The sequence below is a fragment of the Chenopodium album genome, chromosome 25 (genome assembly GCF_948465745.1).
Source record: "Chenopodium album chromosome 25, dcCheAlbu1.1, whole genome shotgun sequence".
Taxonomy (NCBI): Eukaryota; Viridiplantae; Streptophyta; class Magnoliopsida; order Caryophyllales; family Amaranthaceae; genus Chenopodium; species Chenopodium album.
Window position 1 is genome coordinate 29,083,390 of NC_137858.1, and position 144,179 is coordinate 29,227,568.

At 38.5% G+C, this 144,179-nt stretch overlaps 5 protein-coding genes across 6 annotated transcripts; 1 reads left to right on the plus strand and 4 right to left on the minus strand.

Moving 5' to 3' along the window:
• Positions 1–46,186: 46,186 nt before the first annotated feature.
• On the minus strand, positions 46,187–47,395 carry LOC145613933 (uncharacterized). Its single transcript, XM_081668967.1, has one exon. It carries the CDS (start codon positions 47,393–47,395, stop codon positions 46,187–46,189), a length of 1,209 nt encoding a protein of 402 aa, XP_081525093.1.
• Positions 47,396–54,215: 6,820 nt separating this feature from the next.
• Positions 54,216–54,791, minus strand: LOC145613934 (uncharacterized). The gene has a single exon (XM_081668968.1). The coding sequence runs from the start codon at positions 54,789–54,791 to the stop codon at positions 54,216–54,218; it is 576 nt and encodes a 191-aa protein (XP_081525094.1).
• Positions 54,792–61,544: 6,753 nt separating this feature from the next.
• LOC145613436 (amino acid transporter AVT6A-like) lies at positions 61,545–80,073 on the minus strand. Of its 2 annotated transcripts, XM_081668538.1 has the most exons (6): positions 79,566–80,073; positions 79,261–79,419; positions 66,206–66,409; positions 63,084–63,549; positions 62,314–62,359; positions 61,545–62,089 (listed from the first exon to the last, which is right to left on the minus strand). In XM_081668538.1, the coding sequence occupies exons 1-6, from the start codon at positions 79,999–80,001 to the stop codon at positions 61,997–61,999; spliced, it is 1,404 nt and encodes a 467-aa protein (XP_081524664.1). In that variant the 5' UTR covers positions 80,002–80,073; the 3' UTR covers positions 61,545–61,996. The 2 variants fall into 2 exon arrangements, with proteins under 2 accessions (XP_081524664.1, XP_081524665.1); XM_081668539.1 differs by having other exon boundaries at positions 61,545–62,359.
• A 1,645-nt stretch (positions 80,074–81,718) lies between these two features.
• LOC145613437 (uncharacterized) lies at positions 81,719–85,096 on the minus strand. The gene is made up of 4 exons (XM_081668540.1): positions 84,773–85,096; positions 84,302–84,500; positions 83,823–83,909; positions 81,719–82,392 (listed from the first exon to the last, which is right to left on the minus strand). The coding sequence occupies exons 1-4, from the start codon at positions 84,994–84,996 to the stop codon at positions 82,237–82,239; spliced, it is 666 nt and encodes a 221-aa protein (XP_081524666.1). The 5' UTR covers positions 84,997–85,096; the 3' UTR covers positions 81,719–82,236.
• A 20,257-nt stretch (positions 85,097–105,353) lies between these two features.
• Positions 105,354–111,186, plus strand: LOC145613370 (squalene monooxygenase SE1-like). Its single transcript, XM_081668469.1, has 8 exons — positions 105,354–105,769; positions 106,419–106,530; positions 106,746–106,920; positions 109,034–109,202; positions 109,324–109,542; positions 109,670–109,945; positions 110,282–110,560; positions 110,682–111,186. Exons 1-8 carry the CDS (start codon positions 105,524–105,526, stop codon positions 110,787–110,789), a joined length of 1,584 nt encoding a protein of 527 aa, XP_081524595.1. The 5' UTR covers positions 105,354–105,523; the 3' UTR covers positions 110,790–111,186.
• Positions 111,187–144,179: the final 32,993 nt, after the last annotated feature.

The following is a 144,179-nucleotide window of genomic DNA, read 5'->3' on the forward strand; positions in this document are numbered from 1 at the left end:
ACTCAGAGAGTTGCGTGCGCCATCTGACGCCGCGACTCTAAAACCTCAAACTTAGATTCCTACGTCTATAAATAGGGTTCTTCGCTTAGCCTAATCACAAATGAAAAATCAGGATTCTAAACCCTAAATTCTAAAATCCTTAATCTCTCGAACCCTCTTACTATCATACTACTTTTATTCTCTTTTCCAAAATACTTTCCGACTACAATTGAATCCATTGAAGCCCTTGGAGGTAAAAAGAAGAAAGAAGGTCCATAAACATCTAAAACGGAGATCTAAGCATACAAAGAAGAACGTTAGTTTTCTGAGCACTTAGATAAATCACTTTTCTTTTATTGTTTAGATAACTTTAATTGATTAATTAGTGTTGTTTGATCACTTTAAAAAAACTTTTAATTAATTAATTTCACATAGTGTTCTTTCTTTAATTAAAGATTAGGAATTGAACAATTAATTGATGTTTGATCACCTAAGTCAAGGCGAATATTGTCTATTTCTTGTTTTTTTCACAAATTTGAATTAAATAAGAATAACGACTTTTTTAATGTATTTCCTACATGATGGACGCGTGTAATTAAAATCAACTAACTTAGTTTTTAGGTATCACGTTGCATATATTGTTTGGTAATGAAATTGTGAAAATTGAAGAGCTAGTAGAGGCCGCAATAGGGCTAGAATAGCGATTCCTCCCTAAAAGGAACGCTATTTAGTACACTCGCTCCCGAACTCATCTCTGGTACACAAGTAGACCAATTTGGGAATGGGTAAACTTACGATTCATGCTAAATATCCCTTGAACCCTACTTGGGATAAAGGCATGAATGAGGTTTATTTGTTTTCCTAAGACTCATTGGCGACTCTTTACTTGTTTCTTACAAAAAAGCGTAATGATAGGATCAACTCTAATTCAAGATCTCTCAAATAGTTAGGAATTCAAATCCTAATACACCCTAACAAGTGTAAAGTCCTAGGCTTTTAAAGGGCTATGGGAATTTAAGGAGAAAGATCCCCTAAGATGGGCACACCCTCCTTACAGTAACTAGGCAAATAATATCGATAATTAGGGGGAGTATTCGGGCTAAGCTGAACAAACGACTTCTTTAAGTTGATCATTTGACCCGAAATATTACAAAAATCAGACAGAAAGTTAAGCACTCGATCACAAGCATCAGGCGAAACCTGGAAAAACAGCAGCAAATCGTCCGCAAAAAACAGATGGGAAATGGACGGTGCCCCTCTAGAAATTCGAATACCTTGAAAAAGATATTAATCCTCCAACCTGCGGATCATAGCATAAAGAACCTCCATACAAAGAACAAACAGGTATTAAGAAAGGGGATCCCCCTAATAAAGACCACAATGAGGAAGGAAAGGCGATGAAGGATCTCTATTGACTAGTAATGGTAGGAGACTGTTGACACACATTGGTGAATGATGTGAATCGAGTATTGAGGAAAACCAAAGGACTATAATAATATGATTAAAAATATCCCATCCAACTCTATGCTAAGCCTTATTCATATCCAGCTTCAACGTAGCATAAAAGCGTTTCTGGGCTCTAGAAGCATTTATGAAAGAAAGACCCTCGTGAGCCATCAAAACATTATCTGATATTTACCTAGAACAAAGGCATTTTGGAAGCTAGAAACCAATGAAGTGAGGACCAATCGAAGGCTGCCAGTGAGACATTTAGCGATGCATTTATAAAACACATTACACAACCTTATAGGACGAAATGGAGACACCATTTTTGGGCATTCGTTCTTGGGAAGCAAGACTAGGAATGTGCGATTCCACTCTTTTAGCATATGGCCATAGGCAAAGAAGTACTGAACTACAGAAAAAACAAAAGGACCATAAAACAAGTCCGACCCAAGAACCACTCGCAATTAATAAAACCATAAAGCATAACAAAAACCATAAAAGGGTAAAACCGGAATGTACCTTTGAAGCGTGCTTCGCCCTCACACACAGGCTCGTACTTAAAAGCTCTAGCTCCGTAAATACCGAGCCTCCAACGATATCCACCCACAAAGGACGAACACCGACTTTTTAGGTATGCTACCTTTGAGTTAGCAAGGTCCGACCATAACCCAAGTGTTAATGGAGTTTAAGAGTTTTTACCAAAATGCAATGCTCTTTCTAACTCCCACTCAAGCACTTTTCTCCAAATCCCAAGATTGGTATTTATAAAGAAAAGTGGGAGTGAGAATTTCAATCCCATCAATGTGGGATCATGAAATTCCTCAATTTAATTTAAAGCTAAAATAAATTAAATATGCAAGCAAGTAATAAAGCAACAAGTGTTCTAGTCATATGTAAAGAAGAGTATGGACCACTTGGAGAGGAGGGGACCAGACTTGCTCCCCACTCCTTCCTCTCCTTGTGCCACTTGTCCACACACAAGCACATTCCCCACATGCTCTCCCCAATTACTCGGCCCTAGCACCCGGCCCAGCTAGCCCCGCACACGCAGGCTGCTAGCTGCTGCCTTCTCGGCCTAACACTCCCATGCACATATGTGCGAGCTGGTACTGCCGATGGGCACTGCTAGCAAGCCACGCACATGTGCGGGCTGCTAGCATCAGCGCGCGCCAGCAAGCCACGCAAAGCTTGCGGGCTGCTGGCCGTGGCTTGCTAGTATGCTTCGCACATGGTGCGGGTTGCTAGCTTTCCTAACCCCCTAGCACTCGGGATTCCGATGCTAGGGGTATTTTAGTCATTGTTGATTTATTACTAATTTTTTCGTCTAGTTTTTTTACTATTTTTTACTCGACTTTCGACGCTCGGTTTCGACGCTATAAGCTCGAATTTCTGACGTTTAAATATTTAACACTCAGGCGACGAATTAATTGCTTCCGAATCAATTTGTCGAGTCGGTTCGTATATTTGCTTGGGTGTGACCCGAAGGGTTCAGTCAAGATTAAGCTGTAATATTAATTATACATTAATATTATTGATCGGAAGCGGCCTCCACCCAGGCATTCCGGTCACTTGACCGTACTGAATATATTAGCATTCTAATAATTCTAAAACCGCTATCAGAATAGTACACTTGTTCGAAGGACACCATTCCTTTCAATCTCCCACTTGTCCTTCCAGATAAGCGAGCATTTAGTGCATAGCCCCTTTCCTATGTCTCTTCATGAACTACAAGGTAAGATTATTCTTCATCCCTGTTACGTTCAGAAGTGTTTCTCGAAATCTGAGTTTGACTGTCAATAAGCAGATGATTTCTAAAATCCGTCTGGGCACGGCCATGCATTTTCAGAATCTCGCTCTTCGAGAGGCCTTGTAAACAACAAGACATGTTCCCTATTATTAGTAGGGGACATTCCCAGTCTCGCTATGTAGCTTCTCTTACTAAGAGGACCTAGCCGCCTGATATCTGTCGTTATAATCTCCAGTTACGGCAGACGTTTGACGGATACCAAAAAACGGACTAGTACTCAAACAAGAGATCTCCCATCACTCATGGTCGAGGAAAAGAGTTCTAATAGTAATAATGAGAAAAATACTTATGACGATTTTTAAATCTCTTAAAGTGTTCTCATAGGTCGATCCAGTATGGTTCTAAACCAATACCTGTGCAAATGATTTATATCCTCATAGCACAAGAAACGGTGCTATAAATCATACTATACACTAATCTCTAATGGTCATTAACCGTCCATAAATACATGACCTTGATTAGGGATAATTTTCGTTAAAATTTGCAATGTTCACTTAATAGGTATTTCTTTATCCAAGATATTGTCTTGATTCCCTATTTTGAATATTTATTAAAATCGAATGGACTCATTATTTAATTCTAAACCAAAATTAAATAGAGACGGAGTAATTTAAATTGCATGAAAAATTTAATTATTCCAAAACTGAATGGTTCACCATAGTGCTTTACATCAACATTGTCCAAAATTTAATTAAAAGACTATAATATGGAAATCAAATCCAGTTCGTGACATGCTTGATTTCCATTGCCTCAATGTGTTTGTTGTGCTTCACTTGAGACAAAGGTTTAGTGAGTGGATCGGCTACATTATCATCCGTTCCCACTTTGCAAATTTTGATTTCACCCTCTGACTTCCATTATCGAATCATGTGAAATCGCCTCTGAACATGTTTGACCTTCTGATGTTCTCGTGGCTCTCTAGCCTGAGCAATAGCTCCATTGTTGCCATAATAGAGGTCTATTGGACCCTTGATGGAGGGTAAAACACCAAGTTCCCCAATGAACTTGCGAATCCAAACTGCCTCCTTGGCTGCCTCAGATGCTGCCAAGTACTCGGCTTCAGTTGTAGAATCAGCAGTTGTGCTTTGCTTAGCACTCTTCCAACTAAACGCTTCTCCATTGAGATAGAATATGTATCCGGATTGTGATTTGAAGTCGTCTCTCTCTGTCTGTAAGCTTGCGTCGGTATATCCCTCAACAACCAATTCATCATTACCACCATAGACCAGAAATTTATCCTTGTTCCTTTTCAGGTACTTTAGGATATTCTTTGCCGCAGTCCAATGCGCCTCTCCTGGGTCTGATTAGTATCGGCTTGTAGCGCTCAAGGCATACGATACATCTGGCCTAGTACATATCATGGCATACATGATCGATCCAATAAGCGAAGCATATGGAATCCGATTCATCCTTTCTCGCTCATCAGGTGTCTTTAGACACTGCTTCTTTCTTAGGGTTATGCCATGTGACATGGGTAGGTGGTCTCTCTTGGCTCCTTCCATTTGGAATCGAGCTAGTACCTTATCGATATAAGTACTTTGACTCAATCCTATCATCCTCTTTGATCTATCGCTATAGATCTTCATGCTAGTATGTACTGAGCCTCTCCCAAGTCTTTCATTGAAGAACATTTCTTTAGCCAGGTCTTTACAGACTCTAACAACGGAATGCTATTTCCAATGAGAAAAATATCATCGACATATAAGACTAGGAAGGCGATGTCAATCCCACTGACCCAAACTAACTAATGGCTTCATCCAATCGCAGATTCCAACTTCTCCTTGCTTGCTTTAACCCATAAATGGACTTCTTAAGCTTGGATACTTTCTTAGAATTGTTTTGGTCGACAAAACCTTCAAGCTGTGTCATGTACACAGTTTCTTCCGAAATTCCGGAGGAAGGCGGTTTTGACGTCCATCTGCCATATTTCATAATTGTAATATACAGCAATCGCTAGAAGAATCCGAACGGACTTAAGCATTGCAACTGGAGAAAAGGTTTCATCATAATCAACTCCATGAATTTTCCTGTAACCTTTTGCTACCAGTCTAGCTTTGTAAATGAATAGATTTCCATCTTTGTCGGTTTTCAACTTAAAAATCCATTTACATCCGACGGGTGTGTAACCTTCGGATAAATAAACCAAGTCCTATACTTGATTTTCAAACATGGAGTCCATTTCGGATTTCATGGCTTCTTGCCATTTTGCAGAGTCGGGGATCTTCGTAGTTTGCTTGTAGGTTGCCGGCTCATCTCCATCCACTACTAGGATGTCCTGATCTTCTGGTAATACAATACCGAGATATCTGTCAGGTTGAGATCTTGGCCGAGTTGACCTACGTAGGGTAATGGACTGAGCATTTGCATTGTCGGTTTGACTTTGCATATTTTGACTTTGACCTATATCAACAGATGCTTTGTGAGCACTTTGATTGTCAATTTGTCCTTGTTGCTCGTCCTCTCGAACTTCGTCGAGTTCGATTTTCCTCCCACTTGTCATTTTGGAAAGATGCTCCTTCTCCAAAAGGACACCATCACGAGCAACAAACACTTTGTTCTCGGATTTTTTGTAGAAGTAATACCCTTTGGTTTCTTTTCGATAACCCACAAAGAAAACCTTGTCAGATTTCGGATGAAGTTTGTCAGAAATGAGTTTCTTGATATATTCTTCGCATCCCCAAATCTTGAGAAAAGATAACCTTGGAGGTTTATTTGTCCAAAATTCATATGGACTCTTTTCCACTGCTTTTGAAGGAGCACGATTTAGAGTAAGTGTCGCAGTTAAAAGTGCATGCCCCCAGAAAGAGATTGGAAGTTCACTAAGACCCATAGTTGATCGTACCATGTCTAACAAGGTTCGATTTCTCCTTTCGGATACTCTGTTCCATTGAGGAGTTCCCGGAGGTGTCAATTCTAAAAGTATCCCATGTTCTTTCCGATGGTCATCGAATTCTTATCTCAAATATTCTCCACCTCGATCCGATCGAAGCGCTTTGATTTTCTTGCCAAGTTGATTTTGAACTTCACTCTGAAATTCCGTAAATTTATCAAATGATTCAGATTTGTGCGACATTAGATAGACATATCCATATCTACTATAGTCGTCCGTGAAGGTTATGAAATACCGATAACCATTCCTTGCGGGTGTACGCATTCGCCCACATACATCGGTGTGTATTAGGCCGAATAAGTCATCGGCCCTTTCTCCTAACTTGGAGAATGGTTGCATTATCATCTTGCCGAATAAACATCCTTCGCAATTCTCAAATGATTCTAAATCAAATGAGTCAAGAATGCCTTCTTGTAGAAGCTTCTTGATGCGTTTGATGTTAATGTGGCCAACGCGACAATGCCATAATTGGGTTTGACTAGACAGTGTAGTCTTAGCTTTCTTAGTGGGAATATCGACGCTATAAAATTTTTTGTCTAAAGATAACACATAAAGACCATTTTCAGAATGTGCCGTACCATATAAAACATTATCGAGATAAAATGAACATGATTTGTCTTTAACTCGAAATTCAAAACCTTTGGCGTCCAACGCCGAAATTGCAATGATGTTTTTGGTAATGTTGGGAACACAATAAACATTGTCAAGTTCTAAAACTAGTCCCGTGGGCAAAGACAAACTAAGAGATCCTACGGATATAGCACCAATCCTTACTCCATTTCCTACCCGGAGCTTGATCTCTCCCTTCGCTAGCATCCTATTGTTCCTTAGTGCCTGTGAATTGGAACAAAGGCGTGAGCCACATCCGGTATCTAATACCCATGAAGCTGAGCTAGTGAAGTTAAATTCTATAACGTAAATACCTGATGTATAAGCAACGGTTTCGTTCTTCTTATCTTCCTTGAACTTGAGGCAGTCTCTCCTCCAATGTCCATTCTTCTTACAATAGAAGCATTCGAAATCAGACTTAGAAGATGCTACCTTCTTATCGGTGTTACCTTTGGTATCCTTCAACTTAGGCGAACAGTTCTTCTTAGTTTTCCCCTTGAAGCTTTTCTTCTTTTTGCCCGCCCTTTTGAATGGCTTGCCCTTCTTGATCATTAGCATATCATGCTTTCCCTCATCTTTGAGAGTCTGCTCAGCTTGCTTCAATATCCCATGAAGCTCGGTGAGGGTTTTCTACATGTTATGCATATTGTAGTTCATCTTGAACTGGTCATAGCATTTGTGAAGGGAATGGAGAATGATGTCAATAGCCATCTCAGTTGAATACCCCCATTAAGCCTTCCCTTGTTCTCAAACAATCCAATCATTTTGAGCACATGTGGGCTAATTGGCTCTCCTTTCTTGAGCTTAGTCTCAAGGATTTGCCTGTGGGTTTCAAACCTTTCAGTTTGAGCCTGTTCTTGAAACATATTCTGTAACTCAGAAATGATCTCATAGGCCGATTCCTTCTCAAAGAAGGTTTTCCGAAGTTTGGTAGACATAGTGGCTAGCATTACGCATTTGACATCCCGATTGGCCACTTGCCATCGATTAAGGGAAGCCTAAGTCACTTCCTCATTGTAAGCCTCGGGCATTTCCTCATCAAGGACATATTCTTTCTGTTCTTGCATAAGAAAGATGCGCAAATTCCTTTGCCAATCAAGGAAATTGGTACCACTCAACTTCTCCTTGTCGAGAATTGAGCGTAATGAAAACTGGTTGTTTGAGTTGTTCGAAGACATGATTCTATAATTGAAAGAATTTAATGAAAAACCATTCAAAAATCACTTTAAATAAGATTGAATTTTAATCATGCAAGTTTCAATACTTATTTAACGTCTTATTTACACGTAAAAATTGTCCTTATTTTGTGAAAATAAGGCGATTCCAAGATCCAAGCGATCAACGAGTAATTAGGCATGCTTTGGCTTGTCTTAACACTTGTTACCCCAAGGTAAGCATTTCCTTGCTAATGGCTCCAAGCCATTCTTGGTTAGATAATCGTCGCATCTAATGCATCTTGACGATGTATCTCTTTTGCCACGGTATGTGAGGACTCCTCACTCATACCGATGAGTTCAACCAAGACCTACATGCACACCCGGTGTGCCTTACCTCCTTGGAGAAGCAATGGTACCTCGCTTTGGCGTATCCCACCATCACCCTCGTCCGAGTAGTAAGTGTCATTTTGGAAAGGAAAGTTTTACTCAATATTATTAGGGACCTACGATTTCTATGTTGGTTGAGTTAAGTGAACTTAACTAATCATCTCAACACATTAAAAGCCTACACATGCATCTAATCATATCACACACATATATAAGCATAAAATATAAAGCGAAATTTTAGATGCATATTGGCAACTAGCATGACCCCTTGAATTCTTCAAGTCTTCAAAAGGTCTTCACTTGCAATATGAAGGCTTCGTCTTCCAAGAAACTTCGTCTTCAAGACTTAAACAAACTATGCAAATACTATTGTCTGCGACTAGGATTGATCTAAATATTAAGGTACAAAAATACTCAACGGTGCGTAGACCGTATTTAGATTTACTTAAATACATCACGGCACGTAGTCTGTATTTTCTATTCTAATCGGGTCCCACTAGTTGCCATTTCATAAAACCTGTGAGATATTATACATTCCATTCATCCATTCACTATTTATGAATAGCCCATGCATTTTACAACAACAAGCACATAAAATTGCATTAAACAACGCGCGTACTAGTAACTAATCTAGGTGGGTAATCCGATTAACACGCCGGTAGACCCCAAACTTGTCAAAATAAAATTTAGCCAATGCCGCTCAAAACCGAGGCCTGGCATCCAAAAATTTTAATTAAAATAAACAAAATTAATTAAAATAAATAAAACGACAAAATGCAAAAATAATCGCCAAATATCATGTGTTAATTAGGGGTTAAGTGCATTGTCACGTCATTGCTTCCGCACATGACGTATGCACCAAGCCCAAGCACACCTTGCTCGTGCCCCACACCCGCACCACAGCAGCCCCAAGCACCACGCACCACAGCACACACGCACGCACGCACATGGCAGCGTGCTGCTGCTGTGTTGATGTCGCTGTGCTGCTGCTTGCGGCCGTGCGCACCAGCCACGGCATGGCTGCACGCACAGGGCATGGAAGCCACATGCGGGCTGCTATGCAGCCCGGCTAGCCAAGGGCGCTTATGCCTTGTTTTGCGTGCCATTAGCCTCGGGATTTTGATCCCATATTTTGCGTGACTTTTGTAATTAATTTTATAACTAATTTAATGAGCAAAAAAGAAAAATTTAAACAAGTCTAACTTAAAATAAAATTTTCAAAGTGCAACTAACCAAAATAATTCCAAGAATCATTCTTAATTAAATTGGTTTAGCTTGGTGCAACAACAAAAATATGGCAATTTCTCACTTTTAATTTAATCAATTTAAATTAAACTTGAGATTTTGACAAAGTAAGAGGGAGTTGGAAAAATATGAACTTTAATGTTCAAATGAAAAATCCAACTTCTAAATTTTGTGAATCCTTGAAAATTATATTTTCCAACATGAAGATAACCAAATTTCTATAACAAAGTTTGAAACTTTATGTTTCCGATCAACCAAAATGATTTAAAACAACAAAGTTCAACACAAAAACATGGAATTTAGTGTCTTTTAAAGTTTCAATCACTTAACATAATTAAAGATTGAATCTTTAGCACTGAGAAAGCCTCAAAACCAAAATTTTCAAACTACAAAGCAATTAGTTTGCAATTAGGTGAAAATAAATCAATCTTTTAAGCATCAAATACTACCAAGTAAGTATGCTTTAAAGAGATTAAATAATGCAGAAAAAATAATGCAAATAATCAAACACATAATAACCATGTTATGCCATCAATTTCAAGGTAAGAAAAGACATAAAATTTTCCGTCAAAACAAAAAATCCCTTGAAAAAGGCACTTCTGGTCGGAATTTGGCTAAAATCACAGTTCCAAAGGGGTGAAATCATTTCCAAAACATCTTTTCCACCCATAATTCACTATTTTTAGGCGAAAATCTGGGTTCTGGGCCAAATTCCACATTAAAAACGGGATTAAAATTAATAAAACCGAGCTACTAATCTAATTAGCAACTTAAACCATAAAAATAAGCCAAAATAACCTTGAAAAACATGATTATAAAAATAAATGAGCGGGGCTCCGATACCGCTGTTGAGGTTTGGTGAGTCCGACTCACCGCGGAAACAATCCCGACCCAAGAACCACTCGCAATTAATAAAATCAGAAAGCATAACAAAAACCATAAAAGGGTAAAACCGGAATTTACCTTTGAAGCGTGCTTCACCCCCACACACGGGCTCGTACTTGAAATCTCTAGCTCCGTAAATACCGAGCCTCCTACGGTATCCACCCACAAAGGACGAACACTGACTTTTTAGGTCCGCTACCTTGGAGTTAGCAAGGTCCGACCATAACCCAAGTGTTAATGGAGTTTAAGAATTTTTACCAAAATGCAATGCTCTTTCTAACTCCCACTCAAGAACTTTTCTCCAAATCCCATGATTGGTATTTATAAAGAAAAGTGGGAGTGAGAATTTCAATCCCATCAATGTGGGATCATGAAATTCCTCAATTTAATTTAAAGCTAAAATAAATTAAATATGCAAGCAAGTAATAAAGCAACAAGTGTTCTAGTCATATGTAAAGAAGAGTATGGACCACTTGGAGAGGAGGGGACAAGACTTGCTCCCCACTCCTTCCTCTCCTTGTGCCACTTGTCCACACACAAGCACACTCCCCACATGCTCTCCCCAATTACTCGGCCCTAGCATCCGGCCCAGCTAGCCCCGCACACGCGGGCTGCTAGCTGCTGCCTTCTTGGCCGAGCACGCCCACGCACATATGTGCAGGCTGCTACTGCCGATGGGCGCTGCTAGCAAGCCACGCACATGTGCGGGCTGCTAGCATCAGCGCGCGCCAGCTAGCCTCGCAATACTTGCGGGCTACTGGCCGTGCCTTGCTAGTATGCCTCGCACATGGTGCAGGCTGCTAGCTTTCCTAATCCCCTAGCACTCGGGATTCCGATGATAGGGGTATTTTTGTCATTGTTGATTTATTACTAATTTTGCCGTCTCGTCTTTTTACTATTTTTACTCGACTTCCGACGCTCGGTTTCGACGCTCTAAGCTCGAATTTCCGACGTCTAAATATTTAACACTCGAGCAACGAATTAATTTCTTCCGAATCAATTCGTCGAGAAGGTTTGTATATTTTCTTAGGTGTGACCCGAAGGGTTCAGTCAATATTAAGCTATAATATTAATTATACATTAATATTACTGATCGGAAGCGGCCTCCACCCAGGCATTCCGACCACTTGACCTTACTGAATATATTAGCTTTTTAATAATTCTAAACCCGCTATCAGAATAATACACTTGTTCGAAGGACACCATTCCTTTCAGTACATCCCACCAGGGAGAGTTAGGACCAACTAAAGACGAACCACCAAAATAAAGATCCTTATAAAAAGAAAGAACTAAAGATCGAACCCCCACGGGATCAGTTACCCAAAATTCGTCATTAGAACGGAGACTGCGAATCACATTGCGACAATGATGGGACTGCACTAAAGAAAACATTAAATGAGAATGGCTATCCCCAATTGCATCCCATTTCTTTTGTTTGTTGACGCCGGTAGAGAAAAGTTGCGTGAGCCTCCGCAACTTTTTCCTTCCTGGTATTAAGAAAAAGACATTTTGAAACAGGAGAATTAAAAATTGTAGCAACCTGATCGATAGCCGTAGCTAGACTTTTCCAATTTATACCCTAAGTTCGACGGTGTGAAATGCACCAATTCTTCAAAAAATCCCTGATCACTGAAAGGCGACGAGACAATGAAAACATGGAGGAGCCAACAAAGAATTGTGCCATGGTTGCCGGAACAAATAGAAGGACTTCCTCTGCCTTTCAACACCAATTGTCAGCTATAAGGCTTAGCAGCAGAACATCCCGAAATGGTATCCGAAAAAATAATGGTTGCATGGTCTGAAAACAGAATAGGCTGATGAACAACCTTGGCCTGAGGATGGATGGGCTTCGATCCAGGAACGAGAAGCATAAGCTTTATCCAATCGTTCAAAGATAGGATTCGAATCCAGTATATTATTAGTCTAAGTAAAATGAGGTCCAGTGAAAGGAATATCAACCAAATCCATCTCCAAACGCCAATCAATAAAATCTAATCTACCTGGAATGAAAACTAACCCCAATTTTATCAGAAACATATTCAACTTGATTGAAATCACCTATCAACAGTGTGTTAGGGAGAGATTCTTGGATCCCATCAAGACAACATATTCATAAATGCTTAATTTTACAATTCGGTTTTCAATTTAGTTTTGATCCAATTAGAGTTAATTCGATCCATTCTAAAATTTTGAATTTTCACAATTTTTGAAAATTGTACAACCCGATCTAATTCGATTTAATGTTTGGATCCGATGCAAATTGATGATTTCGGTTTGGATTGGATTGGATTGGATTTCAGTTTTATTCCGAATTATGGACACCCCTAATCCTATTTGGTATCCAAGCGAAAGCGGACTAGCGGGTAGCTTTTAACATTCGAGTAACAAGTAGATGTTAAAGTAGCAGGTAGAGCTTAGTATGAGTGTTTGGTAAAAATAGCGGTTGTATTATTAAAATACAATAATAAAAATTCATAATTAATTTTTAAAAGTACACAAAATTTATCAAATACTACTCGCTACCTTTTGAATATTAAACTTTTACCGTTTGAGAAAAGTGTTCGGAAATAATATAAGGGTGTAACTGTGTTTAATTAACGTAGAACAAGTTTATAAAAAATAAGAACAAGAAAAACAATAAAGAAGATAAACAAAAGCACAAAGATTTACGTGGTTCAGTCAAATTAGACAAGTATGATTTAATTGATCATTTAAAATATGGGTCCTTTTATAACACAAGAAAACCTATTAAAACACTAAATTGTTCCCCAAGGGTACTCAAATAGCCGTCATAAAAGAAATATAGTTTTAGAAAATGTCAGGAAATATAAAACAACTACACTTAAATCAGACTAAAAACGTGATGAGTGTCATTTATGGTACTCATATGGTGGTATTTTAGGATATTTCTACCTTCTTTTTTATAGCTTTCTTTACTATTATTTGCTTATTTTTGTTCATTTGTTCTTTAGTTTCTCAATTTTTTTTATTTCTTGTTTTCATTCACTTTTGTGGATTTTCTCGTGTTTTCTCTTTCATTTGTTCTTTTTAGAGCTCTCAAAAACTGGCCTGACCTGAGAACCCGACCTGTACCAGCAATGATCTGAACCCAACCTGTACCTGAACAATGGGGTGAAACTAGTGACCTATAACCCGACCTGAACCTGACCTGATTTAATTTTAACCGAAAATCGATTTGATTCAATACTATGACCTGAACTCAAACCTGCGCCCGACCTGATAATAACCGTCAACCGATTTAATCCGACCGACAACAATTCGAATCCGAACTAGTACCCAACTGATCGATGGCGAAATGGTAGGTCGTTGGACTACCCTCCCCAACCGGTCAAACAAAATTTATAACACTCAACCAACCCCTATACAAGTATAGTAGCAAGTCAAGGGTCGAACCCAAAGGAATAGTGAGTGATGGTCTGTTGTCTTTCGCTAAGCTATCCCGAAATCAAAGGTGGGGTTGTAATGCTAAAACTAAAGCTAATCACAACAATTAAACTTGTAGAAATCAAAGATGATAAACACTAGGGCTAGGATCCACATGCATTCATAATGGAGATGGCTAATTGGGAGGTCAAATTGGCTAAGTCAAACAATGTGACGGAAAATCAATCATGCAACCAAAAGAGCATATCAAGCTAATCTCCTAGAGGTCTAACTAGCGTCAACTACGATAAACTCTAGCTAGGAAACATCACAAGACACCTCAATCGTGTAAATGCAAGCCACAAATCAATGGTCCGTATCAATGTAAACTTACAATGCAATCTAGTGTAACAATCAAAGTTGACCAATCTTCAATTAATCACACACATGCACATGATTCATCAACCAAGTTTAATCACATCATCTACTCCATCAATTATCCCCAATTAACACTAATCCATTACTCATACATGCTTCATCACTACCCTAGCAAGTAAACTACTCACTAATCATGTTAATTAAGATCAAAACACAACTAATCAACAATTTCACCATGATCATATTTAGAAATCTAAAATCAATACAAAAATTAATGAAACTTCAATCAAACTTCAATCAAACATCAAACAATCAACAATCATATGAAAAACAAATGAAATCAACTAAAATCAAACTTATATTGAATCAAAGATGAGTAAACCTTACAAAACTTGATCAAAGATCAATTGGAATGAAGAAATCTTGAATCATCAACAATACACCATGAATTTCTCTCTCTTCAAACTAGAGTTTCTCTCTCTACAAAATATGATCAAAAGTTCTAATTCTCTCTCTAATTACTTCTCTAATTATCCTCTAATGATTCTCTCTAAAATCTCTTCAAAAATCTCCCTAAAAATAAAAAGAAACTACTATATATACAAGGGAAAAGTCGGTTAGATCGTCCAAAAATAGACCCACGGAGATGCGGCCGCACAAGGGGGAGAAGAGGGCGCACGGAACAGGGTACAGGCAAAAACCCAGGTAGGTGCGCCCGCACGCGCCATTGGTGCGCCCGCACCAGACCTGGGTGCGCCCGCACCTAGGAGAGTCTTCCTCAGCTCCTCCCCTTCTTCGATCTTGATCAACCTTGTGCGCATGACTTGGTGATGGTGATGAACATCAAAGTATGCAGTCTTGAAATGAGCATTTTGGTGGGTTTGTGGCATTGATGATGCCCCCACCGCATACGTGCACCGGTCTTGAGACTTTCCCTTTGAGTTCCTCCAAGCTTGAAGTTCCAAATGCTAGCACAAGGCATCCAATATGATGAGAAATGTAGAAGGGAAGCTCGGAAATCTTTGGAAGCTCGATCATAACCTGAAAACAAACGAAAACAAACAAATAATAGAGAAAAACAACGAATAAACATGGAAATGCACAAAATAAAGAAACTAACTACGAAAAGCACAAAGTAATGAAATAAAGAGCAAAACTAAGAAAAACTAAGGAAAAGAGCTACAAAATGAAATGAAAATCATCCTAAAAGAGGTCAAATGAGTGCCATCAATGTCACTCATCACCGACCCAATTAAAACATGTCGAAGATTTAATAAAATTTTATATACCTTTTTTCAGCTTATATACTGGTATAATTCTGTAAACCCTCATTCCAATTTAATAAATCTTTTGTTTAGCTTATATACCTTTTGTTCTCTACTACTCGTATATAAGTTTAATAAAATCTTTTATGATACTTGATCAAATTATGCAAGGCGTAATTATATAGTTCAACTTGACCACATCGATATTTATTAGAATTAAACTTAAACCCAAACCCAACTCAACACTAACCCGATCCTGAATGTACCATCTTATTATCCCATCCAAACCCGATTCAACACAACCCGAACCTCATATTGAACCCGATCTGAATTTGGCTCGAATTGAACCTGACCTATATCCGAAAAAGGTGAACAACGCATTATAACTTGAACTGAAATTGACCCGACCTGTACCTAAACCTGAACCTGATTTGAAGCTAAATTGATCCGACATAACTTCATCCTGATTTAACCTGATACCTGATTTGACCCGACCTAAACCCGACTTGAATACCCGAATTGACATCTCTAGTTCTTTTATCTATTTGTAGGACTAAGGCGAAGCTCGAGACCCATTCACGATGATTTTCCCGGTTGGAAGAAACTTTTGGTGCAAGGCTTTAGCTTATGGATAGCTCATGGATCAAGAGATGGATAACTCCAAGACTTAGTGGTTGCGCTCTTATTATTCTTGCTTGCTTTATTTTGTCTTTGTTTTCATATATAATTTGATATGGGTGTATTTGAGTTTACACGGTTAAGTATCAGTGATAGTATACCCTAGGTTTAATTGTGTTTTGATAAGTAATTGTGGTTCTTGATTATGCAATTTTGATTAATTTGGTGGGATTTGATTTTGGTACTTTAAATTTTTTTTGCATTATGAGTAACAATGTGGTATTGAGATTTTAATATTTGGTGCATAATGTTGATATTGAAGTGGACTCGTGCAGATGTTGCAACTTGATGGATTTGCCTATACAATTTGAAGATCGTATTCGTAGTTTGGATCCTCCAATAGAAATCATGAACTAAACATTTTATATACTATGCTTATAAAAGGAAACCTTGGCCATTAGATGATGATGGTGACTTAATAAGGATGTTTATTTAGAACATTCATTAATGATGACTTGGTTTGCATTTTGGTTGGCACTGCTAAGAATCCAACATGGTTGTATGATTAAAATTAGCGCCATGCTAAAACAATTAGCTCCTGATTTTGTTTCAAGTCACCCATCACCACCACCATCACCACTTGTAAATTAAATGAGGGTTAGTAGGAAAAGAGGTAAGGGCAGAAGATGCACTGGTGATAAAAACCCAAAAGTGAGAGATCAAACAACTGCTGCAAAAGAAGCAAGGGCAAAATCAAAGGCTGAAAGGTCTGGTGCAACAGAGTTCACATGTTCACAATTACCAAGTTAACCACAAGACACATCACAATCCCAAAGCTAAACTCTAAAGGCACTTCTAACATATGCAGATGTTTTAGGTTCACTTTTGAACTATATATAACTAACTTTACTACTTTTGAACTATATTTAGTTAAGTTTGAATTTTCTAAAACCAATTTACTTTGTGGCAACTTGGTACTTGTATAGGTTGTCTTACTTTTGATATAACTCTAGCTATGAAACAATTTGGTGGGTTGCCTTATTTTTGCTATAACAATTGCTTACACGTTTGCTATATACTACAATCTAAGTACAAAAGTATTCATATATACAAAAACAAGAAACAACACATAAATATAAAGCAAACCATTTTATTTAGATTAATACATAAAACAACTCACAATTAAATTTTCATTACATCTCACAATTCCCTTCATTTATGCATCTATTTCAAAACAACAACCAATAAGACCAAATACATTAAAACAACAATTTTTACAACCATAAGAACAAAATCAGCAATGAATCTGTCTTCTTCATAAACTCTATAAATTATGCCCTTAAAAGTTGAACACATGTTGTTTTTGACATAGCACCATTTCTATCTCTAACCTCCCTTAGAATATTTTCACTAGTCACCCACAAGAAGAATTTGAAAAGCCTAGGGCCTTCCAAGGTGATGCTTGCAGTTCACACTTTTTAACCACACACCTCTTAAATTTTTGTTGATTGATATAGATCTTGTACTAGAGGAAGCCATTGCAGATTTGCTAGTTAAAAGTGAGAAAGGAAAGAATAACAAAAGAGAAAGAAAAGAGAATAATAATAACAGAGATATTGCAAAGAAGGGCATGTATTTATAAGTCAAAGATAGTAGGAATTGAATCATTATTCAAAAATAAGAGGGAAATGTGGGAGGGAAAGTTGGTGGGAGACTAAATGGGAGGGGCAATTAGTTATTTTCATATTTTTTTTTCCATTAAAAACGTATGTTTTTGTGCCACATGGCACCCTCGTCATATCATCTTACAACTATGAGTATATTCTAATGAAAAATGTCTTAGATTTGAACTCACAACTACAAAAATATGCATTAAAAGTCTTGCCACTCATTTATTGATTAATCATGCCTTTGTACTCAACTCATAAATATATACTTCCTCTGTTTTTTTTATAGTAACAACACTTCTCTTTTCACGTTTTCCGATGCATGTTTTGAATCGTTAATATCTTTGATTATATATATGTAAAAATAATAAATTATAAATGTTTCTGTCTGGATCTGATCTCCCAAGAACTCGGGCCTGAGATCCTGATACTCCTATCGGCAAGCTGAGAACCTACACAATGAGAAGAAGTTAGCTAACCCCGGGGTGATCCGAGGATAACCACTCCGATGATAAAATCAGAATGTGTTTAAGAAGAAAGGAAGATAAGTATGAGAGAGAAAGTAGAGAGAGAGAGTTATTAATGCCCTCATTAATGAGGTCTTACCTACTATTTATAAGGACTTTCCTTGACAGGTGGCTCTCAACCATGCAAAGCTTCTTGAGCCAAGTGTCAAATTTTCTGTTGCCACGTGCCGAATTCCGACAAGCCGATATGTTTACTTTGTGATACATATCAGCGTATTTTGGCAATTATTCTAGGCTTGATCACGTGTTTCTTCAGGATGTCGGCCTTGCCTACATATCATCCCATACAATTAGCCCCCCAAGTGAGGACGCATGATTATATATCATCGTTCTCAGTTGATTTAGCTGAGCAAACCTTGGGTTCCACTTCTCACTCTACAATCAAAGTTGGAAAAGTGTTCGTTTCATTTTGAGATTTTTGCATAGTATGACGTTTCTTGCACTCTGTCAAGAATTGTGTACCAATGGAGCATTACTGCTATCCTTGTTGTTGCTCCAGTTTGTTATGCCCATTTGGTTTGCACCCAGGTATTACAGTGGATGAAGTTTGAGGATACCTCAGAGATTTTGCTTTGGCTTGGTGGTGTGATTTCGACTGGATCTGTTCCTGCTCCTTAAGCTCTATATTCTTTTGCTGAGAAGATTCCAGCACATAGGTTTCCTGTTTTTGTAATATTTAGGATGACGTCTTGTATGATCTAATACTATTATTATATTGGAATTTCCTGGTATATATATTTATACTATCTCAGAATTTTTAACTTAATTTTACACTCCGTTATACTCCGTCTATTACATTACTCATAAACTCCGTTTTCCCCCCCAAGTGACCTTGTGTGCCGATAGCAGACAAGGTCTACTTGTTATAAAGTCTGGGAGTGAAAAACTCCGTTTTCCCCCCCAAGTGACCTTGTGTGCCGATAGCAGACAAGGTCTACTTGTTATAAAGTCTGGGAGCGAAAAACTCCGTTTTCCCCCCAAGTGACCTTGTGTGCCGATAGCAGACAAGGTCTACTTGTTATAAAGTCTGGGAGCGAAAAGCTCCGTTTCGCCCCCCCCCCCAAGTGACCTTATGTGCCGATAGCAGACAAGGTCTACTTGTTATAAAGTCTGGGAGCGAAAAACTCCGTTTTCCCCCCCCAAGTGACCTTGTGTGCCGATAGTAGAGAAGGTCTACTTGTTATAAAGTCTGGGAGCGAAAAACTCCGTTTCCCCCCCAAGTGACCTTGTGTGCCGATAGCATACAAGGTCTACTTGTTATAAAGTCTGGGAGCGAAAAACTCCGTTTTCCCCCCAAGTGACCTTGTGTGCCGATAGCAGACAAGGTCTGCTTGTTATAAATTTGTAAGTGGAAGTGTAACCGTTTTTCCCTTTTTTTTTTTGAGCGGGAAAATAAATACACGTGTTGCAAATCCTGCCATTACTTTTTTAAAACGATTTTTGATTCTGAGCCGTTGGATGACTGAATCGCCTTTCACTTCAACTGACTTTTCAGTTTCCCCTTTTTAGATCAAAATTCCGCCATTTTTTTTACTTTTCATTTCTTCCGAGCTTTAATCTATTTCGATCAGAGCTTTTTACCTTTCTTCCCTAAAATCAGTCTGCGCATTTCAGCATTTTCAGCGTGCTTTCCTTCTGCGTCACTTTTTTGCGATTAAAAGGCATCGAGTCAGTGATTTTTGTCGAAGGTATTGTCGTACCCTAACTCCTAATTTTGCATGCTGATTTTTATTTCTTGTTTTTTAAATTAAATGTCTGAAAATAGTATTGAAGAAGACTTCCCTAATCTTAGCAGGTATTGTCGTACCCTAACTCCTAATTAAGCGTCGTTTAATTAGGCAAACCCTAGGTAAAGAAACCGGTAATAACCAAGGTAATTCTTCTTCCCTTTCTGATAATATAGACTACCCCTTTGAGGTGTTATCTTCTGAAGAAGAAAAACGTGCCTTTATGCTACATAGAACTATTGCTCACCGCGAACAAGCTTATTACCCTACTAACCCTGATATCCCTACCGATACTGAAATTCTTGGCGTTGAGCCTGTTAGTGTTTGTTATCACTTACGCAGCTTTGCTAGGAAACGGTATTTTAATCAATACGGCACTAACGTTGGCAATATAGGTATAAACACTATGCCAAAGGTAAAGAGAACCAGTTATCAGCCTGAAGATGCTGCTCGTGAGGCTGCTAAGGCCGCTAAAGCCGCTAAGGTAGCTGAAGCCGCTAAGGTAGCTGAATCTAGTAAAAGACCTGGGCAAGGTCAAGTTGTGAGTTCTTCCGAAGAAGAAGATACAGATATCCCTCAAAACCCCCAGGAAGATCCGGTATCTCCCGTTCATGATTCAGCCGTTATCTCGGTTTTAGGAGATGACGAAACCCAAGAAGGTAGTGTCAACACTGAGAGTAGGGAAGATATTGTTGACATGACTGCGGAGGTTATCCAGGAAGAAAATCTGGATGAGGGTTACAACTCCGAAACGGATGGCGCTGAATTCCGCCAACCTATTGTTCTCCCTAGTGATAGGAAGGTTGCAAGGCAAAAATAAATGAGGATTTTAGGAAAACGGAAATTGAAAAAGATTATTGCCGTCGTGCTAAAAAGTTTTTCAACCTACCTGATGGGTATGAGCTGTCAATTCCCCCTTCTAGAGCTTCAGTGTTAGATTGTCCGGCAGGCTCTGTGGCCGTTTACATGAAACATTTTGATTTTGGCCTCCGTTTTCCTTTACATTCTTTTGTTGCTAAAATTTTGAAGGCCTGGAATGTTTGTTTAGTTCAATTGACCCCTCCCACCATCCGGGCTGTTATTACTACTGTTTGGGTTATGCTATATCGGAATTACCCTCTAACCCTTAACGTTTTTAGACGACTGATCACCTTGAAGAGGGATGGTCAATAAGAAGGGTGGTAGTCTTTATACACTCAACCCCACAAATACACTGTTCACCCAAAGCTATCTAGCTGTAAGGGATGGCAAGTTAGATTTTTCTTCATGTCGGTCCCAGAGGACTTTCCTTTGAGGAGAACCTTCTTCAGGCCTCATCCTCGTTTTGATTCAATCCCCGAGAGAGATCTCGGTAAACACGAACAAAGAGCTGTCAATCATTTTGACATCTCAGAATTTGACGATGGTGACGGCAAGGTTTGTCTAGTTCCTAAGGTGTGGGTGCCGAATGTGAGTTACATTCTGGGCAACACGCCGTTATCCCGTGTCGGTCTCTGTTGGACTGACCATCATGGTACTATTTATTTTGTCAATTTCCTACTTTTTATTTCGTTTATAACATTGTTTATCTCTAACTAATTAAACTTCTTATTCTTTGTTCTCAGGCATAGATAAGTTGGACAACAAGCAACTTGGTCTGTCGGCTGACGAGAAGAAAGTTATCAGGCGCTGTCCTAAGGCTTCAAGTCCTTACGATGCCCTAGCTACTATTTGTGGCCGCGCTCCTGTTGTCAGCGCTTAAAGAAGAGCTGAAATCATGGCTGATGATAATGCCAAAAAGAGAAAGACGACATCACTTGCCAATCGGCGAGGTGGCGGTGTTGCGATTTCTAGCCCTAGGCAGCCTTAAGGGCGAGGTGAGAAGAAGAAGGATAAATCGGAGACCGAGAAGGCTCCCTCTACCATAAAAACTAAGAGCCCTGAAGCCATCATTAAGAAGGTGATTCAAGGGATTGAGATCGAGGATCTCACTGTTGCCGAGTCTCCTCGTCAGCTTCAGCCAACCACCACCGTTGCTCCTACTGCCGTTGGCTCGAATTCAAGCATACCGGCTCTGACTTACCGGTCCAACCAATGGATCGAAAGGGTGTCTTGTAGGTTTCCAGATGAAGTTCTAAAAGGCTTCGCTGTTTCTGCTGGTCATTCCGGAGATCGTTGGCAACCCAACATGGATGTCGGTCGGAATGAATCCATGATCACCGATGACCCAATGCAAGGTGGGACACTTGGTTATCGGCTTTTGAGCAACCTAACTCTGCCGATGGACAGACCTGCTGGCCCAATCGGCCCCCTTACTGCCGCACACATGCACAACATGATGAAGGTACTCTTTTTTTTTTTTACACATACTTTTTTGTTATATGCTTCTCATATTCAGTATATATTTCTAACTTTAAGCATTTCTTTTACACCCAGGCTATCATGTCTGGAACGAAACTTGTTGAGATGTACCGATACTATCAAGAGAAGCATCATCAAGCTTCCTCCAGCCAAAGTGCCATGCAGGAAGTCATTGATAACGCTGAGAAGGCCTTAAATGATTTGAAGAAGGCAAAAGAGAGAGATGACAAGGAGATGGCGGAAATGAAGATTAAGGCCGAAAAGGTCGCTGGTCTTGAGCTGGAAGTACAGAGTCTGAAGACTCAGATCATTGAGAAGAATAAGGCCATCGAGCGCCTTCCTTCAATTGAGAAAGATCTCAGCGATGCCAGAGCTAAGATCAAAAGCCTTGAAGAAAAGGTTCAACAGATGGAAGCTAACAAACCTGGTATTCGCCAAAGAGCAGTCGGTCGCTATCTAGCCTCCAACAAATTCTGTTCTAAACTCCAGGATCGTTTTGACGGAGGCTGGACTGCTGCTCAGAGATGCATTGTTCATGCTGCCGGTTGGAAGAAGGAAGATTGGGCAAAGGTTGAGAAAGCTTTCAATGACGAGGCTTACAAGATACCTTCCGGCTTTGAAGGGCAGAAATTCTCAGAAGAGGACCTATACAATCTGGTGCCAAGTGCTGATGACGGCCCCAATGATCCTAGCATTTTGAACTCTCCAGTTCCAGAGAATGCACAAGCTTGAAGGGGCGAGCAGTCATCACCGACATCTTCTTGTGGGTCTTGCATAATTGGGCCTTATCAGCTGTAATCTATCATATGTCGTCTTTTGTGTTTGTGTCTTAACACTTATTTTGACAATGCTGTTTTATCGGCATATCCCCCTTTTTTGTGGTGATGCCTGTCGATTGTCAATTTCACTGTCATGTAGATTTATTAACTTAGTCCATTATGTTTTATTACTTATTAACTGTTATCAACCTGTATCTTTCTACAAATTCATTCACCTCTATTACTTACATACCACCTATTTGCACACTTCATTAAAACAACTGCAAAGTTATCATATCCAAATTGTTGAAAAAACGAGAATAAAACGAGAATTTTTAACAACTACTTAACAACTTCTTAACAACTTCTAACAACATCCAACATACTTAGTGATATCGGCGTTATAGCGGCATCAACAACTACCATTTAATGAATATTAGTATACGATATCTTACTCTTTACTCCCCCTAGTGTACATATTTCCTATAGGAATTATGTACACTAAGAAATGATGATATGTGTTGCTGGTTCAAACTACAACATTGATCACCTACTGCTTTGCTGTTTCAGCCAGTTAGGTACCCTCTCGGCGATCACTTTCTGAGCTACGCCTCATATCGGCGTATACTCGAATTGATTTTGCCGGTATTATATTTTGAACCAGCAACCTCGTGAGTTAATGTGTACAACTGATCAGGTTGTAGATTCATTAACTTCACGGAAGCGGTTTTGAGCTGTCCGTCCCATCCAAAGTTTCCAGATAGAATGATCTCGTGATGTTCTGTTAAATGGAGGATGCATATTTTCAACACATGTTGTCTGAATATTCTTTCATTCATCACTGATATCTTTTATTGATATCAACTTCACATATTTGAAAAAGTTCATACATTTTATACATAGTACTTCTTTAGCACAGCCGAGTTCCACACATTTTTTAGTGGTGCCCCATCCAAAGTTTCCAGATAGAATGATCCCTGGATGACGACATCTCTAATCCGATAAGGTCCTTCCCAACTTGCTGTCAACTTTCCATCTTCGTTCCCTTTTTCTGTTGCCGCTGTTCTCCGCAGACCCAGATCTCCTACGCTTAGCAGCCGATAAGATACCCTTCTATTGTAAGCCCTTGACATTCTTTCCTTATATGCAGCTGATTTAACTGCTGCTTTTTCTCTAAGTTCTGGCAGAAAGTCTAACTGCTGTCGCAAAAGCAAATCATTTTGATCTTCATAGTAATGCTGAATTCTGAATGTCGGCAACCCTACCTCTGCCGGTGTCACTGCCACTGTACCAAATACTAAAGTGTAGGGCGACTCACCTGTTGCTTCTCTTACAGTGGTTCTGTTTGCCCACAGTATTTCCGGTATCAAATCTGCCCACAAACCCTTTGCATCTTCAATCTTCTTTTTAATTGCCGTTATGATTTGCTTATTTGCTGCCTCTGTCTGGCCGTTAGACTGCGGATGGCATACTGCTGCATAAGCAAATTTCACTTTGTACATCGTCAAAAGATCTTTGACTGGCTTACAATCAAACTGGGTTCCATGATCAAAAACCATTGCCATTGGCAACCCAAATCTCGTGAAGATATTTTTCCATATGAACTTCTTCACTTCTGACGCCGTTATCTTTGCTACTGGTTCTGCCTCAATCCATTTTGTAAAGTAATCTATCCCCACTATCAAAAATTTCCTTCCACCTGTAGCTGATGGGAACGGACCAACTATATCCATCCCCCATTGTGCGAAAGGGATCGGATTTAATATCGGTGTCAAATCATTTGGAGGCAGGTTGATAACTGGGGCGAATTTTTGGCATTTTTCACACTTTTTAACATAAGTTGCAGCATCTGCATTCATTGTCGGCCAGTAATACCCCCTTCTCATTGCTTCCCTGGATAGAGCTCTTGCACCGAGATGATTACCACATCTGCCCTCATGCAACTCTTCCATCAATCTTGCAGATTCAAAGTCCGTTATTCACCTCTATAATGGCAATGAGAACCCCCTTTTTTATAACTGACCCTGATGCATGACAAACCATACACTGTCTTTTCTCAACTTTTTTGACTCCCCCTTATCCACCGGCAGTACCCCATGAAGGAGGTATGCCAATATCTTATCATACCACTGAGCGCCGTTATCAATACATAGCACCTCTTCTGACACCTCATCTATGCTCTTCTGCTTTAAAACTTCCACCATGAATGTCCTCTCAAAGTCATTAAAGCTCGAACTTTCTAACCTTGCCAATGCATCTGCCTGAGCATTTTTCACTCTCGGGACCAGCTTTACTTCAAAATACTGCAACTTCGCTAATCGTTTCATCTTCTCCAAGTACCTCACCATAGCTGGTTCTCGAGTCTCATACTCCCCACTATACTGGCTTGATACTAATTGGGAATCAATTGTTAAGATCAACCGCCTTGCCTCTACCGCTATCGACAACTGAATTCCAGCTATTGCAGCTTCTTATTCGGCCTCATTATTCGTCGCTTTGAATTTAAACTTCATGGCAAACTCCAACGGATGATTTGTTAATACATCTATTGGATGTAATAAGGCCTTAACTTCCTGGCTGCCATCACCACTGCTAGTGCCATTTTCTCTATCACTGGATATCTGTGTTGAGCCGCATTCAATACATGGCTAACAAAGTATATCGGCATCTGTTGTTTCTTCCTCTCCACCAGCAGAACGGCTGCCACCGTTTTTGGTGATGCCGAGATATATAACTGCAACAATTCTCCCTTCTCAGGCCTGGCTACCGTGGGAAGAGATCTAAGATGATTTCTTACCACTTCCAGGACATCACTTTGTTCTTTTCCCCATTCAAATGTCTTATTCTTCCGTAACACCATGAAGAACGGAAGTGCCATATCAGCCGATTTGCTGATGAATCTAGTTAACCCCGCCATTCTGCCAGTCAACCTCTGTATATCACGAATGGTTTTCGGCTGTTTCATCTGAAGCACTGCATTCATCTTATCTGGATTTGCATCTATTCCCCGTTCACTAACCAAAAAGCCTAAAAACTTCCCTGATCTAACCCCAAACACACACTTCTCTTGGTTCAACTTCATCTGATATTTTCGCAGCGTCTCAAATGTTTCCCTCAAATCTGCTATATGGTCTTCTTTCTCCTTACTTTTTACTATTGTATCATCCACATACACCTCAACATTTCGGCCCTTTTGCTTCTCAAATATCTTATCCACCAAATTCTGATACGTCGCTCCTACATTCTTCAGCCCAAACGGCATTGCCTTGTAACAATACACGCCAGCATCCGTTATAAAAGCTTTTTTGGCCCTGTCAACCTTGTGCAGGCTGACCTGTTGATAACCCGAGAACGCATCCAAGAAGCTAAGCATACCATGTCCAGAGGTTGTGTCAACTAGCCTATCTATCCGAGGTAATGGGTAGCAATCCTTGGGGCAGGCCTTATTCAAATCTGTAAAATCTACACCTATTCGCCACTTCCCTGTCGGCTTTCTCACCATCACCACATTCGCCATCCATTCCGGACACGTGCAAGGCTCAATGAACCCTGCCGCTAAGAGCTTGTTCACCTCGGCCTGAATTGCCTCTATCTTTTCTGTTGAGAAGTTGCGCTTCTTCTGCCTTATCAGCTTGAACTTTCTATCCACATTCAACTTATGCTCCATCACTTCCGGATGTATTCCCGGCATTTTCACTTGCTGAAAATGCAAAAACATCTGCATTCTCACGCAACAAGCTTATCAGGTGACATCTTGTATCTACATCCATATCGGCCCCAACCCTTACTGTCCTACTCGCATCACCTGGTTGTAGCTCAACCTCAACAGTCTCTCCTCCTGGTAACGACCTTTGTAGACATCTAAAAATGTCTCCCCAAAACCAAACCCGATGATGAACAACCTTTCACCGTCACTATTGGTCGGGTTCAGTATTTAATCCCGAGAGTGCTTAAAAATCATATTTAATTAAATTCGTAATTCTGAATAATCCATGGATCAGTCTTGGTGTTTGGTAAAAGCGAAGTTTTTAATTTCAGCCCAAAACCTTTTTTTATTGTTTATTTTTGGCCCAAACCTTTTATTTATTTCTTTTTAATTATTTTCTTATTTTTAGCCCAAAATTAATAAATCAGAAAATGGCCCGAAATTATCAATCGGCACTTAAAAGATGAATGAAATTAGGGTTTAAAATGCATTTAGACGGAGAAAATGACAAAACTGTCCCGCGTCACGGGATTCACTCCCGTCTGACGGTATGAAATCCCGTGACACGGGAAACCAGATGTGACACGGGTGCAGTATGTGTCTTTTCCGCGTAAACCCTAACGCGTTTTCTTCCCCCGTTTGTTAAAAAAACATCCCGCGTCATGCAACATTGCACCGTGTCACGGGGTTCTCTCCCGTCTGACGGTGGAGCTTCCCGTGTCACGGTACAGTTTACCGTGTCACGAGATACTTTTTTGGGGGTTTTATCTTTTTAGGGTTCCGTGTGTTCCCTCAGCACTTTTTTTCTATAAATACCCCCTCATTTCTGATGTACGGGGCATCAATCAGCTCTCTCATTTTCTCTTCTATGCTTTATCCTAAACACTAGCCTACCCTTCTCTCTCAAAATACCTTCCTTAAGCACTCCAAGGAGTCCATACTTTACCCGAGGTTCTATCCTTAAACCACGGCGTGAAAGGTAGAACTGTTTGAGGGTTTGGCCCCAAATCAATTATATTCTATTTTAATTTAATTTAATTCCATTTTAATTATTGTTTAATTAATTTTCCTTGAAGTTACTAACGCGTTTATTGTTTTTATAGTAGCAAGCAAACAAAATTAAAGTAAGGAATCATGTTCCTTTTATTTCTATTATTTTTCTAACGATTTTATATTGTTAGATTTATTGCTATATTGCTTCCAATATTAATGTTTATTTTATTCTATATTTATTGATCACCATATTGCATGTTTAAAGGGAATATGTAATTGAAAATCACGCCTAATAAGATAATTTGGACAACCGGTTTAGGTTCCTTTTTAATCTTGTTGTTTAATCAAGTGATCACAAATATTTTAGAATTATATGTTGCTTTAATAATCAACCAATTTAGCATAATAATAGTTTGGATCGAATTGAATATTTTGTTTGTATGCCTTTGAGATCACAGGAATACTTTTCACAATAAGAATCGAGTAGAGGCCAATACGGGCGAATGTGACTCCATGACTCACTTCGTACCATCATCCCCGATCCTCCTTTCATGGTTCCGAACCATATGGAGTTAGTAATCTCATGGATTATGAATGGGGTGTAACCTTCACGGGTGAATTGTTGTTGCCTTTCGTTGTCCCTTTTCGTGGTTGCCTTAAATGATCCGTGAACGGTTTACAAGTTCCTTAAAACTTGTTGGCGGCTCCCTACTTTCCTTGTCCCTAATTGTGTCCCTAATCGTATATGTCAATTCCCAATTCCTATGAGTGCCAAGCATATTCACAACATGCTTTTTACGTAGAGGCACTTCGAACGACGCCTACAATTTGGCGACTCCACTGGGGAGGATTCTTGGTTATTTATCGATTTGAGTGATCGGTATTTAATTGAGATGAGTGGATGAGACTTGAAAGATTCTTGAAAAATATTCCTGTGATTAATTTGGCATTTTTGCATAAGCATAGACGTTTTAACGTCGCATTTAGATCTGTCCCGTAGGAAAAATTGAACAACTTGATTGCGTTCGAAGAAAAACAGGGCACCAGTCAGATTTCCAGACTGCCGTGTCACGGCATAAACTGCCGTGTCACGGTGCAGTTTACCGTCTGACGGTGAACTGCACCGTGACACGGTGGTCATTGCCGTGTCACGGCAGTCCTTAAATCAGCCCGGTGGCTTATTTTCTCTTCTCACAGTCGACTTTCTTCGATTTTTCTGAAAAACCGTATGTGTTCTACATACGTCTTAGCCTTGGGGGATTTAAGCTCTATCAACCCAAAAACGCTCATTGCAATAAGGGTTCATCCGAGTTATTAAATCCACCCAAACCATGGAGTCGAGTTCGATTTCATCACGAACTCGCGGAGCTGCCCGTTGGCATACACCCTCAAGGGAGGCTACCTTGCTAACACGTCCAAACTCTTAACCATGGTACCCTTTTGACACCCAAAACTTTTTGCATCATCGTGACTAAATGCTACGTGGTTTATTTGGTACTAACACACATGTGTTTGTTCATTTTGTTTTTGGACTAATCTATGACCGAGGGTTTTTATTTCCACTTAGTAATTAGTACGGACCATAAAATCGATTAAAATCTGGAAAAACGTCACAAAAGGCCTGGAACTGAGCACCGCATCACAGCAAGTCAGCCGTGACACGGTGAACAGTGCCGTGACACGGGACTTTCTACAGTCTGACGGTGGACTGTACCGTGTCACGACAGTCAGCACCGTGGCACGGTGCCCAGGATAATGTCCCGTCAGTCCATTTTTGGTTCTGTGTATGTACGTATGTGGTTTATGTGTCCAGCTTCGTGTCATGTATAGCTGTACGGTCATAACACGTGTCCATAACCTCACTTAATCACTCACAAGTCGTGTCGGGTTCACACACTTTTCCTCGAGTCATACACTATTTTGTTCGTGACCGTACATTAGGAAAGTCTTGCGTCTTTTTTCCGTTTTTTTTTAGGAGTAAGTCGGATGGTATCCTCCCATACATGCTTTCTTTGTTTTCAAAACTTTTTTCTTCTTTCCCTTCTTATTTTCCGGATGGGTTAAGGATAAGTCTAGTCATTAAACGTGCGTTTATTTCAATGTCACAGCACTTGGTCAAGAAGCAGAGGTAGACTGTTACGGTTTGAGTCGCTACCTCAACAACCTAAGAGGCGTACAAGAAAACCGCCACAAGCATCCCCACGAAATCCATCTCCCATTTACTTTCAACCAATGGCCACTAAGGAAGATATGGAAAACATTAACAATGCCATTGACAGGTTATCTGCTATGATGGAAGCACTCACTACCAGGGTTCACACGGTAGAGCAAAACAATCAAAGCAATGCCGCTGTAGCTGCGATAGACAAAATCAGAAAACAAATGAGTAAGATCTCTGAAGAGTTTACCTATGTAGAACAACCTGCCACCTCTCTGAACATAAGGGACAGGCTTCCTGAGAAGTTTTCTACTGCTGAGATTCCCAAGTTCAAGCCTACTGATAACCCTATGTTTCATTTGAAAGCCTTTTTTGCAACCATGGCTCTTAAGGGGTTAGATGTGACACTCTTCCCTACTGTGTTCCCTCTTTCCCTGGAGCATGCCTGTCAACAATGGTTCTACTCTTTGGAATCCAAGCACGTTGCAACTTGGGAGGACGTTACTGAAAGTTTCATGAACCGTTACAAGTGTAACATCCAAACCAAAACTTCTGAACGTGAACTCTCCATTCTCAAACAGAAAGAGAATGAAGGCTTCACTACTTATCTAAGCTGGTGGAGGGAAACAGCTGCACTCTTGGTGGATCCTCCCAAGGAGAAAGAGATGGTTCGCCTATTTATTGCAAACCTGACTCATAAGTATAAGCAACACTTGAAATTCCTGCCGCTGCTTTTGAAGCTGTATACGATATTGGGATCAATATCGAAGATGAACTGATGAAGACTGCTGGTAGCAACAACAATAATAACAACAACACTTGGAAAAACAAGAAGAACGACAGTCCTTCTTCTTCGTCTTCCAAGCCCAATAATGCTACCAACAATGTCAATATCAATGATGTGCTGGCTCTTAATGCTGCCCCTCAGAGATTCCAAAGGCCAAGGAGGGTTTACACGCCTTTGGGAATGACGTATGATGCCGCTTTTGATCGCTTGCATAGTCAAGGACTGATTATGCCAATTGGACCTTTTCCAGAACCTCGACCAGAGAATAGGGCTGCTAGTTATGACCCCAATGCTCATTGCAAATTCCATCAAGGCAAAGGTCATACTACTGAGAAGTGTTGGAAGTTGAAGGATGCGATCCAAGACTTGATTGATGCTAATCAGCTTCCTGTCCCTCCGGGGGCAAGAAGCCTAATATTCAAACAGGTCCTCTTTCTGATGCTTTGGCTATCATGGGAGATGAAGTCTCCTTTGATCCGTCAATACTCATCCAACCTATGGATGAACCTTTACCAGAAGTTGTTTTTATTTCAAGCTGTGAAGAAGTTAACGGAATTTGGGATAGCGATGATGAAGACGTCTATCTCAAAGACATAGTTTGTTCATCTCTTGGCGCTGTCAATCTGCAAGATAGCGAAGATGTTTGGGGGGACCCTAAAGTCAAGGTTCTCACTAGAACTGGAAGGTTACAACAACCCACTCCACCTACACCTCCACCGCAAGCACAACCAATAGTTGATCCCATCGACCCTGTAAGCAACGATGTGATCAAACAATTGCAGAAAACCAAGGTGGAAATGAATGTTTGGAAGCTGTTGGCTACGTCTCATGAGCATCGGAAGGCTGTGATGAATGCTCTTGTGAAGATAGGAGTTGATAGTGACATGACTCCTCAAGGACTAGTCAGCTTTCTCACTACTGAATTGCCAAGTCCTAGTAACTTGATCTCCTTTTCTGATAAGGATTTACCCCCGAAAGGGGATCAACATAACAAATCCCTACACCTTACTGTGGTGTGTAGGCAGATGAATATTCCCATGAGCCTAGTTGATAATGGCTCAGCAATCAATGTATGCCCATTGCGTACTACAAAGAAGTTGGGCATAAAAGATGAAGAATTAATTCCCTCTACTCAGGGGATCCGAGCTTATGATAATACTCGCCGTCAAGCCGTGGGTACTATCATGTTGAATATCACTACTGGAGCCATTGAACGTCGCACCAAGTTTCAGGTGGTGGACATCAAGGCTTCTTTCAACATATTGTTAGGTCGCCCTTGGCTTCATGAGTTGAAGGCGATCCCATCATCACTGCACCAGAAAGTTAAGGCTATAGTTGGAGGAGTTCCGATCACCATTGATGCCTCTCCCATGCGTATTCAAGTCATTGATACCCCCATCGTTCATGTCGAGCATGAGGAGGAAGATGAGGATCTCTGGGGGTTTTCTCTAGAAGATGTGCTTATGATCGAGGAAGATGAAAAGTGCCACCTCGAGTTTGAACCTTATTCTAAAGACAACATCAATGCAATTATGAAGAAACAAGGGAATTTTCTTGGGATGACCCTTGGCATCAAAAAGAGGATAGCTGAACTTTGGGGCCATCCAGGCTCGTTAAAGAAGGACACCTTTGGCCTGGGATTCATACCAACAAAGGAAGATATGAAACAAGCTGTGATCAAGATGGTTGCTCGGAACGCAGCTTGAAATAGAACAAGGAGATGACTATAAATCCTTATCCCCTTACGCTCAATGGTCAATTCGTCAAGGAAGGAGAGAACTTCCCGTGCTACGAATTTCCTGAACCTCTCATCTACAAGGGGAAACGTGAACCGGGTTTTGAGGTGTTCATGGATTGTGACTTCATTGACGAAGTTGATGTCTCCTCAACAGCTGAAGAACCAACCAGCCCAGGTTCCGATGATATGAGTATTAGTCTTCTTTACGGGTTGGAAAAGAATGAACCTAGGCACACCAACAATGACGACTCTGCGCTCATTTAAGCGGTCGTGTCAAGCAAAGATTTTGATCCTTTGGAGTTAATTGCCCTAGCTGATGGTTCTCCGAAAGGATGGAGCAGGACGGTGAAGGTTACCAAGCCAAATGGAGAAAAACATGAAGTAACCACTGGCGAAGGCCCCATGTTTGATGAACCTGAATCGTCTAGGTCCGAGTTCGAGTTTGAACCTGTTAATGAACCCCTAGGATCTAAGGCCGACCCCCTTTCTACTATCGAGTCCTTTTCTGTAGTTCCCCCTAGTGTTGAGCCTCTTGTTGAGTCTTCCCTTTCTAATTCTGGCGAGGTCGCAGCTGACCTTGCCCTCCTTGATGTAATAACCAATGATTTCAATGAAATGAGTACCTTTGCTTACGATGTGTGTCATGCCCCCAACCCTGATCAATATTGCTTTGCTAATGATAAAAATGACAAATAAATAATAAAAGCAATGGAAGAACATGATAATAAAACGGCAATTATCGAAGATACAGAAACAATCAATATTTCCAATGATACGACTACCAAAGAAGTAAAAATTGGATTAACACTAAGTCAAGAAGAACGCAAAGAGTTAATTAACTTACTTAGTGAATTTGTTGATGTATTTTCTTGGTCTTATCAAGACATGCCAGGTATTGACAGGGATATTGCGCAACATACTATACCACTCATTCCAGGTATGAAGCCCGTCAAGCAAAAGTTGCGTCGTATGAAGCCGGATGTGGCTCTCAAGATCAAAGAAGAAATCAGAAAGCAACTAGCTGCAGGTTTCATCAAAGTGTCCAAGTATCTGGAATGGATAGCTAATGTGGTTCCAGTCCCAAAGAAGGATGGAAGGGTCAGAATGTGTGTTGATTACAGGGATCTCAATAAAGCAAGTCCAAAAGATGGGTTCCCTCTACCTCACATTGACATTCTGGTCGACAACACAGAAAACCATGCACTCCTTTCCTTCATGGATGGTTATGCTGGATATAACCAAGTGCTTATGGCCGAGGAAGACATGGAGAAAACCACATTCATCACACAGTGGGGAACATATTGCTATACGGTAATGCCATTCGAGTTGAAAAACGTGGGTGCCACCTACCAAAGAGCAGCCACAGCATTGTTACATGATATGATGCACAAAGAGGTGGAAGTCTATGTTGATGATATGATCGTCAAATCAAAAGATCGCCCAGGCCACATCATTGCACTTCGCAAGTTCTTTGAAAGACTCCGCAAGTACAACATGAGATTAAATCCAGCAAAGTGTGCATTCGGAGTTACATCAGGCAAATTGCTTGGCTATGTGATCAGTTCTCGAGGGATTGAAATAGATCCCACGAAAGTCAAAGCAATCATGGCCATGCCACCACCCAAGTCTGAGAAGGAGATTCGAGGCTTTATTGGAAGGTTGCAATACATAAGTAGGTTCATATCCAAACTCACAGCGATATGTGAACCTATATTCAAAAAACTCAAGAAGAACGTTCCAGTCACATGGGATGACGATTGCCAAAAAGCTTTCAACAAGATCAAAGAGTACCTGTCAAATCCACCTGTGCTAGCACCAGCAATGCCTGACTTTCCTCTTCGACTCTACCTTACGGTCACAAGAGAAACGATGGGGGCAATGCTAGCACAAGAGATTGAAAGCAAGGAGAATGCAATCTACTATTTGAGCAAGAAGCTTCAAGGATATGAGACACGATACACATTACTTGAGAAGTTGTGTCTCGCACTTGTGTGGGCCGCACAGAAATTAAGGCATTACATGCTTACTCATACAGTACATGTCGTGTCCAAGATGGATCCTCTCAAATACTTGTTCGAAAAAGCAACACTCAATGGTAGATTGTCAAGATGGATTGTCAACCTTGCTCAATTTGATTTGAAATTCGTACCACAAAAGGCTATCAAAGGTTCTGCGGTCTCTGACTTCTTAGCGGACTTTCCACTTGAAGAAGTTGAGAAAGAAGAAGATGAGTATGATTTCCCTAATGAAGACCTACTTATGACTGAAGACGATAGATGGACGCTCTATTTCGATGGAGCTTCAAACCAAAGAGGGTGTGGTGTAGGGGTCTTGCTTGTATCACCCAGTGAAGAACACATCCCAATTTCCATGAAACTCGACTTTGATGTCACCAACAATGCTGCAGAGTATGAAGCATGCATTTTGGGATTAGAAACAGCGGTGGCCTTGGGAATTAAGAAGCTCAGAATTTACGGTGATTCATCACTAATCATTAACCAGATCTCTAAGAGATGGAAAGTGAGAAGTGAAAGTCTCGCTACGTATCAAGCTCATCTGGAAACTCTCACGGAGCAACTAGATGAAGTGGAATACACATACTTGCCTAGAGAAGAAAACCAATTTGCTGACGCATTGGCAAAGCTAGCATCAATGGTGCGCATTCCGACAGACACGATCAGGATGCCACTAACTAAAGAGCGAAGATATGAGCCAGCCTATGTTCATGCACTTGATGATGAACAAGAATCACAAGAAGAAGATGAAGAACCATGGTATATAGATATCCTTAACTACGTAACCAAGGGTGAATATCCTCCTAACACTGATAAAAGGGCATGTCGTGCTTTGAGGCTCCTGGCCTCACAGTATGTGCTCATCAGGGGAGAACTCCACAAAAGGACTGCACTAGGGAGAAATCTCTTGTGCATAGCTGGAAAAGAAACACATAAGACCATGGAGAACCTTCATGCCGGAATATGTGGAACGCATATGAATTCTAAGATGTTAGTCCAAAAGATTCAACGACAAGGATATTATTGGACTACTATGGAGAGAGATTGTCACGAATACGTCAAGAAATGTATGAAGTGTCAAGTCTACGCAAATTTGCAGCACGTTCCACCTTCGCTTCTTTACACATACACTTCCCCATGGCCTTTCTCTACTTGGGGTATTGACATCATCGGCAAAATAACGCCACCAGGACAAGGAGGACATGAATTCATCCTCGTAGCAATCGACTATTTCACTAAATGGGTCGAAGCTGCCTCATATGCTAAGTTAACAGCAAAACATGTAGCTCAATTCATTGAGAAGAACATCATATGCCGCTATGGGGTACCTCATGAAATGATTAGTGACAATGGGACACACTTCCAAGCCGAGTGCGCAGAATTATTAAAGAAATATCATATCAAGCATCACAGATCATCACCCTACAGACCACAAACAAATGGTGCAGTCGAATTGGCTAACAAAAATGTGAAAACTATCATCGAAAAGATGATGGAAAATTATAAGGATTGGCCGAGCAAGCTACATTTCGCCCTTTGGGGTTATCGAACTTTTGTTCGTACATCAACGGGGGCTACCCCCTTCTCTTTGGTCTATGGAGTCGAAGCCGTACAACCAATAGAGCTCGAAATCCCTTCTCTACGAATTGCATTGGAAAGCCAATTAGATGAAGTCGACTGGATTATAGCGAGATATGATGAACTAGTCTTACTTGACGAAAAACGCTTGGCCGCTTTGCATCACGTCCAAACCTACCAACAGCGTATGGCACGACATTTTAATAAAAAAGTCAAGACTAGGAATATCAAGGAAGGTGATTTGGTACTTAAAGCACTTCGCAAAAACGTGCTCGATCCAAGAGGAAAATTTAGACCGAACTGGTCAGGTCCATATATTGTCAAATCTATTTTGTCTGGCGGAGCAGCACAATTGGTAGACATGGATGGTAACAGGTTCCACAACTTAACCAATTTGGATCAACTCAAGAAGTTTTATGCCTAGTTGCATGGGTTCATGACCCAATAGAGCTACGTTTGGCCTGATTCCTTTTTAAGGATACGTAGGCAACCCCTCAAGGGGGCCCGACCACTTTAAAAACAAAAATCCCTTCTTCGTCAACTAAATATGGCACACAAGGCAGAAAAACGCAACAAAATTACAAAGGAGAATCCACCGTGACACGGTAGAAGCCACCGCGCCACGGTAAAATCTACCGTGACACGGCAGAACCCACCGTGACACGGCAGAAATCACCATGTCACGGCAGAAACTACCGCGTCACGGCAGATCTGTTCTTTGATTACTAACGCTGCGCCACTCGAACTGCAACCGCGACACTCCAAATTTTACCGTGACACACTTTGATTAACCGTGACACGGCAGATTTTTCCGTGACACGGCAATGCGATGTTGTAAATTTTGTTATTTTTGTTGCTTTTCGAATACTTTATTCGACAATTATTATTATTCTTCCATTGCGTCCGACTTCTTGACTCGGATTAAAAAAAAAAAAAAAAAAAAAAGTCATTGTAATTTTTAATTAAGGCAAAAATAAATATGCTATTATTATTGAAATAAATGTGACTACAATTATTGGCATCATACGCCTTATTTAAAAATTAAAACTTAAAATCATAAAAGCAAAGCAATATTGGTCTAATCCTTCTTCACTTTCGAAGCCTCATCTTTCTTTTCCACTAAGTCGGCCTTCACCATTAGTGTGTCCCTTGTAGCCCGAACCGTCACACCTCTTGTTGAACTCTCACCCCTTTCATCCCTCTTATAGTTCTTAGGTTGCTTTTCCCTATAAACCATCTTTTCTTTACCCTTTCCTTTCACATAAGTCTTCTTCTTAGGCATTATAGGAGTTTTAAACTCAATTCCTTGTGTACTCGGACCAAGACGATCTTTAGGGGGCGCCTTCTTACTTCCAAGTCGTTCCTTCATATCAAATTTACGTGATCCAAGCCTCTCCCTTCTACTCCGAGGATTCAACCATGCCTTGTATGCACTAGATAAGGGGGGAGGAGCTTGATCACTCGCAGAAACGGTCCACATAGGCCTTGCAATCCAATAGAGCTCATACTTGTGAACATTACTTTCATGCAATCATACTTCACGAGGACTATCATTATAGCGTGGAATTACTTGTTCAAGTCCATATTGTCGCATCACTCGAGAAGGACAATAAAAAGTCAACTTTGATATACTAGGAATACGGCAATACGGTGTATCATGCGTCCCAACCATCCTAGTAAGTCTCCACCAAGGCACCACCCATCGAATGGAAAATTCTCTCTTTGCAAAGAACACCTTCCAGTCATCATACGGCATGTTTGCAGAGTAATTTTTCTTCCTTCGGACTAGATCATTGGGACCATATTTTTCAATATCGTCGGGGGCTTTAAAGAGTTCTAAACGCTCCATCAACCAAATCTGCAAAAAAAACAAAAAAAAAACAAAAAGGAGTCAGTTCAGTTCCGTAAAAAAAAAAAAAAAAAAAAAAAAAAAAAAAGGCAGATTTCTACCGTGACACGGCAGACTGTACCGTGTCACGGCAAAGCACCACCGTGACACGGTGCCTGCCAGATGTCACGGGGGCTAACTAGAGGCCGTATTTACCTGTAGCAGTACTAGAGAGCCCTTCTTGATGGCTTTCCGGTCAGATTTTGCTTCGTCAAGGCCGCACAAAGTTTCTCCAAGACAAGTTGGCATAGGGGATCTTCCAGATTCAACATGTTCAAGCACAGACGCTAAACAAGCATGTCCTATCCTACCGTTTCCAAATAAAAGCTTGCTAAACATGCAAAAAATATAAGCCCTTCTACATTATACATGATATGACTCAGAGACAGGGCGATTAAAATATAAATTTGCAAGCTTTTCTAGATCTACTTCATTACCGCACACAATCCTATTCAAATTAGGATCTGTCAGATTCAGATGACGTTCAAAATCCTGGTAATAATATTCGCGCAGAGTAGGCATGGCAACGAGATTCCTAGCAGGAAAGCCAAAGATGGCACCAAATTCCTCCGATAGGGGGCAGAGTTCATCATAATCAAACTTAAAGCAATGAGTTTCTGGACTCCAGTAATCTAAGGCTGCCCTAAGAAAATCATGTTCAATCGCGACATGTCTCAGGGCTAATAAACCTCTCACATAAAACAACTCCAATTCTCTTTTGTCAGCATTAGTCAAAGAATATGACCAATCACGCAATATGTTATCAAAATTCTGAGACATTATTATTGAAATATAAAATTCTAATTATTTTGTATTTTGTAATTATGCATATCATGAATTATGGGTTGTATTTTATAGGAGAAAAGGGTCAGGACGTGGAAAACTTTATCAAGTTACACGCGTATAATACGCGGCTGCAGTTTTTTTATCACCGTGACACGGGAATTTCCACCGTGACACGGGAATTCCCACCATGACACGGGAATCCATACCGTGTCACGGGACATCTTACCGTGACGCGGTACAATGAAACGTGTCACGGTGCGCACGCGCTTTCTATTTTTTATCCTTGACCTATTTTTCCGGATATTTTTGTTTACCGTTTATCTTCCACTCTTATTTCGAGAGTTTTATTCCCAATAAAATTCTCCCTTTTTATTTTTATTTTTATTTTTGGGGAAGTTTTTATTTTATCATATTTTATTTTATTTGCTCCTTTTTTATTTTATTTTTGGGGAAGTTGTTAAACTTGCTCCATTTTATTTCATTCTATTTTGGGGAAGTTATTAACCTCGTTCCATTTTTATTCTGGGGAAGTTGTAAAATTAGCCTTTTTTTCTATCTCTTTTTTCTTTTGTTTTTTTTTCTTTTGGGAGAAGGTCGGTACCCTCCACTTACGAAAAATAACGGTTTTTTTTCGCGTTGTTAATAAACACACAGTCACACACAATCAGTCTCAAGCACACACTAACATACCCATTAAATAAAATCAAAAGCATAGAGTGTGAATAAAATATACAAAGTAAGTCATAGTACATAGATAGTGTCAAAAATCATCAAGCAAAGTACAAAATATAAACCCTCGGTCAAAAATCTCTAGAACTAGTATCAGTATCATCTCCAGCCTGAATATCCTGAGTATACGGGGGCTGAGAACCAAAGAGTCCCTCCATCATCCGAGTACGAGGAGTAGTGTCTCTACTAGTCCCAATAGCTCCAGTAGAACATGGTCAAGGCAGGGCCCGTCCAGCTGGTAAACGACGTAGACTGACTCCAAGTAGTAGGAAGCGTCGGTGAAGACATCGTCCCAGACAGTGGAACTGAAAACAAGCCAGGCACCGGTGAAGGCATCGCCCCGGACAATGGAGCTGAATATAAGCCCCGATCCACAGGAGTGATGACTGGAGTGAACTCAGACTGTGAAGGCTGTGAAAATGAATGCTGCTGCCACTGACCCTGAAAGTGCTGGAACAGCTGGGAAGGCTGAGGCTGCTGCCACTGAGCCTCACGAGACGGCTGAGAAAGCGGAGGCTCCCGCTGAGACCGAGAATGCCGACGAACCCCTGGAGATCGTCTGCCACGACTAGGCTCCCCCTCGTCCGAGTCTCTATGCCTCGAGCGCGATCGGGACCTCCGTCACTCCTGAAAAACACGAAATCAAATATGTCAATGATGCAAGATAGAACAAATGGTAAAAATAAAAAGGTGAACATACCTCAAGAACATCGCTAGAACCGCCTCGACAACTCGCGCCACGCTGAAGCTTGATGATGAAATACTTCAAAGCGTCAACTAGCTTCATGAATCCCATCATCTCCAGGTGAGTAGGCTGAGAACAAAACAAAGGAAAATCAGTAACAAGAGGTATTAAAAAGGGTGAACAATATGTCAAAAGCTTACCGGCTCGAACACGTCAGGCAAAGACTCCTGCGCCTGTCTGTAACCCTCTGGCGCGTCAGCAATGTGGTCCTCAGTAATACCAATAGGCCCCGGGTAACGGACAGATTGAGGTGGCACCTCAATCCTCCCCACAGGATGAACAGTCGTCTGAAAATACGATCGAATAATCAGGTTATTCGACGATTTAAACGGAGACTAGTGACAAAATTCTCAAAAGAAACCATACCTCGGGAAGACGGGGTGGAGGATCCAAAAGGGGAAGCACGTCCCGCGAGTAATCACCCTCCATGTGCACGAGCCCCTGCCAAGGAAAAGTGAACCGCTCTCCTCTGTTTATCAACTCCCTAAGCAACCGTGAGTCCAAGATCGACTCTGGTGGAGGCAAAGGCACCACAAAGCGATCATCACTGTGCTAGCGAACGAGACGCTCTCCAAGATACCAAACAAAGAGACCAGTACCGACAAAAACAGTACGGCACGTCGAAAGCTGCAAGGCCTCAGGAAGGTCAGTCATCCTAGCCCAAGGCCGATACTGGACGTCAATAGCCACCTGAAAACCATAAAAAGTTGTAATGAGATGCTGAAAATGACGTCAAGATAAAGAATGGCAGGCTGCAAAATCAATTCTTACGCCAACAGAAGAGGTGCCTCGGCGTAACAACTCGCGCAGCATAGAGACAGACTCCACTCGTGACTCGCCTCGGTCACGCCAGCTATCTCCAACAGGGAAGTCATGGACCGCTCCACGACGTCGACGAGGGGCCAATCCCGGGAAATACTCATAGAACCAAAGCTGCAATGAAAAAGTAATCTATGAGCACATGAGTCAAACAGATTGGAGCAAAACAAGAAGAGGAAAGATCGTCACCTCTACGACTCTCCATCAGCCGTAAACAGTCACGGGGGACTGGTCATTCAGCTGCCTGCAGCCATGACGTAGCGACAAGAGAAGATCTGCATATCCAAGGCTAGCCCAGCTAAGGGATCCTATCTCGTTGATCCTGACTAAAGAAGGAAGATAGCAAACGAGCGCGCGTGAACTCCTATCAGGAGAAAGAGTCATAGAAATCAGAATCAAAATGAAGATCTGCACTCGCTGCTCAGGAGACGTCTCCTCCATGTCAAAACCCTGGGCCAGAACGGAAGCCAGCTCTGATCGCCCGCTCCTCGGACCACCTCGAGGTACCGGCCGAGTCCTAATATACTGAACGATCGGACCCAACAGATCTGCTACCTCAGCCGCCCCCCAGCTAAGGTCAGGAAGCTGTCGTACGACCTGATCGGTGAAGCGCAGACCGGTAATCATGCTGAAGTCCAGAGGGGTCACTGTCATCTCCCCCCAAGAAAAATGAAAAGTGTTGGTAGTATCCCAGAAATACTCCAACAATGCACGAACAACTGTCGGGCCGCAACCCCGGGGACTGCGAAACCCTACGACCGCCGAATAGAAGTCCACTAAACCAGCAGATACCCACAAGGCATTCGTAACAGGATCCCTCGTGATAATATCATGCAGTCGAGGAATCAAATCTCCAGCTCCGGATCCATGATGGCGAAACGTGCCATCGACTATGCCGGCAAGTGGACGGTGAGAAACGTGGTTCTCACGACAGAAAACCAACTCATCGGGTGTCCATGGAGGTGGAACCCATCTACCCCTACTCGAAGAAGCGCGCGGCTCGGTCTCTAAGACCTCGTCCTCCACGCCCTCAGGAACTGTGGGAGTGTCCTCCCGAAAAGCCTGACGCCGGCCACGTGTGGAAAGATCGCAATCCCGCCGTCTAGGCATGCTATTTCAAAATAAAAATCTAAATGCTTAGCATCATTGCCTAAGTTATTTATTTATTTATTTATTCAAAAAGGGCTTATCAATTATCTCCGGTTGCATTTTCTGTTATACGCTAAATTTTTACCTCAAGGCTAAAAATTAGCAAAATAATAGAATTATTACTAGTATTAAGTTTCTCCATGATAAACTAATACTACAGTTCTCCTAGCCGCATGATACTATGTTCTCCATGACAATATAGTACGTACACAAAAATATATTTCAAAATTGCACAAAAACAATGGATCAACACATCATGACGTATTTTACGAGATTTACCGCCAATATTTCACCATTTCAAGTGCAAAGAAATAACATGAACAACAAGAACATCATTTCACAAAAAGTAGTACCCAAAAATGGTGTTTTGTTCAATTCTCCACCAAATCATGCAATTTTTGTCTCCAATTTCTCACAAACACACATACATACATATACAAGCAAATTCATGGCAACAATTGTGACATATAACCTCAAAATCAAAAATCCCCAAATTGATTTTTAAGGGTTTTTACATGAAATTATTCATTTGAAGCAAATTTGAGGCAAAAATGAAAGGAAACTTACATAGATCCTTGTGGAGAATCGAAAATGGGGGAATTAGCAAAAAATTAGAGCAAGATTGATGAAGATTTGAGCTCCAAAAGCTCGAAAAACCGTGAAGACAGCAGCAGCCTGCCGCGACACGGTCAAAACCGCCGTGACACGGTTTGCAGCTCCCGTGTCACGGTGAAGCTGGGAATCGACGGAGCTCCAGCGAGAGCAGCGGTGGCTTCCCCTAGCGGCGACAACAGTAAGCAGTCGACTCCGAACAGCAGCAGCAGCAGTACACCGCAGCAGACAGGCGAAGAAATCCGCCGTGTAACGGTTTGTGGTGTCGTGTCACGGCGACGGCAGACATGTGCCGGTGTTTTTAATGGTGGTGCGATGATTTGTGTGAGCTAAATTGAAAATGGGGAAAGGAGATGTATGAAGAAATGGTGGAAACGGTGAAGCAGGAGATTGAATTTAAAGCTCGAATTATGACAGTTACGCACCCCGTTTCCCACGCCACGGGGTCCGTTATCATGTAACGGTTAATATCTGACGTGGCGCGCATAAATACTGGCGTTCAAAAGCACAGTTCTGCAACATTCAAAATCCCACGTCACGGGATAATGTACCGCACGACGGGACTGAATCCCGTGTCACGGCAGATTTCCTTCATGACACGATGATTTTGCGCGTGTCCTGCACATTCCTCGATGCTGTCAGTGAATATTCCTGGCTCTTTTGACTAAAATTGCACGATTTTCCGCAGTTTTTGGGCAGTTAATTTTTCGCTGAGATTACGCGGACTATTCTAACTGGTATTTAAAGGGTGCTAAAATTACTGTTTTACCCCTAGCAAGCATCAAAGTCTATTTTTCGATATTTTAAACACCGAACAAGGTCGGAAAAGTCGACTTCACGGTAAATTATCTACGGCCCACGTTCGGGGACAATCAAACCACTATTATTCCGGCGCAAGGTTCTCGATACACAGAGACTTGTGATTTCAATAGACAAATTTTTCCTCAAGCATGGAAAATTGTCGGTCGTTGTCATCTCTCAACACGAAGAAGTTAGCGATTAATTCATTCATCGACTTTCCTCAAGCATGGAAAGTATTCATTCATCGACTTTCCTCAAGCATGGAAAGTTTTTATCTGTCAACTTTCCTCAAGCATGGAAATTTTTTATCTGTCGACTTTCCTCAAGCATGGAAAGTGTTCATCTGTCGGCTTTCCTCAAGCATGGAAAGTATTATCGGTGGATTTCTTCAAGCATAGAAAATCGCCAAAATCATCTGTCGATTTTCCTCAAGCATGGAAAATGTTATTCGGTAGGTTTCTTCAAGCATAGAAAGCTATCAAAATCATCAGTCGGCTTTCCTCAGGCATGGAAAGTATTTCAGCGAAACATCATCCGGTGGATTCCTTCAAGCATAGGAAGATACCAAGCATCATTTGTCACCGATACACTGGTGTCAGATACGTATTCTATCCCTTTATTCTTTTATCTGTAGAACTAACATTTTTCTGCAGGTATCGGCGTATACAGAGTGATTTAAGATCGCAGAACGTCTTAAGTCATTCTCCGTCCCTATCGACTACTTTAACTATCGTTTTCGAAACTTACGTTTCTACAAACTCAGTCAAAGTGGGGGCTTCTGTAGACATCTAAAAATGTCTCCCCAAAACCAAACCCGATGATGAACAACCTTTCACCGTCACTATTGGTCGGGTTCACTATTTAATCCCGAGAGTGCTTAAAAATCATATTTAATTAAATTCGTATTTCTGAATAATCCATGGATCAGTCTTGGTGTTTGGTAAAAGCGTAGTTTTTAATTTCAGCCCAAAACCTTCTTTTTATTGTTTATTTTTGGCCCAAACCTTTTATTTATTTCTTTTTAATTATTTTCTTATTTTTAGCCCAAAATTAATAAATCAGAAAATGGCCCGAAATTATCAATCGGCACTTAAAAGATGAATGAAATTAGGGTTTAAAATGAATTTAAACGGAGAAAATGACAAAACTGTCCCGCGTCACGGCAGGAATCCCCGCGTCACGGGATTCACTCCCGTCTGACGGAATGAAATCCCGTGACACGGGAAACCTGATGTGACACGGGTGTAGTATGTGTCTTTTCCGCGTAAACCCTAACGCGTTTTCTTCCTCCGTTTGTTAAAAAAACATCCCGCGTCACGCAACATTGCACCGTGTCACGGGATTCTCTCCCGTCTGACGGTGGAGCTTCCCGTGTCACGGTACAGTTTACCGTGTCACGGGATACTGTTTTAGGGTTTTTGTCATTTTAGGGTTCCGTGCGTTCCCTCGGCACATTTTTCCTATAAATACCCCCTCATTTCTGATGTACGGGGCATCAATTAACTCTCTCATTTCTCTTCTATGCTCTAGCCTAAACACTAGCCTATCCTTCTCTCTTTCAAAATACCTTCCTTAAACACTCCAAGGAGTCCGTACTTTACCCGAGGTTCTATCCTTAAACCACGGCGTGAAAGGTAGAACTGTTTGAGGGTTTGGCCCCAAACCAATTATATTCTATTTTAATTTAATTTAATTCCATTTTAATTATTGTTTAATTAATTTTCCTTGAATTTACTAACGCGTTTATTGTTTTTATAGTAGCAAGCAAACAAAATCAAAGTAAGGAATCATGTTCCTTTTATTTCTATTATTTTTCTAACGATTTTATATTGTTAGATTTATTGCTATATTGCTTCCAATATTAATGTTTATTTTATTCTATATTTATTGATCACCATATTGCATGTTTAAAGGGAATATGTAATTGAAAATCACGCCTAATAAGATAATTTGGACAACCGGTTTAGGTTCCTTTTTAATCTTGTTGTTTAATCAAGTGATCACAAATATTTTAGAATTATATGTTGCATTAATATTCAACCAATTTAGCATAATAATAGTTTGCATCGAATTGAATATTTTGTTTGTATGCCTTTGAGATCACAGGAAAACTTTTCACAATAAGAATCGAGTAGAGGCCAATACGAGCGAATGTGACTCCATGACTCACTTCGTACCATCATCCCCGATCCTCCTTTCGTGGTTCCGAACCATATGGAGTTAGTAATCTCATGGATTATGAATGGAGTGTAACCTTCACGGGAGAATCGTTGTTGTCTTTTGTTGTCCCTTTTCGTGGTTGCCTTAAATGATCCGTGAACGGTTTACAAGTTCCTTAAAACTTGTTGGCGGCTCCCTACTTTCCTTGTCCCTAATCGTGTCCCTAATCGTATATGTAAATTCCCACTTCCTATGAGTGTCAAGCATATTCACAACATGATTTTTACGTAGGCGCACTTCGAACGACGCCTACAGCCTTGGGGTCTCTTCCGGCCTCGTATCAAAAATTTTCATCGTTAAGTCTTGAACCGTTGGCTTACCCTCTCTTACCGGATTGCACGGCACCTGACCACTGCCAACTGGATTCTTCAAAGCAGTCACATAGCAAGACTTCTACATCACTTGACCTCCATACACCTTTTCTACGGCTCCCAAGTTTGACACATAAGCTATTGCCAGATGATAAGTTGACACAACGGCTTGCATATCATGTATTATCGGTCTGCCGATAATTGCATTGTAAGCTGATTTAACATCTACCACCAGAAACTCTACCATCACATCCCTTGCCTGTGGCCCATCACCCAGTCTAACTGGTAGCACTATGCTTCCTTCTGGTCTTACTGTTGACCCATTAAACCCAATGACAGGGTACGATACCGACTTTAGATATTGTCTCCCTATATTCATTTCATTAAAAGCTTGCACAAACAGCACATTTGCTGAACTACCTCCATCAACCAGCACTCTTTTGATGTCGGCTCCATTTATTTTAGTTATCAAAACTAATGGATCATCATGAGGGAACACTACACCCCTTGCATCCTCTTCTGTGAAAACTATTTCAGGTATTGCAGCTGGCCGAGGACGATTGTCCACATCGAAGGCACAAACCAGATGACGGTGTTCATCCAAATGCTTCTTTGCTCCACTAACTGTTCCTCCATGTATCGGTCCCCCTGTTATCACATCTACTCCCCTTCCAGTAGATAACGGCGGCAGCCCTACATCTCCTTGTCGGACTACTCCTCCTTGCACCCTTTCTGGTCTTGCCTCTATTTGTTGCCTCTCAATTGGCTGAGCCGATTGCTGATTCCTGCCTGTATTTAGCCGGTATTGTGTCAAATGCCCCAACCTTATCAGCTCCTCAATGTTATCCTTCAGCTGCGTACATTCCTCTGTATAATGCCCCACATCTCTATGAAACATGCAATATTTCTTCACATCTCTTGGCCTTCCTTTCATTGGAATCGGCCTTGACCACCCTTCTCTATTCTGATTCACCGAATAAATTGTTGCCCTCGGTGTATTCAAAGGAGTACAAGAACTGTATCTCATTGGTGGCCTTGACGCCCTTGGATCCTGCCGGTTCCCCCCCCCCCTTCCTGGGGCAGAGGCTCTCGGCCTTCCTCTTCCAGATGATGTTCCTTCATGCTGACTTTGCCCCCTTCCGACAACCGCATTTCTACCACTTGTCTTCATCAACTCTTCACTTTTTATGTAATCATGAGCTTTGTTAAACGCCGCTGCCAATGTCGGCATATTTTTTCTTGTAAGGTATCGCTTGAAATCATAATCAACCAAGCCATTCATCAAAGCCATCACAGCTATTTCTTGTTGCAGCTTTGGGATTGTGTTTGCCTCATTATTAAATCGCCTAATGAAATCCCTCAAAGACTCATCTGGCCTCTACTCTATGGCCATCAGTTCCCCAGAAGTTCTCTGCCGCACATTATTGCTGACATACTGACCCACAAACATCTCGGTCACTCTTTCGAAATTATCCACCGTTCCAACTCCAAGGTTATTAAACCAATCGACTGCGGCCCCAATCAAAGTAGTCGGAAAGACCTTACACCAAACTGCATCTGAATAGGTATATAACATCATGTGGCCCTCATAGGATGTTATAAACCTAGCCGGGTCTCCCCTTCCATCATACCTACAAGTCAGCATTTTTACCTTTTCCATCGGCTGGTCTAGAATATGATGCGCAAACGGAGATGCCCTTAGTTGAACCACAGTTCGCACTGCCTGCCCGTCTACCTGCGAACTTCTCTGCTGTTGGGTCCTTGTGCTAACGGTATGACTTGAGGATTGTTCAACCCGCCGTGACATAGTGTGCGTTCTTACCGGCGACTCATTTCGGGGTCTCCTGGGTGAGTTTGCCAACTGATTATGTTGCTCTCCCTGATTGTGGTGTGGTGTTCCCCTATCGGCCTGAGCGGCCCCCCTTTCAGCCTGTGCCGTCTCAGCCTCCTTCCTTTTCTTACTCATTGCACTCATCACCCTTGCTGCTGTCTCCAGTTCATCTGGTGTGAATGCTGTCATAGGGTCCTCTACCTCTCCTCCACCTCCAGAGGGTGTTAACGGTATATGAAACTGATTATCCTCCAAGGTATGAGTTTCATCTTCTATCTCTATCTGAGGTTGTTTTATCGACTGGTTTACTACTTTTCTTGTCACTGGTGTTTCACTATTTCCGGCCATAATTGTCGCTATCTTTTGTGTGAGGTTCTTAGGCGATAGAAGTGATCAATGTCCCCTCCTTCTAGCGCCAAATTGTTTCTGTCTGGATCTGATCTCCCAAGAACTCGGGCCTGAGATCCTGATACTCCTATCGGCAAGCTGAGAACCTACACAATGAGAAGAAGTTAGCTAACCCCGGGGTGATCCGAGGATAACCACTCCGATGATAAAGTCAGAATGTGTTTAAGAAGAAAGGAAGATAAGTATGAGAGAGAAAGTAGAGAGAGAGAGAGTAATTAATGCCCTCATTAATGAGGTCTTACCTACTATTTATAAGGACTTTCCTTGATAGGTGGCTCTCAACCATGCAAAGCTTCTTGATCTAAGCGTCAAATTTTCTGTTGCCACGTGCCGAATTCCGACAGGCCGATATGTTTACTTTGTGATACATATCAGCGTATTTTTGCAATTATTCTAGGCTTGATCACGTGTTTCTTCAGGATGTCGGCCTTGCCTACATATCATCCCATACAGAAGCTTTACTTTATTTCGATCAGAGCTTTTTACCTTTCTTCCCTAAAATCAGTATGCGCATTTCAGCATTTTCAGCGTGCTGTCCTTCTGCGTCACTTCTTTGCGATTAAAAGGCATCGATTCAGTGATTTTTTGTCAAAGGTATTGTCGTACCCTAACTCCTAATTTTGCATGCTGGTTTTTATTTCTTGTTTTTTTAAATTAAATGTCTGAAAATAGTATTGAAGAATACTTCCCTAATCTTAGCACTGCTAGGCGTCGTTTAATTAGGCAATCCCTAGGTAAAGAAACCGGTAATAACCAGGGTAATTCTTCTTCCCTTTCTGATAATATAGACTACCCCTTTGAGGTGTTATCTTCTGAAGAAGAAAAACGTGCCTTTATGCTACATAGAACTATTGCTCACCGCGAACAAGCTTATTACCCTACTAACCCTGATATCCCTGCCGATACTGAAATTCTTGACGTTGAGCCTGTTAGTGTTTGTTATCACTTACGCAGCTTTGCTGGGAAACGGTATTTTAATCAATACGGCACTAACGTTGGCAATATAGGTATAAACACTATGCCAAAGGTAAAGAGAACCAGTTATCAGCCTGAAGCTGCTGCTCGTGAGGCTGCTAAGGCCGCTAAAGCCGCTAAGGCAGCTGAAGCCGCCAAGGTAGCTGAATCTAGTAAAAGACCTGGGCAAGGTCAAGTTATGAGTTCTTCTGAAGAAGAAGATACAGATATCCCTCAAAACCCCCGGGAAGATCCGGTATCTCCCGTTCATGATTCAGCCATTAACTTGGTTTTAGGAGATGACGAAACCCAAGAAGGTAGTGTCAACACTGAGAGTAGGGAAGATATTGTTGACATGACTGCGGAGGTTATCCAGGAAGAAAATCTGGATGAGGGTTACAACTCCGAAACGGATGGCGCTGAATTCCGCCAACCTATTGTTCTCCCTAGTGATGGGAAGGTTACAAGGCAAAAATAAATGAGGATTTTAGGAAAACGACAATTGAAAAAGATTATTGCCGTCGTGATAAAAAGTTTTTCAACCTACCTGATGGGTATGAGCTGTCAATTCCCCCGTCTAGAGCTTCAGTGTTAGATTGTCCAGCAGGCTCTGTGGCCGTTTACGATGAAATATTTTGATTTTGGCCTCCGTTTTCCTTTACATTCTTTTGTTGCTAAAATTTTGAAGGCCTGGAATGTTTGTTTAGTTCAATTGACCCCTCCCACCATCCGGGCTGTTATTGCTACTGTTTGGGTTATGCTATATCGGAATTACCCTCTAACCCTTAACGTTTTTAGACGACTGATCACCTTGAAGAGGGATGGTCAATCAGAAGGGTGGTGGTCTTTATACACTCAACCCCACAAATACACTGTTCACCCAAAGCTATCTAGCTGTAAGGGTTGACAAGTCAGATTTTTCTTCATGTCGGTCCCAGAGGACTTTCCTTTGAGGAGAACCTTCTTCAGGCCTCATCCTCGTTTTGATTCAATCCCCGAGAGAGATCTCGGTAAACACGAACAAAGAGCTGTCAATCATTTTGACATCTCAGAATTTGACGATGGTGACGGCAAGGTTCGTCTAGTTCCTAAGGTGTGGGTGCCGAATGTGAGTTACATTCTGGGCAACGCGCCGTTATCCCGTGTCGGTCTCTGTTGGACTGACCATCATGGTACTATTTATTTTGTCAATTTCCTACTTTTTGTTTCGTTTATAACATTGTTTATCTATAACTAATTAAACTTCTTATTCTTTGTTCTCAGGCATAGATAAGTTGGACAACAAGCAACTTGGTCTGTCGGCTGACGGGAAGAAAGTTATCAGGCGCTGTCCTAAGGCTTCAAGTCCTTACAATACCCTAGCTACTATTTGTAGCCGTGCTCCTGTTGTCAGCGCTAAAAGAAGAGCTGAAATCATGGCTGATGATAATGCCAAAAAAAGAAAGACGACATCACTTGCCAATCGGCGAGGTGGCGGTGTTGCGATTTCTAGCCCTAGGCAGCCTGAAGGGCGAGGTGGGAAGAAAAAGGATAAATCGGAGACCGAGAAGGCTCCCTCTACCACAAAAACTAAGAGCCCTGAAGCCATCGTTAAGAAGGTGATTCAAGGGATTGAGATCGAGGATCTCACTGTTGCCGAGTCTCCTCGTCAGATTCAGCCAACCACCACCGTTGCTCCTACTGCCGTTGGCTCGGATTCAAGCATACCGGCTCTGACTTACCGGTCCAACCAATGGATCGAAAGGGTGTCTTGTAGGTTTCCATATGAAGTTCTAAAAGGCTTCACTGTTCCTGCTGGTCATTCCGGAGACCGTTGGCAACCCAACATGGATGTCGGTCGGAATGAATCCATGATCACCGATGACCCAATGCAAGGTGGGACACTTGGTTATCGGCTTCTGAGCAACCTAACTCTGCCGATGGACAGACTTGTTGGCCCAATCGGCCCTTTTGCTGCCGCACACATGCACAACATGATGAAGGTACTCTTTTTCTTTTTTTTACACATACTTTTTTGTTATATGTCTCTCATATTCAGTATATATTTCTAACTTTAAGCATTTCTTTTACACCCAGGTCGTCATGTCTGGAACGGAACTTGTTGAGATGTACCGATACTATCAAGAGAAGCATCATCAAGCTTCCTCTAGCCAAAGTGCCATGCAGGAAGTCATTGATAACGCTGAGAAGGCCTTAAATGATTTGAAGAAGGCAAAAGAGAGATATGACAAGGAGATGGCGGAACTAAAGATTAAGGCCGAAAAGGTCGCTGGTCTTGAGCTGGAAGTACAGAGTCTGAAGACTCATATCAGTGAGAAGAATAAGGCCATCGAGCGCCTTCCTTCAATTGAGAAAGATCTTAGCGATGCCAGAGCTAAGATCAAAATCCTTGAAGAAAAGGTTCAACAGATGGAAGCTGACAAGCCTGGTATTCGCTAAAGAGCAGTCGGCCGCTATCTAGCCTCCAACGAATTATGTTCTAAACTCCAGGATCGTTTTGACGGAGGCTGGACTGCTGCTCAGAGATGCATTGCTCATGCTGCCGGTTGGAAGAAGGAAGATTGGGCAAAGGTTGAGAAAGCTTTCAATGACGAGGCTTACAAGATACCTTCTGGCTTTGAAGCGCAGCAATTCTCAGAAGAGGACCTGTACAATCTGGTGCCAAGTGCTGATGACGGCCCCAATGATCCTAGCATTTTGAACTCTCTAGTTCTTGAGAATGCACAAGCTTGAAGGGGCGGGCAGTCATCACCGACATCTTCTTGTGGGTCTTGCATAATTGGGCCTTATCAGATGTAATCTATCATATGTCGTCTTTTGTGTTTGGGTCTTAACACTTATTTTGACAATGTTGTTTTATCGGAATATCCCCCTTTTTGTGGTGATGCCTGTCGATTGTCAATTTCACTGTCATGTAAATTTATCAACTTAGTCCATTATGTTTTATTACTTATTAACTGTTATCAACCTATATCTTTCTACAAATTCATTCACCTCTATTACTTACATACCACCTATTTGCACACTTCATTAAAACAACTGCGAAGTTATCATAACCAGATTGTTGAAAAAACGAGAATAAAACGAGAATTTTTAACAACTACTTAACAACTTCTTAACAACTCCTAACAACATCCAACATACTTAGTGATATCGGCGTTATAGCGGCATCAGCAACTACCATTTAAAGACTATTAGTATACGATATCTTACTCTTTACTCCCCCTAGTGTACATATTTCCTATAGGAATTATGTACACTAAGAAATGATGATATGTGTTGCTGGTTCAGACTACAACATTGGTCACCTACTACTTTGCTATTTCAGCCAGTTAGGTACCCTCTCGGCGATCATTTTCTGAGCTACGCCTCATATCGGCGTATACTCGAATTGATTTTGCCGGTATTATATTTTGAACCAGCAACCTCGTGAGTTAATGTGTACAACTGATCAGGTTGTAGATTCATTAACTTCACGGAAGCGGTTGTGAGCTGTCCGTTCCATTTAACGATGTTCTGTTAAATGGAGGATGCCTATTTTCAACACATGTTGTCTGAATATTCTTTCATTCATCACTGATATCTTTTATTGATATCAGATTCACATATTTGAAAAAGTTCATACATTTTATACATAGTACTTCTTTAGCACAGCCGAGTTCCATACATTTTTTAGTGGTGCCCCATCCAAAGTTTCCAGATAGAATGATCCCTGGATGAAGACATCTCTAATCCGATAAGGTCCTTCCCAACTTGCTGTTAACTTTCCATCTTTGTTCCCTTTTCCTGTTGCCGCTGTTCTCCGCAGAACCAGATCTCCTACGCTTAGCAGCCGATAAGATACCCTTCTATTGTAAGCCCTTGACCTTTTTTCCTTATATGCAGCTGATTTAACTGCTGCTTTTTCTCTAAGTTCTGGCAGAAAGTCTAACTGCTGTCACAAAAGCAAATCATTTTGATCTTCACAGTAATGCTGAATTCTGAATGTCGGCAACCCTACCTCTGCCGGTATCACTGCCTCTGTACCAAATACTAAAGTGTAGGGCGACTCACCTGTTGCTTCTCTTACAGTGGTCCTGTTTGCCCACAGTATTTCCGGTATCAAATCTGCCCACAAACCCTTTGCATCTTCAATATTCTTTTTAATTGCCGTTATGATTTGCTTATTTGCTGCCTCTGCCTGGCCGTTAGACTGCGGATGGCATACTGCTGCATAAGCAAATTTCACTTTGTACATCGTCAAAAGATCTTTGACTGGCTTACAATCAAACTGGGTTCCATGATCAAAAACCATTGTCATTGGCAACCCAAATCTCGTGAAGATATTTTTCCATATGAACTTCTTCACTTCTGACGTCGTTATCCTTGCTACTGGTTCCGCCTCAATCCATTTTGTAAAGTAATCTATCCCCACTATCAAAAATTTCCTTCCACCTGTAGCTGATGGGAACGGACCAACTATATCCATCCCCCATTGTGCGAAAGGGATCGGATTTAATATCGGTGTCAAATCATTTGGAGGCAGGTTGATAACTGGGGCGAATTTTTGGCATTTTTCACACTTTTTAACATAAGTTGCAGCATCTGCATTCATTGTCGGCCAGTAATACCCCCTTCTCATTGCTTCCCTGGATAGAGCTCTTGCACCGAGATGATTACCACAGCTGCCCTCATGCAACTCTTCCATCAATCTTGCAGATTCAAAGTCCATTATTCACCTCTATAATGGCAATGAGAACCCCCTTTTGTATAACTGACCCTGATGCATGACAAACCATACACTGTCTTTTCTCAACTTTTTTGACTCCCCTTTATCCACCGGCAGTACCCCATGAAGGATGTATGCCAATATCTTGTCATACCACTGAGCGCCGTTATCAATACATAGCACCTCTTCTGACACCTCATCTATGCTCTTCTACTTTAAAACTTCCACCATGACTGTCCTCTCCAAGTCATTAAAGCTCGAACTTGCTAACCTTGCCAATGCATCTGCCTGAGCATTTTTCACTCTCGGGACCAGCTTTACTTCAAAATACTGCAACTGCGCTGCTAATTGTTTCATCTTCTCCAAGTACCTCACCATAGCTGGTTCTCGAGTCCCATACTCCCCACTGTATTGGCTTGATACTAACTGGGAATCAGTTGTTAAGATCAACCGCCTTGCCTCTACCGCTATCGACAACTGAATTCCAACTATTGCAGCTTCGTATTCGGCCTCATTATTCGTAGCTTTGAATTTAAACTTCATGGCATATTCAAATATCTTCCCATCTGGCGCCGTTATCACAATTCCGGCCCTTTCCCCTGTTGCTGTGGCCGAACCATCAACTGATGCCTGCCATGTTCCTAACTCCTCTTCTTCATCTGTATATGTCGTCTCAACAATAAAATCCGACAATGCTTGGGCCTTGATTGACGTTCTTGGCCTGTAACTTATTTCATACTCCAATAATTCTATTGCCCACGTTAGTAATCTGCCTGATGTATCCATTTTATGCAATGACTTTTCCAACGGATGATTTGTTAATACATCTATTGGATGTAATAAGGCCTTAACTTCCTGGCTGCCATCACCACTGCTAGTGTCATTTTCTCTATCACTGGATATCTGTGTTCAGCCGCATTCAATACATGGCTAACAAAGTATATCGGCATCTGTTGTTTCTTCCTCTCCACCAGCAGAACGGTTGCCACCGTTTTTGGTGATGCCGAGATATATAACTGCAGCAATTCTCCCTTCTCAGGCCTGGCTACCGTGGGAAGAGATCTAAGATGATTTCTTACCACTTCCAGGACATCACTTTGTTCTTTTCCCCATTCAAATGTCTTATTCTTCCGTAACACCATGAAGAACGGAAGTGCCTTATCAGCCGATTTGCTGATGAATCTAGTTAACCCCGCCATTCTGCCAGTCAACCTCTGTATATCACGAATGGTTTTCGGCTGTTTCATCTGAAGCACTGCATTCACCTTATCTGGATTTGCATCTATTCCCCGTTCACTAACCATAAAGCCTAAAAACTTCCCTGATCTAACCCCAAACACACACTTCTCTTGGTTCAACTTCATCTGATATTTTCGCAGCGTCTCAAATGTTTCCCTCAAATCTGCTATATGGTCTTCTTTCTCCTTAATTTTTACTATTGTATCATCCACATACACCTCAACATTTCGGCCCTTTTGCTTCTCAAATATCTTATCCACCAACTTCTGATACGTCGCTCCTGCATTCTTCAGCCCAAACGGCATTGCCTTGTAACAATACACACCAACATCCGTTATAAAAGCTGTTTTGGCCCTGTCGGCCTTCTTCAGGCTGACCTAATGATAACCCGAGAACGCATCCAAGAAGCTAAGCATAGCATGGCCAGAGGTTGAGTCAACTAGCCTATCTATCCGAGGTAATGGGTAGCAATCCTTGGGGCAGGCCTTATTCAAATCTGTAAAATCTACACACATTCGCCACTTCCCTGTCGGCTTTCTCACCATTACAACATTCGCCATCCATTCCGGATACGTGCAAGGCTCAATGAACCCTGCCGCTAAGAGCTTGTTCACCTCGGCCTGAATTGCCTTTATCTTTTCTGTTGAGAAGTTGCGCTTCTTCTGCCTTATCGGCCTGAACTTTCTATCCACATTCAACTTATGCTCCATCACTTCCGGATGTATTCCCGACATTTCACTTGCTGAAAATGCGAAAACATCTGCATTCTCACGCAACAAGCTTATTAGGTGACATCTTGTATCTACATCCATATCGGCCCCAACCCTTACTGTCCTACTCGAATCACCTAGTTGTAGCTCAACCTAAACAGTCTCTCCTCCTGGTAACGGCCTTGGGGTCTCTTCCGGCCTCGTATCAAAATTTTTCATCGTTAAGTCTTGAACTGTTGGCTCACCCTCTCTTACCGGATTGCACGGCACCTGACCACTGCCAACTGGATTCTTCAAAGCAGTCACATAGCAAGACTTCGACATCACTTGACCTCCATACACCTTTACTACGGCTCCCAATTTTGACACATAAGCTATTGCCAGATGATAAGTTGACACAACGGCTTGCATATCATGTATTATCGGTCTGCCGATAATTGCATTGTAGGCTGATTTAACATCTATCACCAGAAACTCTGCCATCACATCCCTTGCCTGTGGCCCATCACCCAGCCTAACTGGTAGCACTATGCTACCTTCTGGTCTTACTGTTGACCCATTAAACCCAATGACAGGGTACGATACCGACTTTAGATATTGTCTCCCTATATTCATTTCATTAAAAGCTTGCACAAACAGCACATTTGCTGAACTACCTCCATCAACCAGCACTCTTTTGATGTCGGCTCCATTTATTTTAGTTATCAAAACTAATGGATCATCATGAGGGAATACTACACCCCTTGCATCCTCTTCTGTGAACACTATTTCAGGTATTGCAGCTGGCCGAGGACGATTGTCCACATCCAAGGCACAAACCAGATGACGGTGTTCAGCCAAATGCTTCTTTTCTCCACTAACTGTTCCTCCATGTATCGGCCCCCCTGTTATCACATCTACTCCCCTTCCAGTAGATAACGGCGGCAGCCCTACATCTCCTTACCGGATTACTCCTCCTTGCACCCTTTCCGGTCTTGCCTCTATCTGTTGCCTCTCAATTGGCTGAGCCGATTGCTGATTCCTACCTGTATTCATTCGGTATTGTGTCAAATGCCTAAACATGGGCACGGGCCGTTCCCGTGCCGCCGCAGGCCGTGCCTGGCCGTGCCGTGCCGTGCCTAAAATTGGCACACCCCAGCCCACGGCACGGCACGACCCACGTGCCTAGCGGGCCGTGCCGTGCCGGGCCGCGGGCCAAACCATGCCACTCTTATTTTTTTATTTTTTTTTTTTAAAAAAAATAAATGATAAAAAAAACGAATTAAAAACAACAATGCATATAATAAAAAAAATACGAGTGCGATAATCCGAAAACACAAAAAATTGAAGAATAACTTATTTTATTATATGAAGGTAGCCGGTACGAATGTACGATAATTCAATAATACAAAATTACAAAATAAGTGATGATAATTAAAAATCGTACAATAGTGTATGAATATTGAATAACTTCATTTATTATACGGAATACGAAGTTCGATAATACAAAAAGAATACAATAGTGTATAATGTAAATATGTAATCATGTAATTATTATTGGTCGTCTTCGTCTTCGCCTTCGTCTTCATCTTCGTCTTCGTCTCCTAGAGGTTCAAGTTCATCCGCCAATTGAGTGGATTGAGAAGTATGAGAACTAAAAGAAGTCGACGTTCCTTCATCGTCGTCGTTTTGTGCATAAGCACGATCTTGAGAACGAGTTTCGGCATCCAACCAATCCTTGAAGCAAACACACATTTCAAGTGTTTCGGGTTTTAGGCTTGTTCTTCTATCGTCTAGAACTCTTCCCGACGCACTAAAAGCTCTTTCGGAAGCAACGGAGGAGACTTGGATAGCAAAAATATCACGAGCCATTGCCGACAAAATTGGATGTTTCACGGCTTGTGATTTCCACCAATCGAGGATGTCGAGGCCAAACTTCTCTTCATCGTCCATGCCTTTCATGAAGTCGTAACTTAAGTACATTTGCAACTCCGAAACATCGCTTTGTGTTCTCCTAGATGATGATGATTCTGTACCTGAATACTTAGACATCAAGTTAGCAGCTTGTGCAAATAAACCTTTGGCCCGTTTACTTACATTTTTTGATGTTTGAGAAGGGGCAAATCGAGACACGGTTCCATATTTACTTTAATAAACTCTATATAAATTAAATAACTCATCCGTCACCTTATTCTTAAAAGTTTCAACATCATCTTCAAAATTCATGTTACTATAATAAATATCAATTAATAAAAAGGTGCCATCATATTTTTGTCTAGGATCTAAAATAGAAGCAAAAATATAAATCACAGGAATATCGGTGTAATATTTACGCCATTTATCCTCCATGGATGGAAGATATCCACGACAAACATGTTGTGATCGGCCATAAACGGCTAGTTTTCCAACGGTAAGGCACGGGCCGTGCCGTGCCGTGCCGGGCCGTGCCTGGCCGTGCCACGTGCCGTGCCGGTGGGTCGTGCCAGCGTGCCGGCCCACGTGCCGGCCACCGTGCCACGTGCCGTGCCCGTGCCGGAATCCGGATTTCTGTTCACGGCACGGCCCACGGCCCACAGGTGGGCCGCCGTGCCGTGCCGTGCCGCCACCCGTGCCCGTGCCGGGCCGTGCCGGGCCGTGCCGCCCGCGTGCCGGCACGGCCCGTGCCCACCTTTACAAATGCCCCTTCCTTATCAGCTCCTATATGTTATCCTTCAGCTGCGTACATTCCTCTCTATAATGCCCCACATCTCTATGAAGCATGCAATATTTCTTCACATCTCTTGGCCTTGCTTTCATTGGAATCGGCCTTGACCACCCTTCTCTATTCTGATTCACCGAATAAATTGCTGCCCTCGGTGTATTCAAAGGAGTATAAGAACTGTATCTCATTGGTGGCCTTGACGCCCTTGGATCCTGCCGGTTCCCCCCCCCCCCTTCCTGGGGCAGAGGCTCTCAGCCTTCCACTTCCAGATGATGTTCCTTCATGCTGACTTTGCCCCTTTCCGACAACCGCATTTCTACCACTTGTCTTCATCAACTCTTCACTTTTTATGTAATCATGGGCTTTGTTAAACGCCGCTGCCAATGTCGGCAAATTTTTTCTTGTAAGGTATCGCTTGAAATCAGAATCAACCAAGCCATTCATCAAAGCCATCACAGCTATTTCTTGTTGCGGCTTTGGGATTGTGTTTGCCTCATTATTAAATCGCCTAATGAAATCCCTCAAAGACTCATCTGGCCTCTACTCTATGGCCATCAGTTCCCCAGAAGTTCTCTGCCGCACACTATTGCTGACATACTGACCCACAAACATCTCGGTCAGTCTTTCGAAATTATCCACCGTTCCAACTCCAAGGTTATTAAACCAATCGGCCGCGGCCCCAATCAAAGTAGTCGGAAAGACCTTACACCAAACTGCATCTGAATTGGTATATAACATCATGTGGCCCTCATAGGATGTTATAAACCTAGCCGGGTCTCCCCTTCCATCATACCTACAAGTCAGCATTTTTACCTTTTCCATCGGCTGGTCTAGAATATGCTGTGCAAACGGAGATGCCCTTAGTTGAACCACAGTTCGCACTGCCTGCCCGTCTACCTGCGAACTTCTCTGCTGTTGGGTCCTTGTGCTAACGGTATGACTTGAGGATTGTTCAACCCGCCGTGACATAGTGTGCGTTCTTACCGGCGACTCATTTCGGGGTCTCCTGGGTGAGTTTGCCAACTGATTATGTTGCTCTCCCTGGTTGTGGTGTGGTGTTCCCCTATCAGGCTTGAGCGGCCCCCCTTTCAGCCTGTGCCATCTCAGCCTCCTTCCTTTTCTTACTCATTGCACTCATCACCCTTGCTGTTGTCTCTAGTTCATCTGGTGTGAATGCTGTCATAGGGTCCTCTACCTCTCCTCCACCTCCAGAGGGTGTTAACGGTATATGAAACTGATTATCCTCCAAGGTATGAGTTTCATCTTCTATCTCTATCTGAGGTTGTTCTATCGACTGGTTTACTACTTTTCTTGTCACTGGTGTTTCACTATTTCCGGCCATAATTGTCGCTATCTTTTGTGTGAGGTTCTTAGGCGATAGAAGTGATCAATGTCCCCTCCTTCTAGCGCCAAATTGTTTCTGTCTGGATCTGATCTCCCAAGAACTCGGGCCTGAGATCCTGATACTCCTATCGGCAAGCTGAGAACCTACACAATGAGAAGAAGTTAGCTAACCCCGGGGTGATCCGGGGATAACCACTCCGATGATAAAGTCATAATGTGTTTAAGAAGAAAGGAAGATAAGTATGAGAGAGAAAGTAGAGAGAGAGAGAGTAATTAATGCCCTCATTAATGAGGTCTTACCTACTATTTATAAGGACTTTCCTTGATAGGTGGCTCTCAACCATGCAAAGCTTCTTGATCTAAGCGTCAAATTTTCTGTTGCCACGTGCCGAATTCCGACAGGCCGATATGTTTACTTTGTGATACATATCAGCGTATTTTTGCAATTATTCTAGGCTTGATCACGTGTTTCTTCAGGATGTCGGCCTTGCCTACATATCATCCCATACAATAAATATTAAAATTGTACAAATCGAGACGAATTTAACAAGATCCCACATGGCTATATTTATGTTTATGTATAAATTGTCAAAGCTAGTCAAAGTGAAACACATGAATAGTGTAAAAGTCAAATTGTTGCGATTATAAAAAAAAATAGAAGAAGTATATGGATTTAGATCTGAAAATTTAATGACTGTGATTCTTTAAAAAAAAAAAAAAAAAAAAAAAAAATCAATTCTATTGTTTGCTAATAATGCTCATCGATGAGGTAATGCATACAAGAAAAATTAACTATTGCTATAAACTAATTTTAGTTATTTAATTATTTTGATAGTAATTATGCCTTTATTTTCGTTTTCTTATATATTTTTTTGATTAATGTAGTTAATTAGGATTAAGTTTGGGTGTACTGTTAATAATCAAAGTTTAAAAAAGTGTATCAAAAATAAAAGTCAAAACCTAGAGTGTACCAATGATAAATTCCCTTTAATTTTAGAGTTAGCATACATAAATGTTAAGATCACACACGCAAGGTTGGTTTGAATAAGGTGAAGAGAATAATTAAGATATAGGGTCTTATGACCATGCTTTATTCGACTACATATAAAGTAAATAATTAAGATAATAGGGTCTTATACTTGTTTACTTTTTACAGGAAATTGCATGTAATGCCATGTTATTCTTACAAAAATTGACTGTTTTTTTAAGTTATGTTAAAAAAAATTAAAAATAAAAAATAAAAAATCCTACATGGAATATTATAAAGCTACACATTAAGATAAATTCAACGAAATTTCAAATGACTTGTCAAGATTGTTGAACTAAAAGTGGTAAATGATGCAAAAATTACTACATACAATGGTGGTAGTGTGGAGCACATACAAAAGAAACACACATAATATGGACTAGAAAAAATGAAGGAGATGAAAATTCAAGTGATGAAGAGAGATAAAGAGAACACAATTCAAAAACTTGTTCGTGTTATACTGTTGGATGAAATTTGTTGCACAATTAAACAATGAAGGAGAGATAAAGAAAAAATGAAGGAGATGAAAATTCAAGTGATGAAGAGAGATAAAGAGAACACAATTAAACATTATGCTGCACAAATGAAATTTGTTAGTGTTACACTGTTGGATGATAGCACATTCACCTTTTGTTACTTGCTAAGACCTCTCGTATTCCACTGGAATGATACAGAACATACTTCCAAGTATTCCTATGTCAATAATCCTATAATCCACAAAATCAGCCTAATTGCAAACAGATTGGCATAAACCAATAATGATGTTTCAATATGCTCTTTCTTCTTTACCTCCGTGCTTCTGTAATTCAACTACTTTGTACTTCTATATGAATATCTCAGGTTATTCACCTGGTTTTTTTTTTTCTTTATAAAAATAAATAATTAAATAAATATATAAACAAAATAATAACCTCCTTTTCAGGCACCAGTCACCAACAGATGGTGTTCTTCAGTAAAATATGCAGAATTTTTCTCGTAAGTACTCCTCTTGTTACTGGTGCTGCACAAATGTTGCTGTTATGTTAACAATCCAAAAACCCATCTTGCAATCTTCTGAATCTTCTTTCAAGCCCAATTGAATAACCTTTTTGAGACAAGGTTCCAGGTATCAGAGCAAGAAGAAAAGTTGTTTCCTGACACAAATTTACGTAATCGTGTATCATCAAGGAGCATAGTGCTAAATAGTGTTGTGCCCAGATTAGAGGAATCCATTAGAGCTCAAAATTCATGCTCATTATTGGTCACGAGGCTATATATGTCACTTGTAATGGCCACAGTACTTGATAACACTGCTAACGGAATCATTACCCATGATAAAAATCTATCTTTCCTTGTTGCAATGCCGTGGTTGTCTCTGCAAGAGTACAAAATTTCATTAAAAAAGGGCAGGAAATGGATCAGAGTTGAAAGCAAATTGGAAAGAACAGAAACCTAATTTGATAACTCCTCCACAACTCCACAAGATTACACATTTCCTTTTCACTCCAGGATACAAGCCATGCTGAATTTAGCATATAGAAGTCAGGTGACAAATCAATTTCCACAGGCGTCAAGCAAAGAGACCAAATCATGAGCCGTATTACTTATTACTTATAGACGTACAAGTACATATCAAAGTGTCAAACATGCCAAGGAATCAATCTTGGACACGGACCTTTCCAAGACCACTGGTGCAATGACATGACATTTATGGAAAATAATCCAGTACTAATGACAACCCCGTCAACTCACCTTACAACCACATATACACAATTCTGATTGACTTGATTAGATGTTTTGGCTAAAAGTTAAAACCCTCACATTCAAGCACATCCATGACTTTCTTTCATTTTCTTTCTAAAATTTTGTTTTCACTACCTGGTAGATAAATATATCTGTGGTGTAAGGGTGGGAATCCAAAAGGTATGCGAGGATTCCATACCCTTCGGAGTGTTGTGTCCAACAGGGGTTGAACTGCTGAACTGTCTAACATAGATGATAGATCAAAAGTCAAGAATAGTCCAATGTTCCTGATGTACCAAACCCTGCCCCTTTGAAAAAATCTTCTACCAATTACAAGTAAAAGGAGCATCACTCACCTAAGGGCAATTGCAGCTGGTATGATGTATCCAACAGATATAGTAGCAGTAGCACCGGTGAACTGAAATGCATCCCAGATGCTAGGGACATAGTTGGCACCCAGAAATATAAAACCCATTAGGCATGCAGTCAATGAATAGAATCTTTTATTATCATATACTATGGGTATGGCATGTGGAAATAACAGCCCATCCACATTGAGACGAAGGGAGTAGAATACAATGGGGAACACAAGCATCAAGTGGACACCATAACTCACTCTAATCACATCATCTAATAGTGAGCTATATGGAATCCCAAGGTCTCCATCAAAATTAGCAAGCACATCGTCCAGTGTCTGTTCCCCAAACAAAAGAAAGCCAAAAAAACTGGTGGCGACATACACAGAGGAACACAACATGAGTGACGCTTTAACAATTGCCTTCATTTGAGAAGGGTCTGTAAGTTCGTTCTCAATGGGATGCACTGAAAAATAAGTAACACACAAATCAGTTTGGGATCATACTTCGAAGAAACACTAAGCAACAATGTTTCATGAAGTCTATAAAAATCATGTTCACAAGATTTTTCGATAAATAAAGCACTAAGCCATGTTTGTTCCATGACATATTGGATTCGACAAAAATAGTGTTCCAGCAAAATGAAATGAAAGAGAATAACATAAATCTAAGACTTGGTAAGTTGGTAGACTAAAATTTAGCAAGCATTATCTTCAGATGATTTAGCAAGAAAGCAAGTACAAACATGGTAAATTGAAATTTGTTTTTCTCATAGCTCGTATTAATTGATTTTATCCATTGGATCATGACATGTGTGACTTCTGCTTCATTTTCTTTGAGCATTAATGGAGGTCTGGAGGGATTTTTTTCAGGGCAAGAGAGGCTTGAGGCAAGGAGATCCCATGTCTCCCTTGCTCATTGTGATATGCAATTATGCATGGAGTATTTGACTAGGATTCTTCAGTGTGTGGGGGAAAGCAGAAACTTCTCTTTTCACACAAAATGTATAAGTTTGAAACTAAATCATCTGGTTTTTGCAGATGATCTGATTTTGTTTAGTAAAGGGGACAAAGATTCAGTTGAGTTGCTTATGAGAAGCCTTGCAAGTTGCAACTTTTGCTGCTGCCTCTGGTTTAGTTGCTAATAATGGGAAATCAATATCTACTGCTGCAATATCAGTCCTAGTACTAAAAAGGAGATTATTCTAAATTCTGGTTTTAAGGAAGATTTTCTCCATTTTAAGTATCTAGGGGTGAATGTTAGTTCTAGACAGAGTAAGACTAATTGTCAGATCTTGGTTGACAAAATCACAGCAAGAATAAGGCCTTGGGGTTCTAGAACCTTATCTTATGCAGGAAGAGCTCAGTAAATTCAGTTCTGTTAGCTTTGCACTCTTACTGGGATGGTATCTTTATCTTGCCAAAGAGTGTGATCAATGGTATTATTACTATTTGTAGAAATTTCCTTTGGGATGGGAAATCGGTTTGAAATAGGACCCCTCCCATTGCCTGGGATATTATCTGCAGGAGTAAGGGACAGGGAGGTTTAGGAATTCATGATTGTCAGCTCTGGAATCTAGCAGCCTTGGGGAAGTAGATTTGGAACATAGCAACTAAGCAAGACAGTATTTGGCTTAGATGGATTGATCATTTGTATATGAAGAACAGAAACTGGAAAAGAGTTCCTTGTGCTAAATCTGCTAGCTGGAACTGGAAGCAGATCTGGCAGCTCAAGGAAAGATTTAAAGTGGGTTACAGAGGTCAGAAATGGCTAGCAAATGAGAAAGGGTACACAGTTGCTAGTGGTTACAAGTGGCTGAAATCTGACACGCCAAATGTTCCCTGGTGTGATTGGATCTGGAATCGTTTCAACATCTCCAAACATTGTTTTGTTGGGTGGATGATTCTCTAAAGAAGGATCAGGGTCAAGACAAGGCTAGCTCACTTTGGAATTTTGCCTGAGGATGTTTGCCCTTTATGTGATCAGCATGATGAAACAGTGGATCACTTGTTCTTTGAGTGCCATTATAGTCAAGCTTGTGGTAAGGCTTTGGGTCAGGTGATAGGCATGCAGAATCCAATTTCTCTGGATGATTGCAATTCCAAGCTACTGGTAGATTCAAGAGAAGAGTAGCTCAGAGCTGCTACACAGACATACTGGGATAAGTGTTTGCAAAGTCCTCATAAGGTGGTAAAAAAACTTGTTATGGGACATCTATCAAAGATTGATTCAGGTCATGCCAAAGAAAACAAACAGGAAGAATAGAGAATGGATTAAGAAGCTTGTTGCTTAGTTCTTTTTCTTGTATGGGGTTTTGGGTTGTTCTGTTTCTGGGTAGGAGTTGTTTTGTTTGGTGTTTGAGGGGCTTTGTATTAATATAAATGTTTTTTGGTGATTAATAATATTTTTTACCTTTTTTCAAAAAAAAAAAAAGAAAGGAACTGCAGCATGACAAGCCAAAAGATACTTAAAAATGTTCTCTACGTAGCATGACCCCTCATAGGGGTTGTTATTATAGTGTTTTTGGCAATGAGCTACCCTGCATAATTACGTTATGGTATGGCTAGGTTAGCAGTCTCCCCCCCCCCCCCCCCAACACACACACACACACACACCGGGCTCTATATTTTCTAGTTCTCCAGGGAACTAATGCATATTTACGAAATCTGCAATGGTTCCTAATTCAATAGTTGAGATATCTAAAGCCAAAAAGATAAGAGAGTTGTCTCTCACCCATAACTTACATCATTTCATCCAATGTGGTAACTCTAAAGCTCTAACAAGTTTTTCCAACTACGCTATGGAGTCTTGAGAAATGGAGATATGTTTGGCATTGCTACAGCAAGAGCAAAGGATGATGTTCTGAATCAAACAAGGGTCAGCATCACTAACTTGTAATTTTACCACAAGCCTTAAGCATAAACACAAAAAATTTGTTTAATTACAGCCTTGTCACCACATTAACATATAAAATAATTTAATCAATAGCCCTTAGAGGCCAATAATTCCAAATAAATGATAAGGCAAAGAGCATAGTGCAGATGTTACCTACAGCTATGTATCATAGGTAGAGAGAGATAAAAACAACTTATCATAGGTAGAGAAAGATAAAAACAACTTACCGTTGTGGTGGCAAATATATGCAGTCACTAAAACTGGAATAGTCGTAAATAGCTTCCAGAATGAAGCTTGGTCCACTACTTTGGGAAACAATGGAGGCATATTTATGGTCCCCTCCAACAATTTTACAATAGCTACTCCAGCTGTAATTGCAACGAATACAATAGCCAAACCCACAGACAAGGCTGATGTATACCTCAGTGAATCTAGAAAATCAGAAAGGAAAAAAAAGGAATTAGAAACACCCAACTACTTACACAATAAAAATATTACATGCACGACAAGTTCAGCAGTATCATTTTAGTGCAAACAGAGCAGCTGTACGAACCAGCATTAACAAGGCCCAAAGAGAAAAAAAAAAAAAAAACCCGACAATAAAAGCCAAAAAATCAATTTGCTTCCAAAATATTACAAGATAGACCAATTTACGAAATCTAAGTATCTAACTGTTTTTTAATACTAATTTCCGAAGTAACCTTTGTTCCTAACTAGTACATATCTCTATCAATAGTTTCAAGACAATTTCTTGAATATCCACTCTAATCTGAAGTTTAAATTTTCTTTTCAGAGAGCACCAAGGTACCAGTTCATCTTGGGTGGGATTAAGTATTACTACTAAATTGGCTCAAAAACAAAAGGGAAGGGATAAGGCAGAAATTGGGTAGTAATAAAACAAAAGTAGAGGAGGTACAGAGAGTTATATTGCCTATTAAGAGTGCTGAAGAGAGAAGTAAAAGAGAGAGAATGTGGACAATATATAGTATTATTACAGACGCATTTTAGCATATATAAAAATTTCAAGCAAAAAAATATCTTTTTTTTTTTTGAATTTTCACTTTAAAAATCGATCTATATTTGAAAAGATTTAGCTTATTCATTACAGAAAGGGGGCATTCCTCCAAACTGCTCATTGCTGCTAAAACATTCTTATCAACTGACAACTACTGACAAAAGAAGCCAATATCCATCCTTAAATCTCTTTACTAAATATCAAATGTAAAAAGATAAAAACTATTAAAATCTTTTGATCATAAAATAGATAAAAAGGATACGATTTCTGAGTTCTTTACCTAAGTCAAAAAATGCACTTCACTAATAATATTTGTCTTAACTTCACCAAGCTGAATTTTTCATGACATCACCAGAGAAAGATTTGTGTATTACATAAAATATGTTGTCCTATGTCCTATGCTACAGTATAAATCTCTTTAAGTGTTCATTCACTTTGATGCACTTAAGCATCAATTATTCAATTGTATATAATGTACACAATACAGTTTCAATTTGTTCCCAAAGAAAATTCTTCTCTTTTCTCACGAAAAAACTCTTTGCAACATGTCAAGTTCAAGCTTCTCCTAAAAAATTTCAAGTACTACGTACTTCGTTATTTGTAATGTTTAATGGCAATAGACGAGTGGGAAATCTGGCAACATGATTCTCATCTGGATCTCTTTGCATGTTGCAGTTTCTTGTGCAAGTTTAGAACCTTCAGTTTCATAGTTGATTCCTCCAATTGGTCTAGCACTCTAGCCTAAAACAAATTTTCTTCTCAAAACTAATCTCATATGTCATTTGAATAAAGTATACAATTAACCAAATCCACTTTATGAAAAAACGAAAAACCAACAACAACAACAACAATGAGAGTTTACCATGTAATCAGTTTCAATCATCTCCCTATTAACAATAAATTTATGGATAAATTGTATTAGTAAGAACAATGATTGATCTCTCCGATCTTCATTATATTCCTTTGAAAACACAGGGAATTGCTTGGATTCAGTTTCTTTAACAACACAAGGTTTGTCTCCTTATTATAAGAGATCAATATCAAATGATTCATCAACATAGCTAAAATCATTCTTCTTGATAGTGGCATTCAAAAATTAGCATCTAGCTCATATAGAAAATGGCAACATTGTAATGATGTATTGATGTGGTTACATCTAAGATCAGTAATACATTGACTAAGGACATCGCACATCGGAAAGAGTATTTTACAAAAACGAGTTGTGTGAGAGATTTGGCAAAAACCAATGATGCACAACTGTAACAAAAGTAAGAAAAGCTCATTAAAGGGATCAGATATTAACTGTGGCTATTTCAACCATATTAAGAAGTAATAGTTAGAATATTTGGATTGTCCCTACTGGCTCTTGCATTGCACTAGTAAAATGCTAAGAAAATAGCAACATATGAGCACTGTTTACTCACAATATATATGCCTCAAGTGCTTGTGCTAGAATTTCAACTCTCTGAAATGGGTACAAACACGACACTTCATAAGATTTTTGCTTATTCAAGCTTTGAAAAAAATAAATAAATAAAAAATCTCAGTCTCTTCTTTCAGTGTGGAATCTTCTACTACGGTGTTTTACAAACAACACAAATCCAGATTTGGTTCTGGTTGGAATTAAGGAATTAATAACAATTCTGGAAATGGATTTTTTTTCTTTTTTTTTTTTAAAAAAAAATATAAAATAAAAAAATAAAAAAGAGCTCTAATTTTTCCTATAAGATTGCAAGCATTCTACTAAAAGATTATTTATATTGCATTCAAAATAGAAGTTTGCCAGAAACAAGAGGAAGGCTGTTATTGTGCAATCAATGCTCTTAAAAATCAGCCAGTGTCAGCATATTCAGAAAGGGGTCTTGACTAGTGACTAGAAGTCTTGCACAATTCTTGTTTTTATTATTGGGAGCAGTATCAGACTATCAGTCCACTCTTCTCAGTTAATATCTAACATTTTCCATATCTCATAATGGTGATCAAAAGCACAAGAGCAGGTAATTGCCGTAGTCCACTCTTCTCAGTTACGGAGTAATATCTAACATCTTCCATTTCTCATAATGGTGATCAAACCACAAGAGCAGGTAATTGTCGTTGTTTAGCTTCACACAAGTGGATCATAGACAGTGATCTCTGATCATATTTCACCATAGTTCATTTGATTGTCAACCAACATAAACCTTATTTACCTAGTACAGCTACTATACAGAATGTAACAAAAGCTTCTGTCCAGCAGCTGTTATTAATGAAATTTACCTGAACTTATTTTGAGTACTTCAAGTGTTACACCTTATTCACCTCATTTACCTTATTTTTAGTACATATTTACCTCATTTATGCCAGCAAAATAACCAAAAAATTGCAATTAAATGTTGTTTGTACACCTTCTCAATGTCTAATTCAGCCTATTCAGGTTCCTTTAAAATGCATTCTTGTAGCTCTTGGGAGGGGACCTTATGGAAAAGACTGCAGATCATGAATCCCCGAACAGAGAGAAGCACTTAAAATTTAAAGTTGTGGCCTAGATAAGATTTTTTTGTAGTAAACTATTTATTGTTCAGTTTCATGGATTTCATCTTCCTATTGACTGACTGGATCTGTTTCAGATACATAGGTATACAAAACTTCACATTTTTTTCTTATTACCAATTCCTTAAAGGAAGATTTCATCTACATTCTTTCAGTTCCTTGTTTATATTGATATATAGGGTCCTTATCGTAATTTTACATTGTTACTCGTCATGGCTACCCATATTTTCTTACCATATAAGATAATAAACTGATTTTTCTAGAGGCACTTAAATCTTAGCTGCCACACCTTTGATAATGAGGTCACCAAAATCTATCTTCAGTTTTTGACCAAAACTAAAAAAATCATACTACCTCCGTTACATATTATTTGCAACGATTAGACATTTTCCCTCACTACTTTATGTCAAATCGTTGCAAATAATGTGTAACGAAGGTAGTATGAGGTCCTTCACAAACAATGTCATCTAAAAATCTCTTCAGCATTTGCAAACTTTCAACTTTCCAGCAACTTTGAAAAAAGACATAATATTGACCATAGGATGGTAAGACTATAGTTTCTTAGGCTATCCTCATGAAAGGGCTTCGAGCATTGAAACGTTCAGAATCTTGAAGCTACATTTTTTGTTTGTTTGTGTGTGTGTGTGTGTGTGTGTTTTATCAATGCCCTAAAGGAAGATTTCACCTACATTATTTCAGTTCCAGCTTCATGAATATGCCAGTATCTTTGAAATATAGGGTCCATATACTAATATTACATTGTTACTCATAATGGCTACACATATTTTCTCACCACAGTAACTGATTTTCTAGAGGCGCTTAAATATTAGCTGCCACACACTAGGTTATGATCCAAGATCAAGTAAACCACTTAGAAGCTCCATGGATCAAGAACCGGTTGCCCTTATGTTAGAAACTCTTGGATTCAGTCCATTTTCTCTTAAGCCTGAATTTGTCACTTTGCTCACTTGGGAGATCACTTGAAGCCACAATGGAGTGTGCATGGCCCATTTACTATTTTGGGCTATATAATTAAGTTTGATTTATCTTTTATTTAAGTTGTAATAAGGCTTAGAGGAGTTACTAACTTCCTCTCTTATTAAGCCATAAGTTTATGTGTGATTAGGAGTTATTTTTTTTAGGAAGTGTGATTAGGAGTTATTGTAATTCTTAATTCCTGTTTTGTAACTACCCATTCAAATAGGTGTTACAAAGAAGTGAATTAAGAGTTAGAGTTTCATTTAGTTTTCGTAACCGTTGAATTAAAGTCATGGTTTTAGGAGATGTTAAGTGGTAACTATTCAGTTACCTTGCTGCCCATATTTCCTATATATAGGGAGCTAATAATAAGAGAATGACAGCTTTTGATCATGGATAAAAACCGAGTGTTTTAGCATTTTGCTTTGAGTTTGTCTTGAGTTAAAGTGTTTCCTTATAGCTTTGAGTTTGTTCTTGAGTTATAAGATTAAGGTGAACTTTGAGTGTGTCTTGAGTTCTTGCCTAAGTTCCGTTTTGGTTGTCTATCCTGTTTCGTGAATTTTCTAGTTTAATTCAAGAGTAACCCGTTTTAAAAAGTTTGAATCCATCAACCTATATTCGGGTAGGTGTATTTAGACTTAAGCTTTGGTGTGGGCTTATTAAAGAAAAACGAGTTTTTGGTGGTTTAGAAAAACTCTGGAATTCGATCAGTTTTTTTCCGTCAACTTTGTGGGACGATATCTTGGTTGTCTGGAAGCCAAATTGAGTAATTCTTATTTTGAAATTGGAACCCTTTAAGAGTCTTAAGGTATTTTTGTATTTGTTTTTGCTTTCTGTTTTCAGCAATATTCATCATTTGTAATTGCAATAGTCTAACAAAATAGTGAAAAAAAAAAAAAAAAAAAAAAAAAAAAAAAAAACCTGGTGGAGAGGAGCTTGCTAGAATGATACAAGCAATCACTGAAAAATTGGAGAGTTTAGAGAAAAAAAAAACAGAAGAAAGTGAGGAAGAAAAGGCTAGGGAAAACACGAGGATGGATACTATGTCTGACATGCTTTTACAAGCCAATAGAAAATTGAAAAGGCTGGAAAATGAGGATGTGGGTGGTAACAATCTTAGGCAGTTTGATGAAGATAGGGGAGTTAAGATTGACTTAACTGAATTTGATGGGGGGCATGATAGCGGGCCTTTCTTGATTGGGTTAGGCAAATTGAAACTGCATTTGAGTATAAGGGGTTCGAAGATAACAAAAGATTCAAATTGGCTGTCCTTAAACTAACTAAACTTGCTGCCCTATGGTATGAAAACCTCAAGGCAAATAGAAGGAGAGAGGGAATTGACTCATGGGAGAAATTGAAAAAGAAAATGAGGGATAATTGGTAAATAAGGAGTATGAACAAGAACAATACCTGAAATTGACCCATCTTTCCCAAGAAGACATGAGCGTAGAAGATTACATTAAGGAGTTTGAGAAGTAGTGTTTAGTTTGTGATTTGCAAGAGAAGGAGACCTTCAAAATCGCTCGTTTTGTAAAAGGTCTTTCGAAGAGTATTAGTCAAAAGGTGGAAGTGACTCGTTTTGTAAAAGGTGGAAGTAGTGTTTAGTTTGTGATGTTTGCAAATTGGGTTTTCGTTACGAAACTCAATTAAAAGAAGAGAGGCCCAAAACCTCTTCTTTCAAAAGCCCTATGAAATTTACTCCTACTTACTCAAAGGGGAGTACGATTCAAGGTGGTTCCCTTCAAAATAAGTCTTCCTCTTCTGGTTCTAAGTTTAATAAGGGGAAAGAAAAGGCCGTAATCACACCTAGTGAACTTGCTACTAGGAGAAAATGTTTCAAATGTCATGGTAGAGGACAGCTTTTGAGTGTCCAAGCAAAATGTGTTGACTACCTCGCAATATGCAATATTTGACAAAGAGAAGAAAAAAAAATCTATAATTTTGTTGCACAAGAGGAAAATGAAGAGTTTGATGAAAAATATGGTGAGGATATTCCTTCGGAGAATGAAATGAATATGATGGTGGTTCGAAAGATTTTGTTTAGTGAGCCTGAAATCGATGAAAGGCAACGAAACAACTTGTTCCATACTAGAAGCAAGATTGGTGAGAAGACTTGAAATGTGATTGTTGATGGAGGTGCACAAACTGATATAATCTCTTCGGAAGTCGTAAGTAAGTTGAAGCTTACTACTAGAGATCATAATGAGCCTTACAAGTTGAATTGGTTGAATGATGGCACGGGAATGAGAGTGAAAAAGCAAGCTTTGGTGACCTATTCCATCGGCGGCTTTGAAGACGAGAGGTGGTGTGATATATTGCCAATGGATGTGTGCCATTTGTTGCTTGGAAGACCGTGGCAATTTGATCATAATTCGAAGCATAAAGGTAGATCTAATGTGTATATTGTTACTACTAGAGATGGTAGAAAAGTTAGATTATTGCCTTTACCTCATAAAGTTGCTAAGAAAGAACGGGAGAAAAGCAACTATCTTGTAACTTGTAATGAATTTGAGAAAATAGTGGAAAAGAATGGGGGGAGGGTATGCTTTGGTTGTGAGGACCAAAGATGAGTTTGGCACTACTTGTAATAAATCATCCGCACTAAATGATTTACTAGAAGAGTACAAAGATGTGTTTCCCGATGACTTGCCTAATGGCCTTCCACCTGTAAGGGGCATTGAGCGACTTGATTTCAAGAGCACTTTTGCCAAACAAGGCTGCCTATAAGTGTAATCCGGAGGAAAGTAAGGAACTTGAGAGGCAAGTGAATGAATTAATTGACAGAGGCTATGTGAGGGAGAGCCTTAGTCCTTGCGTCGTCCCGGCACTCTTAGTACCAAAGAAAGATGGTACTTAGAGAATGTGTGTTGATAGTCATTCCATTAATAACATAACGGTCAAATATCGTTTCCCTATGCCTCGTTTGTATGCTTGATGAGTTGAGCGGTGCCTTAGTATTTTCCAAAATTGACTTAAGGAGTGGTTACCATCAAATGAGAATTCGAGAGGGGAATGAGTAGAAAACAGCTTTCAAAACAAAGCAAGGGTTGTATGAGTGGTTGGTGATGCCATTTGGGCTTTGCAACGCCCCAAGCTCCTTCATGAGATTCATGAATAAAGTCCTCCGTCTTTTTCTTAATGATTTTATTATTATTTACTACTCCCTACGTTTTTAAATACTTGCTCCACTTTCCATTTGCGGCCGTTTTTAGATACTTGCTCCATTTCCTTTTTTGGAAAGCTTTTATAATATTTAATTAATTTCTCTCACCTAGTGGACCCAACATATATTCTCTCTCCTCCAATTCTCTTTACTACTTTTGCTTTCTACAATTTTTTATTCTTCCACCAACTCCACTACCTCCATATTTTATTACTTTCTCCAATTTCTCCTAAAACTCCGCGCATTGAGAAATGGAGCAAGTATTTAAAACGGAGGGAGTAGATGATATTCTTGTACATAGTAAAAACAATGAAGATCATGTAGTTCATTTTAAGGAGGTTGTTTGAAAAATTGAGGGAGGTGAAGTTGTATGGTAAGCTTGAGAAATGTGTATTCATGACTGCTAGTGTCGTATTCTTAGGGTACATTGTAACTGGAGAGGGGGTATATGTAGATCCGAAAAAGGTGCACGTGGTTCAATCTTGGTTGACTCCAACCAATGTTCACGAAGTTAGGAGTTTTCATGGCCTAGCCTCATTCTATAGGCAGTTCATAAAAACTTCTCAACTCCTATTACAAAATTGACAAATAAAGGTGATTTTGCATGGAATGAAGCGACACAAAAGGCCATTGAGAAGGTCAACTATCTTCTTTGTAATGATCTTGTACTTGTGCTACCAACAAAGTGTTTGGGGTGGAGTGTGATGCAAGAGAGATTGGGATAGGTGTTGTTTTGATTCAAGAGAAGAAGCATGTGAGTTACTTTCGTGAGAAGTTGAATGGGGCAAAGTTGAACTATTCAACTTATGATCGTGAGTTCTATGCCATAGTTAGAGCACTTGATCATTGGTTTCACTACCTTAGACCAAAGCCATTCGTTCTTCATTCCGATCACGAGGCTCTAAAGTTCATACATGGGATACAAAAGCTCAACAAGCAGCATGCTAAAAGGGTGTAGTTTCTCCAATCATTTACTTTTAGTTCCAAATACAAAGATGGCAAGAGTAATGTGGTGGCTAATGCATTGTCTCGTCGAAACTACTTGCTTTCCATGGTGGATGCTAAGATCTTGAGTTTTGAACAACTTAAGGACTGTTACAAGGATGATCCCGACTTTACTAGTGAGACAAAGAGTCCTACCAAGGATTTTGTGTGGCAAAATGAATACCTCTTTAAAGGTAACAAGTTGTGTGTTCCAAAGAATGGGGTACGGGATTTGTTGGTGCGGGAAGTCCATAGCGGGGGTTTGGCCGGACATTTTGGGATTCAAAAGACTCTTGATATTGTAAGTGAACACTTCTAGTGGCCTAGAATGATCAAAGATGTGACTCATGTGGTTGTGTGCTACTTGTCGCTGGACACTTCACTAAAGGTCTCTACACTTCATTGTCGGTCCCAAATGCTCCATGGGAAAGTGTTAGTATGGATTTCATTGTGGAGTTGCCACGAACGCAAAGGGGAATGGATAGCATCATGGTAGTAGTAGATAGATTCTCTAAGATGGCACATTTTGTAGCTTGTGATGATGCAGTGAAAGTGCTTCAACAAAATTGTCAAACTCCATGACATTCCTCGAAGTATAGTATCTAATAGGGACTCTAAATTCCTTAGTCACTTTTGGAGGACCCTATGGAAGCTTGTGGGTACCAAGTTGCTATTTAGTAGCTCTCATCATCCCCAAACTGATGGGCAACGGAGGTTATTGATAGAATTTTGGGTACTTTGTTGCGTGGTCTTGTAAGCAAAACGCAAAAAGATTGGGACATTAAACTAGCCCATGCAAAGTTTGCTTACAATAGGGCTCATTCATTAACTACATCACGTTCTCCTTTTGAAGTAGTTTATGGCATGAATCCTTTTGCTAAAAAAAGAGTGGAAACTTTTCAAAAAACCTGTGAGCAAGTGAAGAAAAGAATTGAGGAGATGAATAAGAAATACCAAGAGCGAGCCAATAAGAACCGCAAACAACCTATTTTTCAACCAGGGGACTTGGTATGGTTACATTTAAGGAAAGAAAGATTTCCTAAGTTACGCAAAAACAAGCTCATGCTTCGTTTTGATGGTCCTTACAAAGTTCTCGAGAGAATCAATGATAGTGCTTACTAAATTGAGCTTCCCGATGAGCTGATGGATGTGAGTGCTACTTTCTGGGGAATTATCTCCTTACTTGGATGATGCAAATATGAGGTCAAACTTTTCTCTAGAAGAGGAGAATGATCCAAGATCAAGCAATCCACTTAAAAGCTCCATGGATCAAGAACCGGTTGCCCTTATGTTAGAAACTCTTGGATTCATTCCATTTTCCCTCAAGCCCTCACTTGGGAGATCATTTGAAACCCACAATGGAGTGTGCATGGCCCATTAACTATTTTGGGCTATATAATTAAGTTTGACTTTATCTTTGATTTAAGTTGTAATAAGGCTTAGAGGAGTTACTAAATTCCTCTCTTATTAAGCCGTAAGTTTAAGGGTGATTAAGAGTCATTGTAATTCTTAATTGTTGTTTTGTAACTACCCATTCAAATAGGTGTTACAAAGAAGTGAATTAAGAGTTAGAGTTTCAATTAGTCTTTGTAACCGTTGAATTAATGTCACGGTTTTAGGAGATGTTAAGTGGTAACTTTTCAGTTACCTTGCTGCCCATATTTCCTAAAAAAAGGGAGCTAATAAGAAGAGAATGACAGCTTTTGATCATTGATAAAAACCGAGTGTTTTAGCATTTTGCTTTGAGTTTGTCTCAATAAAAAAAATGAGAAATGGGGCACAAAAAGGTCTTTATTGAAAAGGGAGTTAAAGTGTTTCCTTATAGCTTTGAGTTTGTTTTTAAGTTATAAAATTAAGGTGAACTTTGAGTGTGTCTTGAGTTCTTACCTAAGATCCCAGAACTTTGACTGTGTTCTTGAGTTTTAGTTGTCTATCACGTTTTGTGAGTTTTCTAGTGTAATTCGAGAGTAACCCATTTTAAAAAATTTGAATCCATCAACCTACATTCGGGTGGGTGTATTTAGACTTACATCAGGTTATAATGTCACAAAGTTCTATCTAGACCAAAACAAAAAAGTTCAATAAGGTCCTTCACAATTAACGCTAATTAAATATCTAATTAGCATTTGCAAACTTTCAGTTGCTGTGGTTTCCAGCAACTTTGAAAAAGACATATCATTAACCATAAGGTGGTAAGCCTTTGGATTCTTGGGCTATCTTAACGAAAGGGGTTAAAGCCTTGAAACATTCAGAATCTTAAAACTCAATATCCTCTGCTCCAGATCAACGCACACTTAACAGAAGTTGATAGCATCGCACGAAAAATTCTGCCACATAGTTTCAGTTTGACTGTATCGCAAGGGGATTTTTGCCAAAGTCGACTGGTTCAATATAAGCATTTCAAAAACCTGAGATTTCAGCCAAATTAGATGTTTTAACCCTCGCATTGAACATTGCATCCCGTTTTTCACTCAAAAAAATTGTTATTTAGAGATAAAGTGAAAGATCCCTATGTCTCCTCAATAGTGGCTCTAAGTCTAAGCCTCTAATAATAGTCTACTCTAACTTATCTAATAGTGTACAATTATTATATAATCCTACAAGAATTTGTGTATCGTGACAGCAGCAACACAGTCTGCAAACAATGCATCATTTAAATCTCCCACAATCACAACCAAAATTATATATTAATTATTTTAAAAGTTGATAGAACCAATTAGAGGTTGTTACAAGAGTGATGTGAATCAAGAGGCTAATTCTTTTGAAGGGCCCAAAACACTTTTAGAAGGTCCAAATAACTTCGTTATAGACTGCCCAAACAATGAAATAAACAAGGAAAGGTCCACAAGATCAATAGAGAAAGAAGAAAGCTTGATCGCCAAGGAAGGAGGTGTGCAGCAGTTCGATTCCGGCGAGGTTGACGAAGGCCACGCGCCGAGATGGGGCCCACGCGCCACCTTCCCGGAACCACCTTGAATCCAGCTACAACCTGAGCCGGCGCGTGAGGCAAGGGGCGGTGCATGTGTGGTGGAACGACGGCGACATGAAATGGAAGAAATTTTATACTTAGTTTTTTAGAGTTTTGCTTGCAAGTTTAAGTTTTTACCTTTCACTTGAAAAGGTTTTTCTTGGTTTAAGCACTTAGGATGAAGTTTATTTTCTGCTATTTAGTTGCTATAAACTTCCTAAGTATATTAGGAAAGTTTTTAGTTAATTAGAGTTTGTTTAGGATTAGTTTTCCTATTCTATTTAGAAGTAATTTCCTATTTTGTTAGGATACTTGGGGGACAAGGTTAGGGGTTTATCCTAATCTTTGTAGGGATGGAATTAGCTTATTTTTAGTCTATAAATAAGGGATTTTCGTGGCCTTTAGAGTCACTGAAAATCAGATTGATAATTTTATTTTGGTTTAACTTTGTTTAAACTTTCTTTGCTAGTTTTTAATTCAAGGAGTTGTTTTGATAATTAGAACGTGCAATTCTTAGTTCTAGGAGTAGTCTAAGATTTGTTCATCAAAGTATCTAGTTCCAGGAGTAGTCCTAGATAATTTGATTAGGCATTGAATCCGTTCCAGGAGTGGTCGTTTTCAAGGTCATATCCGGTTACTTTCATTCGTTTTTGGTTCGAATTTCTTATCAAGAACGAAGCTTTATTCTAATTGTGTGATTTTAGATCTTTTATTAGGTTAAAGGGCTTTAATCCACATCAAAGAGGTAATCAGCTATAACACAAGTAACATCAGTTGTGTTTTTATTTTTTATTTTGAGTCTTAACTCTCCAGAATTTTATTTTTTTTTCGGTAAATAAAAGAAAATCCATAATCTTAACTCTCCAAAATAAGAAATATTTATTATTTTCTCACACAAAAATATTTGCATCATGTAAAGTTCAAGCCTCTAATACTGCAATGAAGAATTAATTGTAATATGCAACAAATGCACCATCTAAAAACATCATAGAAATCATAACCATTATCCCATTACTCTCTTGTTGAGAGTGGGATTAATGAAGAGACACCATTGCAATAACAGAATTATTTAGTATCATTCTAGAATCTGGTATTTTATGAGACTAATGACCATGTTATTTAGTATCAACTACTCTTGCTGTAACCAGGCCACATCAAGGTACCACAAGATCTAAACAAAACCGGCATCTATTCAGAATTGGTAATCTCTTAGCACACTTAATGAATAGCCTACTCTAATTTAATACTAGTTCTGTTGCTTTTTACACCAGCCCCATAGAAAAAAGATTCTAGATTACGCTTTACATTTCTAAAACATAAAGTTACACGCTACAATCTGTAAAAAGTTAAAATGCCTGTTAAGATAACAATAACCTAATCTCATGATAAAGACTGTAAAACATGTGGTCAAATCATTTTGGTTACCTTACACCTCAAAAGCAACTAACTTTTACTACAATCATAATGCCAATGCTGTGACAAAGACTAAGTACTTGTGTATGATATGTCTTTCGAATCCCCCTCCCCCATTTGTAACTAATAGAGTATGTATCAACATCGCAATCATAAATCTAATTTGCCTTGCATTAACAAATGACTAAATAAGTAATTAAATCAGTCAAGCAAAAAAGATGGGAATACTCACCGACACGCTTAAAAGAAATGAGAGGCGCAATAACAAAACATGTAGTGAGAAGGAGCCAAAGTGAGCGTGACGTCCACCACCAATGTTGTCCAAACCATTCCTCCATTAATCCTTTATGGTGTACTAATCCCTTTGTCGCCGTTCCCGCCAACACATCTCCTGTTTCCCAATAGAAACAAATGAAATTCAAACCAGCAATCAAATCAAACAAGCAAAACACCAATCAAGTCGCAATTATGTACTGATTCTGTGAAAATTCATTATAAAATCAATTAAATTCCCTTAAATGAGAATTAGAATAGTACCAATAATGATCAAATAGACCACAAGTAGCCCAAGATTGTTGACGATAATGCAAACTTGCGAGATAGTACGACCGAAAACACCGAAAGCATCGCCAGCGACAGAAGAGTAAGAGGTAGACTTAGAGGCCTTACTGAATCGAAGAATCATATTGATTGAGAATTCAGTCATAAAAGCGGCGAGGATGATTAGGGTTACACCGGGAATAAGGCCAAGCTGCTTGAAGGTTGCGGGGAGAGCCATGATTCCGGCGCCGACAATGGTGGTGGAGAGATTGAAGACGGCGCCTGAGAATGAGGCGCCGTCGAAGCCTTCGGCGTGTTCGGGGGTGTGAGGGTGGTGGTGTTTGTCGTAGTAATGGTGTTTTTCGGGGAGAAGTGGGGTTTTTGGGCTTCGCCGGAATTTGCGATCGCCGGCGAAGGCGGAGGTAAGGGACATTTTGGAAGGGGGAGAAGAGATAGGGTGAGAATTTAGTGAAAGTGGGGTATTTGAGCGGGAAGGGATTTTGGGTGATTAATGCGGGGTTTGTGGAAGGATGACCAATTAGTGGTGCCCGCGTGGATTTATGGAGTAGAGATAAATTGGTCGGATTATAAAATGAAGGTCTTTACTTAGAAATGTCAATGAGTCTGATATTTAGCTTTTTTGAGTTACATTTTATGAGTAATGCTCAAGCTTATATGTCAGCAAGTACTTGTAATAACATGTTTGAGCTAGATTTGATAAGAAATGTTCATGCTCAATTCAGCTTTTGATTTGTCTTTCCGGATTTAATAGCAAATTTTAAAGGGTCTTAACCCTTAATGTCTTAATGCACGTGGCATCTAAAGGGCTTTGAGATATTGGGTCAATTAAGGGCTTTTATTCATGACTAGGGTTGTTCATCGGTCCAAGATCGGACCGAAGACCGAAAATTAGAATTTTAAGAACTGAAGACCGGACCGATTTAGCTAGGACCGAACCCGGACTGGACCAAAAGAATCGGTCCAAAACCCGGACCGGACCGCTTTGGACCGATTTAAGAATTTTTTTAAAAAGAATACTAAATTTTTTTATAAAAAAAATCGGTCCGGTCCAAGACTGATTTTTATAGGGTTTGGGCCGGACCGGACCGAAGACCGAAAAAATGAATTTCAAGACCCGAAGACCGGACCGCTGGTCCGGGGTTCGGTCCGGGGTGGTCCGGTCCATTTTTTCGGTCCGGACCGATTTATGAACACCCCTATTCATGACCCATTAATATCAAAGAAAAACTAAAGAGCCATTTGTAAAATAGATTTTTAGAACAAATAAAAGCTTGAAATTCTCATTTCCAATATCGCTTTCTCCCCTTTATGATTTTCTAATGGAAAAAAAAACCCCAAAAGTTTTCAATTTTTCAATTGATAAATATATTAGGAAACTGGGTATGTGTGTGGATTAATAGAGCATGGTTTATGTTTAGTAAAGATGGTCATGAGGTTTTTATTCAATGAGATTTGGTGTACAAATATGCAAGTGTAAAAAGGACACAAGTGGCATATAGACTAAGAATTTGTGAAAAATTAAGTGATTTTAGGGCAACACCACAACATTCCTTGACTTATATAATAGAGATATATAGTTATCACTTTTATATTCTCTTATATCCTACTAAGGGCCTGTTTTCTTACGTTGAAATTCAGTTCAGTTCAGTTCAGTTCAGTTCAGCTGAGTTCAGTTCAGTTCAATTCAGTTCAGCTCAATTCAGTTCAGTTCAGTTCAGCTCCTAATTTCCTTCTCTTATAAAATATTCATTTCAGTTCAGTTCAGTTCAGTTCAGCTGAATTCAGTTCAGTTCAGTTCAGTTCAGCTGAGTTCAGTCAATGAGAACAGGCCTAAATTAAGGTTTACATTCTAATTCAACAACCTTGCACTTTTTTTTTCCCCCTTTCTTTTTACGGATCAACCTATCCAAATCATTATGGGGTTCCTCCCGAGTCCCAACAATTGTAGAATGTTACCCCTTCCTACAACATCACTAACTCTACAACAGTTGACAACTGCTGTTAATAGCTATTTCTAACCATTGTTTTTTGACACAAAAGGTAGCATATATTACTTGGGCATAGCCCTAATAATTACAACTTAACATTCAAAGAAGTGCGTAAAGCAAAATGCACTCTTCGACCCCCATAGTAACAAAAGTATCTTAAAACATAAGCAGTAAAATTGTTCATTAACCAAGCATAAGATAAAACATTACAGACAGAGTAGAAAAAACTAGGGAGCTGGTGAAGCTTGTAATGCCTTGATATCTTCTTCATATGCAGCAACAGCACTGGTAGGAACTACATAGTGAAGAGTATGGCCTATACTCACAATCATACTCATAGCATATTTCTAACCATTGTTTAATGACATTGTTGTAGTAGTTATAGGGGCTGGAGTAGGAGAAGATAAAACAAGTTTGTTACATCTATCAAGTACAGTGTCAGATAAACACTGTTGATAGCTATTTCTAAACATTGTTAAGCTTGTTAGCGAGCTTTGCATAACATAGTCTTAAACATCCTAAAACCACTACCGCAGCAGCTAATTTTGGTCAGAATTTAGTAACAGTCAGAATGCGGAAACAAAACAAGATAATTTTCTAGTGTGACTTGTGAATTGAGTATTGGCACAAATCTTTGACAATCATCCTAACAGCAAGAGTTAAGCAGACTTTTTTCTTTTTCTCCCTGAAGATTTCGTTGAAGAATCTTGCAGCACCTTTGCAGAGGAAGCAGTCAATTTAGCTCCAACAGCAGAGCTCCAGAGAGCCCTTTCCACATCCGATGCAGTGAATTGCTCTTCATCTGAACTTAGTTCCTGAAATGACAGGCAATTAACCAATTGATAAAGAAAACTAACATATGCAATGAGGACAGACGCCAAGAAGGTTAAGTTATTCAAAACCTTTAATATATGTATTTTGATTTTAAGGTCGAAACTTATGGAGACAACAAATCAATAGCAAACTCATTGCTCCGCCATGACTATAAAAGGAGACCCCAGAAGCATCTTTTTAGATGAACTACATGTTAACCCATTGCAGTATATTGATAATTGATAATGTGTAGCATAGACAAATAACTGGAAGAGCAGCAAGTTCAACTCAAAATTCACAACGCGGAAGTAGCTGAATAACTTCTATCACGAATTTGTCATGTTAATCAAGTCGTATAGTGGAATTTCTTTTATATAATTTTCTATGATAGACAGCAAGTCAGCAAGTACTCAGCTTATTTATATAATTTTTGCCAAGAATCAAACAATAGTATTGCATCATGATGAATAGGACTTGGATTTCTATGCGGCGGAAAAGAATCAAAACTAAAACACAGAGAACTTATAGAAGTTTAGATAGGAGTTGAAAAGATAGGAGATAGAACAAGAAGGAACTCAGGAAGATTTAAAGTTGAAGAAACAAGATTTCAAATATATTCAAAGGAACAAATAGACTCAAATGTCACATGAAAGATATATGATCTTCATTTACAAACATTTAAAACAAACATATTGCTACATTACAACTTTACAAGATATACTCCCCCCCCCCCCCCCCCCCTCTCCCCACCCAAATAATTTAAAAAATATAAATAATAACAATAAACTACTACTGTAGTCTATATGATTAAGAGATTCACGGGATACTGGAAAGGATGGGATTACAGGAAACAAGTTTAAATGAGTAATCTCTTCAATATTGTTCACATGGAATAGAAATAAGATTATTACTGTCGCTTATGTGAATTCACATTGACAATCATCTCCTTCATATATTGGTTGATATTAGACTTAGATATTCATATAAGGCAAGATCACTTGTCAATTCTTATAATAAATCATACAAGATGTTGGACAACTGCATCAGTTTAAGGATTCTTCCAATGGTCAAAGATGCACGTATATATTCCCCTTCATCACCAAACCATGTTTTTTTAATTGCCATCATCATCAAAATATATATGAATGCAAAAACGAAATCTGATACTCAACCAAAACACTATAACATGACTGAGTATCAGAATATTGATCTCAGCATCAAGACTTATATGTAATCAATCTTTGTATATTTTTTAAAATATACTTATTGTGACTTAGTCAAGTCAATCCCCCCCCCCCTCTCCTCAAAGACAGATCATACTCAATTCTTATTCTTATTAATCCTACTTCGTACTTAATAGATCATCGAAAAATTGAAAACTATACTAACCAATCACTCGAGCAGCATTAAAAAATTAACATAGAACACCAACCTTTGCCTTCTCCCTTAGCTTGTTGGCTAGCAAAAGATATTGTTTCAACGAGTAATCTTTTGATTGACCCAACACAGCTTCCATAGCCTAAAGATTAACCATAAAACACATAATAAGTAGCCTAACAACCAAAAATCACACATTTTTATGCTAATGGTAACAAAAACCCAACTATATAAGTTTACAGGCAAAAAATTAAAATGAAAATTTCTGCTAAAGTCATGTAGCACTGCATATTTGTTCCACACTACTACACTTCAAATTCAGTTAGAATCATTTAGTTCGAAATTTCAGCATCGATTTTTTTTTTTATTTTTACACACTTTAGGATACCTTTGTTTGAGCTAGAACCTAAAACGTGAATGATCTTATAAGTACTAAATGCATTAATAATCCAATAATCTGCTAGACTAGCGTCTGAAAATTGTTATAGAACATCAATTTACATGACAAAGGTTTTCAAATATACATCACCATACCTCATCAGACATAAACGGGGCAAAATCAGGGGCATACGCGGCTAGGATAGCAGAGGCAGTGGCTGGCCCGATACCTTTAAGAACCGTAAGTTCCGAAACGGCTTTATATAAATCATCAGGAAGAGAAAGAAACGCTTTTTGAGACGCCGACTTCACAACTTCTTCATCAAGTGCCGCCACAAAACCCAGTAACCTTGGTCTGAAAAAACAAGAGAAATTTAGGGGGGAAAAAAAATCAATAACAATAACTTTAGCGGGATTTAATCTCAAATCTTGGGTACCACCCTAAAACTTTAACCAACTAATAAATTTTTTTGTGTTTAGATAGCCACAAAGGCGAATGATGAGAATCAATTCCAGAATCTTCTAAAATTGGAAGAAACTTTAACCACCCGAGAAATTTGATCTCAAGTCTTGGGTACCACCCGAAAACTTTAACCAACTACTGGTAATAATAATAAAGCGAGTTACCTGAATTTGCCGCGGGTGAGCTTCCATTGCATAAGGGAGTGGAGCTCGGATTGGGTGAGGTAAGGAGTAGGGAGGCGAGAATGAATGAGTGAAGGAAGTTGAGTACGGTAGAAATCATCAAGGGAAACAAGATTGGGTTTGTTAAGACTAAGAGAGACAATGCGAGATTGGTAGGAAGTTAGAGCCTCTTTCCAGATCTTCACATCGTTGCATTTCAACTCCATTTTTTCAATTTTTGCTGCTTGTTTTTGGGTTTTTCTTTGGGGTTTTGGTATAATTGGCGGTCTTTCAAAGAAGTGTTTCCAAGTACGATGATTTTTGCGGGAAATTTTTTTTTTTTTTTTTTTTTTTTTTTTTTTTTTTTTTTGGAGAATGAGAAGTTTGAGGATGAGGTGTTAATTATTTAGAAAAAAAGGATGAGGTGTTAATTCGGGTGATATGATAAAATCATAAAATTGATGTGTTCGGGTGGGTCATGTTTATTTTAAATATGGGTCTACTAAATTATTATGTGGCATATAAGTTGATATTTAAATCGGCTTTTACTCGGGTTGTATTTGGATCATGTTGGTTGGATCAATTTTGACACCTCGAATAATCAATAATGTTTCATAATGAGAGATGCTAATTCAAGTGTATGGGTCGAGTTTAAATTGTGTTCAAGTCAGAATCCAGTTAGGTTTTGATCGAGTCAACGCACTCAAGTCATATTTTATTAGGGTCATATCATGTACAGAGTAATTGGACTTATTTACACAAAAACGCGAGCCGACTTTGGGTTGGGCCTTGTCTAGGTTAGTTCATGTTGACTCATGTGGAGTAAATGATATTGAAGTATTTTTATTTACAGACTAATATAGTATTTGTGCACTAGATAGTGCACGTGCGATATTTAGGGTAGTAACTTTATACATCTTTTTTTTAAAAATAATATAGAAACAAATTGAAGGCAATTATTTTTATTTGACAAGTTTTAGTTAGCCTTAATTACGTAGTAGGGTAAATCAAGGTCGATCCCACAAAGAAGGTACTATCAATATTGGATTACTATGAATTAAAACTAGTCGAGTCAATCAAAATAGGGTTGAAAATATAATACTACTAAAGCAAGAAAATCAAATAATAAAAAACATCTAGAATTAAGTATCACCACTAGCATAAATCAATACAAGACAAATTCTTACCCCAACCAATTAATTATATGTTCACAAGGAAAAGTAATCCCTATATAATACCAAAGGTCTCTTTCGAGTTATCAATGGCTTCTCTAATCACAATCAAGCCTATTTTCATGGAATCATGTAAATTAGAGACATTAAGCACATTACTCTAACTTCCTAATCATCCATTCAGCTATTTTCATGATGAACTTCAAACTCTTAATTGATCTATTCAAATCCGTTAAAACCCAACTCTCATTGCGATTAAAACAAAGGAATAATAACAATACCAATTATCTCTAATCTAGTATTGGCATAAGCACAATCAATTAAGCATGAACAACATAACAATTAATTGAGAATTTAAAAGAATAAATCAAGTATTAATCATGGCTAGGATTAAACCTAACCCTAGAATAATAATCTACTCTAGCATAATAAAAGAAATAAACATAAAGGAAAGAAAAGAAGAAAATATAATACTTGAATTAATAAAATAAAACTAGAGAGAAAACTAGGGTTCTAAACTAATGGGGGTCTAGGATGATAAAGCTAAGAAGTATTTATAATAAATCTAGGAATTAGGATAGAATTAGGAAAATAATCCACTAATAAGATGATTTATTCGTCCAGGCACGGGCGTGCTAGCATGAGGCACGACGTCCGTGTCTCGCTGCTACACGCGTAGCTCTTCAAACGGTCATAACTTGAGCTCCAAATCTTTGTTTGAGGCGTGTAATATATCGTTAGAAATCTCTTGAAGTCTACTTTCCAATGCAGTTTGAATCACTCCAATATCATTTGTATATCAAAAGTTATATATGATCAAAATAGTGAACGTGACTCATATTTGTCAAGTCTTTTATCAACATCTTTGCTTCTTTCTATCCTTATTTCCTCTCGACTACATGATATGAGATCCATGAGCAACGTAGCTTCATACTCCATTATTATTTTACTCAAGATTAGCCAACCATAATCCATTTGCATCCAAATAACCTGAAATTCATCAACACACACAAACGGAGAGTAGTAGAGCATAACCTTAAGCAAATAATGTAAAAATACACCTTAGACATTGTAGGGAATATTTCAAGGATAATAACCCCAAGCTTGAACCCCACTGTGATCATACACTTAAGCATGGTGGCGTCCAAAGGGAAAGAAAAGAGAGCAAAAGAGTCGCCAACAAGTTTTAGGAACTTGTAAACCGTTCACAGGGTGAAGGTTACACCCCTTAACGATCCATGAGATCGTCAACTCCATAAGGTCTTGAACCAAATAGGGTTCGGGGATGAGGGTACGAATCCAATCTACAAAAGAAAGGACTCGCCCTATAAAATAGGCCTCTACTTTATTATACTCGTATTCATGTGCGCTTTCTGACTAACATGCAAACATTATATTATTTCTAAACCTGTTTATTAATCTATGATGGTTGAATATTAATGCACAAATAAATCTATTATTGGCGATCGCTTGAATTAAAATCATATTAGCCTAAAGTAAAATTATTAATTATCTTATTAAGCGTGATTTCAAGTACAAATTCCCTTTAATCATGCATAAAAGGCGTGATCAAGCAATAACTATAAAATATAGCACATCAAGCAACATAATAATCATAATCATGATAATGACAATAATCATGTTAATAATATAGCTTAAATATAATAGCAAGATCCTAGGCATGATACTAACAAGATTAATAACAAATCCTAGCATGTCACTAAACATCAAAGATCAAAGCTTTAACCCTAACATGATACTAACATGCTATTAGAAAGAATAAAAGACACCCTAAACAGGATTCTACAAAGCCGTAAGAACATCCTAACATGATACTAGGAATTAATCAAATCTAAACATGCTTTCTACATTGAAATAAAATAGGGAGTAAGCTAATAACTTATTACTTTGAAGCCGCGTACCTCTTTCTAATAACAAAATACACGCGTTAGTAAACTTCAATAAAAATAATAAAATTAAACAATTAAATTAAATAAAAGAATTGAAAGAAAGAGTTAAAAATTTTAGACTGGATTTGGGACCAAACCCTCATAAAAGTATAAACCTTTCACGTCTAGGGCGAAGGCAACTTCGAACTTGGCTAGGTGTTTCAAAGTATTGTGTATGCGGAATTGTGTTTGTAAAAGCTAGTTTAGAAAGAGAGAGAGAAAGAAAGCATGTATCGCTTTAAGAGAGAATAGAGAGAATTGATTATTGTTGATAATTGAAAAAGGGGAGATATGACCTCTATTTATAGGGAAAAAAGAGGGTCGAAGAATTAAGAAAAGAATCTGAATTCGAATCGAAATAAAACTCGTAGACAGTAGTTTTTGCGTATTTTGTTTTTATCATATCTTTTGATCCAGAAGTCCAAATAATGCATATAATATGTAGTTGGAAAGCTCTTGAAGTCTAATTTTTAACACAATTAGAATCAGATCAAAATATTTTGTAGATAAAAAGATATGGCCGAAATAGTGGGACGGTGTCAGTTTTGAATAGAGTTTCGTATTTCTTTCATATCTTTTTCGTTATAGCTCGGAATTAATATTATAATATATCATTGGAAAGGTAATTTCAAGATCTATCCAACCATATAAAATTTGGATAAAGATAATGAGGCACGAAAATAATATCTGACTGTCTTTGAACATATTTAAATTCGAATAGAATTAGGACTTTAAAAAAAAGGAAAGTTTTTATAAAAAGGAAAGTTTTATTCAATTCAAACTCTATGATTTTATCTTTTCAAAAAAGGATAATTAAGATCTTTTAGAATCTTATAGAAGATTTTAATCAATCCTAATTAGTTTAGGAATAGGATAAAACCTTTGGACCCTCCACATGATCATTGGGTCATAGGTAAAATCCGGTTTGGGCCCAGTTTAGTATTTTGGCCATAACTTCCTCATTATTTATCGGAATTGGGCTTATAATATGTTGTTGGAAAGGTCTTTTCGAGCCCCATCCAACTACACTATTGTTGGACCCTTATCATGGACCAAACTAAACTAGACTGGAAGTTTTCATAAAACAGGGTGGGTTTTCGAAAACAGAAAGAAGGATTTTTAATAAAAAATACCGCATCACTAGACTTTTCACACTTTCACTTCATTAGATTATGGTTCGGCGCAAAAGGTATTCATCACTGGGTTTGGTTTTGGGGAGACACAAATGGGTGTCTACATACATCTAAATCCCTAAGCAATTGAGTGTAGATAAGCACCTAAAATGTGTAAAATTAGGACCTATCACATATCATATCATAAAGTAAAGCCAGATCTTGCAATCAAGCTACGATACAAAGACACTTGGCATTATAATTGATTAGAGGTTAGTGTTGGACTGCTAGTTGTGGTTGAGGCTTATAGATTGTTGCGGTTATTGTGTGGATTTTTTGTTGATTGTTGGTGGTGGCGGCGTGCTACTATGCGAGGAAGGAGAGTGCCCGGTGATGAGCAACTGCTAGGTGCGGTGATCGATGTGGCCTGGGGCTGCTGGTTGTTGACAAGGCTCGGTGGCTACGCGATGAAAGGAGGATACATATGCGTGGTGATAGGTCGGTCGGCGGGGATAGGGGTAGCTATAGAGGGTGGCGTGGGGGTGGTGTGGGCTGATTCAGGTGAGGGATCATGGAGGGAGGAAGGAGTTGGTTCTTTTCTTTTTAATTATTTATTTATTTGTATTTTGTTTTTGATTTTTTTTAATTATTTTAAAAAAAAGGACCAATTAGAAGGTGACACGGGGCAAGTCACCTTCTAAAACTGATTATCAAATTATAAAACCGATTAAAGGCTTATTTTGAGAAAATCCACAAGTTCACAAAAAAACAAGTAATCCCTATTTTAGTTACAGACCCAAAAAAAATTGTTCAAGATTACCAAAAGAAAAACAAAAACATCATCATCAAAGGGTGGTAGGGTAGGGAACAGGTTTATGCTTCATCAGGTGTGAGCTCTTCTAGCTTTGCTTCGATTTTCTCCACCACTGCTTAATAGCTTCATTCCTAGCTTGAGCTACCTGGAGAAGTAAAGCCTTGGCATCACCTGCACAACCTGCAACAGCTTTCTCCAGAGCATGCACCGGCCTAGCTGTGCTTAAGGGTGGTGATAACCTTTTTTAGCATATCTTTTAGTTCCTTGAGTTCAAGCGATACTGTATCATTAAGCTTGGCTGGTGAACTTAATTCTACAAACCCTTTACCTGCGGGAACAGACTTAGGAGGAGACTTAGGTGGTGTAGGAATAGAGGTCTCCTTCTCCATCTCAAGTTCACCTAAATCAATGTGAACTGGTTCCACTTCCTTGGAGTTTTTCTTTCTTGACAGTCTCAAACTTTTCCTTTTTCTTCCCCTTCTTTCATGAACTCCTACGTACTGCACATCATCAACTTCTATAGATTTCTCCCTCTCTATCTTTTTCTCTTTCTTTTCTCCCTCCTTTTGTTTTCCTATCTCAACCTCCTTGACATCCACTTGTTCCCCCTCAATCTGAGGCTCCTCTTCATCTTCTAGAGCTATTGGTAACTCATCCAAACACCCATATACCACATGCAAACCTCGGTTTTCAAGAAAAGTTCTCTGAACAAATTCATTGTTTTTGAGAGGTAGAGGTTCATATTTGGAGATGTTCAAAAATAGTGGTGAGAAGGTTACCATAGCCAATATTCCAGTTTCTGGGGACACAGAGATTAAGGTGTTGGATCATGATCAAAGGAAAGTTGATGGGAATTTGGTGTTTAAGACAATACACGAAGATACAATCAAGCTTGTTGGCTGAATCTCGTTTCTGGATTTGAGGAACAATGTCATTGTGAACAATTTCAAAGAGCAATTTTTGAAGAGGGGTGAAGTTGTTGTGATTGACATAGGCGCATTTAGGGATTCCTTGGTAATGCTTTATAATTGACTCAATAGTGATGTTAGGAAGAGGATTCTGCATGGATCTTTTGAAATACAGCTCATAACCTGTATAAGGAACTTCAAACAATTCCCCCAAATACTCAACATCAAATTCAATTAGCTTCTTTTGAATTATGCATGTAATTTTTCCTTTTTCACAGTTAAAAGTAGAATGAAATTCCTTCAAAGCACCAGCATACATAGGCTTATTGAAACATTCACTCAGCAAATAAGTCTAATTTTAAAATTCAATAAGATCAAGAACTTCGTTGAACTTACGCGCTTTGCACCATGGAAGATTCAAGCACAGACCAAACACAAAGTGCTTCACATTATCCTCGAGCTTCTTCATCGTTGCAGATTTGCATTTGTATGAAACCCCCATTTCTTCAACTTCATGTTCCTCCTCCATTTTCTCTGATTTTTTGGATTGAGGTCAAGCAGGGTATTCTAGAAGAAGTTGACTCAAGGTGGCTGAAGTAGTGTCTATAGCGGTTTCTTGAATTTTTACAACAAGCGCTTGATTTTTTGTTAGGGTTTGGTATTTTGGTGAAATATCCATGGGAGAGTAAGAGTGAGGTTCTTTGTAAGGGAGGTGAATATTTGATCTGAGAGGGGTAATGTTTTCAACTCTGTCCATCCCTTTTTATTGAGTGGTAAATGTGAGGTGTCGCTTCAAGGAGAGGTTAGGTGAGATAAATAAAGATGTTGCTTTCCTTGCATTTATAGCTTTGGGAAACTAAAAAGATAATTCTAGAGTGTGAAATGTATTTTGCATGCTAAGGGATCACTTCAACAAAATTAGATGAATATTGAATGTATCCACCAGATAAATCGTGTTTGATGAGATAATTATTAAAAAAATTAAAAGTAAATCAAACGATAATTTTTGCTGAAAAGATAAACTTATGAATATGCAAGTTGATACACGGAACAAGTCAACATAGCTCATGCCATCAGTTAAGGACTTCAAGAATTATCATTTCTTTTATACACAACTTTAAGACATACATGCTTAAATCTCTTGCCATATCTATGTAATTAAACATATCATTTTGTGTGAGATAAAATGTACATCAGTTTAGAGATTTTGCCTGAGGGAACATCAAGGCTTTTCCTCAACAAAACTTAATCATTCTAAGCTCTATCCTCATCATCTCATGTTTTTCTCTGTTTAAGGGCTTAGTCAAAATGTCAGCAATTTGATGAGTAGTTGACGAGGGAAAAACTAGGTCGTTATCTAATCTTCCCTAAGCCAAACAAAATTTATAATCACTTAACAAACCTAAATACAAGTATAGAGGTAAGTCAAGAGTCGAACCATTAGGAACAGTTATGTTCAAGTGCTTTCAATTATGTGCCTAAGCTAGGTCGAAGTCTAGGGTAAAGAAGGTTACACTAAAAGCTAACCAAACAAATAAAGCACTAGGGAATGGGGATCAACAAGTAATCATGACAATTGTAGCAACTCGGGAACAACATGCAAATCAATGATTGTGAAGACTAATGGTAAGAGCAATCAAAAGAGCTCGACAAGCTATCTCCTAGGGGTCTAGCTAGCGCCAACTACGACTCTAACTAGGAACGTCACTAACCAAGCTCAATAGACAATTGCAATTCCTAAATCAATGGTCCGTATCATTAGAAACTACAATGCAATCTAGCATAATTCTCAAGGCTTATCGAATTACACACATGCAAACTTACATTAATCAATTTAATCTCAATAATTAATCAACACAATCCCAAATTAAACACAATCAATCAATCATACAAGTTTCACCCTATCCCTTGCCAAACAACTACTCTAACATCATCATCTAATCAACTAACAACTAAGGAAATCAAGAATCAACAAAATATGAAGAACAATTACACTAATCAAAGATCAAACATCAAAATCAAATCAAATAAACATGAATATTAAACAAAGAAATAAAATGAGGTAGAGTTAGAAATGCTCATTGATTATAGAGAAGATCTTCAACACAATTGTCACCATTAAATCTTCAATCTCCCAATCACCATTGAAATTCCTCACTTTCTCTCTCTAAAATCTACTCCTAAACTAACCCTAAAACTAGAGAGAGAAGCTCTCAACTAAGCTAAGAATATGATCAAAACTTCATTCTAAAACTTAAACTAATTACTCCCAAAAATCGGGTTACAAAGGTTTAAATAGGAGGTGCAAAACAAAACCGAGCAAAAATAGGGACCCGAGGAGGCGCGCCCGCACCCGTGGGTTGTGCACCCGCGCTACTCTGGGCTTCTTCGGTTCTCTTCGATGCTTCGTGTGTTCGCTAAGGGCTTCGAATGAGTGCGCAATATGATGATGATGAACCCTAAGAATGGCAGCTTCAAAAGCACTTGATGGTGGATTCGACACCACATCCTCATCAGAGCACGACTTGAGAGCGCAAGATCTAGAACTTGGAGATCCACTTGTACCTTGAGCTTTCCCAATGCTGTAAGCTTGCTCCAAGAGCATCTTCCAACTTAGAAAACCATCAACATCAAGACACGAACCTCGTATAATACCTATAACCACAAAAATAGAGCAAATAAAAGAGAAAAAACTAGAAAAACCATCAGAATACACAAAACCACAAAATAAGAGAGTAAAGGTAAAACAAAGAAGAAAAGCATAAGACTAAGTATTTATTAAGAAATAAAACCATGAAAAGAAGGTGAAAACAGCCTAAATACTCATCAAATGGGTGCCATTTATGACACCCATCAGTAGTTTCACAAAATTCTAATTTAATTAAGCCCTTCTCAGCATTATCCTTTAAGAAGTGATGTCTAATATGAATATGTTTAACGCGAGAATAATGATGAACTGGAAATATAGAGATACAAATTGCATTTGTGTTATCACAGAAGATAGGAATGCAATCAAATTTCATATCAAAGTTTCTAAGTTATTGTTTTATCCAAAGCACTTGTGAACAACACGCGGCTGCAACAACATATTCTACTTCAGCGATATAGTGTTTTGTTTCTTAGACCCTTAAGAGACTGAGCATGGCCCAAGGAACTATCACCTCATTCGAGAGATCGTTGGTAGAGGATATGTCAAGATATGCAAAGTTCATACAGATGAGAATATTGCTGATCCACTTACTAAACCCCTTCCTTTGCCTAAGTATGAGACTCATATTAGTGAAACTGGATTGAGACTGATGATGTAAATTAAGTTGTATTTGTTTTTGAGAAAAACTTATTACATATGTAATTCATTCATTTGCAAAATTATTTTTAATCAGAAATTTACTATTTCTCTTATTTAATTATGGTTTTAATGTTAAATAAAATGTCCAAAATAATTGTGAATTGATGGGCTCATCAGGTTGATGACCTGGTGAATGAAACCCCATAGGTGAACAAAATTCATATATTATTTAAGTTCCTAGTTCGGAATCATTAAAGTGGACATAAATGATTTCAATAAATGGACTATCATGTAATTAAGATTGATTGGATAGCGTAGTTTCATGGGCTATAGGGCATAGTGATGCTCGGTCAATCACATGGATATGCATGTATGATGCATGATCAAACTATAGACCTACTTTGGAGTTCAAGTATATAGCTTCCGGATATATTAGTGGATTCCTTTAACATGAGTGGAACATTGATTCCATTCAATGATTGATTTAACTGTGGTACATTCAAAAACTAGAAATTATAAAGGATGTTTCTTGATTACTTCAAGAATTGAGTGGGAGCTTTGGTTGCCACAAGATTGGATTAAATCTACCCATTTAATTAGGGATGTGTCTTGGCCCCTTGAAGAGGGAGAATTCAGAAAATGCATGGTCGTGCTCAAATGGATTACACAGTAATCATTTGTTTTATAATTCTAACTCAGATTTCAAGAAAAGATTTGTAGAATAATATGATCTCGACATGAGATGCAATCATATCATCAAATCAACACACATTGACTTAAGGAATTTGAATATTGCGCACTTCTCTCAGACAAGTGGGAGATTGAAGGAATTATGTCTTCGATAAGTGCAATTACTAGATATATTAAGGATCACTATTATGGAGACAATAAGTTCATTCTTTTGGGTCGTCATTGTTTATTGCTAGATGTAGGCGTCGTTTGAAGTGCGCCTACGTAAAAGCATGTTGTGAATATGCTTGGCACTCATAGGAAGTGGGAATTGACACATACGATTAGGGACACGATTAGGGACAAGGAAAGTAGGGAGCCGCCAACAAGTTTTTACGGAACTTGTAAACCGTTCACGGATCATAAAAGGCAACCACGAAAAGGGACAACGAAAGGCAACAACGATTGACCCGTGAAGGTTACACCCCATTCATAATCAATGAGATTACTAACTCCATATGGTTCGGAACCACGAAAGGAGGATCAGGGATGATAGTACGAAGTGAGTCATGGAGTCACATTCGCCTGTATTGGCCTCTACTCGATTCTTATTATGAAAAGTAGTCCTGCGAACTCAAAGGCATGCAAACAAAGATTCGATTCGCTCCAAACTATTATTATGCTAAATTGGTTGAATATTAATGCACACATAATTCTAAAATATTAGTGATCACTTGACTAAATAACAAGATTAAAGGAACCTAAACCGATTGTCCAAATTATCTTATTAGGCGTGATATTCAATTACATATTCCCTTTAAACATGCAATATGGTGATCATGAATAATAATAATAATAGAATCAACATTAATATTGGAAGCAATTTAACAATAATAGCGTTAGTCCAAATCAAATAAAAATAATCCTAATCATGATACTAGCAATAAGAAAATAAAATAAGTAATTAAATTAATTAATTACTCACATTCCGCGCGTTCCTTTAAATTGCTACATCATGAATAAATTGTTAGTAACTTCAATAAAAAATAAATCAAATTGAAATTAAATTAACTAAAAAGTAGAGTTGATTTGGTCCAAACCCTCAGTTAATTATACCTTTCACGCCTTGGTTTAAGGACGGAACCTCGGGTTAAATATGGACTCCTTGGAGTGCTTAGGGGAAGAATGATGTAATTAGGAATATAGGTTTGAGGCTTAGAATATAAGAGAAGAGAATGATTTTTGGTAGAAAAGAGAGGAAGAGAGAAGGATTTGATGATCAAGCTTGTTGATGATTGAAAAAGGGGAGACATGACCTGTATTTATAAGGAAAAAAGAGGGGTCGAATCAAGAAAAGATAAGAATTCGAATCGGATAAAACTCTTGCGATAGACAACAGTTTTTGCGGTTTTTGTTTTTATCATATCTTTTGATCCAGAAATTGGAATAAGATGAATAAGATATCATTGGAAAGCTCTTGAAGTCTACTTTCTAACCCAATTCGAATCAGATTAAAATATTTTGTAGAATAAAAGATATGGCCGAAATAGTGGGACGGTGTCACTTTTGGATAGAGTTTCGTATTTTGCTAATATCTTTTTCGTTATAGCTCGGAATTAATATTATAATATATCATTGGAAATATAATTTCAAGAGCTATCCAACCATATAAGAATTAGATAAAAACTGTGAAGCACGAAAATAATATCTGACAATCTTCGAACGTCTTTCAATTCGAATAGAATTAAGACTTTCAAAAAGAAAAGTTTTATTCAATTTCAAATGCTTTAATCTTATCTTTTCAAAAAGGATAATTAAGATATTTTAGAAACTTATAGAAGCTTCCAATTAATCCTAATTGGTTTAGGAATGAGATTAAATCCTTTGGACCCTCCACATGATCATTGGGTCGTAGGTAAGGTGGGCTTATGTTCGGTTTAGATCCAGTTTAGTGTTTTGGTCATAACTTATTCGTTACAACTCGGATTTAGGCTTATGATATACCGTTGGAAAGATCTTTTAAAGCCCCATCCAAATATTTAATCATTGGACCCAGATTATGGATCAAAATAAACTGATCTAAACATTTTTATAAAAAGAACACGAAATGAATGATTTTAAAGGACACGAAATGAATTATTTTGGGTTTAAAGGCACGAAAAGAGGAAAATAAGTTATGATTTGGAAAAATGGGTTAGGAATTGGGTTGGTTTATGAAATGTATTGGGAATATGGATTTAAGCACTCCAAGGTTAAATACTCAACCCGACCAATAATGGCGGTGAAAGGTTGTTCATCATCGGGTTTGGTTTTGGGGAGACATTTTTAGGTGTCTACACTAGATATGATAAATGAACTTTGGGGTAGTCAAATAGTCCAAAGCCCAATAGAGTGAATCTTATGAGGTCACACAACAAGAAAATTGGGTTAAACAAGTTAGAGGCCCAACATTGGGCCTTATGAAGATATGACATATCATGATTGGTGTTGGGCTAGAGAAGTTAGATTAGAGTTGGAAATTTGGGCTCTACATGGACTCTTATTTCTAGATATGATCTATAAATAAAGTCCATATGGAAGGTTGAATTAAGTCACAATTGTCTGTTGCTAGATATGATAAATGAACTTTGGGGTAGTCAAATAATTCAAAGCCCAATAGAGTGGATCCTATGAGGTCACACAACAAGGGTATTGGGTTAAACAAGTTAGAGGCCCAATACTGGGCCTTATGAGGATATGACATTTCATTATTGGTGTTGGGCTAGAGAAGTTCGATTAGAGTTAGGAATTGCTACATGGACTCTTATTTCTAGATATGATCTATAAATAAAGAGAAAATACAAGTTTCTCAACATGAGAAACATTGTATGTTTCTCAAAAGGGCATTTTCGTATTTTTATTCAAATTAGCAAGGTTAGTTGTGTCATTTCGGCAAATTGATAACCCACAAACACACTTACGCTCTCTCTCCTCAAAAATGGAAGTTGAGAATTTTTCAACAATAGATGACTGAAAAGTCGAGGAATTCTTCAACAAAGAAGGGAAAACTCACAAAATCGACTAACACCTACCATTTGGGGTTAATTATGCCCTAACTTTATACATATTTCTTAGGGGTTTTCGTTAGATTCCGGAGATGGTGGTGTTGGGGTGGGGATGGGGTTTGTGATGGTGTTAGCGGTGTTTGTTATGGTGTTGGATTTTGTCAGCCATTGATGATGGAAAGGTTGAAGAAGATGAGAAAGCTTGAAGAAGGAGAAAGAAGATGGTGAGTCAGCCACAAAAAAACAATAAAATATTGGTAACTTTGCAAATATTTACCAATTTTTCCATCTTGAGAAACATTGATGTTTCTCAATTGAGAAACTAGGTCAAGCCCATAAATAAAGTCCATATAGAAGGTTGAATTATGTCACAATTCACAAGTCAGTAAATTGTGAAACAAGCAACAAATTTCCAAACCCTAATCTCTCTCTCTCTCTTTCTCTCGCACGCCCTCCCCCCTCACCCCCTCCGTACGGCCGGCCACCCTAAGGTGGCGTGTGGTGCTCGTGGTGGTAGATCTTGACAAAGGGGTGAGACTAGATCGTTGGACTAATCATTCCCTAAGCCAAACAATATTTGTAATCACTTAACAAACCCTAATAACTAGTATAAGGGCAAGTCAAGGGCCGAACCATTAGGAATGGGAGCGATTTGCTAAGGTTTAGGTCAAGCTATTTCGAAATATCAAAGGGAAAGTAAGGTAAGTAATCTAAGATCAACTAAACAGTCAAGTAAATCAAATATATCAAATACTAGGGATTAGGATCCACATATATATACTTACAATGGACACAATCTAATCGGGATTGGGAATGATTAAGTCAAGTATTGCGAGGGAAAATCGACGATGCAATCAAAAGAGTATGATAAGCTATTCTCCTAGAGGTCTAATTAACGCCAACTACGAGAGACTCTAACTAGGAACTTCACAAACCAACTCAATCGACAAAAGCGAGATACAAATCAATTGTCCGTATCAAAGTGAACTCACAATGCAATATAGTGTGAGTAATAAGGTTGATCACTCCTAAATTAAACACACACATGCATGAACATAATCAATCAACCAATTTAATCACAATTCTAACTCAATCATTTCCCCCCAATTAGCATTGATCCATTACTCATACATGTTTCACCATCACCCTAGCAAGTAAGCTACTCACAATCCATCAAGAAAATCAAGATCTAAACTACACTAATCAACAAATTCATCATCATCAATTCAATCAAACCAATTCAATCAAACAATCAATAAACTTGAACAATCAACAAAACAATTGAAATCAAAAGCTAAAGATTGAATTAAAGTAAAGGAAATTCTTACAAACTTGATCAAAATCAAAGGAAATGTATCTATCATCAATAATCAACCATCAATCTTCAAGTTTCTCTCTCTAAAAATCTAAAAACTAGAGTTTCTCTCTCTGAGAAAATCAAACCTAATTCTAATTCTAAATCATCTCCCTCTAAAAATGAAGAAAAATCTATATAAAGTAAAACTAACAATGAGAAGTTAGTTAGATCGTCCGAATTGAAGAAGACCCGTACAGGCGCGACTATATCCAAGGAGCTGCGCGGCCGCATAGAAATGGGTACGGAACAGGGAGCTCAAGACACACGCTCGCGCCAGAACTCCGTGCGCCCGCGCCACCAGGCCGCGCGGCCTCGCCATGGTCGCGCGCGCCCGCGCCTGGGAACAGGGAAGCCTCCTCTTCTTCACTTTGATACTCCTCGTGCGCTCCACTTTGTGTGATTGATGAACACAGAACATGGCAGATTCTAAAGGGCCTCCATGGTGGGTTCAACACCAAGAATGGTGCCCCCACGGCTTGAATGCACGCCTTAAGGAACTTGAAACTTGCACATCTCCACTCTTGAACTTCAAATGGAAATCACTAGGCATCCTAATCCATGAAAAACTCGGGAAGGAACCTCGGGAATCCTTGACAACAATCTTAACCTGAAAATGAAAGAAATCAAACAAATAAAAGGGAAAAGGCAAAATAAACCAAGAAGTACAAGAAAATGGAAAACTAACTAAGGAAAGTGCAAACTAAAGAAATAAGGAGCAAAACTAAGGAAAATGAATGGAAACAGCTACAAAAGTAAACTAAAATCATCCCAAAAGAGATCAAATGAGTGCCATAAATGACACTCATCAGATCTTGGTTGGTTCGTTCCTCTCTTCTCCGTAGAAAGGTTTATTGAAGGGTTCAATCACGACTAACAAGCATTAGTGGAGGTTTAATCTGTGCTCGTGGACCAAGTAGAGGAATCACACTTGAGGTTCTTTATCTCCCACAGTTCTTACTCAATTGCACGTGGATTCACACATCAAAGGTATTATTATCTATTCTTTATGCGTTGTGCATTGATGTTGGTGTTTTGATGCTTATGAATATGATTCATGCAATTCCACTTAGAGTATCTAAAGTCCTGCATATCCTTCTTCGAGCTTTTCGTGAGTATTCATCGATCTTATGCCAAGATTCTCCTCTTTAGGGTGTCTTGATTTCAAGAGGATTAGGCTCTAATACCAATTGTTACTTTAGAACAATAATACAAGAGGGGGGGTGAATTGTAGTATGGGAGGATTAACTAACTTTTTGCGGAATTAATAAAACTAAGCTAAAGGAACTTTAAAGTCACACATAGAGATTTTACGTGGAAAACTTCTTGGCCCTAACAAGAAGAAAAATCACCACCAATTGGGATTTTTGGAAAGATTCTTCAGTAGAATAGGGCAATCAACCTATTACAAGCTAAACACTCTATCTTCAAGTTCCTCAACGAACTTGAAGTTCCCAGCAGTAAGTCCCTGTACTTGTTGCTCTTCTCTTCTCTCTCTCTTTTGACTTCTCTTAGTGTTCACTCAAACTCCTAAGCCCTAATTACAACTCGTGAAAGAGAATACTCTAATGAATGTAATTAAGAAAGTTAATAGCTTAAAGTAGAATGCGACTCTTGACTCTTTTAGAAAACAAAGAAGATAGAAAATATGATTGATCAAGGGTGAAGTTTTTCCAGAAATTAACTTCAGTATTTATAGAAAAAACTTAGCTTGAAGAAAACGCCATTACTCCCTCCACTTACGCCTCTACTACTGCACATCCACACCACCAATCTCCACCACTTCCAGTACTTCAATCATGTCCAAAAACTCAGGGCACGTATGACCTACTTAGAAGTGGTTTTCTTGTTTAGGGGAAGACTTGATCAATATCACCAGTGGCGCAAGTTTAGGAACTTAGTTGCAATCCTTTTTGAAAGATATTTTCCGAAAAATAAAAAGGATATTTATTAAATATCAAAACAGAAAAGATATTTTTCCAAAACAAATTTTCCTATAATTAAGCAACCATAAAATTCTATCTTAAACAAAATTTGAAATCGCATTCGACTAAGTATCAACTCCTAATTATTCTCACTTACATAAAACCTAAAACATAAAATATTTTAGACTTTATATTTCCCTTAGAAAGTCTCTGCTCTGAGCCTTCATTCTCCAGCTTCTACTCCGAAGCTTATGTTCCTTTAAAGGAACACTGCAACAGGTCTTCTATTTCTCTATGCTCTTGTTCCTTTGTCTCGAATCATCCTGTAACTTATCTGATCAGAGTACACAACTTATCAAGACATTAGTCCATTCATAAGTTTGACTTGTGTTATCATCAAAACATCAAGGGCAACAAGGCAGTGCACTATTCATAACTTCGTAAAGAGTCACTTTTTTTAGTGTCTTGGTGCTTTTATAGGTTAACGATAAGGACTATGACGTATAACTCAGTCTAAATACAAAATAAATTATTTCCAATCCATCCTCTAGAAATCATACAAGGACCGAGAGAATTATATGGAGCAGAGAGAGTATAAAGTATAAACACGTGAGCATTATATCGCGATTAACAAGATGTACCAATAATATATAGCTAGTTGGCTACTGAAGTAGTCGCGTATTCACGCTTTCCACGAGGGCAGAAACCATATCTTACAGGACAATACAGAGGGAAGCTTGGATGACTTTTGATTGGTTGTAATAAAATAAACCCTAAGCTAAGTTTAAATATATTATTGAGGAATTAACAAAAATGAACCCGTAAATAGCTCCCTCGAGGGAAGCGTGGCACCAATGCACTATTGTGAATTAAAAACCTTTCAGATCAACATGTCAACAACACTCAAATCTTATATGTTATGCATATCCCATTATCCCCATACAATAATAAATTTCCAACTGTATACTATGAAGTAGTATGGTCGTATGCAATTATGCATTTAATGCATATCTTAAAATCTTTGATGACCTTATTAAAAGAATTATAATAATATCATACTTTCATACCTAAAGTCGTTTTCTGTGACTTCATGATGCTAGAATTGGGGAACGTGTGGTTTTTATTTACATGATCGAAATTATACCTATAAAAAAGAAAGATTCATAATAGACTTGTTTGTCAAAGGCTCAAAGCAATATAGAAACGTGTAGAAAAGCATTAAGTCCATTAATAGATCATGTAATTAATGTGATTATGTAAATTAAATGATACTCATACGATATATTTTAATAAAGAGAGGGTAGCCATTTAGACTATGGGCCTGTTCATATTTACTGAACTGAGCTGAACTGATTGGAACTGAACTGAACTGATTGGAACTGAACTGAACTGAACTGAATTGAGCCGAACTGAATATTTTATGTGAGAGGGAAATTAAGAGCTGAACTGAACTGAACTTAACTGAACTGATTGGAACTGAACTGAACTGAACTGAACTGATTGGAACTGAACTGAACTGAAATAAGTAAATGTGAACAGGCCCTATATCTCATGAAGTATAAGGATATAATTAAGTAATCACAAAGATCTAAATAATACTTCAATTGCAACTCATTTTTGGTTGTCTTATAAAGTTATAATAATATGCACCAAAAAAAATAAAGTTATAATGATTATGATATTTAATCAAATAAAAGGATTTGACACAGTAGTTTTTAGTTTGGAATATGGGAGTTCATAAACTAAAAAAAGTAACTTTAAATGTTGCAATTTAACTAAAAATTTATGAATGCCAAACTACTAACATAAAGCTTCACAGAAATTCAATTTATAACAAGAAATCAAGTGACCAGTCCGAGTTAAAAAATCCAAAAACATAATGTTTTAATCAAAATCTCTAACTCAAGTTATTTCTGTTTTTATTTGCTAAATTATGTTTCAAATCTAGTTTAGAGTCAAATTAAAACAACGCCTGTTCATGTTCGGTAAAATTAGATACAGAGTATATTAGTAAACGGTGCTTCCATTAGTATACGCTAGCTGTTAGCCTGTCACCTAGCGGCTATTTAGAACGTGTCCTATTCATTTGATTTTTGCTCATTTGAACTAATCTAAACTTTAACTTAACTTATTAAACATTTTTAAAACTTATTTTAGTTATATTGTCTACTTGGGTAAATCTTACTAGTACTTATTTTTCATGAACTTATCCTATCTGAAATTAAGTGAACTTATCTAAGCTTATTAGATCTGAAATAAGTAAAAATAAGATGAATATAATAAGCCTTTAAAGTAATTGTTACATGACACAAACTAACTGTTGTAATAGTTAGATAAAACTTTAATAATGGTAATATAAAGGAATATCTAGTACCTTTTGACAAACACTAATTATTCATTAATTATACTTTTATGAAACACTATTCAAAAGCTAAAACTTCCCTAGCAATAATTTGACATGGAAAATAAACTAAAAAGATACTCAAATATGTATTTCACATCAAGTGTAAACTTAAAATAATACATTACTTTGTATAAAATTATCTTGATACACAATAAAAAAATTTGATTTTTTAATTGATAAAATCGCTCTAATCACAAAATTTACACCATGTAAAAATTATTTTGACTATTTTTGTTGTAAGTATAAAGGTAATGATATTATCTTTTATAAAATTTAAAATCTCCTTTCTACAATATAAGAGATGCTCTTCATGAAACAACTTTTTTTAAAAAATGATCTAGGCACATCTCTATATGAGAAAAACATTAAAAATTGTGCTCTCACAATGGACGTATCAAAAGTAATTTTGGAGGTGCTTAAATTAGTTTCCGTCAACTATTGTGAATGACCCACCATAAGTTTATAACCTAGTGATTTACCTTTTTTTTTTTTTTTTTTTTTTGGAAACCAGATTTACCTTTGTAATTTGTTATGTTTTTTACCATTAAATTAATTTGGATCTTGCTAACGAGCGCCCCGGGACTTTAGTTAAAGAATAATTTTATTGGTTGAAAGAGTATTAAGTTAGGAATGCATGACAAAATCATGCGTCGTTCGGTGTAATTAATGTTAAATTTAATATAATATTTTCAATTTTAATACACTTATCTAACGCCCCAGAGGTGCTCATTAGCTTTTGCCAATTAATTTTACTTGAAAATAGCAATCAACAAACTTAACCCAATACGCTTTTTCTTTTTCCTTAAACTTTGCCATTGAATTTGAACATTTGAACACTAATCTGTGGATTAATAAAACATTAACAATTACTTACAAGTATTTCAGCAGCCTAGCCCCGTGGCTGTGACTAGACCTGGCAAATGGGTCATTTGGGTCGGGTATGGGAAAGGTCATTTCGGGTCGGGTCAAAAGGTTATCGAGTCATGCTCGGGTCGGGTCGGGTTGATTTCGGGTTGACTGATAATCGGGTCGGGTCGGGTATCGGGTCAACACTTCGGGTCGAGTTTGGGTTGGGTCAAGTTTGGGTCGGGTCAATTCGGGTCGGGTCAAGTCAATTTTCATGTCCAACTTTCAATCTTTTTACGAATTTTTAATAACTTATAGAGATAAAAGGGCGAAGAAATCGAGAAAAGTAATGCTCAAAATATGTAAATTACTTACAATGTTACACATTACAAATTAATAAAAAAAAATTAAGTCAATTTGATTGCAGTTTTTTTCTATTTCGGTTTGCTAAGGTCTTTCTTTAGCTTAAATAGATTCTGGTCATTTCAAGTATAAGATAAATTTGGTTCGGGTCACTTTGGGTTTCGAGTATATTTGGGTCAATTAATTCAGGTTAAAGGTCGGACCAACTTCGGGTCGAGTCAACTTCGAGTCTCGAGTCAAATTCGGGTCGGGTCGTTTTGGGTATCGGGTCAACTTTGGGTCGGGTCGTTTTGGGTTGGGTCATTTCGAGTTTCAGGTCAAGGTCGGGTCAGTTTCACTTCGGGTCGGGTTGGGTTGATTCAGTTTTTGGGTCAATTTTGGGTCACTGATTTTGGGTCAATTTTGGGTCATGGATCAGGTCATTCGGGTCTGGGTCTGGATTGCCAAGTCTAGGCCGTCTAGCTGTGACTAGTGAGGCATCAAACAATTAGGCAAGTAGCGAAGTAGGCCAATAAGGCCATACATAGGCGCAACGTACACATTTACGTGATTACGTCCTCTTCCCTCCTTAAGATTTTCAGTTGCATTCCCATTATCTCAATTTTTTATAAAATCAAATTTAAAAAAAAAAAAATTAATCGAAAGATACTCTGGCACTGTGCTGAGCTGTAACCTTTATATAACGATGCCATCTATGATCTGTTCATAAACATTAAAACAAAACAAATACATTCATCAAATTTAATTTTATTCCAAACACGCCTCCAATTTCTGATCACTTGTGATACAAAACTAATAGAAAATTCAAAACTCCGGCCGCCGTATACGGTGGCGAACGACTTTCGAGGAGAAAAAACGAAGTAATTGTAACTTTTTGTTTTTTTTAACTTCGTTAATCTTCGAGAATGTTGTTCGATCAGTACATTGTTGGAGTCGGAGGGGTGATCGCTCTATTGTTGACCGTTGCGTTTGTCTGGAATGTTCGATCGAGTAAGAGGAGAGAGAATAAATGTTCGTCGGAAAATGGTGTTTCCGGCGTAACTACCACCGCTGTTTTCGCTGGTGAATGTAGATCCGATGTGAATAGTTCTGACGTCATTATTGTTGGTGCTGGCGTCGCTGGTGCTGCTCTTGCTCATACCCTTGGAAAGGTCTTATGATTTTTGAATTTCGTTTGTTTTTTTTTTTTTTTTTTGCTCGTTGACCTGTGTTTATAATTTTGTGGAGTTAGTTCTAAATTGATATGCTAATTTAGGGTTTAATTCCTTAATTCAATGGATTATTCATAATACTTAATTATGTAATTTCAAATTTAGTAACAAACTGTTTTTACTATTTCCATTTCTAAAAGTTCTTCCTTTTTGAATTGTTTCTCCAAAAAGATGTTCGAAATATGAAGAATTTTTAGAGTCCATGGAGGGATATACAATTGATTAACAGGATTTCAATCATTTGTTTGCATGCTAACTTGGTTAATTTGTCACCAAAAAAAAAAAAAAAAAAAAGAAGAATTTTTAGAGACGAGGGAGTATACAATTGATTATAAGGATTTCAATGATTTGTTTGCAAGTGTTTTAATTCTATTTGTTGGTTGATTTGTCAAAAGAAAACAAAAAAAAAAAAAAAAAAAAAAAAAAAAAAAATCAAAACAGGTAAAGTTTTTAGAGATGGAGGAAGTATACAATTGATTAGCAGGGTTTCAATTATTTGTTTGCGAGTGTTTTTACTTCATTTGTTGTGATTTGTTGACTATTGAGTATAGAATAATTGCTGAATTAGAAACTTGAAATTTTATTGTAGGACGGTAGGCGAGTTCACGTTATAGAGAGAGACTTGGCAGAGCCTGATCGTATTGTTGGTGAGCTTTTACAGCCCGGAGGATATCTCAAGTTAATTGACTTGGGACTTGTAGGTAAATAACTACTCCTATCAAGTCTACGGATTTATTTTCTTGTTACTTGTTCAATCACGCTATCATTGTGACAATTAATTTGGGACAGGAGGATGTATTTGATATAACAATACATTCTTTTTCCGAATTCTTGGAAACAACTTTGGAACAATATTTAGTAACAATTACCATGGATTAATGTTGTGGGTATTTCCATTTTAATGATGTGATAACAGATTGCGTAGAAAACATTGATGCTCAACGCGTATTTGGGTATGCTCTCTTCAAAGATGGGAAAAATTCTAAACTTTCTTACCCTTTGGAGAAATTTCATCAAGATGTTTCTGGGAGAGGGTTTCATAATGGCCGTTTTTTTCAGAGGATGAGGGAGAAAGCTGCTTCCTTGCCCAAGTATGTTATGTTGTACTTTTCTTTTGGATGATTTCGTTTCTATTTTTTGTTGATACTGTACATTATATCAAACCTGTTTTTGTTTGTCTTTGGTTCAATTTATGATTTTGAGCAATTGTGTCATTGTTATGTTCCACTTGTGTAGTTCTCATCTTATTATCAGATTGGGGTTTTAAACTTGAATTCATTTCTGGGAAAAAATTGAGGTTTTTGAATGACATTTTAAAGCGTTGTCTTAAACAACGTAAAATCCAGGCTTGAAATGTGATTTTTTTCCCTTCCCGTGTGAGATGAAATTTGATTTTCAACAAGCTGTTATGCATGAACTTATCTATTTATTTATTTATTTTAAGTAATAATTGGATACTACTTGGAATACTTGGATTACTCAGTAATATGATCATTATTTTGTCCCAAATTATATATGTAATATTATCTTGTATTGTACATATAAGTCACTATTGTACTATATACATACATAGTGTGATATAAAGTATTTTCCACAATATATCATATGAACTGTTAACTTTGGCTTAATTAAAACCCATTTCACAAAGATATACTCATCTCAGGAAATATGTAAATATTAAAACTACAGAGTACATCACTTAAACAAAATTGATTATGTAACATTGGCGGTGGAACATCAGGGAACAAATGTTCAAAGTCAATAAATGAATATTTATTGAGTGAATTTGGTATATGATTTGCCTTGAATCTGAACTTTGTTTTGGACTACAAATTTTTACTTAAAATAATTTTACGATATCCTCTCCAGAAATTGCTAACTTTAGTTTATGAACTATCCGTACAATTTCTTCATTAATAACATCATAGTATAATGGTTTGTTTTCTATTTACTTCTAGATATTTGTGTGTCTTCTAAAGTCAATCAACATTTAATATTAGTTATCTAGTTCTTAATCAAAGAGTGAGGGATAGCTCAAGTGGTTAGAGCTTCCCTCTCAATCCAGAAGATCTTGAGTAATTGTTAAGAAAAAATGGAAAGAAAACTATCTTATACATTAAAAAATGAATAATAATAATTATTATAACGGAATTTTGCAAAAAACCATCTTTTAAATCTTTTTTTTTTTTGCATATAACCACCTTTTAAAATAAATATTGCAAGAGACCACCTTTAGCCAAATTTATCAATTGTTTTACATTGAATTGGTGATAATTTGCAACAAAATTTTTAAAATTGGTAATCTTTTGCAACATTTTTTTTAAAAGGTGGTTATATGCAAAAAAACAAGATTTAAAAGGTAGGTTTTTTGCAAAAATTCCTAATATTAATAAATGAAAAAGTAAAATGCTTGCATCAATTATTGAACTCTAGTCTCTTGATTACAAAACTCACCTCACTCACCAAGAAGGCAACAGTTGTATGTTATACTCAATTGAAAGTAAAATGTTGCAAGTTTAATTTTATACGTAGTAGTCATTTTGCACTTATTCAAAAATAGGGCTTGAATGAAGTCGTAGGGGTTTGAACCCGCATCTACATCCTTTACAAGCAAGGCTTTAGCCACTGCACCATCTCATTTGATATGAATTAATATATACAAGATTATGTTTTTGAACAATTTATTTTTTAAAAGTGGGTTGTCCTCTCTTGTCCCTTGCTAGTTCTGCCACTGGATATGTATTATCAATTGGTCTCTTAGGAAAAGATATTTACCGTATCTTATCAATTGATTTCTTAGGAAAGAGTGTCCAATATGGAGGCTTACATGTCCAAGTGTCCAACTTAGTCAGTCTGTGACAAATAATCGTGATTTTTGTCCAAATGGGTGGAAATGCCTTACCAATGTCTTAGTGTTGAGAAACAAAAGAGAGTATTCAAGTAACATAGACCTAGTATGGTATATAATTACTCCGTAGTACATATAATTCATTTTTACACTATATTTTAATACAATTTTGAGGATTTTATTTAGAATAATAGAAAAAATATAAATAAATGTAAGATAAAGCAATTAATTTGAAAGTATTACCTGCTAAGATGATGAAGTTTAAATTTTGCCTTTTTCATTGTGTATTTCGGTTTGAGAGCCATTGTGTACAGAATAGATTTTACTTGGGACTCATTGAACTTTCTTCTCTCCAGTGTGCAATTAGAGCAGGGTGCAGTTACCTCCCTTGTTGAAGAAAATGGGATAATTAAGGGTGTGAGGTACAAGACCAAAGCTGGACAGGAGCTATGTGCATATGCACCCCTGACCATTGTGTGTGATGGTTGTTTCTCAAATTTGCGTCGCTCACTGTGCAAACCTAAGGTGATTTTCTGTGAAAAACTATACATATTCTATTTCTCAAATCCTGTTGCTTACTTGCAGTGTATTTATGTATATCTTTCTAAAAGCTTTGACCTAATTCATAAAGCTTTGTTTCTGGCAGATAGACCAGCCTTCATGTTTTGTGGGGCTCGTTCTGGAGAACTGTCAACTTCCTTATGAAAACCATGGACATGTTGTTTTAGGAGATCCATCCCCAATCTTGTTCTATCCGATTAGTAGTACAGAAGTCCGGTGTCTTGTTGATGTACCAGGAGAAAAAGTTCCTTCTGTTGCTAGTGGTGAACTGGCTAAGTATTTGAAGACTGTAGTTGCTCCCCAAGTATGTAGATCCCTAAAAAGCTTTGTTTATTGTAACTTATTTTATTAGTGCTCCTGGGAGTACTTACAGAAGCTGTGTTTTTTACTTGTGCTTTAAAAGCTATTAATTAACTGATCTGCCATTTCAGATACCTCCACAGTTGTATGATGCCTTTTTCACAGCCATTGATAAAGGAAACATTAAATCAATGCCAAATAAAAGCATGCCAGCAGCACCTCTTCCTAAGCCCGGGGCATTACTAATGGGAGATGCATTCAACATGCGCCATCCTTTAACAGGTGGAGGAATGACTGTAGCTCTGGCTGACATTGTACTGTTGCGAGATCTTTTGAGGCCGCTGAAGGACTTGAATGATGCAACTAGTCTCTGCCGATACCTGGAATCCTTCTACACTCTGCGTAAAGTAAGTTATTTTATCTCTTTCGGGTGTTTTAGTGGTTACACCAATTTTGACTGTTCAATAGTTCTTAAATAAAGTTCATTTGATGAATCATACTTTGAAGATTGAAGTTAAGCAAATGCCTAGTTGCATATAAGATATAAGATTTAATTTTCTTGTTTATTAAGGCTGTTATTTAGATACTTGGAGATCTTAGTGCTTTTGAGTGGTTTAGCTATGACATTCATGCACATGAATCCCCCATGTCTCTGCAAGGGTTTGCTGATTTGGCTCACTAGGTTGTGTATATAGATTTATGTAACTTCTAGAACTGACTCAATTATCTTTTGTGATTTGCAGCCAGTGGCATCTACTATCAACACATTAGCAGGTGCTTTGTACAAGGTTTTCCGTGCCTCCCCTGATCAAGCTAGAAAGGAGATGCGCCAAGCGTGCTTTGATTATTTAAGTCTTGGCGGTGTCTTTTCAAATGGACCCATCGCTCTCCTGTCTGGGCTGAATCCTAAGCCATTGAGTTTGGTTCTTCATTTCTTTGCTGTTGCCATATATGGAGTTGGTCGCCTACTACTGCCTTTTCCCTCTCCTAAACGCTTATGGATTGGAGCCAGATTGATTTCTGTATGTCCAACTTCACTTTCGTTCTTTTTGTTTCCTGAAGGAATATTTATGTGTTTCATTGTGTGAATCCGGTTTTAATTATACTTGATGAATGTTCTTGATCTGATTTTCTCTTTTACAGGGTGCATCCGGAATTATATTTCCAATTATTAAGGCAGAAGGGGTGAGAAAAATGTTTTTCCCTGCTATAGTCCCTGCATATTACAGAGTTCCTCCTGTTAATTCATGACCTCTGTAACATCTTCGTCTTCTTGTCGTTGTTGATATCCCTTAAAAAATAAGAGGGGCTCACTGCCAGCGCAACACACTCATATTATTGTCGCTGTATCATCGTCTTCTTTTCATGATCTGAAATTACAGAAATTTGGATTGGAAGGTGCAATTTTGGTCATTTGTCATCTTGATTGTGATGTTCAAATTGTATATATGCCAACATGTATCAATTTTAGGATAGAAAGTGTTCTACTGTTCTTTTCTTTTTGAATATTTTCAGATGATGTTTTTTGGAGAATAAATTGAATTTTACTTAAATTTATCATTGGAGGACATGAAATTTGTTATTTTGATGTCCCTTTGAAGTCTGAACATAAATGCAATGATGATATTGTACTAGATTAAAAATTCAAGCTGCTTTCCAAGGGTGAATACATTAACAGTATGAATATTTTTAAAATTGGATAATGCTACTATATGCATGTAATACTTTTTAAAATTGGTGCCGCCTGACCCCCAAAGAGGGCAGGCTGCATATATGGTTGGGAAGGCGGCATGTATGGCGGTTGGGTTGCGTACTGAGCCTGACCTACACGAGGGCCAGTATGGACGTAGGGTCCGCCTGACTGGCTCCCCTATACTGAGTGAGAATACCTCTTCGAGGTATTCTTCAAGCTATCTGGGTAACTCGACGTGGAAGTCTATTCAGACAGTTGCTGATTTCTCTTTTGCTCAATAAGGAGTCAAGCATCAAAGAAGGTCTTTTTGCTACAATCCGAATGAACATGCCGGATGGCCTTCCTTGTTCCCGTCTCAGGGAAACAGAACTTAAAAAGATCAAACAAAGGCCGAGGCTGCTTCTTTGTTTTTTTGATGTGGAGTGTCCTCTCGGTCTTTGACTGACTTCGCCTTCTCATGGCGAGAAGGCTTTTCTTGCTGACTGGCCTTTGCTGGGACCAGCCGTGTTTTTTGTGACCAGGTCCTTAATTTCACCCTTGAAACTTGCCATGAATTTCATGAGCTCGTCTCGGGTGACTGGATCGGTCCCTCTTGCCGTCTAGGGCTGACTAGATGACTTGCTTCGACATGATTTATCATTGCCTTGTTCCCTTAGATCTTTGAGACGGACACGCCTTGTTATGAGTGATCCATCAAGGGCCACATAGGTTTCGACATCAATGTCTTCACCAGATTCATGGTCCGTTTGGACCTCTGGTTCAGCCGTTGGCTGTTTCTGAATGTCAGTAGGTATAGGTTCTTGTGAAACCATCTTAGAGGTACTCTCTCCACAGACGGCGCCAAATGTTTCGGGATTTTCTCTGTCCCCCGGGAGAGTTACGTCACCAAGACTAAAATCTTAAGCGCCTGTACCTGCAAAACGACGAAGACTCCGGGTGGTCGGTTGGAGTTCCGCCTCCGACAATCAAGTTAAAACCAGTCAAAGAATGTAAAAAAGTGCGTAAAGGGTAAAGTGAGATATTCTCGGATTCCGAGATAAGGTGTTTTCTCTGATGTGAGAGAAAGTAATCGATGAACGTGCCCCAGAAATGTGGGAAATCTCCCTATTTATATGGTCGTTGGAAAATGTGCCATCTCTTAGGTCACTCTAACCTAAATTTGGTGGGCTGCGCTGTTACGGCTTTCTCAAGAATTGGTGTTGGGTTTCAGAAAGTCCGAGTCCCGCGGAATACAAAACCCGACCCCGAGACCCGCTCACAATTAATATAACTAATACATGCATAATTAACAAGACAATTAACAAAGGTTAGAAAGACAATTTTACCCTTGTAACGTGTTTCGCTCCATAGAGAGCTCTTATTTTGAAAGCTACTCGAGTTTCGCAAATGCGAGAACCTCCCACGAAGTCCACCCGCAAACACGACCCTGGCCCCTACCCAGAGCTTAGCCGGGCTAGACCAAAATTAGACTACTAGAGTATTACGAACTTAAAGGTTTTCTCACCTTATGGGAGATGCTTTATTAAGTTCAACTCAAGTGAGAATTCCCAACTCCTCAAGTTGGTATTTATACGCAAAGGCTCCTAAAAACTTCTATCATCTTTCCATGTTGGAGAAATGATAAAGTGAGAAAAATGAGCAGTTAATTTAATTCTAAATTAAGTTAAATTGCAAGATAAATAATCAAACAATACTTGACATACACATGGGAGTGGTTAGGTGAGGACCACATGGTCTCCTTGATTCCCAAGCAAAAACTCTCCCCTCTAAGCATGCATCACATGACATACCTTTGCCTTGGGTAAAAAGGGTGCCATGTGGGCATTCATTGAGCTCACAACTGGGCTGCTAGCTGGGCTTTCCCGCACCAGCCCGCAACAACAAGCCACACACACACGGGCTGCTTGTTTGTTGTGCATGCTACTACCTGGGCATGCTAGCCTAGGCTAGCTGATTCTAGCAGCACCTAGCGAGGCCCAAGGCGCTAGCTTACGGCTGGCCTTCCTAGCTCTGCTAGCATGCAAGCTCGACCAGCAAGCCAACACCCGTATAAGGCTGCTAGGCTTGCGACCTTGCTAGCGGCTATGGCTAGCAGACCTTTATAGCCTAGCCCTCGCTTGGCTAGGCCAATGCGAAGCTAGGGCTATATATAGACTTGTTGTTTGGATGATTTTTCGATCTCGTCGATTCCTAAATTCAACTTTACTCATGACGCTTGGTTTCGACGCTCTAAGCTCAGAATCCGACATCTTTGTTCGTAATAGTCTGTTGACTCATTTGATCCTTCGGATTTATTCGTCGTTACAGATTGTTTATTTGCTTGGGTGTGACCCGAAGGGTTTAGTCAAGATTAAACTGTAATATTTATTATACATTAATATTACTGATCGGAAGGCCTCCAGCTAGGTATTCTGATCACTTGTCCTCACTGAATAATTAGCATACTAATAATTTCGAACACTCTATCGGAGTAATACACTTGTTCGAAGGACACCATTTCCATCAATCTCCCACTTGTCCTTCTGGACAAGTGCGCTTTTAGTGTGTAACCTTTTTTCCTATGTCACTTAATGTCTCTTCATGAAATATAAGGTAAGATTATTCGTCATCCTTATTACATCTAGAAGTGTTTCTCGAAATCCGAGTTCGACTGTCAATAAGCTGATGATTTCGAAAATCATTTAAGAACGACGATGCATTTTCACAGTCTCGCTCATCGAGAGCCCTTGTAAACAACAAAGACATGTTCCCTATTGTTAGTAGGTGTAAGGAGGGTGTTCCCTCTGGACTTATGAGTAACACTCCTACGCCACATCCTTTTTGATTGGACGCACCGTCGAAGTACATTACTCATTTGTCATCTTGTGTCACGAGAATCTCTTCATCCGGAAGATGAGTAGTTTCTGCATGACTTGCTTGAATTGGATGTTAGGCTAGAAAATCGGAAATTACCTTTCCTTTTATTGATTTTTCAAGAATATGTTTTAGCTCAAATTCGGCCAACATTACCAACCACTTGGATATTCTTCCTTGTATAGGTGGTTGTTCAAACAAATACTTTATCGGATTTTGTTAAAAAATCACATGAGTAGTGTGTGGTAGCATATAATGTCGTAGTTTCTTAGTTGCCCACACTAATGCTAGACTTGTCTTTTCCAAGGTGCTATATTTTGTTTCATATTGAATGAACCTTTTACTTATGTAATATATTGCACGCTCGACTTTTTCTACCTCTTGTGCTAACATGGCGCCTGTGGCCGTGTCTGTAACTGTGATGTATAGCCTAAGAGGTAGTTTGGGTACTGGTGGTGCTAAAATTGGTGGACTTTTGAGATAATATATGATTTTCTCAAAGGCCTTTTGGCATTGATCATCTCATTCATGTTTTTCTTCTTTTTTCAATTTTTTAATATTGGCTCACAAGTCATAGTCAATTTGTTGATAAACCGACTAATGTATTATAGTTTTCCAAGGAACCCCCTAATTTCTTTTTCTGTTTGAGGGGGAGGCATATCAACGATTGCCTTTATTTTAGAGGGATCGATCTCAATACCATGTGTGCTTACTACGTATCCGAGTAACTTGCCAGAAGTTACCCCGAAGGCGCATTTTTGTGGATTCAATCGCATTTTGTATTCTTTTATGCGAGTGAAAAATTTGCGTAAAGCTTTTATATGTCCCATTCTATCTTTGGACTTTACGATCATATCATCCAGATACACTTCTATTTCTTTATGCATCATATCATGCAAGAGAGTCGTAGCCATTCTTTGGTACGTAACTCCTGGATTTTATAAACCAAATGGCTTGACGGTGTAGCAATATGTACCCCAAGGGGTGATAAAGCATGTCTTTTCTTCGTCTTCTTTTGCCATTAAAATTTGGTTGTAACCTGCGTATCCATCCATAAAGGATAACATCGCATGTTCAGCCGTACTATCTACCAATATATCCATATGTGGTAGAGGGAAATCGTCTTTAGGGCTAGCCTTATTAAGGTCCTAAAGTCGACACACATGCGAATTCGTCCATCCTTTTTAGGGACTGGGACGATGTTCGCTACCCATTCTGGGTAATTATATACGCGAATGAAACCTGCGTCCAATTGTTTTTGTACTTCTTCTTTTATTTTTAATGTGACATCAGGTTTCATTCGTCGAAGTTTTGTTTTACTGGTTTAGAGGTAGGGTTCAAGGGAATGGTATGTTCCGCAATTTCCCTATCTATTTCAGGCATGTCCTTGTATGACCAAGCGAACACGTCTTCGAATTCTTTGAGCGTCGATATGAGGGTCGATCGCTCTTTCGGATTTAGAGTTAAGCCAATTTTGACTTCTCTTTTGTTTTCACTAGTTCATATATTGACTATTTCGGTTTCTTCAATTATAGGGTTCTTTTGTTCTCGTTCATTCATTAGTTCAACCAATTTATTAATATTATCGTCTTCATGAGATTGATTGTTATAGCATTCAAAAGATTCGAGAGAAGGCATATACTCGGAAATAGAGCTCATAATATTAAATTCAAAAGAGAGTACATTAACAGAAGAATCCTTTTTGGGATCTTCATCCTTAAAATTAGAAAATAATAAAGATTCAGTAATGGCCACAAAGCCTAAATTTTCAGCTTCCCTAGAGTCTATACTAGATTCATCGTTCGATTCTTCAAACATCTTTCCTTCGCCTGTGATGATTTCCAGCTTATCGCCTTTGTGATTGGTCCATTTGAAAGATTCCTCCATCCATGCTCAAAGGTTTCATTAGAAGGGGTGATCAACGAGGTTGGGTCAAAAGCTTCATCTTGAATGGCATTTTGATTAGTCATTGTAGCGACATGATTTTGCTCTAGTCCAAATAGCAAGTTGAATGCTTGCCTATCATAGCAATCTGTAGTTGGGTGTTTTGATTCAACGATTTTGAGATCGTCATTCAAGAAGTAGCAATCATGAAATATTTCAAATCCAGGCTTCTTGATTCATTCCAAAACTAATGGTTCTAGAAAGCAATAGCATAGGTAATCTTCTCCCTCCCTAATGAATTGTCCATTAAGGGTTTGTTGGTAGGATAGGAGTAAAGTGATTATCCCTTTCTTATTGTTGTCTTTATGTGCTTTGTTTTTCGCATCGTGAGACTCTAGTTCTTCCATGGTTGGTTTATATCCCAATCCAAAGGAGAAGCTTTTCTTTGGGATAGGAAGTAAGAGAGATTTCTTCAAACCTATTCCCAAAGGCATCCCAAGAAAGTAACTACTCTTGAATAAGATGTTGTTTTCTATCTGGGTGGAATATGGATCAAGCTTGAATGGTTCTTCAAGGCTTTCTTCCATTTCAATTGTGCAGATTGGCTCCGCGGCAAATCTCCACATGTCCTCTTCATCATTATCATGGTTTATTTCCAAAAGTGATTGATCATTTATAGTTATTTTGAGTGGAGAAGCATGTATAGTCATAGGAAGCCATTGATAGTTCAACCTAATCATTTGATGAAGTGAGGACGGTATTGCACCGAGCTCATGTATCCAAGGACGTCCAAGTAGAAGGTTGAATGTAGGTTTAATGTCCATGACATGGAATTCAACCATCTTTTGAATTGGGCATGTGGTAATTGGTAGCTTAACAATTCCACACACTGATCTCCTTGAGTTTTCATAGGCCCTAATGCTTTGTGTTGTTGATTGAAAATCTTTTTCTGGATTAAGGCCTAAGTATTTTGCAGTTTTTAATGGGCATACGTTTACAGCTGACCCATTGTCTAACAAAATAAGAGGGATATTATATCCCTTGCACCCCACAGTTAGGTATAATGCATTGTTGTGGGTAGTGTCTATTGAAGGCAAATCATCATTAGTGAAAATGATTGATTTGTCGGATTTATCGCTAGTAAGCAAGCTAACGAGATCCTGAGGGGTTGTGTTTGTGCTTACAGACAAAGCCGTAAGAGCGTTCATAAGAGAATTCCTATGTTCTTTAGAAGTACTTAGGAGTTCCCAAATTCTAACATTCGCCTTGGATTGGCGAAGTTGTTTAACTAATGGATCTTCCACCTCAAGTGGAGGTGGTATTTGATTTTGCACTTGACCTTGAGTTTGATTTTGTGTGGTCGAAGATCCATTTGGTGGTGCTTGGTAAACTCGCCCAAAACGAGTTAGATGATCTATCTTGTTTGGATTAGTTGTAGGACTCCTGAACTAACTTTCTTCTAGAGTTTTTGAGTGTGCCTGATGTTCCATGAGTTGTGCTTGATTCCATTGTTCATCCAAGGAGAGATTTGATAAGTCTTGTGACTTCCCCAACAAATGATCCAAATTAAGCGCTCCTTTTGTTTCATTTTGTAAACAAGATGGAGGTGGGATGGCGGCATACTTAGAGACATATAAGTCTTGAAAGCCGTTGCCCCATAGCCCACATACTTCATTAGTTGCCCCTATGAGTATTGTGGTTAGAGGTTTTCCTATAGGTGTGATATAGTCCAAAGGATTGAATGTATCACTTCTCATATGGTCCTCATCAATATGAAACCACCCTAATGGGGATGCATTATTGTTAGGTTTAGGCGTGGGAATTCTCCCATCGTCTACTAAATCTTGTACTTTGTGCTTTAGGACGTTGCAACGTTAAGTATCATGCCCAACGCCTCTATGATAAGCACAATAAGCATTACCATCCCATTGAGCAAACCTTCTTTCTGGTGGAGTGGGTGGTGTTGGCCCTGTTGGTGTGAGTAAGCCTTTTTCGGTTAATTTTTCTAATAATTCTTTATAGCTCACGGGAAATGGTGTGAATTTCCTTTCTTTTGTCCATCTCCTTCGAGGATCATTATTGCCATATTGATTTGTATTATTATATTGCGTAGAGGTCGCAAATACATCAATAGAGGATGAGGTATTATCATTCCCCTTTTTGTAGTTGTTCTTAGGTTGATGATGATAGGGTTTGTTTGCTTTTTCTTTAGCAAGATCATCTTCAATCATAGTAGCCACGGAATAGACCTTTTGAAAAGTGTCTAAACCAAGGTAGCGTAAATGTTTGTTGTACTTTTCATGACAATTATTAATGAATTTTTGTACTAACTCGAGTTCAGGTGGCCTTTGGGCAAGGTGAGCCGCCTTTTCTCGCCATCTACTATAGAAAGCAAGGAAACCTTCATCATCGCCTTGCTTAAGCATTTCAAGTTCACGTAGAGTTGATTTGAACTCTACGTTACTCTCATATTGGGTAATGAAAGCCGAGACTACATCTTCCCATGTTGCTTTGAATTTTGTATCTAGCCCATAGTACCATTCTCTCGCGGTTGGGTCTAGAGATAAAGGGAATGTCAAAGCATATAGCTTATGATCAACTCCCTTTAATGTCATGGTGCCAGTAAAACACATTAAATGGTTTTGTGGATTATTGGTCACCTTAATATTGGTAAGTCCGTAGCTACGAACTTTTCCGGTAAAGCAAGTCCTACGGGAGGAGCAAACTTTTCTGCATCGAATTACTTGTTCCCCATCGTAGAACGTTGAAATAGCTTCTCCAACGACTTTTCTTTGATGGATAATTGTTCCATCTTTTGTTGCAAGGCTAAGGCTTCAGCATTTTTCTTTTAAGCCTTTTTGAGTTTCTTAATTCTTCTCTCCTCGGCCTCTTGAGCCTTTTTTCTCTTAAACGAAGAATCTCCTCTTGAATTTCTTCAATGGTTGACATTGTTGTTGGACTAGGACTAGTTGTCGAAGGAAGGTGGTTTGAAAGGGGTTGATTTTTGGATGGTAAACGTAGAATGCGAGTGCCCGGGAATCTTCGTTCCTGTAGACACCCATTTGTGTTTCCCCAAAACCAAACCCAGTGATGAATACCTTTCGCGTCGAATCATAATCGAATGAAGTGAAAGTGTGAAAAGACTAGTGTTGCGGTTAGTTTTTATTAAAATCTTTCTTTCTGTTTTCAAAAACCTGCTCTGTTTTATGAAAATATCCAGTCCAGTTTGGTTTGGTCCGTGACAAGGGTCCAATAATGGTGTAGTTGGATGGGGTTCGAAAAGATTTTTCCAACGATATATTATTAGCCCAATTCCGATGAATATTGAGGAAGTTATGGCCAAAATACTGAACTGTGCCTGGTTTGATTCTTACATGCGGCCCAATGATCTGGCCTATTGTCAATTATCATTCCTAAAGCTATTAGGATTGATTATAGTCTTCTAGAATTACCTAAAAGTTTCTCTTAAATCTTAGTAGAATTAGGATCGATAATTATGTTTTAGAGTTTCACTTGGAACAAAATAAGTGTTTTATGCGAAAAGACGATTTAACCCTTAAACACGATTTCTACGACTGAATTATATCAAAAAGTTGATTCCGTGTGGGAAACGCGTATTTCTTCCCAGCACCCCCTGACCAAACAAAAAAGCCTTCCTCTTCTTTCTGTCTTCTTTGCTTTCATCCATTTATTTGGCATGTGATCCATCCTTCCATATGAGACTTTTGAAGTGAAGTTTGGAACCATTGTGGTTTTCTATCTTCAGATTAACAAATGAAAAAAATCACCAAGACCTTTCAGCGATTCGACGCGCTCCCCTAAGCTAGACGCTTTACCTACCTGACCTCAGAGAGAATAGAATGAGTCGCCCTAGCCCTAGTCTTACTAAGAGTTTGAATTCCTCTGTAGGATAGTAGGGCGAATGAATTGCATTAGTGCGATTTGGCTAGCTGAATCGCCCATTGACAAGGGAATAAATGCGTCTTCAATTGTCTATCCCTAGATCAAATACAATTTATACAACCTAAACAAACCTAATACGAGTATAAGGCAAGCATAGGGGTCGAACCACAGAGAATGGATAAACACCACCAAATGTTATCGACAATTAAGCTAGTCCGGAATAGGAGAAAAATAAACTAAAGTCTAAATATGCTAAAACAAGAAATAAAACATTAAGGGAAATGGTTAAGGTATAGCATTCACTTGAACATAAACAAAGGCATAGAAATTGAATTAATTATGAACTAAACATGCTCAAATATTGAAATAAAGGATCCAATCTAGCCGGCTTCCGAGGTCAATTGGCTTCTCCTAACATAGCCTCTATGTTTCCACATTAGAACCATATACTAGGAGGTACTATTAAATAACAATCGATAATAATGAACCTTAATTAAGTCAACTTCCGTTCCTTGTTAGCAAAGATTCACCTTTAATCAACCAACAATGTGCACTTGCAAGAAGATTAAAGAATATCAAGCATATAAAGACTTTAATCACAAATAAATCAACTCTAAACCTAGAACATGCTCAAGATCCAACTACACCACAACCATCCCCTTAATGGGGAAATTACTCACTAATCATGATAATAACAAGATTAATCAACAAATAACCAAGAATCAACATGATTAACAAGTAATACCAACAACTAAAACAATAATAAAAATAAAGCAATAAAAATAGAGGCGAGAGAGTTAGAGATTCTCATTGATTGAAGATGTAAATCTATAGAAAAGATGATCAATTTCTTCTTCAAAATCTAAGTTCAACAATGGTGAAACCCTCACTTTCTCTCTCTAAATTACCCTAACCCTAAGCTAAACCTAGAGAGAGAAGCTCTCCTAAAACTAATTAGAGAATGGAATAATAGATGGTTGATAGTTCCCTCTAATTACCCCAAAAATGGGTATATACTAAGCTAATAAAAATAAGAAAAATAAATAAAGAAAACAAAGAAAATAAAAAGAAATAAGAAAAAAGAAAGGAAAAGGAAATAAAAAGAAAAAGAAAAGAAAATAATAAAAAAAACAAATTTCCCCAAAACACACAGACCCCGAACCTCCTCCTTCGAATTTCTTGGCTGCTCTGAACTCTTATCCTCACCATTCACGCATGGACCTTCAAATCATCACCATCGATCACCTTCAATCATGGCCTTTGGATTAATCAAAGCAATCATGACCGTTGAAGCTCATTAATCCGTACAATTAAGCTCGATAAAGATGGAGCGGTCGCTCATACCCATTGGAGCTTCCGCTCTGAGCTTCTGCCTCAAATTGGTGAAAATGAGTGAAATGGAGCGGCCGCTTCGGTTGAGTGAGCGTCCGCTCTGAAGGGTATTGCGAATTGAGTAGAAATTGAGGGGTGAATTTGCGGGCTGCTATGGGGGCTTTGTGGGCGGTGGTTTTGGCGGCTGACGGTGGTTTAGTGGTGGTAATTGGAGGTGGCGGCTGCTGTAATTAATGGTGGTGAGATGGAGGTTGATTGCGGTGGTAGTTGAAGGTGGGTCATTGCTGCTAGATGCGGTTTGCTGTAAATTGGTTGCGCTGCTAGGTGCGGCCGCAGGGGGTTAAAATTGCTGGCTAATGTTGCGAGGTGGTGTTGTGAGGGTGGCAGCAGGTTCGGGGCTGCTGTTGTTGCAGTTTTGTTGTTCCAGATGGTGTTGGTGTTGTTGAGCAGGGGAGCAGGGGAGCAAGGGAAGTGAGATAGGTGGGAACAGGGAGTGTGGTGTTTTGGTGTTTCGTGAGTGATTGTGAGTGACGATGGAGCTGCTGTTAATGTTGGTGTTGTGTGAGTGATTGCTGGTGGTTGTTGTGGGGTTGCGCGAGGTGGATGAAGGTGTTTTGGTGGTTTATTGGTGGCGAGTGGTGTTGTGAGGGGGCGCAGCAGCTCGGTGAATTGGAGCAGGGGAGCTTGGTGCTTTGTTGGTGTGGTGGAGGATAAGGAAAGGTGGGGTGATGGATAAGGGGGCAGCATGCTTGTGAAATGGGCATTTGGCGTTTGACTCAAATTGGAACCCGAACTCACTTGACATGAATCCCGAACCCCTACACACAAAACCGAAGGAAGGAATTAGGATAAATAAAAGAAAAATAAATAAAATGGAAATAAATAAAATGAAAATAAATAAAGGACGAAATAAAATAAAACCAAGACAAATAAAATAAAATAAATAAAATAGAAATAAATAAAATAAAATAGAAAACAAGAGACATAAAACTAAACTAAAAATAATTAAAACTACGTAAGAAAATAAAATGAAATAAAATACGAAAATAGACTAAAACTAATAAAATAAAGAAAATAAACTAAAACACTCCAAAATTACCAAAATAAACTAGAAACTTTATTAAAGAGAAAACAAGAGAATAAAAGGAAAAATAAGGGAAAATAAGCACGAAAATAACCTAAACACTACCCCTAGGAGTGACATAAATGTCACTTATCACCCAGCGAACAAATCGCCTCCTTGCTAAAAAGAAAAGCGGACCTGCAAAATAGCGTCTTCGATGTTGCATATAAAAAATGGTTTTTTTCAACCAGGTAGTGGATCCCGATTGCACCGCCAAACGACAGAAGCTCGTCGTTGGTGATGGGATGGAGTTTTATTCCTTTTCTAACTCTAACTCTTTTCTATCAATTCCGGACTATTTTCCTATAAATAGGGTCCTTGGACCTTCGTTTTCATCATCAACTCTCATCAAGAATATCTTGATTTTCTGTCTCTCTTTCTAAACCAACCTTTTTGCAAAACACAATTCCGCACTCATTAGGTCTAGACACACATAAACTTAGTGGTTTTGTTGGCCTTAAATGAAATTGCTCTGTTTGTTACTTCTACCCTTTGAGATGAAAGAATTCCAGCTGAGAAAATATCCTTGCTCAATGCTGTGCACCATTTATCTCGTAGACCGTATAAGCTGTCAAACCATTCTTTTTTTTCTAAACCATGTTTTTGAACCATCTTGTGCCAGCAATCTTCAAATTCAGATTCTGAATCACAGCCACTTAAGCATTTGTGAAACATATTTTTGAATTCAGGATTGGTTTTTAGGTTTCAAAGTGTGACATAAAATTCTTTTGTAAATGCCATAGACATAGTCTATGTCTTGAATTTGGATAAACCTGCAACAAGAATTAAATTACTTTAGTCAGAAATATGATTATTACAATCAGGAATTAAAATACTTTAGTCAGGAATTAGATAAATTATGTAAGATATTTGTATATTTTGTCAGGCATAACAATATTAGAGTTAGAAATTAGCATATTTAAGTCAAATATTAGATAATTTAAGTCAGGTATAAAAATATTTGGGTTTGGTATTAAATAGTTTTAGAGTTTTATTGGAGCTTAGAATCAAGATATTTAAAATCAAGACATTAGTCAGATTATCAGTCAAATTAATCTTCCACTGAAATTCTGCCATTTAGGCCCCAGTAAACGGCTAAAAAACTGTTACTTTTTTTCCTTTTATAAATTATTTCCTTTAACTCAATTTGCCATCCCAACTTTTATTTCTTCACAAATTCCACATATTAGAGCTCAATTGTAACTGTAGAAGCAACAAAGAATCAACTTATTTTAGAGTTTTATTGGAGCTTAGAATCACTCATTTCGTTTCAGGTAACCTCTTTTTCTATAAAAATAATTTTAAAATATTTTTTCTGAATATTTATTGGATCCTGTTTTTATCTTTTGTTATTTATTTATTGTTGGAATTGTTGTGGCAGAAATGGAGGAGAATAAGGTGATTCTCAGATTTAAGTATTTGAGTGTTGTAATTGACATTGAATATGAGATTGGCAAAAATAACTTGCAAGATATAGCAATAGCATTTGAAGATCAACTTCGTGATATGGATGATCCAGTAGAAGGATCAATTGATCTTTTGTACCCTGTATTTCAGTATATTTATAAGGGGAAGTATAAGACCTTAGAGGATGATGGTGATGTATTCAAGATGATTAGGAGGTTACCTAATCAAAACATATATAACATACATGTGGGGAGCATAGATGACCCTGGTTATTTGGCTGACTGTATCATTGAGTACAGGATGAAGCAAAATGGGAGTTGGCCACCCCCTAGTTATCCTCATTATGGTGCCCAACCACCACAGTGGACAGGTCTGTGTATAATTCATGGTTTGTTGGATATTGTTGCATAAACTAACATCTTTTATTTGTTACTGTAGGTTAGAAAATGTCTTGGAATAACCCATCACCCACAAACAAGAAGAAATGCATTTAGAAGATATCTTGAAATATGATTATTATCCTCTTAAATTAGCATATTTTGTTCTGATTTTAGATAAATTATGAAAGGTATTAGTATATTTTGGTCAGGAATTAAATAGTCTTAGAGTTCACTTGGAGTTTTGGATAAGGACCAAAAAAATGTAATAATAAGAAATAGAAATATATTTAAAAAGTATTTTTTTAAAATATTTTTTATGAAAGGAATGGTGTCCTTCGAACAAGTGTATTATTCTGATAGCGGGTTCAGAATTATTAGAAAGCTAATACATTCAGTAAGGTCAAGTGATCGGAATGCCTGGGTGGAGGCCGCTTCCGATCAGTAATATTAATATAATTAATGTTACAGCTTAATCTTGACTGAACCCTTCGGGTCACACCCAAGCAAAATATACGAACCGACTCGACGAATTAATTCGGAAGAAATTAATTCGTCGCCCGAGTGTTAAATATTTAGACGTCGGTAATTCGAGCTTGGAGCGTCGAAACCGATCTTCGGAAGTCGAGTCAAAATAATAAAAGACGAGACGCGCAAAAATAATAATAAATCGACCATATTCCCAAAATACCCCTAGCATCGGAGTGCCCCGAGCATCCGAATGCTAGGGGCAAAAATGTCCTAGCAAAGGTGGCTAGCAAGCACCAAGCCGAGCCTAGCATGGCTGGCTAGGTGCGTGCTAGCGCACCATGCTAGCAGCCACGGCCAGCAGCAGCTAGCAGCCGCAGCACGTGGTGCATGCAGCAGCTAGCTGCCGCGGCTAGGCACGGTAGCACAGCAGCAACCGCGCCACAGCAGCAGCTTGGTGCGGGGCTGGGTGCGGGCTGGGCTCGTGGCTAGGCTCGGGCCATAGGGCCGTGTATTAGGGGAAGCATGGGAATATGGGAGCAAGTGGGTGAGGACATGTGGCACAAGGAGAGTATTGAGTGGGGAGCAAGTATGGTCCCCTACTCTCCATGTGGTCCTCACCAACCCATCTCACATGGTAATGCCACTTGTAGATTTATTATTAGTTTGCAATTTTAATTTAATTTAGCTTTAAATTAATTTGTGGAATTTCATGATCCCACATTGATGGGATAGAAATTCCCACTCATACTTTCCTCTATAAATACCAACCTTGGGATTTGGAGTAAAGTGCTTGAGTGGGAGTTAAAAAGAGCATTCCATAATTTTTGGGAAAACTCTTAAACTCATATAACACTCGGGTTTTGGTCGGACCTTGCTAACTCCAAGGTAGCGGACCTTAAAGTTGTGTTCGCCTTTTTGTGGGTGGATACCGTCGGAGGCGCGGCGCTTGACGTGCTCGTAGCTTTCAAGTAAGAGCCCCGGTTTTTGGACGAAGCTCGCTTCGAGGGTAAGATTCGTTCTCCTTTCCTTGTGATTATTTATTTATGCTATATGATTTTAATTATTGCGAGTGGTTCCTCGGGTCGGGGTTGTTTACGCGGTGAGTGGGACTCACCAAACCCCAATAGCGGTATCGGAGCCCCGCTCGTTTATTTTTATAATCATGTTTTTCAAGGTTTATTTTGGCTTATTTTTCTGGTTTAAGTTACTAATTAGATTAGTAGCTTGATTTTATTTATTTTAATCCCGTTTTTAATGTCGAGTTTGGCCCAGAACCCAGATTTTCGCCCAAGACTAGTGAATTTTGGGTGGAAAACGTGTTCTAGAAAGGTTTTTACCCCATGAGGTCTGTGATTTTAGCCAAATTCTGACCAGAAATGCCTTTTTCGAGGGGTTTTTCGTTTTTGACGAAAAATTTTAAGTCTTTTCTAACCTTGAAATTAATGGCATAAATTGTTGATTATATGGTTGATTATTTGCATTATTTTCTGCATTTTTATGTCCCCTTAAAGCACACTTACTTAGTAGTATTTGATGCTTAAAGGTTGATTTATTTTCACATAATTGCAAACTAATTGTCTTTTAGTGTGAAAATTTTATTTTTGAGGCTTCCTAAGTGTTAAAGATTCAATCTTTATTTGTGATAAGTGATTGAAACTTTAAAAACCACTAAATTCCATGTTATTTTGTGTTAAACTTTGTTGTTTTAATCATTTTGCGTTGATTGGAAACATAAAGTTTCGATTTTTGTGATAGAAATTTGGTTATCTTCATGTTGGAAGATATAATTTTCAAGGATTCACAAAATTTAGATGTTGGAATTTTCATTTGAACATTAAAGTTCATATTTTTCCAACTTCCCTTTACTTTGCCAAATTCTCAAGTTTAATTTAAATTGATTAAATTGAAAGTAAGAAATTGCCTCAATTTTATTTTGCACCAAGCTAAACCAATTTAATTAAGAATGGTTCTTGGAATTATTTTGGTTATTTGCACTTTGAAAATTTTATTAAGTTAGACTTATTTAAAATTTTATTTTGCTCACTAAATTAGTTCTCAAATTAATTTAGAATTAATTATTTTTGTCTCGCGAAAAGGGATCAAATCCCGAGGCCGTGGCACGCAAAACGAGGCAATGAACCACCTTGGCGAGCCGGGCTGCACAGCAGCCCGTATGTGGCTGCCGAGGTGGCTGCGCCGCCTTGCTTGCGGCCACACGCGCGGCAGCAGCACACGCACGGCAGAAGCACACGCGCGGCAGCAGCACGCGGGCTGCAGCAGCCACGCGCGGGCGTGCCGTGGCAGCAGCTTGCGGCCGCGGGCCGTGGGCCGTGTGTTCGTTTTTGGCGTGTGCGTATGCTTGGTTCTGTGAGGTGACTAGCCGTAGTAGGATTAATGTTATTTATTTTGCCGTTTTATTTATTTTAATTAATTTTGTTTATTTTAATTAAAATTTTGGGAGGCTAGGCCTCGGTTTTGAGCGGCATTGGCAAAATTTCATTTTGACAAGTTTGGGTGCTACCGACTTAATTAATTAGATTAATTAAGGGAAATGCGGAATTTAGTGGGAGCTTCAATTATTAATGACGTCAATTACATAATCGGTTAAACAACTTTGACTAGTTTTAATTAGGCGTGTTAATCGGATTAACCACCTAGATTAGTTACTAGTGCGCGCGTTGTTTAAATGCATTTTACTTGTTTTGATTTTGTAAATTGCATGGGCCATTCACAAATAGTGAATGGATGAATGAAATATATATATTCTCTCTCACAGGTTTTATGAAATGACAACTAGTGGGACCCGACTAGGATAGAAAATACGGACTACGTGCTGTTATGTATTTTTGTAAATCTAAATACGGTCTACGCACCGTTAAGTATTTTTGTACTTTAATATTTAGATTATTCCTAGTTGTAGGCACTAGTATTTGCATAGTTTGGTTAAGTCTTGAAGACGGCGTATCTTGGAAAACAAAGCCTTGAATTGCAAATGAAGACCTTTTGAAGATATGAAGATTTCAAGGGGTCATGCTAGTTGCCAATATGCATCTATAATTTCGCTTTATATTTTATGCTTATATATACATGTGTGAATTATTCGTTAGATGCATGTTTAGGTTTTCTTGATGTCGCGATGATTAGTTAAGTTCACTTAAATCAACCAACATAGAAATCCTAGGTCCCTAATAATATTGAGTCAAAATTGCCTTTCCAAAACAACACTTATTGACCGGACGAGGATGATGGTAGGCTACGCCAAAGCGAGGTGTCATTACTTCTCCATGGCGCGTAAGGCACACCGGGTGTGCACGTTGGTTTTGGTTTAACTCATCGGTATGAGTGAGGAGTCCTCACATACTGTGGCAAAAGAGATACATCGTCAAAGATACATTAGATGCGACGATTGTCTAACCAAGAGTGTTTTAGAGCCATTAGCAAGGAAATGCTTACCCTAGAAGATTGAGTGTTTAAGACAAGCCAAAGCATGCTTAACCACTCTTTGTTTCTTCGGATCTTGGAATCGCCTTATTTTCACAAAATAGGGACAATTTTACGTGTAAATAAGACGTTAAATAAGTATTGAAAATTTGCATGAATAAAATTCAATCTTATTTAAGTATTTTGAATGGTTTTTCATTAAAAATTCTTTCAATTGTAGAATCATGTCTTCAACCTCAAACAACTAGTTTTCATTACGCTCAATTCTCGACAAGGAGAAGTTAAGTGGTACCAATTTCCTTGATTGGCAAAGGAAGTTGCGCATCGTTCTTATGCAAGAACAGAAAGAGTATGTCCTTGATGAGGAAATGCCCGAGGCTCCCAATGAGGAGGTAACTCAAGCGGCCCTTAACCGATGGCAAGTGGCCGATCGGGATGTCAAGTGCGTAATGCTAGCCACTATGTCTCCTGAACTTCAGAAAACCTTCTTCGAGAAGGAATCGGCCTATGAGATCATTTCTGAGTTACAGAATATGTTTCAAGAACAGGCTCGAACTGAAAGGTTTGAAACCCACAAGCAGATCCTCGAGACTAAGCTCAAGAAAGGAGAGCCAGTCAGCCCACATGTGCTCAAAATGATCGGATTATTTGAGAACATGGGAAGGCTTGATGCGGGGTATTCAACTGAAATTGCTATTGACATCATTCTCCATTCCCTTCACAAAGGCTATGACCAGTTCAAAATGAACTACAACATGCATAGCATGGAGAAAACCCTCACCGAGCTTCATGGGATGTTGAAGCAAGCTGAGCAGACGCTCAAGGATGAGGGAAAGCATGATATGCTCATGATTAAGAAGGGCAAGCCGTTGAAAAGGGCGGGCAAAAGGAAGAAGGGCTTCAAGGGGAAAGGAAAGAAGAACTTTCCGCCTAAGCCGAAAGCTACCAAAGACAATAAGGAGAAAAAGGTAGCATCTTCTAAGTTTGATTCCGAATGCTTCTATTGCAAGAATAAGGGACATTGGAAGAGAGACTGCCTCAAATTCAAGGAAGATAAGAAGAACGGAACCGTTGCTTCTACATCAGGTATTTACGTTATAGACTTTAACTTCACTAGCTCGGCTTCATGGTTATTAGATACCGGATGTGGCTCATACCTTTGTTCCAATTCACAGGCACTAAGGAACACTAGGAAGCTAGCGAAGGGAGAGATCGAGCTCCGAGTAGGAAATGGAGCAAGGATTGGTGCTATATCCGTAGGATCTCTTAGTTTGTCTTTGCCCACGGGGCTAGTTTTGGAACTTGACAATGTTTATTGTGTTCCCAACATTACCAAAAACATCATTTCAATTTCGGCGTTGGACGCCAAAGGTTTTGAATTTCGAGTTAAAGACCAATCATGTTCATTTTATCTCGATAATGTTTTATATGGTACGGCACATTCAGAAAATGGTCTTTATGTGTTATCACTAGACAGAGAAATTTATAACGTTAATAATCCTGCAAAGAAAGCTAAGACTACACAGTCTAGTCAAACTTACTTGTGGCATTGTCGCCTTGGCCACATTAACATCAAACGCATCAAGAAACTTCTACAAGAAGGTATTCTTAACTCATTTGATTTAGAATCCTTTGAGAATTGCGAAGGATGTTTATTAGGCAAGATGATAAAGCAACCATTCTCCAAGTTAGGAGAAAGGGCCGGTGACTTGTTGGGACTAATACACACTGATGTATGTGGACCACTGAGTACACCCGCAAGGAGTGGTTATCGGTATTTCATAACCTTCACGGACGACTTTAGTAGATATGGTTATGTCTATCTAATGTCGCACAAATCTGAATCGTTTGATAAATTCAAAGAATTTCAGAAAGAAGTTGAAAACCAACTCGGCAAGAAAATCAAAGCGCTTCGATCGGATCGAGGTGGCGAATATTTGAGCCAAGAGTTTGATGACCATCTGAAAGAACATGGAATACTTTTAGAGTTGACACCTCCGGGAACTCCTCAATGGAATGGAGTATCTGAAAGGAGGAATCGAACCCTGTTAGACATGGTCTGATCGACTATGGGTCTTAGTGAACTTCCAATCTCTTTCTGGGGACATGCACTTTTAACTGCGGCACTCACACTGAATCGTGCTCCGTCAAAAGCAGTGGAAAAGACTCCATATGAATTATGGACTAATAAACCGCCAAGGTTGTCTTTTCTCAAGATTTGGGGATGCGAAGCATATGTCAAGAAACTCATTTCTGACAAACTTCATCCGAAATCTGACAAGGTTTACTTTGTGGGTTATCCAAAAGAAACCAAAGGGTATTACTTCTACAACAAATCCGAGAACAAAGTGTTTGTTGCTCATGATGGTGTCTTTTTGGAGAAGGAGCATCTCTCCAAAATGACAAGTGGGAGGAAAATCGAACTCGACGAAGTTCGAGAGACGAGCAACAAGGACAAGTTGACAATCAAAGTGCTTACCAAGCAGCTGTTGACATTGGTCAAAGTCAAAATATGCAAAGTCAACCCGACAATGCAAATGCTCAGTCCATTACCCTACGTAGGTCGACTCGGCCAAGATCTCAACCTGACAGATATCTCGGTGTTGTATTAACCGAAGATCAGGACATCCTAGTAGTGGATGGAGATGAGCCAGCAACCTATAAGCAAGCTATGACGAGCCCCGACTCTGTAAAATGGCAAGAGGCCATGAAATCCGAAATGGACTCCATGTTTGAAAATCAAGTATGGGACTTGGTTGATTTACCCGCAGGTTACACTCCTATCGGATGTAAATGGATTTTCAAGATGAAAACCGACAATGATGGAAATGTATTTATTTACAAAGCAAGGCTGGTAGCAAAAGGTTACAGGCAAATTCACGGCGTTGATTATGATGAAACCTTTTCTCCAGTTGCTATGCTTAAGTCCGTTCGAATTCTTCTAGCGATTGCTGCATATTACAATTATGAAATATGTCAGATGGACGTCAAAACCGCCTTCCTCAATGGGATTTTGGAAGAAACTGTGTATATGACACAGCCTGAAGGTTTTGTCGACCAGAATAATCCTAAGAAGGTATGCAAGCTAAAAAAGTCTATTTATGGATTAAAGCAAGCAAGCAGAAGTTGGAATCTGCGATTTGATGAAGCCATCAGTAAGTTTGGTTTTATCAAGAATCCAGATGAGTCTTGTGTCTACAAGAAGGTCAGTGGGAGTGACATCGCCTTCCTAGTCTTATATGTCGATGACATTTTGCTCATTGGAAATAGCATTCCATTGTTAGAGTCTGTAAAGGCTTGCCTCGGGAAATGTTTTTCAATGAAAGACTTGGGAGAGGCTCAGTACATATTAGGCATCAAGATCTATAGGGATAGATCAAAAAGGATGATAGGAATGAGTCAGAGTACTTACATCGATAAGGTACTGGCTCGATTCCAAATGGAAGGAGCCAAGAGAGGGCACCTACCCATGTCACATGGCATAACCTTAAGCAAGAAGCAGTGTCCAAAGACACCTGATGAGCGAGAAAGGATGAGTCGTATTCCGTATGCTTCGCTTATTGGATCGATCATGTATGCCATGATATGTACTAGGCCGGATGTATCGTATGCCTTGAGTGCTACGAGCCGATACCAATCGGACCCAGGAGAGGCGCATTGGACTGCGGCCAAGAATATTTTGAAGTACCTGAAAAGGAACAAGGATAAATTTCTGGTCTATGGTGGTAAAGATGAATTGGTTGTTGAGGGATATACCGACGCAAGCTTCCAGACAGACAGAGACGACTTAAAGTCACAATCAGGATACATATTCTGTCTCAATGGAGGAGCGTTTAGTTGGAAGAGTGCAAAGCAAAGCACAACCGCTGATTCTACAACTGAAGCCGAGTACTTGGCAGCATCTGAGGCAGCCAAGGAGGCAGTTTGGATTCCCAAGTTCATTGATGAACTTGGTGTTGTACCCTCCATCAGGGGTCCAATATACCTCTATTGTGACAACAATGGAGCTATTGCTCAGGCTAGAGAGCCACGAGAACATCAGAAGGTCAAACATGTCCAGAGGCGATTTCATATGATTCGAGAATGGAAGTCAGAAGGTGAAATCAGAATTTGCAAAGTTGGAACGGATGACAATGTAGCCGATCCACTTACTAAACCTTTGTCTCAAGTGAAGCACAACAAACACATTGAGGCAATGGGAATCAAGCATGTGGTGAACTGGCTTTGAATTCCATTTTATAGTGTTTTAATCAAATTTTGGACAATGTTGATGTAAAGCACCATGATGAACCATTCAGTTTTGGAGTAATTAAAATTTTCATGCAATTTAAATCACTCCGTCTCTATTTAATTGTGGTTTAGAATTAAATAATGAGTCCATTCGATTTTCATAAATATTCAAAATAGGGTATCAAGTCAATGTCTTGGATAAAGAAACACCTATTAAGTGAACATTGAATATTTTAATCGAAAATTATCCCTAATCAAGGTCATATTTTGTGGACGATTGATGACCATCAGAGATTAGTGTGTAGTATGATTTATAGCACCGTTTCTTGTGTTATAAGGATATAAATCATTTGTACAGGTATTGGTTTAGAACCATACTGGATCGACCTATGAGGATACTTTAAGAGATTTAAAAATCGTCATAAGTATTTTCTCATTATTGCTATCGGAACTCTTTTCCTTTGACCATGAGTAGTAAGAGATCTCTTGTTTGAGTACTGGTCCGCTTTGGTATCCGCCAAACGTCTGCCGTAATGGGGATTATAAAGACAGATATCAGGCGGGTGAGTCCTCTAAGTAAGAGAAGCTACATTACAAGACTGGAAATGTCCCCCTACTAACAATAGGGGACATGTCTTGTTGTTACAAGGCCTCTCGAAGAGCGAGACTGTGAAAATGCATGGCCGTGCTCAGATGGATTTTAGAAATCATCTGCTTATTGACAGTCAAACTCGGATTTCGGGAAACACTTCTGGACGTAACAGAGATGACGAGTAATCTTACTCTGTAGTTCATGAAGAGACATGAAGAGACATAGGATAAGGGCTATACACTAAATGCACACTTGTCCAGAAGGACAAGTGGGAGATTGAAAGGAATGGTGTCCTTCGAACAAGTGTATTATTCTGATAGCGGGTTCAGAATTATTAGAAAGCTAATACGTTCAGTAAGGTCAAGTGATCGGAATGCCTAGGTGGAGGCCGCTTCCGATCAGTAATATTAATATAATTAATATTACAGCTTAATCTTGACTGAACCCTTCGGGTCACACCCGAGCAAAATATACGAACCGACTCGACGAATTAATTCGAAAGAAATTAATTCGTCGCCCGAGTGTTAAATATTTAGACGTCGGTAATTCGAGCTTGGAGCGTCGAAACCGATCGTCGGAAGTTGAGTCAAAATAATAAAAGACGAGACCGCAAAAATAATAATAAATCGACCATATTCCCAAAATACCCCTAGCATCGGAGTGCCCCGAGCATCCGAATGCTAGGGGCAAAAATGTCCTAGCAAAGGTGGCTAGTAAGCACCAAGCCGAGCCTAGCATGGCTGGCTAGGTGCGTGCTAGCGCACCATGCTAGCAGCCACGGCTAGCAGCAGCTAGCAGCCGCAGCACGTGGTGCGTGCAGCAGGTAGCTGCCGCGGCTAGGCACGCTAGCACAGCAGCAACCGCGCCACAGCAGCATCTTGGTGCGGGGCTGGGTGCGGGCTGGGCTCGGGCCGGGCTCGGGCTGGGCTCGTGGCTAGGCTCGGGCCATAGGGCCGTGTATTAGGGGAAGCATGGGAACATGGGAGCAAGTGGGTGAGGACATGTGGCACAAGGAGAGTATTGAGTGGGGAGCAAGTATGGTCCCCTACTCTCCATGTGGTCCTCACCAACCCATCTCACATGGTAATGCCACTTGTAGATTTATTATTAGTTTGCAATTTTAATTTAATTTAGCTTTAAATTAATTTGTGGAATTTCATGATCCCACATTGATGGGATAGAAATTCCCACTCATACTTTCCTCTATAAATACCAACCTTGGGATTTGGAGTAAAGTGCTTGAGTGGGAGTTAAAAAGAGCATTCCATAATTTTTGGGAAAACTCTTAAACTCATATAACACTTGGGTTTTGGTCGGACCTTGCTAACTCCAAGGTAGCGGACCTTAAAGTTGTGTTCGCCTTTTTGTGGGTGGATACCGTCGGAGGTGCGGCGCTTGACGTGCTCGTAGCTTTCAAGTAAGAGCCCTGGTTTTTGGGCGAAACTCGCTTCGAGGGTAAGATTCGTTCTCCTTTCCTTGTGATTATTTATTTATGCTTTATGATATTAATTATTGCGAGTGGTTCCTCGGGTCGGGGTTGTTTCCGCGGTGAGTCGGACTCACCAAACCCAACATTTTAGTTGTCTATAAAACCAATATTTACTCATACATTTTGCATGTTTTTGTTCTTGCTATATTCTCTCTCCTAAAATAAACTTTTTTTTCAATATTGCTCAAATATGCAAAACAATTCTCAGTCTTCTACTTCATCAAACGATCCTCAATATTGCTCAAATATGCAAAACAATTCTCAGTCTTCTACTTCATCAAACGATCCAGAAGAAAATGTAATTGATAACTATGAGAAAAATTAAATGATATGTTGGATAGAAGAGATAGAGTGAAGGATGCACTGATGAAGCTCTATGAAAAAGTGGAAAAGAATGAAATCGAAGAACTAAGAAAGAGAAAGAGAGCACAAGAGATATGGCAGGAAACACAGAACAAAAAACAGAAAGAAGAAGATCAACTAAAGAAGGAAGAGAAAGAACAAAAAGAAGATCAAAAGAAAACACAAGTTTAAAATCTCAAGAAGAACAACAAGTAGATAAAGATTTTAGGGTTTTTTTCTTTATCTTTTTTTTCCTGTTAACTTCTAATCACAATCAATATCATTAAAATATATGGAAAAAATGATATGTAATAATTAAATTTTCTAATATATTTATGTTTCTTTATTTGCTGATTTTATTATCAAAAGCTTTTGTTTTGTTGGTTTTTATTCAGATATTGGTTTTTTTTTTCATGAATTAATAATTTTTCGTCAGGAATTATATTATTTTAGTCAGGAATATGATTTAATTTGTCATGTACTTGAAAAGTTAAAACAGGTTTAACATATATATCAGGAATTAGATAATTTCTATCAAGTATTGATCTATTTTTATCAGTTATTTAGTTATTCTAATCAGGAAACCATATATTATGAAGACAAAAATTCTTACCTCTGGTATGGCGTTACTCATTGCAAGATCCTGATCAGTGAAGATTGATTTTGGTTCGATTCCACACATTGACTTTTTGAAAATTAAAAGAAGCCAAACAAATGTTTTAGTCTTTTCATCACTTATGAATGCACATCCAAACATTGTTGTTCTCCAATGACAGTTTATACCAACAAATGGTTCACATATCAACCCATATTTGTTTGTTTTGTATGTTGTATCGATGATTAAAACATCACCATAGGCTTTGAAATCTTCAAGCATTTGAGAATCACGCCAAAAATAGCTCACCACATTGTTTTCTTCTCCAAATTTCAGTCTATAAAAGAATGAAGGATCATTATCTGCTCTCTCTTGAAGGGTATCTAATACATTCTGCATATCTCCACCTTCAACCATACTCATTGTCACCCTTGATAAGGTGGTCTCTCTTAGTATGACCTACACATTCTTCTCCTCCTGCTTCATTGGTGATATAATTGTAAGCATCCATTGGTTTGATACCACTTTCAACCATGCTCTCAATTAGTTCACCCATTGGAGCTGATATTTGCCTTTCTGATCTTAGATGATATCGTTGAACTGCTATAACCAATTCATGATTATGTTCCAACTCATGTGTAAGAGCTACGAAATTTCCTTCTTTGTTTTTTTTGAAACGAATATGAGCTTTGCATCCAGTTCTTGTTTCATTTACCTCCCTTTCTTCTCTTTTTTTTTTCATTAGTTTTACCTAATATGGGTATTTCCACTGAATTTTGTTCACCTGCTATCTTCATTTTACCCTTTGTATGTCCTTCCTTAGAGCATCTAAAATAAAATTCATACAATTTATCATTGGTATCTCTTCTCTTTGTTGATTTTCCGACACTGAAACCAACAGATCTTGAATGAGCTTTGTATAACACATATCCCTCATTGTAGTCTGATACTGTATAACCTGCTAGACATCTACTTATGTTTTTATCCTTACATATTTGTAATAATTTGCAACAAAAGTATATATGAATCATATCATACTTTATTTTTGTCAGGAATTACAATATTATAGACAGTAATTAAAATTTTTTTAAATTTGTAATACTCAAGAATTACCATGTCTTAGTCAGGAATTAGATTATTTAGATCAGGAATTACTAAATATTAGTCAGGAAATTAATCATCTCAGTCAGGTTTAGGATTATATTAGTCAGAAAACAGATAATATTGGTCAGGAATTATATAGGAGTTAAAAAGGAAATAGATAATGTTGCTCAGGAAATAGATAATGATAGTCAGTTTTAAGATAATAATAATAGTCAGATATACTATAGCATACATGAATTAGATTTTTTTTATCTAGTCAGAAATACATTGAAGTTGTTATGAATTAGATTATTTTCAAAAAATATCATTTTTTTTAGGAAATAGGTTCTATTAGTCAGGAAATATATTGTTTCTGTCAGAAACTAGACAGTATTTTTCTTGTCAGGAATTACAATATATTAGTCAGGAAATATATTATCTCAGTCATGAAATAGATAATGATGATTAGAAAATATAAAAATTGAAAATAAAAGAAATAATATTAGTCAAGAAATAGATAATGATAGTCAGGTTTAAAATAATGATAGTCAGGTTTAAAATAATAATAGTCAGTTATTTTATAGCATACAGGAATTAGATTTTTTTAATCCAGTCAGAAATGCATTGAAATTGTCAGGAATCAGATTATTTTCACAAATTACCATATTATTTTTTTTAGGAAATAGGTTCTATTAGTCAGGAATTATATTGTCTGCAATTACATCATTAAATTACAAAGCATTTAATAATTTTACAGAGCATTTAATTATCAGTATACCTATTATATTTGCAGCATCTTCATCTCTTTCTTCATTGATGTTGTCTTCTAAAATTACATTATCTGCTGCATTCATCATTAGTATTAGTATATTTGAATTTCACTCTAAAATTATCAAAAAAATGGATTCAAATTAAAATTAATTTTCTGCGACATGTAATATATACAATTCGAATTAAAATAGCTTTGCATGAAAATCATAAGTTGAAATTAAATACGATCGAAAAATAAATTAGGCTTGATTTCAAAATGATTAGTTGAAATAAAATGCAATTGGAATATAAATTAGCCCTATTCAAATTATAAGTCGAAATTAACTACGATCTGAAATTAGATTAGCGTTGATTGCAAATAATAAGTCGAAATTAACTCGAATTTAAATATGATCTGATATTTAATCGAAATTTAATAAGATCTGAAATTCAATTTGCCTTGCATGCAAATTATAAGTTGAAATTCATATTACAAATTCACTGTGATACAATCTGAAATTATGAACTAAATTGTATGTAATTTCAAATTAATTATATATGATTTGAAATCACATACAATTTGAAATTATTAACTAAATTGTACCTTTTTCAGCAGTAATTGAGCTAGAATTTGATTCTATAGGTGAATCAGAATCTCCTTCAATCATCATTCTATTGTTTGATTTCTCCATTTTTTTATGAAATTTGAAGATTTGAATTCTCTGAAATTTGAGGAAATGAAGTGGTTGATATTCAACGAAATGAAAGCGTTCCAATTTTCAGTGAATGACGGCATTCGAAATTTTATGAAAATGATGAAAACGAAAATATTCAGACACTTTATAAAATGGCTCGCGGGCTTTGGTCAGGTTGATCAGGCCCGCGCCTTTTTAATAAAGAGGCCCGGACTCACGTGAGTCCAGTCTCACACAAAACACTTTGATTAATATTAGGCCCTCCTCTAGATCATTGGGCCGCATATAAAAATCATTTCGGGCCTAATTTAGTATTTTGGTCATAACTTCCTCATTATTCATCAGAATTGGGCTTATAATATATCGTTGGAAAGCTCTTTTTGAGCTCAATCCAATTACACTATTACTGGACCCTTATCATGAACCAAACTAAATTGTACTGGCTATTTTATTGATAGAGCAGATTTTCGAAAACAGAAAGAAGGAGTTTTAATAAAAACAACCGCATCATTAGATTTTTCACACTTTCACTTCGTTCGATAATCAAATGACGTGAAAAGTATTCATCACTGGGTTTGGTTTTGGGGAGACACATTTGGGTGTCTACAGTAGTTTTGCTCGACGTTTTTATTCTACTAGGGTTCCTGGTGGATGTGGTGGGTGTACCATATTTGCAGTGGTATGTATTATATTATTCAAATCTTGTTATTATGTTTCTTGGTCGGGACATGGGTTTATACTCATTTTATATGTTATGGTTGTCTTGTGTTCAATGTAGGTTTCCTGTGCAATGGGGTGAATTTCCCCGAATAAAGGTTTGGGACATGAATAAGCTTAGTATTGCCATTAAACAAGATCGAATTGCAAGCGGAGGTGATTATGGAAAGTTAGGGGTTAGTGTAAACTTTGAGTTTAGTGACTAAATTTTATATATTTTCTTAATAAAAGTGGGTTATGAATGTATGATAATTTTATGTAGAGTTTAGATGTAGCATATGGTGAGATTCATTATCCAAAGGAAGTTAGGGATAGTAATGGACCTTCCTCCATGACAAAGGTATAATATTTTATTATTTTTTAATTGTTGAAGGGGTGATTACATGTGTTGTTGTGGTTATTAACTGTCTTATACATGTTTTGTGAGGATATTAGGGTGTGATTCATCAGTTTGTTGTTCAACCTCCCGAGAATGGGTATAACCAAATAAGCAGCGTGGTGCACTAAAGTACTTTTTTCCACATCAAGTGAAAAGGCCTTAGCGGACTGGTACGAGGAGCTAAAAGGCAGGTTCAGGTTCTGCTCCATTTAATTAACCCTACTTACGTTCCAAATGCAGAAGTTCCTCAATTCTGTCATATAATGAGTGCTATGTCCAGGTATTGCGTCGTGGGAACAACGACGTGGTAAGGTTATTAGTAGATGGAATGTTATTTTAGGCTTTGTTATTTGTTATCTGATTTTCTTGTTTGTGATGTCACTTGAAGGATGTTATCTTTAGACTTGGTGTCTGTGTTAAGTCGGGTGGTTGCTTGGTTATGGTTTAAATAAATTTGTACTTAACAATTTCTTATTTTCATTTTCACTCGACTAATTATCAAACAAATAGTTTCATAGTGTATTTGGCATGGAATTACATGACTCGTGGCGGAATCGTGTGGAAATGGATGCAATTACCTAGGTTAATGTTTTTCATGTCATTTTGTATTCTTTATGTGGAAATGAATGCAATTTCCATGTTCTAAGGTAATGAACTTTCGTACGGTTATGCAAACGGAGGTGATATTCTTTACTGGTGATAAAGAGGGATTAAGTTTGCTTTTACGTGCCCATAATAATTTTATGCATTCCCCATATAGTCAGTTCATGGGAATAGTCTCATAGGTGTGTTAGGTTTTTTTTTTTTTTTTTTTTTTTTTTTTTTTTTTTTTTTTTTCCAGTCATTATGTTTCTTCATATCTAGTATATTGCTTGTCTGGTACTCATTGAATGCAAAGACTTATTTATCAGATGCATGTCCAAGACGTCGTAGATATTCCTCGTAGAAATTGTACTTGGTTTGTTACAAAATTTGGAGAACCAACACAGTTGTATTTGTTGTGTGTCGGCTATCACTCACCCTCCATTCGTCTAATAAAAAGAGCTGTGAGTTTGATCAATCTACTATAACCTACAAGGTGTGCTGGTAGAAAAGCATGTACTTAAAATTTGTTTTGTTTTGTTTTTTTTTTTTTTTTTTTTTTTTTTGGTCAGGATGGTGCTTTAAAGCAGCTGTACGCCGCATTACATGAGGACTGGTTCAAACACCTACCTTAAAACAGTGTAACCCGCAACGTTGTTGCAATTCATAAGTAATTTTTAAAATTATCTTCATTCCATTGAAATTAGGTTTTGTCTTAGGACATCATGTGTTTTTAATAATGTTGTTGGTCATAATACTATGAATTGTGATTCATTTGAATAATATGGATTGTGAATTGTTCCATGTCATATTATGGATTGTGAATTGTTCTATGACATAATATGGAATGTGAATATTATGGGTTCTAAATTGATCAATGTCATAATATTATGGATTGTGTTTTGATCCATGCCATAATATGGATTGTGAATTGATCCATTTAAATGATATGGATCATTTTATGGATAGTAATGGTTGTGGCCCATTCTTAATATGGATTGTGAATTGATCATGTTCAATAATAATATGGAACTTTTAATGGGCCATTGTACTTTGTCATCCATTCGGCCCAGTGTAATTTGATGGGCCAATACTTTAATAGTTGCTTGCGAAATTTATTGGATGGCTAACTTAGTGAACAAGAGTTAGGGTAATCAATTTCTTAGCCTATTCTTAATTATTTACAACTTTTGCGAAATGGGTTGCTAAATTTATGTTTTCGACTTTTTTGATTTGCTAGAAAATCTGCATGATATCATGAAGTTCAAACATTTTTTTCCAATCTTTCAAAGCTTGGACCAACTTGATAATGCTATAATTGTCATCTGATACAACATATAGAAATTACGACCTCATACTCCAAACTGTGTACCAGCATTACAACATTAGTTCAGCTTTACAACATTAGTTCAGCTCACTTGTAAAGTAAGATTAAAATTCAAACAAAACATGTGTGGGTCCTACATTATTGAATAAGACATGTTCAACACTCACATGAAATTCAAACAACCATGAACCAAATATTAATACCATCTTAATGTTGTTAATCAAAATTACTTTTCTTTTAACAACGTTTTACTTTACATGAAATTTTCATAATTAATTATAAATATCCTTTTCGAAAAAGGTTAATCTAATTTTGTTAAACTACTTCATCCACACATATTAATTAAGGCAAACAACAATATTACTAAAACCACACATCATATATTACACATAACGACAACAATTGCCTTAATTAATACAACATACATGCCAAACAGCCACATAAAACAAGTTTATTGACAAACACATAAGTCTTAATTTAGTAAATACAAACCACACCTAGATTTGAATTACATTCACTAACACACACTAGAAGCTAATATATAGATAGCTGGGGTTGCAACCTCACATCATACAAACCACACATCATATATTTAACTAATACTCCCTCCGTTTCAATTTGTTAGTCCCATATACTATTTTGGGCGTTTCAAAAAGATCTACCCATATTGAATGTATTCTACTTTTAACTTAGTTTTTATTTCCTATTTTATACATAATAAATTCTGATTGCTTAGATTAATTAATTGTGAATTAATGAAATGACACTAAGTAAAGAAATTACTCCGATGATTTATGCAATTATGGCTGATGCTTTCCTAAAAAAAAAATTAAATAAGACAAAACTATTTGTGAATTGTTTTTTACTTTAGGAAAAATTGCTCCCATTAATCTGAATTTTGCCTCGTCCGCCGAAAATAATCCCAACTTTCGTTTATTATGTATTGCACCCAACTTTGGGGGGTATTAATTTTCGTTGCACCCAACAGGTCATCTAACCTGATATAGCAGGTTACCTAGCCACGTGTCAGCGTATAATTGGCTTACATTTTTTTTTAAAAAAAAAACAAAAAAAAAATTCCACAAACCACCCATACCCAGTGGCTGCCACCACACCCCCACCCGCCGGGAAATCACCCCCACCCCCGAAAAACCCCTCCCCTGCTGTCGAAAACCACCGCCCACCCCCGGAAACCCCCCCTCCCTCGAAACCCACCCCTTCCCTTCCCCTACCCCCGAAAACCCCTCCCCCACCCACGAAAACCCCAGAAAATCACCCACCCCCGAAAATCTCCTTCCACTGCAAAACCACCGAAAATCTATCCCCACCCTCGAAAAACCCTGACTGAACCCCTAGCGATGGCTAGGGAGGTCCGATTAGGGTTTTCGAGGTTGGAGGATGGGTTTTAGGTGGTTTTACAGGAGAGATAGGGTTTCGGGGAGGGTTCCGGGGAGAGTTTCGGGGAGGGTAGTTGCGGGAGAGGGAGGGGACGATACGCGGGAGAGGGGTCGGCGCCGGTGTCGGGGGAGGGGATGTGGGTGGTGATGGTGGTGGTGCTGGTGGCTGTTGGGGATTTTTTTTAATTATGTTTTTATTTTTTTTTCCTATTTTTTTCAACCAATTACATGTTGACACGTTGCAAAAAAAATAAATAAATCAGAAATGTTTATCTGATTTACCGGTTGCAGGTCATTTGGGTGCAACGAAAATTAATACCCCCCATAGTTGGGTGCAATAGATAATAAACAAAAGTTGGGATTATTTTCGGCGGACGAGGCAAAGTTCAGATTAATGGGAGCAATTTTTCCTTTACTTTAATGTTAGATTCCAAATATTCCTCTTTTCTTATTTTATGTGATTGATTCCATATGGGACTATCATATTGAAACGGAGGGAGTACTATTTAGGCTTAATATATAGATAGCTGGGGTTGCTACCTCTCACGACAATTACGGCTTCACCTTCATAACACATGCACCTTTAGCACCTTGAACACCTTTACCTTGAGCATCCTACAGATTGGCTGGAGCGGAATTGCCAGATGCACTTGCCGCACTTGGTGGCGTGGCAGGCTGTTCACATTCTAAAAACTTGAATTATAATTAAACATAATAATAACGACATTGAGTATGATTTAAATAAAAACGGGTGGACTACATACCTTCAGCATGCCAAGGACCCTTAATGGGCAACCCACCATGGCTCCAACAACGAAATCACCCGCCGCCACCTTTCTCTCATCCCAAATTACAGCCACACCACCACTTATGTCAACACTCTCGTTTTGAGACCAATCAAAATTGTCGAAAACATTGACAATTGCCTCAAAAGATTTCCTACCCACTCTAACTTCCGTAATAATAAAATTAAAGGTTTGTAAAGTGAGATAACATTGTGGACATTAGAATTAAAGGAAGCGCTACTTACACCACGAGCATTCCATACAACAATTGAGGACCCTAACTCAAATGCATCACTCCTTTTTTTGTACTTAAAATCAAAAGCAACATCCATGTACCTTAGCAATGGATCTATCCTAAACCTACCAGCACAAGCAGTGATCATGATTTTGCTCAACTTAGCATGCACATAATACACTTGGAAACCATCACTATAACATGCCATTGTTGACTCAACCTTCCTAGCAGTGAGTGGGTAAATTGGACCATAGATATCTATTTGTGGAGTTGGGTCGACCAAGTCTTCACTAAAAGGGGAATGACCTCACTAATGTTACGTGGATCATTAGAAAATTCCTCATTGTTTAATTTCTTAAACAAGTCAACAATGTCGATTATTCTAACAAAATCAACTAAATTTGGCAAACGGGCGGGAACGAAGTTACCTGATGGCCCCATCATGAGCATGCCTTGCAATTTGTCTTCCCAAGGGCTCTCTGGACTTCGGATGACTTCTTTGATGCACTGATCGGTTAGCATTTGGTATTTTCCATTAAGAGTCAGTCCAAAATAAGAAAACTTGTTGAAGTTCATTTCTGACCTCCCTGTTTTGTTTGGATCACGAAAAGTAACTTTGTTAGGGGCTGTTATAGTGGCATAGCAACCAGTGGATAAATGGGGTTTTTTTGGATCAAAAGGTGCCGTTGCCATTTGGATGTGAGTTGATAGGGTAATTACTGAAAAGGGGAAAAGGGGAAAGTAGTAAGGTGAAGGTTAGAATAGGGCAAGACTTATAGTAGTGCATGTCTACTTGTGTTTATATAAAGGGAAATGACAGAGGACAGGTTTGCAATCGTGCCCTTTATTACTAATTTAATAATAAGACAAACCTTTTTCTATTTTTATTTATTTATAATACAAGTTTTAAGTAAGCAACAAGTACAAATTGGCCACTATTGAAAACAGTCTTGCAATAC

What these genes read in the sequence shown, in the direction of transcription:
- LOC145613933 (XM_081668967.1), bottom strand. Translation starts at nt 47,395, where the DNA reads ATGGCTTTGATGAATGGCTTGGTTGATTATGATTTCAAGCGATACCTT.
- LOC145613934 (XM_081668968.1), bottom strand. Translation starts at nt 54,791, where the DNA reads ATGGATACATCAGGCAGATTACTAACGTGGGCAATAGAATTATTGGAG.
- LOC145613436 (XM_081668538.1), bottom strand. Translation starts at nt 80,001, where the DNA reads ATGTCCCTTACCTCCGCCTTCGCCGGCGATCGCAAATTCCGGCGAAGC. An exon ending in ATATATTTGCCACCACAACG is followed by an intron (nt 63,550 to 66,205) that starts GTAAGTTGTTTT and finishes CTTATTTTTCAG; the next exon opens with TGCATCCCATTGAGAACGAA. An exon ending in AAGATAGATTTTTATCATGG is followed by an intron (nt 62,090 to 62,313) that starts GTAATGATTCCG and finishes TGTCTCAAAAAG; the next exon opens with GTTATTCAATTGGGCTTGAA.
- LOC145613437 (XM_081668540.1), bottom strand. Translation starts at nt 84,996, where the DNA reads ATGGAGTTGAAATGCAACGATGTGAAGATCTGGAAAGAGGCTCTAACT. An exon ending in CTCACCCGCGGCAAATTCAG is followed by an intron (nt 84,501 to 84,772) that starts GTAACTCGCTTT and finishes TTGTTTTTTCAG; the next exon opens with ACCAAGGTTACTGGGTTTTG. An exon ending in AGCTAAGGGAGAAGGCAAAG is followed by an intron (nt 82,393 to 83,822) that starts GTTGGTGTTCTA and finishes CTGTCATTTCAG; the next exon opens with GAACTAAGTTCAGATGAAGA.
- LOC145613370 (XM_081668469.1), top strand. Translation starts at nt 105,524, where the DNA reads ATGTTGTTCGATCAGTACATTGTTGGAGTCGGAGGGGTGATCGCTCTA. An exon ending in TTGCTCATACCCTTGGAAAG is followed by an intron (nt 105,770 to 106,418) that starts GTCTTATGATTT and finishes ATTTTATTGTAG; the next exon opens with GACGGTAGGCGAGTTCACGT. An exon ending in AGACTGTAGTTGCTCCCCAA is followed by an intron (nt 109,543 to 109,669) that starts GTATGTAGATCC and finishes CTGCCATTTCAG; the next exon opens with ATACCTCCACAGTTGTATGA.